The sequence below is a fragment of the Mytilus galloprovincialis genome, chromosome 2 (genome assembly GCF_965363235.1).
Source record: "Mytilus galloprovincialis chromosome 2, xbMytGall1.hap1.1, whole genome shotgun sequence".
Classification (NCBI taxonomy): Eukaryota; Metazoa; Mollusca; class Bivalvia; order Mytilida; family Mytilidae; genus Mytilus; species Mytilus galloprovincialis.
In genome coordinates this window covers 78,354,332-78,498,510 of record NC_134839.1, presented here as the reverse complement: position 1 = coordinate 78,498,510, position 144,179 = coordinate 78,354,332, and the positions used below count along the sequence as shown (strand labels likewise).

Sequence of the window (144,179 nt, the reverse complement as noted above, 5' to 3'; positions counted from 1 at the left end):
GGACAAAAGGGAAAAGCCAATTTACAGTTAGTAAAATATTACACAGAAAGACCAAGGGTGAGTAAAAACTAAACAAACAAAACAAAAACAAAAAAAAAAGGGTTGAAAAGTAAAATCACAAAAATACTAAACTTCAAAAGGGAAAGTTCCTAATAAAATGTCAAAATCAAAAGCTCAAATACATCAAATGAATGGACAACACCTGTCATATTCCTGACTTGGTACAGGTATTTTCTTATGTAAATAATAGTGGATTAAACCTGGTTTTATAGCAAAGATAACCTCTCATTTGTATGGCAGTTGCATCAAATTCCTTTATATAGTAACCGATGCGTTAACGAAACAAACAGACATAATAGGTAGAAATGTCAAAAATATAGGTATAGTAGTAGTAACATTGTGTTATAATCCTAATCACTATACAACAATTGTAATTTTATCAAATTAAACAACCTCATTCATTGCATTTATATTATACAATTTTAAGTACTGGGACCGAAACATTACCAAGACAGACACATGGTTAAAATTAAGTCTGACGTAGAATTGCGCGTTTGAAGTACATCAGTTGATCAACATGCAACATCACACATGTAGATCAAATAATTTTGTACTTCAAATTAGTTCAAATTATGAAAAGAATATAGTCTTTAGTTCTTTAAGGCATATCCTCTGCAAAATCTTAATTAGAGCTTCCTTGTCCTTCTTGTCTCTTGCCTATATGCTTATTGTAAATTTCTTCTTAAAAAAGAGTAAAGAAACACAAAAGGGCATATAAGACAAAGCACAAACGCAAAAATGAAAGACAAAATACAAAAATGATAATAGAACAATAATACAATAGCGGGATGTATGAATACAGAGCCAAGACAAATGTATCAAAGAAACACAAAAAGTCAAAAAGATAAAAATTAGCAAACACGAAAGATAAGAATACAAACATTATAGACCAATAACACAATGAAGGTGGGCATTGGTACAGAGCCACGTCAAATGGATATCATCAAACACAGACTAAACAGTAACAGTAATATAACTAAAGACAAATAAAAGAATACTATAACGATAAATAACGTCAATACGCAGAAGCTATCGTATATTTTTTGTGAAGCTGATACGGAATATTTATCAACAAAGTCTGGGTACCTTCCGATAAACTTTTTTTTAAAACAGATCGAGACGTTCTTTGACATACCCCTGGTTCACCAACTTTCTGCTCAGACATTGTTGGTGTTTTACAAAGTCTAAGTAGGAGTCGCAAGCTCTTGAATACCAATTTAGTTGGTGAATGTATATCCCATATGCAGATGAAGTTGATATTTTGCTACTAATCATCCCTATTGAAGGGTAAACAGTTCATATTCCATTCTTTGTACCAGTCATGCTGATCATTATCAAGTAAAAATGAGGCACATTTGGTGATGTCGCAAACGATTAAAATAGAGACGGAATTTAGCTTGATTACTTACTTTTAATTAGATGAATACAATACATAATTACTTGAATTGTGTCGAGTGATTTCCTCCTGTTTTTGTTGTTTTTATTTCAAAATTTAATGTAAAAAAATCGTTTTCAGGAAGAATAAATAAATAACATTGAAAATAGACATAAACGTTAATGAATATCTTATATTTGCTGATAAGTATACTCTAATTAAAAAAAGGTTCACACATCAACAAACATAATTATGATCAGGCGATCACAGTAAAACAAGGCCTTATCGATCACGGTAGAACAAGGTCCTACCATCTCTAGCTTTCAAAATCTGAGCAGGCGATCAAGGTTAAAGGAATTCTTATCATCTACAGCCTTCACAAACCTAGCAAGCGATCAAGGTATAACAAGGTCTTATCACATACAGCCTTCACAAGCTGAGCGAGCAGGCGACCACTGTGACAGAAACTCTTATCATCTACAGCCTCCACAAGCTGAGCAAGCTATTATGGTAAAACAATGTCGTATCATCTCCTGCCGTCACAAGCTGAGCAAACGATTACGGTGAAACAAGGTCTTATCATCTCTAGCCTTCACATGCTGAGCAAGCGATTATGGTAAAACAGGGTCTTATCATCTCCTGTCTTCAAAAGCTTGTCAGACGATCACAGTACAACAAGATCTTATCATATAAAGCCTTTTCAAGCTGCGCAGGGGATCACGAAAAACCAAGATATTCAAGCTTGTCAGTTAATCACCATAAAACAAGGTCGTATCATCCTCAAGCTGAGCAGGCGAATAATGAAAAACAAGATCTTATTATCTACAGCCTTCACAAGCTGAGCAAGCTATTATGGTAAAACAATGTCGTATCATCTCCTGCGTCACAAGCTGATCAAACGATTACGGTTAAACATGGTCTTATCATCTCCAGCCTTCGCATGCTAAGCATGCGATTATGGTGAAACAAGGACTTATCATCTCCTGCGTCACAAGCTGAGCAAAAAATTATGGTGAAACAAGGTTTTTATCATCTCCTGCGTCACAAGCTGAGCAAGCAATAACGGTGAAATAAGGTCTTATCATCCTCTGCCTTAACAAGCTGAGCAAGCGATTATGAAAAAAACAAGGTCTTACCATCTTCTGCCCTCACAAGCTGAGCAAGCGATTATGAAAAAAACAAGGTCTTATCATCTCCAGCCTTTACACGCTAAGCAAGCGATTACGGTGAAGCAAGGTCTTAGCATCTTCTGCCTTCACAAGCTGAGCAAGTGATTATGGTAAAACAAGGTCTTATCATCTCCTGCGTCACAAGCTGAGCAAACGATTACGGTGAAACAAGGTCTTATCATCTCCTGCGTCACAAGCTGATCAAACGATAACGGTGAAACAAGGTCTTATCATCCTCTGCCTTCACAACCTGAGCAAGTGATTATGGTAAAACAAGATCTTATCATCTCCTGCGTCACAAGCTGAGCCAACGATTACGGTGAAACAAGGTCTTATCATCTCCTGCCGTCACAAGCTGAGCAAACGATTACGGTGAAACAAGTTCTTATCATCTCCTGCATCACAAGCTGAACAAACGATTACGGTGAAACAAGGTCTTAGCATCATCTGCTTTCGCAAGCTGAGCAAGTGATTATGGTAAAACAAGATCTTATCATCTCCTGCCGACACAAGTAGAGCAAACGATTACGGTGAAACAAGGTCTTATCATCTCTAGCCTTCAGTAGCTGAGCAAGCGATTATGGTAAAACAAGGTCTTAGCATCTTCTGCCTTAAAAAACTGAGCAAGCGATTATGGTAAACAATGTGTTATCATCTCCTGCATCACAAGCTGAGTAAACGATTACGGCGAAACAAGGTCTTATCATCCTCTGCCTTCACAAGCTGAGCAAGCGATTATGGTAAAACAAGGTCTTGCCATCTTCTGCCTTCACACGCTAAGCAAGCGATTATGAAAAAACAAGGTCTTATCATCTCCAGCCTTCAGACGCTAAGCAATCGATTATGGTGAAACAAGGTCTTAGCATCTTCTGCCTTCAAAGCTGAGCAAATGATTAAGGCAATACAATTTCGTATCATCTCATGCCGGTACAAGCTGAGCAAACGATTACGGTGAAACAAGATCTTACCATCTTCTGCCTTAACAAGCTGAGCAAGCGATTATTAAAAAAAAACCGAGGTCTTATCATCTTTAGCCTTCACACACTAAGCAATCGATTATGGTGAAACAAGGTCTTAGCATCTTCTGCCTTCACAAGCTGAGCAAGCGATTATGAAAAAAAAACAAGGTCTTATCATCTCCAGCCTTCACACGCTAAGCAAGCGATTACGGTGAAGCAAGGTGTTAGCATATTCTGCCTTCACAAGCTGAGCAAACGATTACAGTGAAACAAGGTCTTATCATCCTCTGCCTTCACAAGCTGAGCAAGTGATTATGGTAAAACAAGGTCTTACCATCTTCTGCCTTCACAAGCTGAGCAAACGAGTACGGTGAAACAAGGTCTTATAATCTTCTGCCTTCACAAGCTAAGCAAGCGATTATGAAAAAAAATAAGGTCTTATCATCTCCAGCCTTCACACGCTAAGCAAGCGATTACGGTGAAACAAGGTCTTATCATCTTCTGCCTTCACAAGCTGAACGAGCGATTATGGTAAAACAAGGTCTTATTATCGCTTTCCTTCACACGCTAAGCAAAAGATTATGGTAAAACAAGATCTTATTATCTACAGCCTTCACAAGCTGAGCAAACGATTACGGTAAAACAATGTCTTATTATCTACAGCCTTCACAAGCTAAGCAAGTGATTATGTTAAAACAAGATCTTATTATCTACAGCCTTCAAAAGCTGAGCAAACGATTACGGTAAAACAATGTCTTATTATCACAGCCTTCACAAGCTAAGCAAGTGATTATGGTAAAACAAGATCTTATCATCTGCAACCTTCACACGCTAAGCAAACGATTATGATAAAACAATGTCTTATCATCTCCAGCCTTCACACGCTAAGTAAGCGATTATGAAAAAACAAGGTCTTATCATCTCCAGCCTTCAGACGCTAAGCAATCGATTATGGTGAAACAAGGTCTTAGCATCTTCTGCCTTCAAAGCTGAGCAAATGATTAAGGCAATACAATTTCGTATCATCTCATGCCGGTACAAGCTGAGCAAACGATTACGGTGAAACAAGATCTTACCATCTTCTGCCTTAACAAGCTGAGCAAGCGATTATTAAAAAAAAACCGAGGTCTTATCATCTTTAGCCTTCACACACTAAGCAATCGATTATGGTGAAACAAGGTCTTAGCATCTTCTGCCTTCACAAGCTGAGCAAGCGATTATGAAAAAAAAACAAGGTCTTATCATCTCCAGCCTTCACACGCTAAGCAAGCGATTACGGTGAAGCAAGGTGTTAGCATATTCTGCCTTCACAAGCTGAGCAAACGATTACAGTGAAACAAGGTCTTATCATCCTCTGCCTTCACAAGCTGAGCAAGTGATTATGGTAAAACAAGGTCTTACCATCTTCTGCCTTCACAAGCTGAGCAAACGAGTACGGTGAAACAAGGTCTTATAATCTTCTGCCTTCACAAGCTAAGCAAGCGATTATGAAAAAAAATAAGGTCTTATCATCTCCAGCCTTCACACGCTAAGCAAGCGATTACGGTGAAACAAGGTCTTATCATCTTCTGCCTTCACAAGCTGAACGAGCGATTATGGTAAAACAAGGTCTTATTATCGCTTTCCTTCACACGCTAAGCAAAAGATTATGGTAAAACAAGATCTTATTATCTACAGCCTTCACAAGCTGAGCAAACGATTACGGTAAAACAATGTCTTATTATCTACAGCCTTCACAAGCTAAGCAAGTGATTATGTTAAAACAAGATCTTATTATCTACAGCCTTCAAAAGCTGAGCAAACGATTACGGTAAAACAATGTCTTATTATCACAGCCTTCACAAGCTAAGCAAGTGATTATGGTAAAACAAGATCTTATCATCTGCAACCTTCACACGCTAAGCAAACGATTATGATAAAACAATGTCTTATCATCTCCAGCCTTCACACGCTAAGTAAGCGATTATGGTAAAACATTGTCTTATCATCACCATCCTTTGCAAGCTGAGCAAGCGATCACGGTAAAACCAGATTTTATCATCTCCAGCCTTCACAAGCTGAGCAAGTGATTACAGTTAATCAAGATCATATCATCTCCTGTCTTCATAAGATGAGCTGGAGTCAACAACAAAAATGGAAAATCTTAATTTTTGGCACATGTTTTAAATAGGCATTATATAAATGTTTCAATTTTCCTCGCCGGAGACAGGCACTGTCATATGATCCATACCTTGGAGTAATGTCTCAAAAGTTCTTAAACCTATTAAAGTGCATCGATAAAATTACATAATTACATTTTTTAAAGTCGGTAAAAGCCATATTGACATTTAAGAAAGTTTTAAATAGATGTTTTAAATTCCATTTGAATAATAAATTAAATGTAAATACCAAAGATGAGTGCAATATGAACTTACATTTTTTTTCAATAATAGAGCACAATGTTTGACATATCATTTATATTAGATTGTTACCATGCAGAATAACTAATTAAAAATAATGCTATATCATGTTAAAAAAGACCTGGAATACATCGAAAGGAGGACCAAAACTTTTAAAATTGCAAAAATTGCGCAGCGTCAGGTAGTCTCTGACAACATTTATCTTTCTTATTGATTTACAGCTTTTTATTTGCAATGTCAGAATAACAATGAAAAAGAATCCGGCCATATAAAATTAATCTTTAGCCGTTTCTTAAGTGAGTATGTAGATGGTATACATGACCAACATTGGATCTTTAGATATTTTACGCGACATATACAGGAGTCCCATAACCACGGTTTAAGATTTGGATAAATTATGCAAAAGAAACATGTTGTCATTTCGATCATCTTTTACATATAATGACAATAGTAAGCAGTGTAACAAACTAATTAACTGTAGGCATTTCTTTATGAAGACTATAAATTTCGGACTAGGGGGTCCCGTAGGTTTCAGAGTTTGTAGTTGCAAATGATACCTAACATGATTTAAGTGGGATTGCTTTGTCCATAAATTTATATTTATATTTAAAATTACTCTCCTGATTATGGATTTTCTATGTCTGTTTGATTTCAATTTTAAGTTTAAAAACAGATAATTTTCTATTTTACCTGTATAAGAATGATTTTTCGTGGATCGAATAAGTCCATCAAATGATTTACCTTTGTTTCACTTTAAATGTTGATATTATTTTCTTTTGATAGCCTAACACGCATCAATCATGCATAATCTATTTCTCGCTAAGGGATTAAATTGAAGTTCACATGAATACGGACTCAATTATGTCAAATTATTCACTTGCAAGTGAATAATTCATCATCGATGTGGATTTATTTTTTAGCTTATTTTGACAGACTTAGTTTTATAGTTTAAACATATTTATTTACAGTGGATTGGGAAACAAGTTAATGAAACTTATATTAATTCCTTTCCACTTTCCGGGTGCGAGTGCTGCCTTGTTGCGGCATTAGCCTACTCTTTTTCGAAATCTACAAGGGTGTCTTTTAGGTGCAACAGATATTGCTCTCTCTTAACATGGGTCAGCCATTTATCGTTCCCTTCCGACCTTCCACGTTTCCTCAAGACCATACTCGCAAATGGTGTCAAGGGAGAGCCGAAAATTTAGTCCCTGAAATTAACATCCCGGAACGGGAATCGAACCAGGAACATTTGTGTTAGTAGTCCGATGCACTAACCACTACACCACGGCTCTCTTTTGACAGACTTGAACCATACTGGCTGCTAATAGCGAATTATTAGTTCACTATTTCACTTTCATTAAGGATTAAATTTGAAAAAAAAATCATGATTTAATTTGTTCAGTCATCTCGTAGCAAGTACCCCTTCAATTATACCGTGAATATGCATGTTCCATTTTCTTTTTATTTGTGGTGTAGAAATAATACAAAGACAATTGTTGCAAGGCAGTCTGGAAAATGCAAAGAGCTTTTCACATAAACAAACCCTATCATTTACTATGTATTTGTGGTCATTTATCGTACATTGTCAGATTTGAATACTAATAATATGAAAGTTCAAACAATTTTCATTTCTAGTATGTGGTAGTGCACTTCATGTGACCTACAATTTGAAGTATGTAAATAGGTCATTATGGATTTGTTTCATAATACTATTTCGTATTCCAGTTAATGATTATGGACCTTAGATCTGTTATTTTCTATTCTTATACATTTATATTCAACCGAAATAAAAATGTCTGAAATGCGTTCATCAAATTAAAATTAAAAAAAATGTTATTATATCATGAAGATGTTCATACGTTAATAGTAAAACAAAAGTATCTTCGTTGGCATTGCCAAGTTCCTTCACGTTATTTTGAACAAAAAATTGGAAAAGTAAGAAAATCTTGACATACATGATGCAAATTCATTATTTTCTCTGTAGATATTCAAATTCAAACTCTGTTGTTATCATAGAAATAATTTACAGCAGTAAGAAACACGTGCTTGACCTAAAAAGGATAAGTGCAATAAATTAAACGATATTCTACTTTCAAATTTGAATTCCATTTCACAAGACTTGCTATTACATACATTGTAAAACGGGTTGTGTAAACTTTCCTGTTATAAATCAGGCCGTAATTTTTTCTCAGTTAAAATTTCATAATTTTTTTTTTATATCGGTGCCTTTTAAATAAAGGCAACAGTAGTATACCGCTGTTCAAAACTCATAAATCCATGGACAAAAACAAAATCAGTGTAACAAACTAAAACCGAGGGAAACGCATTAAATATACGAGGAGAACAACGACACAACACTAAAATGTAACACACACAGAAACGGACCAAAGCATCAGACAAAATCCCACGAGAATAACAAATATAACATCAAAACCAAATACATGAATTTGGGATAGACAAGTACCGTGACACGTCTTATCGCAATGTGAAATTGCACTCAAAAATAAGAGAAAACAAACGACGCAACGTTAAAATGTAACACACACAGAAAGGAACAATAATATAACAATGGCCATATTCCTGACTTGGTACAGGACATTTTTAAAGGAAAAAATGTGGGTTGAACCTGGTTTTGTGGCATGCCAAACCTCGCACTTTAATGTCAATATTAAATATAACATTGAAATGACAACATAATATTAAAGCCGACTATACGATATGGGCATTTCTCATTGTTGAAGCCTACAATTGCACACGTCCACTTCATCTAATCTTTGGTTGATAGTTGACTCATTGGCAATTATACCACATCTCCTTATTTTCATATTAACCAAATCACATTTTGTCCTTGTACTATGTCAGACTATCTGGAATTTAAATTTCTTGGTATTCATAAACATTTTTTATTTACCTGTGTAGGATATGACCCAGCTTTTTTCAAAGGTGATGTTTTTCTATAAATTGTTTAATATTTCATATTGGTATCTTTAATACATCAATCCATCATAAAAGAGGGACGAAAGATACCAAAGGGACAGTCAAACTCATAAATCTAAAACAAACTGACAACGCCATGGCTAAAAATGAATACTAGTAAGACAAACAGAAAAACAATAGCACACATGACACAACATAGAAAACTAAAGAATAAACAACACGAACCCCACCAAAAACTATGGGGAAATCTCAGGTGCTCCGGAAGGGTAAGCAGATCCTGCTTCACATGCGGCACCCGTCGTGTTGCTTATGTGATAACAAATCCGGTAAATAGTCTAATTCGGTAGGTCACATTCAGGAAAGGGAAGGGAATTGTAGTTACGACGTAAGGAACATATCCGATATCATTTGTGATACGGTTATTCCATAACGGTCAACCAACTCGTGATGGCGTCCGTAAAATTTACGAAGGGATGATTTCAACTTCACCATTTGGAACTCTTGGTTTAATAGCTTCCTTGTGAGCAGCAACCCTCTATCAAGAAAATCATGATAGGAAATGCAAGCACGGGAATATCGTATCAATTGGGAGATATATACCCCGTATGCAGGTGCTGCTGGAATGTTGCTACTTAGAAATGGAAAGTTCACAATTGGAAAGCTGAAATCATCTCTTTTGTCGTAAAGTTTTGTTTTCAACCGACCCTCATTGTCAATTTCTAGATGTAAGTCAAGATATGAGGCCGACTTAACTGTTTCTGTAGTATCCTTTATCTCTAGCTCGATTGGATAGATGCGTTCCACATAGTCACCAAATTTTGAATTATTTAGTGAAAGAACATCATCTATATAGCGAAAAGTAGAGTTAAAGGATAGTGCATAACATCATTCACGTCTCAGTAATTACAGCTGAACGGACGTGCTGGGCCAGCTCTCCTTTACCCGCTATCTTCGATGAGGTGTTACAGTTAGATGATCAACGACTTACTACTTTAGATGACAGAAACCAATCCAACGCTGTACATTAAACGTAGAAGTTGGCGTAATCCCGCGTTAACATGCACTCCAAAACCTATTGTAGATGGGGGAGTGTTAAGCCGTTTAACGTCCGAGGGCTGTATCCTAGGTGTTAGATGATTGACCTTCATTTCACTGCCTCGCGGCTTTGGTCCTGATAATGCTTCCTGTCATCTTAAGCACTACGTCCAAGACTCATCTACCAGTACTCCATCATCAAAGTTAGCGGGCTGCCAAGCTGACCAAACTTGCCCTGAAAGCAGCCGTTGTGAAGAAATAACATCAAAATAGTCAACAACCAAAAAGAACTCACAAAAACAAGATGGCGACCTCCAAAATGGCGTCCATCAACTCTTTCTGACCGATGGCACAAAATTATTTAAACGCTCACCAATCGGGCACCGAGCCGACCGTGCGAGGGTTGTGTAGCCAGTCAAGGTCGTTAAAAACTTCCATTTGTTGATTGTGGTATCTTACTTTAACTTGTTTAAATCTGTTTATTAACATTTGACCTCAATTATTTATCCCTTATAAATTTTATTAACTATGAATTTGCATTCACGTATCGAAGATAAAATTTATTCGTTAATTGTGTGTTAATTTGTGATTTTTGATTTAGTTAAGCATTCCAATTGATATTTCATAGTGTGTGTTTTTCTATGTTGTGATGTTATACTATTGTTTCAAAAAGGGAGAAGGTTTGGTCCCATTAAAACGTTTAATATCGCTGCAAATGTTTGCACCTGTCCTAAATCAGGAATCTGATGTACAGTAGTTGTCGTCTGTTTATGTAGTTCATACGTGTTTCTCTTTTCTCGTTTTTATATAGATTAGACCGTTGGTTTTCCCGTTTGAATGGATTTACATTACTTATTTTTGGGGCCGTTTATAGCTTGCTGTTCGGTGTGAGCCAAGGCTTCGTGTTAAAGGCCGTTCCTTGACCTATAATGGTTTACTTTTATAAATTTTTATTTGGATGGAGAGTTGTCTCATTGGTACTCATACCACATCTTCCTATATCTATTTTAAGTTTAAAGTTTCAGTACACATGTTCCATTAGCAAGCCCAAATAGTGAATAAAAACGAATAAAAATACTTGAAATACTTGTGTTACTACTAATTTAACATACAAAAATAACTTGATATTGAATTAGGTCTGAAGTTTTAAGAAATGTAGGTTAATTATCTAATATAATTGTATTCCAATGTATGAAAATATTTTTCACCGCATTTAGGAAAAAACACACTTTTAGAACAGAAATATTAGTTCAAATGCGATGGACGTGACTAGTTCAAAATTAGATACATTTTTGTACAACATAATTACTATACAGGAAGTTCTCTTAACATCAGGATATGATTTAAAAAAAGAACGTGATGTTAACATAAACAAACGTATTTGATTAGTTCGTTGAACCTTTATCAATAACACTCAGAACTAAAGATATGAAAGTAATAGTACTTCGGGAACAATACAATTTAATATGCGTAAAATAAAGAGCCCTCTAATGTCAACTTTGCCCGAGTATATATATCATGTTGTACCTTCTAAACTCAAGTTATGGACCTATCAATATATCCTACTCAACTAGTTCTATTTCTTTCATAAGTCCGTATGTTTTTAGGCATTCAAAAAATAGACTATATTCGTATAGATAACAAGACGGTGTGGGTTTTGCTCATTGTTGATGATCGTACAGTGACCTAAAATTCAAGTCAAGCTTCTTCAAAATCGAGACCAGTGTCAATATTATGGCACAACATGCATTTGAGCGCTTCAAGAGAGAGAAACATAAACTTTATTGCTGTATTTCATCTCAAAGTCATTATACGGCATTAAAAAAAAGCTTCACGACGACCTTACGCAACAGTTTGATTTTTTTTCACAGAATATGTCGATACTTATATTTGGCTTTCCACAATACCTTGATTTTCTTGGACTGTTTGTAATGTCTTTTCACAAAATCCTTTGAATGCGAACATATTGAAATATAGTCCAGAATTTTTTTATTTCTAGCAATTAAATTTGAACATCTAGTATCTTTCAGTGCTTTTGGTTATCTGATATTGACACCTTGTGTTTCCCCCTCTTGTTCCTAGGTTTTTCGTGCGCTTAGTGTCACTATGATGAACCAAGCAGTTTCAAACTCGTTTTTATAGTTTGTTCTCATTTTGTCAACTGTACAAGTGATCTTAACTTTTAACCCCGCTAATTATTCATGAGACTGCTTGAAGTCGAAATCCTGTTAATCACCGGTTGTCGTTGACTGCTATCTATCCTCTTTGTTTTCGTTTATTGTTTTGTCAAAAAACAGACCTTATAATACTTGTATAGTGTATGCGTCCGGCGCGCTTCTATTCTTAAAGGGGCACTAGCTGTCAAATTCATTGTAACCGATTTGACTCAAATTCTCATATTTGGTTTATAACAATGTAAAACATTTATCCAAACTATCAAAAGTCTAAAATAAACAGTTTACAGAGCATGGGGTAGATAATATATAGGTTCGTTTCGTGTGTATTTTAGTCCAGACGCCATCTAATTAACTATCGATTTGACCTCAGATGACCATATAAGCGATGTAAACAAAAATAAAGATACGAAAGATGAAACCAACACGTGCAATTGGATTTTTATAGGTCTGTTTGAATTTATTTTATAGATTAAAAATAGATGTTTCTCATTGTTTTTAACCATATAAGAATGATTTTATGTGCATCGAATTAGTAATCAAATGATTTACCGTAGTTTCACTTTCATTGTTGACATTCTTTTTCTTTAAATAACCAGTACACGTACAATGCATGCGTTGTCAATCTCTAGCTAGGGGTTAACTTGAAGTTCACATGAATACCGGTTAGAATGATGATGACGTTTTCACTTGCAAGTGAATCAGTCAAAAATTATGTTTAATCGCTTATTTCAACAAAATTAAAGGAAATTGATTGCTAAAAGCAAATTATTATTTCATTATTCCAATTTGATTAATGATTGATCTAAAAAAAATCATACTTTATTTTTTTATATATATCGTAGCTAGTGCCCCTTTAATAGGAGCTGAATATCTGGTAGCAAATGATTATAAGACCAGAGCTATATGATCAAAAAGGATTAAACATGATATTAGCCAAATCCATCTAAGGTCAGCTTTGCCAGGTGAATTTGAAACCTTAGTCTCTTTATGATTTCTAAATTTATAAATGGAAAATTAAAACATCATGTCAGTGTCCACGTACTGACCACTGAGCTGATGATACTCTTAGTTACTTATAGTTCACCAGCAGCGGTATCAAACCAAGTCATTAAAAATAATGAAAACAACGCTTTATTTATATCATGCATCCGAAAGGCTTTTCTGAATTTACCTTGGCTTCAAATATTCCGCTTTTGACTCGTGATAAAGAGTAATCCAGAAAAGCGTTCTAGACAGATGAAATTTATAACGTTATGTTTTATATTTTTTTGTTTTTTGTTGATATAATGGCTGGTTGGTTGTTGGTCTTTTGAATTGATCTTTGTGCTGCTAGTGTGGATAGGGTGGAGATTTATCACCGATAGTATTACTAGCCCAATTGTCAGCACTTTCGTGTTGACATGCAATGTCATTGATATGGTCAAAATAATAAATTAAACTTTTACAAAACATTGAATTTTTCGAAATGCGAATAATTTTCTACCACATTTCAACTTAGTTTTGTTTGACAAACACTTTTTGGATTTTGATTCCTCAATGCTTTTCAACGTTTTACTTTATTTGGCATTTTGAATCGAACTTCAGTAATGAGTTCTTTGTAAAAGGAGTACAGAATGTTAATTCTGGTATCTCTGATGAGTTTTGTTTTACAACTACTGGATCGATGATACTACTTGTGGTGGTTTCTTCTCCGAGAGTATCACTAGCCCAGTCGTCACCACTTTTGTATTGACATTGATTATATTTGATATGGTTATTATTATAAATTAGCTGTTTATATAACTTTTTGTGTTTCTTTACTTGGCTCTTTACTAATTTTCAATCGAAAGTCACTAATGAGTCTTTTATAAACGAAACGCGCGCAAGGCTTTCAGAATTTTGATTTTGGTATCTCTGATGAGTTTTAAATATTTCCAATTACTGTGTCAATACCAGTGCTGGTAAATGTTTCATCCTTAAGGGTATTACTAGCCTAGTAGTCAGTTACTTACATACAGTACTGGTGGAATTACAGCAAACATCATCAATGTACTCAGCCGATGTCATCCTCCACCATGTGTTTCGACCCCTAGCTCGGTATACTCTCATGATGGAGGATCCACAGTGGTGATCAATCACTGCGCATTGGTAGTAGGTTTTCAGTTACTACTGTTTTTCCTCATCCAAATCTAGCAAGACGCTTTCTCTGCTGCTTGGCACAGTTTTTGAATTGCTGTTTTTCTAGACCGGCCAATCACTCCAACTGCGGAAACACTGACTGTGCAGGGAAGCCTCTGCATCTAATCTCAACATAAAATTTCCATGTCTGCCATCCTCTATCTCTGCACTTTGCCAACGATACATCATATTTTCCCTCTTTCTTTCACTCGCTTCTCCACATCTCTTATCCAGGGAGCCGTTAACTATATAATTACTACTTTTTTACTGCTGGTAGACCAGACAACCATGTCTGGTCTTAGGTTACTAAAGTAGTTAGTACAATATCAGGAAATTGCAACTTTTTCCTAGGTCAACTTCTAACTGCCAATCTCCCGCCTGATTTAGCCTTCTTGTTCTGTTTACTTTTCTGACGTATTTCCCCCCTCCTTCAAAAACTGGATCTTGATTTGTTTGTTTTTAATGTGTTTTGCATCTTTCCTCTGTTTCTCTATAACTTCAACAAGTTCCCGGAGCACTTGGTTGCGTAGTCGTGTTTCTCTTCTGTCTTAATATGAATTGTCATTGATATGGCCATAGTAATGAATCAACCTTTTACAAAACAATGGATTTTGAATACGAAGAAATTTCTTTTTTCAAGAATAGATTAACTTAGCTGTATTTGGCAAACAAATTTTTGAAATTTGAGTCCTCGATGCTCTTCAACATTGTTCTTTTTTAGCCTTTTTAATCATTTTGAATCGAGTGTCACTAATGAGTCTTTTGTAGACGAAGCGCATGTGAGTCTTACATAATTTTGATTCTGGTATCTCTGATGAGTTTTTAACTACTGGGTCAATGCCAGTACTGGGGAATGCTTCCTTTCCGAGGGTAGCACTAGCCAAAGTAGGGAGTATTGGTATGGTCATTAATATCAATTAATTATTTGTGTGCAGAAACTTTATATGTTTCCGAAAACTAAGGGTTTTCTACAACAGGTATAGTTAACGTAAGAAACAAGAACAAATATGAAGTATATATGAGATGGAATCTGGGTAATTGGTCACAGGATTAAATGGTTGGTTGCTGATGTTGAAAGACAAATCCAGGACTATTGGCTATATCGGTAAATGTTAATTTGCAGAAGAGGACGGAATGCGCGGAGAGAATCATCGACTTTCTGCATGGAAACTGACAATTCTAGTCAATTAAGATTGGAGTTAAGTCTTGACAGGACATCATCAATATATAAATGTAAATATAAGGCAACTGTTGTTTTATCATTATGCCTGAGTGGAGGTTCTGTGTGAACTTTGCTTTGAAATTAAAAAAAAAAAAAAAAAAAAAAAAAAAAAACAGAAGGATACACAAAGGAAACCGAATGTATGTTGAAATACCAATTCACCAAACTCGACAAATATTTTGTCTATCAAACTTATCAGTATTTTATGATGTCACCTAAGGTGATTTTATTGTTGGGATCATTGTGGATCTGTATGACGTAAGGTTTTTTCCTAACCTAATACAGGGAATTTGCATCTACGATACCCATTTTTAATGAAAAAATGATGTTACAATGAGAAGCGTCTGAGTTGTTATCATGCAACTAACAACATTGGTTAATCAAAAACTTATCACAGATACCAGGACTAGATTTTTCACATTTTAAAGAGGTATTTCACTAAGGCTTAATTCGATTCAAATCAGAGGTGATTTTTTTCAGTTGATATATTATTTTCGATTTAACAAACTGATTAGTTGCTATCCCATTATTCACGATCCATACATCTTTACCACCCCAAAATAACTTGACCAATCTCATCAACCAATGGTTACTCAATAGTATTTACAAAAAAATAGCCTACCCTAACTATAGACACAACAACATTTTGCTCAAATATGACGTAATGAAGTAAACCTTGTGTAACTTTGTAATTACATCAGAGCTTATTACTTTATCATCTTAACTCTTAATATATCTATTTACTGTATCAATGTCATTGATCTTGCTCCGATTGAGCGGTTACATAATGGCAGAGCACTGTGTGACCATGTAGCACTATTGAATATCGATTTATGAGAAGATTCTATAAGATAATGACGTAAAAGTGGGTTTTCCCTTATAGAACATTGCCATACTTTTTACTTGTAACCTTGAGCCCTAGTGTGCTTATAAACTGAGGAAGAAATTATATAACTAACACTTAAACTATCTATCATATATCCTCAACTATAGATGTATAGATATTAAGACGAATTATCTATGCTATATCCTCAACTATAGATGTATAGATGTTAAGACGAGATAAAGCTTTAAAGAAGTCTTCTTTAGTGAAACGCAAGATCTGAGAAATAATTATAACATTGTTTTGCCACATCGCAGCGAATCACATGATTAAATATTTGCAATTCATAACCAGCAATGAATCGGTGTTACAGTTTTTTATGGTGTGTTGTCACACTACTGTCCCTGATAAGAGGGGGTTTAGCGCTCAAAACGTGTTCAATCCGGTTACTATGGGGATGAACTCAGAGGTTATTGTTTGTCTGTCATATTTGTATTTATCGTTTTGTCATAAATCAAGTCTTTGATTTATTGTTGGATTTCTTTTTCCCACTTGTCATTTCGAGGCCTTTTATAGTTGTCCATACGGTATAAGAATTTCTCTTTGTCGAAGATATAAAGGTGACCTGAAGTTCCTTAAATCTATGTCACTGGGTTAACTTTTTACAGTATGTGTTCCTAAGCTATTTCATTCAACATGAAACGATAATTTGTAGGAAGTGTTGCTAGGAATTAAAATGTTGACAGTGATTTATAGTTTAGATCCTAATTTTTCAGGATTATTATCTTTAATACTAGTAGCTGGAAATCCATAGAGCAATTCGTTCTCATAGTTCAAACTGGAGGTCATAGAAGCATACCAATATACGACGTGTCTCGGTATTTTGTATATCAAACATTCATACATTTATTTTATGTTTCTGTTATGGTTCCGGTTGAATAATGTGTTATGTCTAACGTTTGTTGTCCAAATAATTAAAAAATTGCCTTGCATACCATCATTGTTATATTCCCGAGTGTGACTTTGCATTGCCTAACGACGTGTCTCCGTAGTTGTACATCCAAAATGCATGTATTCATTTTTTATGTTTCTGTTATGGTTTCGGTTGAATAATCTGTTATGTCTTATCGTTTGTAGTTTGCCTTTCCATTAAATTATTGTCAAAAAAATTCCTTGGATGAGTATTGTTAGAATTAATTGTATAAAGTTCGAGATTGCAAGTTAGTTACGTAAGGATGTCACTGTTTTTATATCCAGGGATGTTTGTCGTTGATGAAATTTGTTCGTTGTAGTTTTGCAGTTTGCATGTTGTGTCGACTATTATACTATTTTTGTGTGCGTTTCTCTGTGGTGAATAATCTTGCTTGTGTTTGTGCTGTATTTCTGTGACGTAGTGTTGTCATTTCAGCGATATTTTTTTTAACATTGTCGTTAAGTGGGAGGTTTGGCTAACCATTCAACCAGGCTCAACCCAACCATTTTTTTTTAAATTTCCATGGCAGTTGTTATCTGATCGTTCGTTTCTATGTATGTTGGCGTTTGTTTTTTGTTGCACTTCAGTGTTTTCCTGTAGTTCCTTTGTTTTCCTCTTATAGTTGAAGTATTTCACCCTGTTTTAGTTTGTAACCTTGATTTGTTTTCTCTTAATCGATTCTGACCTTTGAACACCGGTATACTACTGTTGCCTTTTTTTGCATGCTACATCGTTAAAAAAACACGAAGTCACCTTGATATGTTTATCTGTATTCAATCGCATAATACTCCCTGATACATAACAGTGTGTGTAGAGCAATGACTTTTGAATTACGGTTTACAATTACTAGGGAAGGTATAAAGTCAAGTGTTAGAATTCAAAAAAATTAACCGTCATGAGAAAGGGTTGATTTGAAGGAAGAATGTGTATCTGCTAGCAAAGTGTTTAAACTTAAGTTGTTCTTTCAAGTCTATTTATCACGTTTTAGTTCTTGTCTTGTTCATCTTTAAACCAACTCAATTTTGTGTCGGACAATAGAGGGAAAATATGATAGTAATATCTAAACGAATACTCTTTTAACCAAAATATATATATGATTGATCGCTTAAAATTATATATTCCTAAAACAACTGTTTTGCATGTTTATTTGCAGTTTTAGAAGGACAAAAGTTACAATCCCCTTTCTAAATATTGCATCACTTCTACATGAAGCTTATTATCAAATCATATACAAAAGCTTATAATCAAGGCATATACAAAAGCTTATAATCAAGGCATATACAAAAGCTTATAATCAAGGCATATACAAAACGATAGAAGAAATCGATCACTTGACAAGAATGAAAAGTTACCAGTTAATCAAATGGTAAGCATAAACAAGTTTGTCTCAAACTCACCATATTGTCCATAAAAGGGATACTAGTAATAAGATATAAACCACACTTTCCAAGAACAAAGTTGCCGTTTCAAGGCAACGATAAATCACTAAAGGTTAACCACAGTGTGGGAACGAAACTGTACGGTTTTTCTAATAATTTGGTCATTCGGGAGACTGTCAAGCGGTGCTCCGACATTTGCAAAATAACAAGTTGCTTGATGGAAACTTTGACGAACTCTTATGTTCCTATATAACGTTTCTGCTTCAAGTTTTGATAGCTAAAACATTCTTTATGTAAATATGAACCAATAAAATAATAAGAAAGATATATGCATTCAAACGTTTTCCTTAGAATGGTGGAGCTCCGTGTAAAACGATCAAAATTGTCACACAACAGCGATCAAAAATGTCAAATAAACATCGAAAAATCAATGTTTGCTACCTGAATTTTCACATATACCTTTTCTGATATATAGTCTTACCTGTCTGAAAGTTTCAAAGCCATTGTCTCAGTAGAAATCTAAATATATTCATTTTCTCCATGTCGGATATTTTTATTGACTGTACAATCGCTTGCAAGTTCACTGTAATATCACTCGGAGCCTTCCTGTACAATCGCTTGGAGCTTTCCTGTAAAATTGCTTGGCCAAATTTATTAAATACATTGTACATCTTTTATATTAGCTTTGGATTTTACATATTTTGACCACGAGCATCACTGAAGAGATATTATTTGTCGAAATGCGCATCTGGTGCAAAAACATTGGTACCGTTAATGTTATTACTAACACTGGGTCGATGCCTCTGCTGGTGGACTGTTAGTCCACGAGGGTATCACCAGCCCATTAGCCAGTACTCCGGTACTGGCATGAAAATACGGATTTTTTGTGTTTTTAAATTTGCTGTTACAAAATGTTAAAAATTATTATAAATTAAGGAATGTATCTCCCTCATGCAAAGCTCTGATTCCTGTCACGGATTTGGCTATACTTTTTGGAACATTTGGATTATAGCTCTACATCTTTTATATAAGCTTTGGATTTTACATATTTTGACCACGAGCATCACTGAAGAGACATTATTTGTCGAAATGCGCATCTGGTGCAAAAAAATTGGTACCGTTAATGTTATTGTATATGCATTGCATTGGTTGTTTCTTGCTGTTCTATTAAATTCATCTATGGTATTTGAAGTGAAAATAAGCATAAAACCGGTCATTTTGTGATTTTACTTTTTTCTTTGACAATTTAGATTCTATCAAGGAACCCTTTTAAGGCGACTATATCAGAGACAAAAACAAAATGTGTACAATAGATATAAAAATGAAGGTGTGGTATGATTGCCAAAGAGACAACTCTCCACAAGAGACCAAAATGACACAGAAATTACCAACTATAGGTTACCGTACGGTCGTCAACAATGAGCAAAGCCCATACCGCATAGTCAGCTATAAAATGCCCCGAAAAAAACAATGTAAAACGAGAAAACTAACGGCTTATTTATGTACAAAAAATGAACGAAATACAAATATGTAACACATAAACACAAAACCACTGGATAAATATACAAAACAAAAAGAAAAGGACAGTACAAAATATGTTAAGAATCTAATCTAAAATAAAACTGAAAATAATCCTGTTACAAAATAAATATTTATATATACCGAAAAGGTGACTAGATTCTCTTTAAGGGTAATTAGCATATTTTGAATTTTACTTAATATATTATTTACCAGCAATTTCAAAAATAATAATAAATACATATTTGAACAATACAACAAAATATTTTTCATCACAGGATCGGAATATTGTAACTTGATATGTACCATAGTTTGTCTGATTTTCCATTGAAAAAGGTGTGAGGGTATCGACACATACACCACAGTTCCATATCGACCCTCTGATTGGTTTACCAGAAGATTGAAAATGGTCATGTGGTGTATGTTAGATACCTCACACTTTTAGCCAGAAACTACAATGTAACACATTTTCTTTCCTGTGATATCAGCAAAGCTTTCTCGTGAAATTTAGCTCCTCCTATGGTGTATCTACACATACCCAACACTTTTTAATTTGGTAACTATAACAAGGAATTCGAATGTGGAATGGTGGTAGCTTACCACTGATCCAAGAAAAGACACGTATATGTCAATAAACATGATATTAAAATAAGAAGATGTGGTATAATTTCAAATGAGATGTCTGTTTATTACAAGCTATAGCTACTGGTAGAAAAAGCTCCTGTAAAATTAAATTTTATCAAGGATGGGAGAGGACTTGTAATCTGAAAGACAGAGAAAACACAAAATCCTTCAACATGATTTTTTTTTTATATCAATGTCACGATTCAGCAACTTTTCAATATTTCCCACTATAGCATCCGACAAACGAACGAACGTTGTTTTTTTTTTAGTAAGAACAACATTTTTATCAAACCACATTTATATCTTCAATATAAAAATAAGGAGATGTGATATGATTGTCAAAGTTAAAAAAATAAATGGATTTAAGCAATTATTATAGTCGTCGGCTATAAAAGGTCCCGACATGAAAAATAAGAATCAATACCTTTCGAATTTAACTGACGGCCTATTTCATAATAAAACAATTTACGAAAAATATATATCATATGACAGACATGAACCAACGACAACCACTAAACTACGAGCTCTTGACTTGAAACAGGTACATAAAGAATTTGGCAGGGTTAAAAATGTCTGTGTGCGCTCATTTCTCCCCAAAACTAGCACACCACAAGACCAAACTATAAAAAATCAGATGAATGATCGGATCATCATACTATTATTGACGATATCAGACCAGGTGCGGATCCCGCCTTTCTGCAAAAGGAGGATCCAAACCACGGAACACACTGAAACGTCCACAAAATAAAAAAATAATCGGAAAAAATGGGGTTTCAACCACCAAAACTCCCTCTGCCCGCATACCGGATCCGCTAATGCAGGCTGCATCCATTCAAATAAAAGCTTCAAACATCATTAACACTTTTAAGTGTGTAATTTAGGTTTAAAAAAATGAAAAAAAAAACCAATACCAAATAAGTAACTGTTCAATCGTAACAGAAAAAGGAGAGAAAAATCATGCCAGACATATATTGTATTGGATTGCAGTAGTTTTAATAAATATTTATATGACAAAAGTATCATGGAAAGCATAAACTGATCACGAATGTGTCAGAAGAGATAGTAGTAAGCATTATCTACTTAAGAGTTATAATTAGTCATATGCCACTAGAAACTATTACAGCAAAATGCAATGAGTGTGTAGGAAAAAGTAATACCTTTGACTAGCTTGCTTGCTAGCTGGACCGTGAAGTCATAACAAGGTAAAGTAGGTTACCCTCCTTTCGGAGTAGTCTAGTTGGCCAAACGATGAAAAGAAAAGCTCCAAGAGATTGTACAGGAAGGCTCCGAGTGATATTACAGTAAACTTGCAAGCGATTGTAAAGTCAATAAAAATATCCGACATGGAGAAAATGAATATATTTAGATTTCTACTGGGACAATGGCTTTTAAACCTTCAGATAGGTAAGACTATATATCAGAAAAAGTACATGTGAAAATTCAGGTAGCAAACATTGATTTTTCGATGTTTACTTGACATTTTTGATCGCTGTTGTGTGACAATTTTGATCGTTTTACACGGTGCTCCACCATTCTAAGGAAAACGTTTAAATGCATATATCTTTCTTATTATTTTATTGGTTCATATTTACATAAAGAATGTTTTAGCTATCAAAACTTGAAGCAGAAACGTTATATAACAACATAATAGTTTATCAAAGTTTCCATCAAGCAACTTGTTATTTTGCAAATGTCGGAGCACCGCTTGACAGTCTCCCGAATGACCAAATTAGTAGAAAACCGTACAGTTCCGTTGCCACACTGTGAACCTGTCCGATTAGTATACATAAATTCATGTGGCCACTCTGTCCGATTGTCACATGTTATATGATGAGGTTAACATATCTGATTGTGAAATATAGCATCATTTGATCAACTTATCCGATTGTTTCATGTTATTATTAATATCATTATGTTAACATGTCCGATTGTTACATATAATTTAATGTCTATTTGTTTCATAAAATATCGTGAGTTTAACATGTCAGATTGGTACATGTAATATCACAGGTTAATCTATCCGAATGGTATATATAATAACATGATGGTAACCTGTCCGATAATTACATGAAATATAATTAGTATTATTTGTCCGATGGGAACATAAAATATCATTAGGTTGACCTGCACGGTTAGTACTTATAATGTCCTGTCCAATTTTTACTTTAGATATCATGTGGCTAATCTGTCCGATTCTTACATATAAAATCATGAGGTTGATCTGTCCGATTGCTACAAATAATGTAATGTGTTTAACCTGTTCGATTGTTACACATAATATCATCAGGTTAACCTGTCCGATTGTTACAAATAATATGATCAGGTGTTCCTGTCCAATTGTAAGATATGATATAATTTGATTATCCTGTCTGATTGTTACGTATACTGTTATGAGGTTAATATGTCATTCGGTTGACCTGCCCGATTGGTACTTATAATACCATGAGATTATCCCGCACATTGTTACATTAGATATCATGTATTTAGTCTGTTCGATTGTTTCACATAATATCATCTAGTTAACCTGTCTGATTATTACATATAATATTATTAGGTTAACCTGTCCGTTTGGTACATATAATATCATTAGGTTGACATGCCCGATTGTTACATATACTATCGACAGGTTAACCTGTCTGATTGTTACATATGATATCATTTGGTAAAATATTCGATTCTTACATATAATATCATGTGATTAATTTGTCCATTTTTTTCTCTAAAATATCATGAAGTTAATCGATGTGATTTTTACATATGATGTTATGAGGTTTCGCTCTCCTTGTAAAAGAGGGACGAAAGATACCAAAAGGGACAGTCAAACTCATAAATCTAAAACAAACTGACAACGCCATGGCTAAAAATGAAAAAGACAAACAAACAACAGCACACACGACAAAACATAGAAAACTAAAGAATAAACAACACGAACCCCACCAAAAAACTAGGGGTGATCTCAGGTGCTCCGGAAGGGTAAGCAGATCCTGCTCCACATGCGGCACCCGTCGTGTTGCTTATGTGATAACAAATCCGGTAAATAGTCTAATTCGCTAGATCAAATTCATGAAAGGGAAGGGGATTGTAGTTACGACGTAAGGAACATATCCGATATCATTTGTGAAACGGTTATTCCATAACGGTCAACCAACTCGTGATGGCGTCCGTAAAATTTATGAAGGGATGATTTCAACTTCACCATTTGGAACTCTTGGTTTAATAGCTTCCTTGTGAGCAGCAACCCTCTATCAAGAAAATCATGATAGGAAATGCAAGCACGGGAATATCGTATCAATTGGGAGATATATACCCCGTATGCAGGTGCTGCTGGAATGTTGCTACTTAGAAATGGAAAGTTCACAATTGGAAAGCTGAAATCATCTCTTTTGTCGTAAAGTTTTGTTTTCAACCGACCCTCATTGTCAATTTCTAGATGTAAGTCAAGGTATGAGGCCGACTTAACTGTATCTGTAGTACCCTTTATCTCTAGCTCGATTGGATAGATGTGTTCTACATAGTCACCAAATTTTGAATTATTTAGTGAAAGAACATCATCTATATAGCGAAAAGTAGAGTTAAAGGATATTGCTAACTTCTTATCTTTCTTCCTAAGAAGTTCCTGCATGAAGTCAGCCTCATAATAATAAAGAAACAAGTCGGCAAGTAGAGGGGCACAGTTTGTTCCCATTGGAATGCCAACAGACTGTTGAAAAACACGTCCTCCGAACGTAACAAATATGTTGTCAATCAAGAAATCAAGCATCTTGATAATATCAGTTTCAGAGAATTTTTTGTTCGAATCAGAGTGATCCTTTACAAAGTAGGATTTATCCCTCCCTAAGACAAGATACTGGTATCTACGTTGGCCATTCTTTTTTACGACGCAAAGCAATACCAACTCTTTCAATTTGTCTTTTAGTTTGGGATGTGGAATACTAGTGTAAAGAGTAGAAAAGTAAAAAAAAATGGTAAAAGACAAAGTGCACAAAATAATTGATGCCTGCCATTCATCACCAGAAATGTGGTAAAAAAAAACCATAGTGCACGGCTTTCGTTAGCCAAGGTTAACACAAACTTATAAAATCCTCGGTTATGCTTATGAAACAAACAAAATCCAAGCTAGTGTTTTATCATGAAAAAACCTGCACAAAAACAAGCCGATAAACCGATTTTTATTGCAAAATATCTGCTGTTCGATAAAAACTTTCATATTGTAACTCGCGGCTGATATACTCAATATCGGTATGCAGAAACTCTGATTATCGGTACATATTGAACTAACCGGGAAATGTACAGGAATGCCAGAGCAGAAAAGATAAAAGTTATTGTGTTTTAATTAAATAGCCAACTTTGGAATATGAGAGGCAACAGTAGATTACGGGTGTTCAAAATTCGTAAACTCGTTTAAATGTATAAATCAAGGTAGAATCAAGACCTGGGGAAATTGAATGAACTCCAATAAGAGCTAGAGCGGGTGTTGCTAAGCATTTCCTGCTATGCATGCCCCCTTAAAAAATGCGTATGCACATGCTTATTACCATGAAAAGATGTTCGAAAAAGGGATAGTAGTCATTGCTAATGTTTGAGTAAGTAAGAGTGAGCTAAGTTGGATAATATTCATTTGCAGCTTTAGAAAAAGCAGGATTATTTACTCCAACGCAAGCAGTCTTGCTCCTTTTGCAGTTCATGCCATTACCTCAGTTTTTTTGTTATCTTGATTTTGTCTACTTTGTCGAATAATGAGATTTAAACAACAGTAAACTCAGTACTGCTGTCTATATTTACATATGAGACTCATCCAACTATTTCTAATAGTAGGGTTTAATGGCGCCGGGGACCAATTACTATGTTCTTATGGCAAGGAAAGAGCCACTTGAATATGTTATTATTTCATTATATATGATAAGAGCGGGGAATTGTAGTTAATATATATATAAGGTTACTTGATAATATTTAAGATAAGATCTAATAGATTCATTACACATTTTCTAAAATTCAAGTTAAGGACTGGTTTATTGTCATGGATTTGCTCCAGACTGTTCATGTCTTTGCATTTCTTATGTTTTATAAAGTTTCATTATTTTTCCAAATATTTGGCAACAATTTTGTATTGCCGTTGATCCGTTGTTTTTAATCGATTTATGACTATGGAACTGCGGTATACTACTTTTGCCTTTCATTTCTAAACATAAGTTTTCGTTCAACACACATACGATTAAGATATGTTCTTCTTTGTCTTTATTTTAACCTAACACATTTATATGAGAAGAAAATGTATTTGTTTGTATAAAATTTCGGATAATTATGTTTTTTTTCATTTTTATGAGAAGAAGGATAAGGACGGTAGTTCCCATCAATATTTTTATTATATCCCCAGCATGTCGTCGCCTCAAAGCTTCTTCATACGGATTTTAACTTTAAACAAATGATAACAAAGAAGTAACAAAAATGTCAGTTTTGCATATACTTGTCTTTTTCGCGACATATATTTGTCATCGCACAGGAATCAGTGTTGTGGTCTATTGTTATACAGTAAAAATGAATGAACAAACTGAAATTAGATTACCAATGAATGAAATGTAAGACCACTAATGTATGTACCGGGAAGTTTATTATAAAGTTGTTGTTTTTTATATATAATTTGAAAACATACTATTGAAAATTGATAACTAGGCACTACATATTTATTTGAATGTAAACATAGAAGAAGGAAGTAGTATTTAAAAACTGATGATCATTAATAAAACTAATTTAAATGTCAAGGGCACTGTGTTTCCCTATTAAAAATTATTCGTAAAAAACTATAAGGACACTTAACTTTTATTATATAGTTATCTCCTACAAGGGTCATAACAATATTTATTCGCAAATAGAGCAGAGAGCCTTAACGTATTTTTTCGTTATTGCAAATAGTCTTAATTTTATATTACAGGAGTATAATGTAATTTTTTTCTCAAAAAAATCGCATTTGTAAACAATTCACGTCAATGTGTGAGCTAAATGGTCATTTATAAGAAAATATTTTGGAACACGATATCCCGAGCACGATATAAAAATAACTTTACTACAATTACAGTTGTGTTTATTCAGACCATCTGATATTGGCAAACTTTGATGCCATCATCAGCCAGTCTGGCATTGTGTGCTTTTGCTCTTTTTTAAAATCATTATTATATCCATAAATTTCTACAAATATTTTCTCTAACATATACCTTTACCTAGGGTTTATAGATATGCAAACGGCTTAATAATCAATTTACTTTAATGTAGTATTGTGATTCTGGTTCACATATTTTGTTCGCATTTATAACATATCTTTAAATAACAATGCATCAATACCAACTTTAGTCTAATAAAAATTGAGAAATAAGCGCCAAAATGATACAGAAATTTAATTCAAAATAAACCAAACACGGATCAACTGAATGAAAGATGTAAACAAACCATTCAAGTATTACAATAAAAACCACCATACATTCGTTGTAAAACTGATTAAAAAGATCCATATTTCTTGCTTGTCTCCAGAAATCTTATCGACAGCAATCATTCTTTGCTCCCAATGTAAATTTGCTCTGCAGAATATGCACTTTGCTGTGCACAGAATCTAAAATCAATGACAAAACATGCATTTAGGTTCGCCTGTTGAAAAGGTTTTTCTATGGGAAATCCCCAAATCATTTCCCATTTTAAAGGTCAATTTGGATTTGTTTATTGTTAATTTTCGGGGACCATGTCCTAGGTAAGGCTTTATTTTAACTTTTATTGAAAAAATTGAAAATTTATAAATTTCAGTTGTTGTTATTGACCTTAACTATATATGGCCGCAGCGATTCATCACTGTATTGCGGTTAGGAAATCAATAATCAAACCGGCTTACGTAGAGCGGTGGGAATTGTATCAATCGAAATCCAATAAATGAAAGTATTTCTGCAATCAGCTGTTTCTTTGGCATTTGGGTCAGCTTTGTTTACATGTCATAATTTAAACAGAAAAAAAATGTCAAGGAATTTCAAAGAAACAGAATATACTTATGATCCAGTGCACAATTGTTAATTGGTCAAATGCATGAATGAACAAAATTGCTAGATAACTGTACGATAAGTTATTTTGACTATTAATAGCATTATTTATAACAACAATAATAAAAACAACAATACTTTAACTTGATTATTCGTGGCATTACAACAACTATTAAATTTTTTTTAAAATAGTAAAAATATAATGTACGAGTAAAACGAAATCATGCACTTCCTAATTAAAAAAGAACAAATAACTAACACTTTTTTTTCATATGACAATTAATGAAAAAAAAGTTCATGTTCAAATATTGTTTATTGATTGAAATATTTGCGGCAGTAATTTTTATAATATTACAAAATAGGTTAAATCTTGAAAATAGGGGGTGCCATTCCAGTCTTATTCAAAATTGAATATGACATGAATAAAAAATAAAATCAGTAAAATGATTGTCTACAGAAATTTAAAAAGCCCAACAATGTTTCGTTATTATTTTTATTATTTTAAGACCAAACATGCTATTAAATTACAAACACTAAATGGAGATAAACAAAAATATGTTTGTGTTAATGTGCAGACCCTTTATTTATAAAGTAAAATCTAAGGTATATGTTTTTTTAAACAATTAACCACTTGAAAAGTTTAACCGGAACATTAGTGTGTATCCATTTTTAGTTATTAATGAAAATACAACCATTAAAACTATCCAAAGTGAAAGTCACAATGTTGTTAATAATAGATAAGCTAAATTTTCATCAATGAAGTTGTTATGGAAATATAATCATGGTCTTAGATTTTTTAATGATTCGTCAAATAGGTTTTGTTTTAGCAGGAAAATCCAATCGAGCAAGGATAAATTTACAAAAAACAGATCAAAACTCTTTTGTATTTTCACACGTATGCGTGTTTATTCTTGCATGCTGTTACAAAAAAAAAAGAATTAAGCGTACGATTAAAAATAAATTTAATTTAAATTTCGGCACGAAAGGAATAAGTGATTGCTTTGATAGTAAAGGATAAGAAAATAATAATAAGAAAAAAAGAGTTCCTGGTGGAGAGCTCAGTATCATAAATTTGCAATTTCGCACACCAAAGTAAAAAACTAAAATTAAGTGAACCTATAAAAACCGGTAACATGACTTTTTGTCCTAGTTATCAGTTAAATGGTGATTTTAAATTAGAGTTATCATGAGGTATGCTGATTTAGAAATGTGTGTTTCTAAAATGGCGACGTTATCGATGATTTTTAAATATTTTTTTCTTTCAATCTTTGAATTTTGTCCATACATCAAAGGGGATATTGCACAATACTTTTGAAAGTCGAACCATACATTATGAATTAAAATATGGAACGATATTCATCAATGCTAGTACAATGAATCCATTACATGAACTCGGGGTCACAATATAGGGTGAAGTTGAGCACGAATAATGTATAAAAAGTCCAAAAATAAATATGTGAGTGTCTCACAGCTGCACATTGCATACATCATGTATGCATTGGGGAATTCAAGAAACGGCGATGAACCCTTCTAAATAAGAATGGTTATCTTACAGAGTTAGGTCATCAGTAAATTGCCGTTTGCAATTCTTGTACACAATATACTTCAATACACTGAACAGAATTTTGTACAAAATTTTCATTGTAATCTTTTTCAAACTGAATTTTCAATTTTAATCTTTTGATAAACATATAACAAACTATATATATTATATCAAAATAAGTTCCTTGTGAGTTAAAGATAAAAAAAATAGGCAAGTGTTTTTGTCTACGAGTTAATATGCAAATGACGTCTCCAATAATTATTTATCTGATCTACTTGACTTAAAATGTCACAAAAGGGAGGATTACGCCCTATAATATTTTGTTTAACTCCACCACATTCTATGTGTGCCTCTCCAAATTCATGATCCTGTTGTGCAGTTGATGTTTTTCATTCATGTTTGTTATATTCGTTTTTCGTTGTTGTTGTAAATTATATTGTTATGAATAAGTTCGTTGTATTGTTTCACATTTCATTTCGGGGTCTTTAACAGCCGACTATATTTTGCACATTGTCGAAGGCCGAATAGTGACCTATAGTTGATGTTACTAGGTTATTTATTTCTCTGGTAGATATTTCTCTCATCGTCAATCAAACCACACCTCCTTATTTTAGTATAAAGTATTAAAAAGAGTCTTGTACAGGGAAAAAATACAAACTTGATATACAAATGGAATATTACTATTTCAATGGAAAACTATCCCAGTTATACTCCCTCCCCCCCCCCCCCCCAAACTAAACACAACGAGTGACCTAGTATGGTATTACGATGGTATATGTATCTTGTATAGCACACCTACATAAATTATATATTAGAATAAGTTGACGGATTTATTTTCCGCGAACTTGCATCATTGTATTACATTGTTCTGTTTCATTGCTTTAAAATGTAATGATAGTGAGGTAACAGTTATTCTCGTTTTCCAGTCTAATTGTGAAGAAATGAATACTTTACTGTCATAACATTGCTTTCACAATTATCATTGATAGTGTGATTATACTGGAAGATATTTAATGTTTCATGACCTGATAATGCACTTTATCGATTTTAAATTCCTAAGCATATATAGGGCATTTGTTATTGAATATTCTTTAGCTATATATAGTATCACAATTTACAGGGAATTTTATAAAGTGATCATTTAGAAATGATTTAACCCTTCTTCTCAGGCACCAATTAATTTAATTTTTAAAAGATAAGATAAATTTTATTTCAATAGATGACCCATTATAGGCATAGTCAGTACATTGATTTTGTATATCAAACAATTGCAATAGACAATACACAAAAAAAAAACAACAAAAAAACAAACCTGAAAAAACACGAAATATAAATTTGGTTAATAATGCATGTACGGTATGTTTAGCGTTTATTAATCATGCACCAGAAGCAGCATCACATCCATCATAAAAATAGCTTTTTGAGTCAAGTCCTACGTCGTGGCTGATGCATATGATGAACAAATAGTATTGTTGTTCATATGCAGGAGTCACCAAGGGCAGGTGCTTAAAGAACGATCAATACATAGAAATATGAATACTTTAACACTTTACAGCACAAGCATAAACTAACACTCAAAACGGTTTACTATATAATAGGCCTCTTCGTGGTTAAAACACATAAATAAGATTAATATGAAGTTATCCAAATGCAAGTGCAACCAAGGGAATGTATTTAAAGGACATAGTAATATGTTGTGTACCATTTTTGTGTAAAAATATTTGATTTGTATGCAGCCTCTATCATAACTTGTATATATGATTGTTTTAAAACGAATTTTGCATGAAAGTAGTATTAAAGAATTGTTTTGTTTTTAAACGTTGTAATTAAATCACTTTGTATACTAGTTTATGTCATCATACAATACAGTCATAGCTGTTATCTATTAAAAAATAACTTACACCATGTAACATTTCTTATTGTACTGGTCGAGATTAAAAAGGAGGGGGATGAATTCTTAAAATACAGGTTGATACAAACCAGGCCGGAAACCTCTTCGATGGTCATTTTTAGTTATAGGTGATTCTTTTAATTGATACCCAAATTGTTGAAACAGGGTGCGAATATGGGCTAAAAGACATGTACTGTTGAACCGAATCTGACCTGTTGGTGTGTTTTAGTGTTGCTGGGATGCTATTTTATTGATGCATACTATTTACGGCCGTACGGTGCCCTTAAATTGTTAACTTTTTCATTTTGGTATCATTGGCAATAATACCACATCTTCTTATTTTTATATCTAAATCTCATTTTTTTTCTTAAAATGTCCCGTACCAAGTTAGAAATATGGCACTTGTATTATAGAAATATATCGTTTCTATGTATGTTGGCGTTTGTTTTTGTTGATTTTCGGTGTTCCTGTTGTTCCTTTGTTTTTCTGTTATAGTTGATGTGTTCCCTCTGTTTTAGTTTGTAACACTGATTTGTTTCCTCTCAATCGAAATATGACTTTTGAAAAGCGGTATACTATACTGTTGCCTTTGTTCGATCTAATGATTAAGTGAAAGACAACGAAAGCAAATTAACCTAAATACCGAACTCCAAGATTATGGGTTGCAACAACGCAAACCAGTATGGTTGTTCACTGAGAATTGAAGTATTCTAGATGATAAGAATTTTTGTAACCGTGAAATGAAATATTATAGTATGACCTTATTTAACACAATTGTGTCTGAGTGCTGTAAATAAATAAATGGTAATTTATCGAAAGATTACTAGTACTTAATTTATGTAAAGAAAAATTTAGCATACTGACATTATTTTTTAAAAAAAGTTTAGAAAAGGTGAAACTTATTTTTTTCAATCAAGGGATAAGTGTTGGATAAAATATTTCCAAACTATTACTCCACCAATGGCATATCATTGCTTGTGGACTGGGATGATTAAATCTATGACTATTGGATAGATTGATTGATTGATTGTTGGTTGCTTAACGTTCAGTGGCAAATATTTCATGCATATTCAGGACGAGAACAAGTTCACAATAGGTAGGTCTCGTCATAATTGAGGCAATTTGGAATGATGGTCGGGGAAATTTTGACTGCCACTGGAAAATGAGATTATATTGGATAGGGACAGAAATTTTGCCTTGCAACAGGCCACCTACGGACCCCTCAAAGAGTTGTTGCAAGGTTTCTTAACGTGCAAAGAGCGTGGCACTCTATTTACACGAAGCAACGGATTTAACGTCCCCAATCTGACCGGACGTGACTGCGAACTTGATACATCCCGCACAGCAAAACGGACGCCCCACTTCGGCAGGCGTTTTACTGCCGGTCGGGAGAAGACCAAGTGACAGTATTTCTATTCCCCAGTCACCCTTGGGGGTACTATTGGATAGATCATTACTATGATATAGATCTTATTTGTATCTTAGATTCGAAAAAAAAACTCAGTGTCTTATTAAGAACTAAACATCAAAAGCCGAATAAGCCACATTGATATACACGTTAATGATTATAAATAGCGTTCGGGAAACTTTCTTATTTCTCATATCACTTGTTTAACACCTTATTAGTAAAAAGGGTAAAATTTATTTCTTCTCATATTGTCAATTTATTTAATATCAAATTCAAATCTATCCTCGTATTGATTAAGATAAAGGCAACAGTAGTATACCGCTGTTCGAAATTCATAAATTGATTGAGAGAGAAAAAAACCGAAATACGGGTTACAAATAAAACTGAGGAAAACACATCAAATATAAAAGGAGAACTACGATACAACAGAAACACATGCAGCATTGAAATGTTACACTCATAGAAACTAACTATAATGTACCAATGGCCATTTTCCTGACTTGGAACAGGACATTTAAAGAAAAAAATGGTGGGTTGAACCTAGTTGTGTGGCATGCCAAACCTACCGCTTTATGGCAATATTAAATATAACATTAAAATGACAACATTACATTATGACAGGACATAAATACAAACAAATGGGAGAACATATAGGACAGAGAAACACACGAATAATAGCTAACAATAGGTACCAGGTTTAAAATTTAATACGCCAGACACGCGTTTGGTCCACACAAAACTAACCAGTGATACATGAATGACATTAAGATGTATAGTTTTTGGGAGGAACACAGTACGTTAACCATTAAATGATGACGCTATTGTGTTAAGTTGTGGTCTTATTGACGGATATATAAAATCTCATTAGATTAGTCCCTATATCCATGAAAGAATTATTGCATAGATGCATGTAAAATTTATGAGCTGGCTGATCGATTACAAGCAAACTATGTTAGATCACTGTCACATAGAGGATTATATATTACATAAAACTAATTATAATTCAAGGGAAACCCCAATATCAGCGATCTTCAATGAAAAACATCATAATAGCATTCGTCCTTTTCTTTTAACAGTTATCAGTTAGAGGTTTTTGGTACAGTTCCTGTTACTTTAGTCTTTTGTGTAGTGTTTTGAGTACTATCATTTTTCTGTTTTTCTTAGGTTTTATTTGGTTTACTCGATTAATGGTTTTTGATTCCGACCTTGGTATCAGTTGAAGTTAAACATCTGTCAATACATGATTTCGATCGGTACATAGCATCCTGTTATTATACAGGTAATGACAATTTTTCCTAGAAGGCAAAAAAAACTGCATATTTACCTATATATCTGTAGCTGACATAAGGGTTTCTCCATAAATAATAATTAGTTTTATGTAATATGTAATCCTCTACGCGACAGTGATCTGACATACGTTGCTTATAATCGATCATTCAGCTCGTAGATTTTACTTGCATCTATGCAATTTTTATTTGTGCAAATGGAACTTAGTAAAATGAGTTCTTAGACATTCTTCATTTAAACTGCAATTCAACAACATAATATCGACATCAAGGGGTTAATGCACAGTGTTCCATAAAAGAAAATGTCTGAATATTATACATGTATGTCAAGTTCGTCATCACTACGACACTTAAGATGTTATGTTTACCGTTACGTTACAAAAAAATAACACAGATCTGAAATTAACAACGATATATACACTAGTGACAGGAATTACAAATATCTTGAAGATATAAAGTAAATTGAATACCGCAAAACGGATATAATATCTATGCCTATTTAAAAAAAATCGCTTTATTTTAAATCTACCAAGAAATAGATAAATAAAGCAATTTCGAAACGAGTATCTTTTAATAATGTACTGAAGACATTTACACGCAGGTTATTAATGTCGATTTACAAGACATATGCCAGAATGTTTATATTTATTTTTTTGTGATTCAACACATGTATACAACTATTCCCCTTATCCATTAACAATGTTATTTTAACTAGTGTTTGAGCTTCTATTTTGTTGTTACCGTTTACTAATAGAATTATATTAGTTGGTAAATGATAGCTGTCTCGAGACGTATTGCTTTCAAATATGATTGATGATTGTCATACTAAGAATTAAAGTAAAAAGTCTATAAGTGACAACATTGTTAATTAATGACTTCCAAATAGGTTTATATTCTATATGGAGACAAGAAGCTTTGTTTCAAACAAGATTGTAAAGCTTAATAAGTTAATATATAGAGTAGATATTTAACCATAGTTATATTGCTTTATATACGAATGCCACACCGATGATCTAACTTAATTAAAGGGTTGAGTGTTCACAAACACATTATTAAGCCCGCCACACTCTGTTTGGTTCTGGACCAAGTCATGAGTTTTTTGTTCAGTGGTTGTCAATGATCTATTTCCGCCATGTTTGTTTTTCTTTAATTGTAGTGTTATAATGGTAGACTTGGATATACACATGTGTTCATCTTTGGTATTCCAAATTGACAATAAATCAAGACCGAAGATCTTTTTTGTATATTTTATAACACTAGCCATCTTCGATAAGAAATAAAAATCTCGTGACGGAAGAGCTATACTCGTTAAGTAACATTTGTAACATATTTAATTTTTCATATGTGACTTTTCCAAGGATACAATTGTGCTCCTATCCGATAAACACTCTTTGAATTGAATTGAATAAAATGTTAGTTGTGCCAAGATCTAATGTGTATGTGTGTGGGTTATATTTCAAAACGTTGATCCGTTTATTAGTGCTCTTTTATATTTTTTACAGAATAAGCACTTACTAAAAAATCGTTTGAGTATTAATTTATTGTTTAATAAGTCCTTTTTAATACATCTGACGCGAGTTGTTGGTTTCATAATAATATATTTACAGAATGTTCTGTTCTCTTGTGTACATTTTTAAGCACTGTACAGTGATATCGGGATTAATACAAAAAATGTAAAAATCTTCTAAACATTTATAAAACAGCATAGATAAATGAAGACAACAGCAGTTTACCAAAGTTCAGATCTCAAAATAGAATAAGAAGATTAAACAATGTAATAAGTTAAAATCAGGGAAATCGCATGAACGACAAAAGGAGCGAGAGCACATCCCCTCTCTACAGATTCTCTTGATATATGCATGTTACTTAGATGGCGACAATTTGTAATTTAAGGACTTTTCATTTGAATGATAATTGCTTTATGGCCGGACCTGTCAAAAACATGTTACACAATCCGTGACAAATTGGGAAAACCATGTAGAAAAAATTGTACAAAAAAGGCAATGAAATATGCACATTCAACCTTGAAATATTTTTACTTTTACTTGACTGCATAATTCCCAATTTTAACGCTATATAACAGTGATTATTTACACTAACTAAATGTTTTTCCATTTGAGTTAGACTATGATAGATGGAAATACATAAATATATAAATTTAAATATACAATCACATTGTGCCCTTTTAAGGTAAAATGTCTATTTTTGTAAATGGGAAACCATATTAACTAACAACAGACATCTAATACAGTTTCCCAAACTTACCCTATTGAAGGTAGATTTTTTTTAATATGTTATCAAAATTACAAATAATTCTTCTGCATCACCCCTATTACCATACCTTTATGTACCGATTATCAGGTTGTCTGCATACTGATATTCTAGAATAGTAGTCATACCATGTCGCTTTTTTGTCGAATGCTCGCAGCTTATCAACGTCGGTTAATTTTTTTATTATTACGCTGGTGTGATGTGTCCGGGTCAAAGTTATTTAGACCGGGTTAATGTATCTGACGTCACAAAGCCATGTTATGCAATTTCATAAAGAGTTGCTGAGACAGTGGTTACATCAATCATAAACGTTACAAACGTGATTGGTATGTAAGCCTCATTATATCAACCATCGCAAAACTGAGGTCAGCCGCAGTGATAGAGTCAAATGAGAAACCCAAAATAAAACCGAAACATAACTACAGAATGATATTTGTAGATTATACCAATTCTTCAAATCTATTATCGGATTTTCTTATAGCCTCAAACTTTAAAAATATGTATTTATTAAATAAGAATGTTTTTCCCTTGGTTTTAGTTAGTAACCCGGATTTGTTTTCTCTCAACCGATTTATGACTTTTGAACAGCTGTATACTGCTGTTACCTGTATTTATAGTAGAGTAGGGACCATGAACAATTACTTCTTTATTTCTCATATTTAGCAAGTCAAGTCCAGAATTATGATTAATATATTAAACAGTTAGAAAAATTATAAAATCGTGTTGAATGGTATAAAATAAACCAACTTTTATTCTGCTATATATTGTAGTTTTGAGGAGGATGGACCACTGAGTTTAGACAGTGCAGGATAACTAAAATAAATAATGACATTTGATCGTAGTAGACTAGTTGGAATGCATTAAAGTAACACCCTGTTACCTGTTTATAATGAACAATAGCGTCTTTTGTTCATCAGTTGATGTTTAATACGCCTTGAGAGTTTCGAATTACTCAATTCGTGTATCATTATCTTACAACTTTCCTGCATCAAATGAAGAATCCCTATTGTAGAAATTTAGCAGACAATAGTTCATGTCGGATATGTTTATATATACATCTTACTACCGTTTCATTTTAACGGGTTTTTCACGTTTCCTTTTGATGATGAGTTGTCGTTAACCCTGTTTTGGTTACAAATTATGAGATCACTCATATGAAGAGTTGGTTTTGCCTATACTTTTTATACCATATCAGATATATAACTATAAAAAATTCCGACTTTCAATTATGACAATAACAAATATCCATCTTTTCGTTTATAAGTGTATTGTGTAACTTATGATTGATTGCAGTAAAACATCGTATAAATGAGTAGTATTATCATTCGTTTTAACACTCTTTGTCAACTGCTGAACTGAGGTCGGTCTAAATTATATTCTGTAAAGATAGGCGTGTCATCAATTATTGGTGATTGTTTATAAATGGAGGCTGAGTTCGGTCTACATTCTTTACTGTAAACAGATTTGTCACCTGTTATTACTGACTGTTTGTACAAAGAGGCTAAGGTCGGTCTACGTTCTTTACTTTGAATAGGTTTGCCACCTGTTATTGCTGATTGTTTGTACATAGAGGTTAAGGTTGGTCTACATTCTATACTGTAAATAGGTTTGTCTCCTGTTATTGCTGATTGTTCGTACATATAGACTGATGTCTGTTTACATTCCATTCTTTGAATAGGTTTGTCACCTGTTATTGCTAGTTGTTGATACAGAGATGTTGAGGTCGGTCTATGTTCTATTTTTTAAAGAGGTACATCACTTGGTATTGCTGATTGCTCGTACATAGCGGCGTTTTCTGCTTAAAAAGTGACATATAGTATAAGTATTGACAAGGAAAATAAAACCGACTAGCTGTATCTAAACAATTAGTTAAACGTTAACCACTTGAAAATCTTAAATTTGTCGAATATTAAGTCAATTTAAGTCTCAACTTTTTTTTTTATATATATGCATTATTTGACCACCATGATTGAAGTCTGTATCAAAGAAATGAAAGCAAAGTTACAAATCCTATGGTTCAATTTGGGAAGACTTATGTTTACACTTGTCATCTCTTAGAAATATGTCTTCAAAAAAAGGATTTAAATACTGAAAAGGAGGATTTCTTCTTCTTTGAGGCAGTTGTTAAGAAACATTGTGATCGAGAATAACCAGCGTAAACCATGACATTTTTATAGAGTTGCACTAAGAAGTAAACCAGTTAAAAAAAAATGTTTTTCTTTGAATTTGAAACTTTAAAAATGAAAAGATGGAAGAGGGACGAAAGATACCAAAGGGACAGTCAAACTCATAAATCTAAAACAAACTGACAACGCCATGGCTAACAAACAACAGTACACTTCACAACATAGAAAACTAAAGAATACACAACACGAACCCCACCAAAAAACTAGGGGTGATTTCAGGTGCTCCGGAAGGGTAAGCAGATCCTGCTCCACATGTGGCACCCGCCGTGTTGCTTATGTGATAACAAATCCGGTAAATAGTCTAATTCGGTAGGTCACATTAGGAACTTCTGATTTCTGTTCATGAATCTTCAATACTATAGTAGTTGTTATCCAGTCTTTCGGTGTGTTTTTGAGCTGTTGATTGTGCCATTTTATTATAGACTTTCCGTTTTGATTTATTTGAAAGTCCAGTATTTTTGTTATTTTACTTTATCATTGTAGTTGTTCGAACTATGAATACTATTTAAGCTTTAATATATACCGATATATATTTGATCGTTTGGTTATTGTTTGCTTAACGTTCAGTTGCAGATATCCACATGAATGAATGCTGCAATTTCGCTATTTGAATAGACCGCATAACACCTTGCGTCTTGTATGAAGAATGCAGGTTCGCTGATTTTTTGACAATTTGCTTAAATTCTGATTGTTCATACAAAAATTAAAGACATGTTTCTAACTCAACCCTGTATGTTAAATAAAAGTCAGAAGCAAAAAACAAATGTTTAAGGTTTTGTGTACACGAATGTAAGCGACAATTTTTAAACGTAGCATTTACCACATAGTAAGTTGTTCTGTTTACTCGGATGAACACAATTTCTAATGGCTGGCGAATAAACAAAAATGTTTACTACTAGCAGTTGCTTTATCGTGTAGTTTATCAAGCATTTCAGCCACATTCAAGACATTAACATACTAATAATTAACAAGGTATTAATCATCTGTGGCCACAGAGGTTCGAAAGTGCAACACAGAATTTTAAATGTGTTTCTCATTGTTTTAAAAGATTGAATCAGACGTGATTGTGTTTAAAAGAGTAACCCGTCCTCAATACAAGACTGAGAAGTTTAAGCGACTATAATTGTATATCAGAAAATGCCTGCACCAAGTCAGGAATATGACAGTTGTTGTTCATTTGTTTGATGTGTTTGGGTTTTTGATTTTGCCATTTGATTAGGAACTTTCCGTTTTGAATTTTCCTCGGATTCAGTATTTTTGTGATTTTACTTTTTTCTGTACGCATTTGAAGTCTGCTTGTGTAAACAGTATACATTGGTAGCCTTTCCATAAAACTTCAAAGCGTATACCTTTTTCGTTCCTTGATCAGTTTGAATATTTGGAATTTTATCACTTTTTTTCTTAATCATGCAATGACCCTACCAATGCATACTATATAATATGCATGCCATATTTATGTTTATAATAGCAATTTATTTATTTACCTTAATGATTTGTTCCAGTGGGAGATGTAAATCACATAGGCATACCGGTTTGCTAAGTTAAACCAGTAGTGGTTCAAAGGACTTTTAAAAAGATGGAGTGGTTAAATGTTAATATGGTAAAACACGTAGGAACCAAACTTTCTATTATACTAAAAACTTATATATTCAAGATATGAATAAGAAGATAATAACTTAAAAGTCAGACGGTCAGCAACATAATATTCAAAGATTAACATGCATAGATTTAAATTAAGTATATTGCGATATTAAAAACTCAAAGTCAATCGGAAATATCGTTTGGTTTTCTTGAATTCAGAAATGTTTAGTGCCTGATAAACTTCGGGCGCGTTTGATCAAAAGCTGACTTACTTCCATTGAAACGTAAAACCCGTTGCAATTGTTTGCACATGTCCTAAGTCAGGAATCTGATGTTTAGTAATTGTTGTTTGTTGGTGTGGTTCATAAGTGTTTCTCGTTTTTCGTTTTTTTTATATAGATTAGACCGTTGGTTTTCCCGTTTGAATGGTTTTACACTAGTGATTTTTGGGCTTGATGTTGTGTGTGAGCTAAGGCTCTGTGTTGAAGACCATATTTTGACCTATAATGGTTTACTGTTATAAATTGTGACTTGGACGGAGAGTTGTTTTATTTGCACTCATACCACATCTTCCTATATCTATTTATTTCAATACTATTGGACTATAGAATTTTTCTATTCTGTCCATTTTTAGAATAAATCCCCATCACACACATACACAAACATTTTCAATCTAATCAATCTATTGAAGCAGGAAACAGCTACTTATTCCAGCAATTCCTCCCACTAATTGTTTAGAAAAATGGCCCTTCACAGAGTATAGACCTAGAAAAGCTGAAACTGTTTTTCGTGTTTTGAAAGTGAACTTTCTTCCTGTCTAATACAAAAGAAAAGCACAAGGTTATCGACTGGAAGCATTAAAAATACATTCAAACGCATCGTTATCATTCTTAATCTTATCTGCTTGATAGTAACCATTACCGTGAGTGCTAAAGGGTGAGATCTTGTTCTTGAAAAAAGTTTTTGCATACAACGAATGGTGAGAAATGACTGTATGGACTAGCACTGATACATGTGTATTATACATTTACCCTTATATCACCTTGATATGATAGTCTGTCTGTTTGTCTTTTTCTTAATTAGCCATGGTGTTGTAATTTTATTTTCGACTTATGAGTATAAATGACCCTCTAGTATCTTTCGCCTCTCTTTTACACTTTTCAGGCATCATAATAATGTGATATGACCCCGGTCCCGAATATAAATCCATCTTTGTAATAAAGCGACACACTTAACCTGATTCTAAATGTGCTTTTTTCACAAAGAAACAGTCCTCAGATATTCAGTAGTTGTCGTTTGTTGATGTGGTTCATATAGTATATTTTTGGGGCACTCTCATAGCTTGCTGTTCGGATTGAGCCAATGAGACCGTACTTTGACCTATTATGATTTACTTTTATAAATTGTGACTTGGATGGAGAGTTGTATCATTAGCACTCATACCACATCTTCTTATATCTATGTATCCTACGTGGACAGATTATTCTGACTTTAAGTCGACCAGTCTATGCTCTAACATCATATTGCTGCGTGTCTAGCGGAGAAGCAGCAAAGAGGTTTTTTTCCAAATCTTTGGTTTGGGTGTTCCAACCAACAACTCTCTACACTTGAGGGTTGCACGCTAGAAAAAGACCACAAGGTGGTCTAAGAAAAATAAAATTTGTAAACCATGTGTTACCATTTGTTTTGTAACTACCTTTACTGACCATAACATCATGATTGTCTTTAAATATTATCTGCAGCTACCTTACACCTGTTTTGTAGCCTAGTACACATATAACTGATATTTAAAATCACTACACAGTTATATTGTCTATATATTCTGGAGAAAATCAGGTTGATAACAAATATTTGTTCATAAAAATATTTTCATGAAATTTCATTGTTACTATTAATATATACGAAGAGATAAAGAATTCCATTTTGCACTTAATAACGACAGCGTATTTATACACATGAAGCAGGACTATAAATAATTTAGATTGATCCATCGATCTATAGCCTTGACATAGATACATACATACAAACCTTGAAAAATAACTTGAAACAGCAAATAATCATATGTATATACATACATAATAATGTAAGTATATTTAATAGACAGCGCAATTAAGTTACTATCATGGCTCATTTTACAAGGATAAATGAGGATAAATCAAAACATAAAGGTTATTCCTGATTAATTTTTTGAATTATTTTATAATTAAAGGCGTTAAGAAACCTTTGGTGACCCCACAGTTTAAATGTCTATCGTATGTACGTCGTGACCAGTGGTCGTTACATACAAACGTTCATGTAAATTGTCCCAGTCAATGGATGAATTTAATGTGTCAATCAATGGCCACAGCCACACTGTTTTGAATTTCATTCTATGAGGCCAAATTTTCATCAATTAATAAAAGCGAGAAATAGCCACTAAAACACGGACAGGGGTTCCACTTTTCACATACTTAATATATTAGAAAGGGTCAATGTCATGATCCAAATTCATGATAAAAGTTTGATATATAATTGAAGCAAGTGGTAGATCTTAATTTAAACACATATTTTGTGTTTGCCTGTCGGCCAAAATAAATCTTCTTTGAATCGTATGTCAAGTATTTGTGGTTTGAACAAGTAAAAGGTTACATGTTATATGTCAAAGTTGATTTAAAGTCTTAAAATATCATTGTATTCAATCAGTTGAATTGTGTGCAGTCTAAATGATTTTTTCGCGCGTTTTTTTAAGTGGTTTGCATTAAAGGAAAAACCAATATTTTTGGAAATTTGGTCTTATATTTCAAATATTTCCTTTCCATTTACCCACAAAATTCATTATATTCGTGTTTTTAGTTTATTGTAAGCAGCTGGCATTGTGTAGAAACCAAAAATTACCGCCCCTGCGAGTTTCTGCTTTTCAATCGATATGTAAACTATATTTGTAATGCTGTGATAAATAAAAACAGGTTAACAGTTTTTGTTTTTTGTTTTGATTTTTATTACAAAGCGTTGGTGGAATATTCTAATAAAAATCTGGAATTTTACTTACGTTTTTATTGGAAAGAAATATCTGACACTACTTTTAGCGAGCAGTGTGATGAAATTCCGATGTTGTTTGTAAATTATGAGTCGTTTAAAAACGTTCAAGTGTTAAGAAAAAAACAACATTTTGCTTTCTCTTTTGGTGATATTGTTGATAATAGATATAAGAAGATGTGGTATGAGTGCCATCCAGTTTATGTTTTAAAAGTGTATTTTGTTAGGTTGTTCACAACATTATACGGATTGGGCCTTTCAATGCATCCACAAAACATACCATGGTGCTTGATGAAAACTAAAATGTATTATTTTTTTTTGGATGCAAGACAAAAATAAAAAAAAGAATAGGTTGAGGTAAACTTAAATGAGACAAAAACCTAATGACACTAAAAAGACGTAATAATAGCTAAAAGCCAATTTACATAATATTCAACAAGAGACAAGTGTATAAAACATTAGTAAAGCTCTTATTTACCTCTAATATATGCAAGTAGTGATTTTAATCGAGACAATAAATACGAAATTTTGCGAATAAATATCAATTATAAATGAAGAAAGAAGCACATACAATCAAACATGGTCAGAAAAGGCACTCTTTAAATTTAATTAAGAAAACGTAAAAGTAAAACAATAAGTGAATGCACTCAACAAGCAAACCCAAAGTACTTAACTCGCTGCTATATCAATATCCATCATCTTAAATTTAGTATAGTCGTTTGTTCATTTTATATAAACATAATTATTCCATAAAGCAACAGTATGGACAAGGCAAGTACACACTATTTATTTGGGATTTTTGTCGGCCCGAAAGTAAAAGACAATTTGTATGTGTAAATCTTTGTTCCTTCATTTATATAAACTTATTTCCCAAATATCTCATTGCAATCACCTAATGCTACGCCCAAATTTGGAACTACATATAAAACCCAGACAAGACCTTATACCTCCTCTCATTTGGATACGGCAAGAAATCTATCAATTACTGTTGAAGGTTTTAAGTTTATACAAATTTCATTTCCTTTTGTTTTTTAAATGTTGGATGCATTTATGAACAATGAAATTCGTAGCAAGGCGTTTTATTTTTGTTGGTAAATTCTTTTGATATTCAATTAAATAGTATTATTCCATATCTAAACGGCAATGAAATCTAATAATTACAAAATTATCAAAAAGAAATATGTCTCAATACTATTTTAAATGTAACAGTTTATTCGATTTTCATTCGAGTTAAATATATCAATATCGTTTTCAAGGCAAGAATAAAAATAGAATCTGGGAATTTTCAACTAGCAGATATATTAAAATAATCAATTTACCAGGCTATTAAATTCCCACGATGTTTTTAAAAATAGCATTACATTGGCATACATTTTAATTCCATAATTATACCAGGTTCTTGATGAAAATCGTTCTAATTTCTATGACATCCTGCGCTTGATGCAGTGTAAAAACGCAAGTGACAAATATAATACAATAAAGTAATCGTTTCCGTCCAAAAATTAATCAGTCAACGATTTATTACAAGTTCACTTAAGATTACAGTGATTCTAGACATAAACAATGAAAGGAAACAAAAGGTTATGTTACTATTTTAGTACTTTCACATGTGAATTCAGAGATATAGTGACCTCCATATCGATATTTTTAAAAAATTCATGTTAAATGTCTCAGTGCAAAAACCAAATTCACAATTAAGCAGTTAAATTTTTTGTATGAATTGTTCCACATCTTTTTTTTTTTTTTGTCGGAGCATTTGTGGTCGACTGTGCGGTATGGGTGTTGGTTTTATATTTTTTAATTGTTCCGCATATTGTTATGGCGGTGCATTTGTGGCTGACTGTGCGGTATGGGTGTTGGTTATTTATTTTTTTAATTATTCCGCATATTTTTATTCAGTTTGTTTGAATTGTTCCGTATTTTGTTATAGTGAACATTTGTGGCTAACTGTGCAGTATGGGTGTTGGTTTTTTTTTTGTTAGTTGTTCCGCCTTTTGTTATCACGGAGCATTTGTCGCTGACTGTGTGGTATTGGTGTTGATTATTTTCGTTTGAGTTGTTTAACATTTTGTTATGGCGGTGCATTTGTGGCTGATCACTGTGCTGTATGGGTGTTGATTATATATTTTTCAATTGTTCCGCATTATGTTTTGGTGGGGTATTTGTGGCTGACATTGCGGTATGGGTGTTGATTATTTTTGTTTGAATTGTTCTGTATTTTGTAATGGCGATGCATTTGTGGCTGACTGAGCGGAACGGAATAGCATTTTTCACGCATAAGCCTTTTTTCGTTTAAATTGTTAAAAATTTTACAAACGTATTTTTAGTTTGTAAATGCGACAATTCTCGTTAGCTGTACATTTTAATAAAATTTCATGCAATATTTGCAGTCTAATCTTAAGTATGAGATCTGTAAATGTTGATCCAATATTTGTTTAAAATTGGCGGTTCAGTGACCTATAGTTCCTATATTCAATTTCAATCATTTCTGTAATACACGATTTTCGAAACCAGGCTAAATCTGCAAATTAATAAGGGAACACAGGGGATCACAGGGCGGGTAATCTATCTATCTATATCTATATATCTATATATCTATATATCTATATCTATATCTATTCTATATATCTATACTATTAAACGAGAAGACCTCATTTTTGGTGTCGCTTCTCTTCTTTCCAGAATAAATTAATCAACACGCCTCTGTGTCCTATAGGTACAGTGCATAGTCGCATTTGTCATCCATTCATATGATTATTCAGATTGAGTTATTTTAGGAGAAAAACGAGAAAAAAGGCATCCGGATATTGTCCCGTCATTGTACGAAATTTTAAGTCAGATTAGACTTCCGGTTTGCGTTTTTCTGTATACTTTGAACATACATATACTACGAATAAAGTGTATTTTCAGAATTTTATCTGCTATTATTTTCAAGTTTACTATCCACGGCGGTCACAGAGTTTATTAAATAGAGAGGGTCTGTATACTATATCAATGATCACCATGGATCGATTAGTAAACTTAGAATTGAAAGTAAATACGCTTTATTTATATAGTAATGAATGTTCATAATATACAGATAAGCGCTAAAATTATTCATGTGAACTTTTGATACTTTTTCTGAAATTCTCCAGTCATTAAATCTTTTACAAAATTCATTAATTACATAAAAAAAAGAAGATGTGGTATGATTGCCATGTTAAGACAACTCTCCACAAGAGACCAAAATGACACAGATATTAACAACTATAGGTCACCGTACGGCCTTCAACAAAGAGCAAAGCCCATACCGCATACTCAGCTTCAAAAGGCCCGAAATGACAATGTAAAACAATGCAAACGAGAAAACTAGCGGCCTTATTTATGTACAAAAAATGAACGAAAAACAAATATGTAACACATAAACAAAGTTAACGACAAACACTGAATTACAGGCTCCTTACTTAAATAAATGTTCATAACATACTAAATGTATGTTCATATTGAAATTGATAGAAAACCAAAAATTGGGAACTTTGGAAATAAAGGTGGAGGGTAAAAAAACATTTTCCTGTCCCCAATAACCTATTACTTATCATACTTTTGCTGAAATTCTCCAGTCATTCTGTATTTTACAAAATTTTTCCAACAACACTTTACATACTTTAAACTACGCTCTGAATGCCCGCGATTTCGCGGGTGTGTTCTAGTACTATATTAAACGAGAAGACCTCATTTTGTGTGTCGCTTCTGTTCTTTCAACTATAAATTAATAATCATGCCTCTGTGTCATATAGGTACAGTGCATAGTCGCATTTGTCATCCATTCATATGATTATTCAGATTGAGTTATTTTGGGAGAAAAACAAAAAAAAAGCATCCGGATATTGTTCCGTCATTGGACGAAATTTTAAGTCAGATAAGACTTCCGGTTTAGCTTTTTTCTGTATAACTTTAAACATACATATACTTCGAATAAAGTGTATTTTCTATCTGCTATCATTTTCAAGTTTACCATCCACGGCAGTCACAGAGTTTATTGAATAGAGAGGGTCTGAATTATATATCAATGACCGCCGTGGACCGATTAATAAACTGAGAATTGATAGTAAAAAGCAACTACACTTTATTTCATAATATACAGACAAGTACGAAAACTATTCATGTGTTATTAAAATTATTAGAAAAATATGGGAATTTGGGGGGAAAAAGGGAGGAGCCCGGCTAGAAAAATAATTGCACTGTCCCAAAGTATCTATGATCACCTATGACTTTTGATACCTTTTTTGAAATTTTTCAGTCATTAAATCTTATACAAAAAATCATTGATTACAAAAAAAGAAGAAGTGGTATTATTTCAAATGAGAAAATTCTCCACAAGAGACCAAAGTGACACAGAAATTAACAACTATAGGTCACTGTACGGCCTTACACAATGAGCAACGCCCATACCGCATAGTCAGCTATAAAAAGTCCCGAAATGACAATGTAAAATTTAACACATAAACAAACGACAACCACTGAGTTACAGGTTCCTGGCTTGAATGTTCATAACATAATTAATGTATTTTCATACTGAAATTAATAGAAAACAAAAAAATGGGAATTTTAGAAATAAAGGAGGAGGAATGAAAAAAAAAAACATTTTCCTGTCCCCAAGTACCTAAATACTTATCAAAGGTACCAGTAGCCCTTTTCACAAAAAATCTTAAGATGAATTTTACGCCAGACGCGCGTTTCGTCTTCATAAGACTCATAAGTGACTCTCATATCAAAATAGTTTTAAAGCCAAACAAGTACAAAGTTGAAGAGCATTGAGGATCCAAAGTTCCAAAAAGTTGTGCCAAATACGGCTAGGATTATCTATTCCTGGGATAAGAAAATCCTCAGTTTTTCGAAAAATTCAAAGTTTTGTAAACAGAAAATTTATAAAAATGACCACATAACTGATATTCATGTCAACACTGAAGTGCTGACTACTGAGCTGGCGATACCCTATGAGGACGAAACGTCCACCAGCAGTGGCATCGACCCAGTGGTGTTAATAGTTATCAAAGGTACCAGGATTATAATTAAGTACGCCAGACGCGCGTTTCGTCTACATAAGACTCATGGCTTTTGATGCTTTTCCTGAAAATCTACAGTCATTAAATCTTTTCCATTTTTTTCCTATAACTCTTTCATACTTTCAACCACGCTCTGAATGCCCGCGATTTCGCGAGTGTGGTCTAGTATAATTGAAAGTGAAAATGCATTTATATAGTCTCAGGAGTACTTATGTTTTTTATCATTAAACGAAGGAAACATTTTAGAAGCAAAACATGACTGTGTAATGCAAGATTTTGACGACAGAATATTTAAAGAAAAAATGAAACACACACTTGATATTGTATTTGTAAACAACAATAGTGTTTTATTCAATTTTTAAGGAATTCTTTTTACAACTATACTGCACCTCTTTTTCTTTTTTTTTATCAGAGACAATCTGTCATTCTATCGGAAATAACGATTTTTTTAAAGACTCGAATTATTTTAGCACTAGGAAAACATATTGGATCTGAATTTTAATTTAGTTGACAGATATTATAGAATTTTAATTTGGATTTCCCGTTTTACGATGACGCGCTCTGGTGAAGCGTCCTGCTAAGCAGAAACTTCGGAATTTGATGTTTTTTTTGTCTCGCTTGCATATTTAATCTTCATCATGTTTTATATCATGTTCTATGTTTGTACATGGAGTGTATCATTTACGATTTATTTGTTGAAGACTATGGAATTAAAATAATGTGTCCGGCTTAAGAAAATGTTTCAATCATGCACTTTCTTTTTTTTTCAAAATCTCTTTTTTTGACATCTTAAGATATGTTCCTAAGATAATTGCTGAAGATAAAATTTTAATATAACAGTAATTCAAGATTTAAATGGTTAAAATTTGGCATATAGGTATTTATCTTACCTCTTATACATTTGCTCTCACCCCCATATGGCATTTACTGACCCCGTATATATTGTGTTCGAGCTTCGCTCTCACCCCATATGGAATTTACTGACCTCGTATATATCGTGTTAGGTCACAAACACACTATGTAATAAATATTATTTTCGGAGACATGTGCCTGTAGCCAACAGCCACTTAAATAGCACTATGGTTTTCTAGAAATCCCGAACAAGTACTATACAATGAAGCAAATCTACACTAAAATTTAAAAGCACGATGAACTGTGTGAGCAAAACTACATTCACAAATGTTTTCAATCATATCACGTTAAAAACCCACGGGCCATTTTAGTAATTGACCTTTCTTACTTGTCATCTTTGAGCAGTTGAACATTACGACCGAGTTATTCAGTTTATCCAAGGAGGTTGTATTAGATTTACCTCCTTGGTTTATCATACTATTATTCTATTGAGCATCAAGAAAAGGAATTACGCGAGAAAAAATCTAGCGCTAATACTTAAAAAAAAAAAAACAGATGAAGAAATAAATATCTTAAAATAATTACTATATAGTCTTATGATTAGATATCTGACACCTGAAAGTCCAATTTTACCACCTTGTGTGATATCTTATAAAAGGTAAAAGAGTGTCAACTAACAGCTTCTTCAATGAGATAAATGTGAATTAAAGTGTCGATTCAAGATAATATAATCACAAATTCAGCAAAATAACCAAAGTAAAGTTTCCGTCCAATTCAGATTACGAAACCCTCTTGGCCGAACATCAGATTATTTGGTACCTTTCTTATTTAGTCAACGTTACCAATCTCTTTTGTATAATCGCTGTCTCCTTCTTATAAATAACACCACAAGAAAACGTTTAAATAACCAATGTCATGAATTTTAGAAATATTTTCGTTTTTTATTTAAACAGTTTACCTTTGATGTATTATTTTTGTTTAAATATGTTGCTGGCGACGCATTTTTATATCGGTTCGACATTTCTGGAATTCCCAAAGAAACATAAAAAGGTCATACTATAAAAAAAATGTTTCCTTATATTCCAGATGGCAGCTATATATTCCAGGTGTGCCTATAAAAGAAGAAGAAACAAGGTAATGCTTTTTTAATTCACAAAATTGGCAGAATCAATTTGCAACAATTACAGTTTTGAAAAGGTGTCAATTGCGTCACTCCCTTTTTTTCTGACGGTATGAATTGCGCCACATTAACATGTATATGTTTTACCTATATTATACATTGTGCATGTAACCTTTCCACTGGAACATAAACTAAATAAACAATAATCAAAATACGAAGAAACCTCTTCATAAATAAATAGTTCAGTATAAATACAATAGTTTTTCACGCGTTATGTTGTCTGAAATATTCGTCAAAAATATAGTCTGATGAGGAAAACCAAAAGAAAACATTGCTCAAGAAAAGTACAAAAAACTATTGAGAGCAGAATTATGTGTTCTTCTCAGTCACAGATACCAGTCTTTGGGAAAGGGGTAATCGCAATGAAAGATACGACAAACAACCGCGGAAAGAAAATACCGAATCGATTCTAATAGAAAAATTCATCAGATCTGAGACTACATTAATATTGTAACAAAATGAATGTATCTGTTGGTCCAAGGCCAAATGAATGAATGAATGAATGAATGAATGAATGAATGAATGAATGAATGAATGAATGAATGAATGAATGAATGAATGATGAATGAATGAATGAATAAATGAATGAATGAATGAATGAATGAATGGAATGAATGGAATGAATGGAATGAATGGAATGAATGAATGAATGAATGAATGAATACTTTATTGCAAAAAGCATATATATGATAAATAACAAATAGCAGAGATCAATGCACATAAAGCATTATAAGAATACAAATAAAATTAAGTAACAATATGTGATCTAATTGACACGCAAATTTTATGTAATCACACATTTTTTTTAATATGTTAAACAGACATTAATTTAGAAAAATACTGTAATTTAGTAATGTTTGGCCAAGAGCAATAGAATTTTGGCAAATATTTAGGCTTAATTTATCTATAGGCAGTGCATACTTTTTTGGTAGTATAACATAGCTGGATTAAATAGTTTGAACGTATGGGCAGTATACACAGAATCAATTAACTCTATCTAACTTCCGCGGTTTTTTTTTTTCACTTTTACTTTCATCCTGGTATTCCGTTAGAATCTAAAAATAAATAATACGTACACAGATGACTTAGTTAAGTCATAGATGTAATATCTATGGTTAAGTGTACATTGTATATGCATACATTGGTTTAATCCCCAGAAACTCGTGTTATCATACGACTTTTAAATTTCTCCTTGTGTAGGGGCCTTACGGGACGAGTGTTCTTCTTCAGCAATCATTAGACAGTCAATACTGTGGTTTTGAGTTAGAATTCCGCTCCAGTGGCAGGTGCCCTCGACTTCGATAACCATGATGGAAAAAGTCCTAAGTTTGTGATTAAGATCTAGAATGACAAGTGATAATCAGTCGGAGAAAAGAAATCAGTTAAAAGTATTTGCTTGCAACTGATGTGATTTATAACTGTGTTAATTAAAGGGGAAAATATTAGGTGTCGAACATTAACAATCCACACGAAATAAAGGGATCATTTTTGCTTTATTTTAAGAAAAGAAAATCTGAATTTTGAAAACATTTAATTACGAGCAGAAAAAAGAATGACTTTTAATCCTGAGATAGGAAGACTTCGGTTTTGGGTGCATTCTTCTCTTTTCCTGTTGTTTGATAAAACATCAAAGACATGCAATTTAGACTGGTTACGTTTGTTGTTTTTTCTCTCTTTTTGACTTCACCAATCTCATATACACAGTGTGGCCAAAAGTATTCGTCACTTGAGATTTTTTCCTATATATTGTAAATAAAACTCCTTTTTTTCAAAAAAATATTTAGGGGTCATTTTTGGTTTGATTTTGAGCAACTTGGTACCAATAGAAGCAGAATTGTCACAGGTTCATTTGTTTATTTGGTTATATATTGTTTTGTGGATCATTTTTATTTTTTCACTAGATAAACACGAAATATTATTTTCTGTTCAGAAATTCTGTAGTTGTTTGTGGTTGCGTCAATTTTTGGTCATGTTCGGAAATACATTTTCACCTGTATTCATCCCTCCTTGAATTATGTTTTCTCTGGAAATGTACATCTTACAAAATATGAATTAAAAAAGGCATACAATAACAGCAGTAATTTAGAATTAGTTCCGATCATTAATGCACAACTGGCTGGTCTCAAGTTCTGGTTCAAAGTGCATTTGGTCAATTAAGTCTTACTTTTCTACGATTTTCCCACAGAGCTTATAGTAAACATTGCGTCAATCAGTGCAATGCTTTCAGTAGTTTTCTATTTTTTTTTCAACTTTTATTGATATTGGTTCAGTGATTGGCGAACTTACCGTGGGACCTTAATATCATAGAATATTAATTGCGTGTTAATTTCGGGTTTTCCCCAGAATGGAATGGCATCTCATGGATCTGCAATACTTTAGTCTTTGATCTATATTTCCTCATTATTGACACATTAAATATAGCAAGCACTGGCGCGAATATGGATTATGTCAAAACATAATGAACACTTAATAAGTTTAATCAAACGGACGGATATTGCGTTTGTCGCATGATCAATTGTAGGGGGCGCGGTAAACATCTTTTGTTTTGCGTATGCAGTGACAAAAAAAACAGGAAATTGACCATGAAATTAAGATAAGCTTAGCATACACTTAACGTGAGAAAAGTGAGGTATGAATTCTTTCACCATTTTCTCCAATTGATAAGTTACGCAGCATAGTGCTGACGAGCAGTCGATATAATTATTTTAGAAATGCACTTTAATTTGACTTATATACCACAAAAGTTAACAGTTTGACGCTGCTAAATGAATACATCATTAAAGAAGTTCAGTCAACCTAAATAACGCCACCACTATGAGCAAAATTGAACTTAAAATAGTAGTTAGTAGTCTTTTTACCTATATCATAATACTAATTGGATAGTAAAACACACTGTTGTGACATTTTGAAAGTCATAGAAATAGAGGGGAAGGGGGGGGGGGGAGGATTTTATATGATATGCATTTTCTGTTTTACTGTAAATGTATAAAGTTATATATAGCTCTACAACTGTTTCGGTTCTTATACATCCGTGGCTCTCAAATATTCGGGTATTAGTGTTCTTGATGAAGGTATATCCTGAAATGCGCTTCGGAAACATGGAATTTATAATATATTATTTTCAGTTTCAAATATTTTATCTTATTTTAATAATATTTAAAATATTTAATACTAAAATAGAAGGATTTAACACCAGATTATCTAATCTAAATGATATATCCATGCCTGCGTTTGCCTAGTCCTATCAGTAGTTCACTTATACACTTTGCAGTCAGTAATTACTTGTAAAAAAATGAAAATCTCTACTTTTAATCTATTTCCTTAGTTTTTTCTTCCTTATTGACAGAATAAAAACATTTACCCACATTTTTTCAGACATGATGAAAAAAAAAACCCACAATCAATAGAAAATTAAACAGAATATTATTAAATAGCGTAAATGTTCATATTGTACACCAGTATTCACAACACGTGTATTAAACATCAATAGTGCCTTAGATTATATATATAAAAACAGACATACGTAGTTAAGGGAAAATAAAAACTGCTTTTTCTCAAAAAAAGTTTCTACTGTTACCGTATTTAATTCTAATTTTGCACAATTTCATATCGAGAATCCCATATCGGTCCAAGGAGCAATCCGAGTGTGCATATGGTTTAAAGGATGATAACAGGGTCGATATTTATAAGGACATGCCATAATCTATTTATCACAATTTAGCAAATGCTTAGAAAAAAGGTAACAATTCTTATAAGTCCATGGTAACACATACACTTATAAATTAATAATACGGAGATGTGGTATGGTTGCCAATAAGACATCTATCCAGTTCAAATGATGAAGAAAAAAGCCATTATATGTCACTGTACTGCCTATAACCATGAGTAAACCCAATGCCGTATGTCGGCTATATAAGGCCCCGACATGAAAAATGTGAAACAAAGAGGTATGGCCAATTTCCCTTCAATTCTTTTCATTCGATAAGATAGGTAAATCATGTTTTAAATAGCCCGATAGATGCTAATTATAGTACATTAAAATACGTTACATTTTCATGTACCTTGAACAGGTATTCCTACAAAAAGTCCAAGACTATTGATCTTTTTATATTGATTTTATCAAATTGTTAACACCCTTTATGTGCATAAGGTACCATACCACGTAACTTGTCAAGAAGCCAAATAATATTGAACAAATTCAAATGGGATGCTGTTTTTCTCAATCTGAATATATGTATATCTGTATTTGACCTGGTCTTTCAAGGTTTTATCGTCTATAAGATAAGATAAGATAATATATATTTTAACCGGAGAACATATTACATCAGCTGGCCATAGAACACCTTGTGTTACTAACACATGTTATATGGCCTTTTCTGGTATTTTAACAAATCGGCCTTTCGTTGTGATACAGATGCAACAGCTTCTTGATGTTTTACCTACAATCACGATTTGCAGTGTAATTGATTTGATCATCATTTTCTGATGACACAGGTACAGGTGTAGGGACGGTGGTATGAATTTCGGTACTAGTATCTAGACAGTTATTGAATTGGCGACAAAACTGATTGCTGTTGACTGCATTTGTTACATATTATACCATGTTCAAAAAAAGTTTCGAAAAATTGTTTGTGTTGTTTTGAAACTTGTATACAATGGCCTTATTTTATGTTATGTGTATATTACAACCGCAACATTTGCAGGGGCGGATCCAGCCATTTTAAAAAGGGGGGGTTCCATATGTCCCCATTTAAATGCATTGATCGGCAAAAAAGGGGGTTCCATCCCCCGGACCCCCCCCCCCCCCCCGATCCGCCAATGATTCAGTTTGACGGCAGTTGATTCCTTGCATATATGTTATCAATGTAAACACATGAATAGAAAGTAAGTCAAGAGTATGGACAGTCATAGGAATGCACACAATATTAAAGCGATACAGTATTTTGTTTTTTAATAAAATGATTTATACTATATAGTCAAAATGAACCAGAATGACTCTATGAATTAAGCGAACATCCCCAAAAAATATGATAGAAACATTAAAATTTGATATAACACAAACAATGCAAAACGACTGAGCGAGATTCGAACCCTAGCTTGAAAACAATCTTTCTTTTGTAATTCTATGCTCTACTGATTGAGCCACCGCGATACTTGACCATTATATTCTTAATAAAGAGCTATATCGATACAATTTAGAGATGTTACAATTTTTTTCATTAAAAAGTTGTTTTTTTATATAATAAGGACACACTCAACCAATTTTATTTTTTTAGTGAAAATGTAGTATAAATTGCCACTGTTACGAAAAACATAACTTTTTTTTTTGTTTGAAATGTCCTTCATGGGGGATTCCTTGTTTTTCCCACCCTAAATTCCGCATATTGGACTTTCATCCTTTTTGAGGGTTAAATTAAATATTTATCACACATATCATAATATATGTAAATCGAGATATTGATCAAAAAGCATTTTTATTTTTTGTTTTTATAAGCCTCGGTCACACCTTACCGGATAGCTCGAACGGACGCCTAACGGATAACTTTTTTTAATCCGTTCATGTCCGTTAGACGTCCTTTCTTATCCGTTAGACGTCCGTCCATATCCGTTGCATGTCCGTTAAGCTTACGTTTTATCCGTCGGCGTCCGTTCTGTCCGGTGGAAAATTTTGAGCATGTTCAAAAAGCCTCGGTCAAACCTTACCGGATAGCTCGAACGGACGACTAACGGATAACTTTTTTCAATCCGTTCATGTCTGTTAGACGTCCGTTCTTATCCGTTACACGTCCGTCCATATCCGTTGCATGTCCGTTAAGCGTACGTTTTATCCGTCGACGTCCGTTCTGTCCGGTGGAAAATTTTGAGCATTTTCACAATTTTGAACGGCCGTCCAACGGATAAAATGTCCGTTGAACGTCCGTTAGGCGTCCGTTTTGTAGGGTACTCGTCCGTTTCGTTTCCGTTTTGTACGGTATTCGTCCGTTTCGTTTCCGTTTTGTACGGTACTCGTCCGTTTCGTTTCCGTTTTGTGTCCGTTACGTGTCCGTTACACATCCGTTGGAGGTCTGGAAGATAAATTCACCAACGGACTTCTACCGGACGTTTAACGGATAAAACAGATGTTGAACGGATGAGAAACGGACTTCTACCGGACGTATAACGGATAAAACGGATGATGAACGGATCTGAAACGATAAATGCCAATTGAAAATTTCGCGTCAAAAATGCCAATTATTGGTATGTCAGATTTCTTAAGATTCATGAATTCTTATTATTCATAATCGAACTTAGAATATAGGCACGTCTTGACAATCAAGCAGATCTTATTCAGGCCAGACACTGCCCTTTGACGGAATTTTGAAGAACAAACCAAAACCAGTTACACAGAAACATTTTGAATATTTATGCGATTTACATGTATTATTATTGTCGCCTTTGATTTTTCCGTATATTTTGTTCATCCGTTTTATCCGGTACGCTTCCGTTAGGTGTCCGTTTTATGCGTTAGTCGTCCGTTGGATGTATGTTCGACATCCGTTCTGTCCGGTACGTGTCCGGTTCTCGTACGTTGCATATCCGGTGTGTGTCCGTTATGCATCCGTTACACGTCCGTTTTATTCGGTCAGTACACCAACGGACTCCCAACGGATAAACATTTTGTCAACGGACAACTTTTATTTTCATACGTTAGGCGTCCATTCGTGCTATCTGGTAAGGTGTGACCGAGGCTATAGTAAATTTTATTCAATTGCACTTTTTGAAAAATCCGGACAAATTGGCCCTACCTCTTTAAAGATGGAAACTGACGACCTAACGTCCACCTGCATATTCATACTCGACCATTTCAAGCCTGAATGTTCATTTCCTCCACTGAAATACTTTCAGTATTACGACGTTTCTCGAAAGTTTTTGAATATTATAAAATTGTAATGTAAATTTTAGTTTATCTTTTAGTGTTCTTTCTTTCTTAAGGGCATACGATACAGTTACAGGGAAGGTAATGACGTTGCTAATGTAAAATGTTATTTTCGCGACGTCAAACTCTGACATATCGGGAAAAGATACATTTTTCGACTGATTTTTATCATTCAAATTGATTTAATTTGAAAACGAGTGCATGGACCCCTATTTTTAAAACAGCAATTTGTTTCATTTTGCAAGGAGATTATGTGACCCAAATTTTATAAAACTGTAAATAGCGCATTTTTTTTAATTTTGATAAACATGCAGCAAAAAATGACGTTTTTTCCTCTATTCATGAACATTTGATAAATATAGAGTTATTTCGGAATCAAAATTGCATAATTTTTAATGATACTTATAAAATACAGAAATTACCGATTATTTAACAAAAAACATTTTGTGTTTATCTTTTAAAACAAAAAAGTTATGTTTTTCTTTCGAAAAAGAAAATACGGACACAAATCTGAATTTTGAGCAAATATACAAAATTTCAACCTCATTTTACTCAAAAAGTAGCACATGAAGGTATATTTTTTATTACATATTTGATTTAATGAGGTAAAAAATAACCTATATGCAAATTTTCATCAACTTGTAAATACAGGTTCAAAACTGTATCATATGCCCTTAAGACATGTAGTTGTGTCATTTTGTTGACGTTGACAAAACAAATCAAATGTCTTCCTCGCCGTCGAATGTTGTATGACGTCATTGAGAGCAGGACATTTATATCGAGCAACTGTTATATTTTAGTTATGACATAAGTCTTATCAGAAGAAAATGTGATAAGTAATTTAAAAAAAACATAAACTAAGACATGAAGACAAAAAAGACATATTCATACCTACGTTGTGGGCCACGTGAACATGACTAGACACTTTTTATTCAGTTGATTTGATTTCATAACCTACATGTAGTTTGGGTTTTCATCTTTATACAGATGCCTTAGTTAGATTATCTTCATTATCGTAATTTAGTAAAGTAATATACATCACGATAGCTGGTTATATAATACCGACTAATTACATGCATGAGTTTGTGTATATTATGACGTTATTGTTATAAATATGTTTCTTTTATGTATCTTTGTTTATTAGTATACACATAAATTGTAGTCTGCAAAACCATGATAGTGGTCAACCCTATTAAAAGATTTTGATAAAAGGATACATGTATATTCACATCTTCTCATTTTATGATTTTGTTTAAACTGAACATGAAATGTGAAAAGCAAAAAATATGGCTAGTCTCAGGTTACAGTTTTGACCTTTAGTTTGCCATATGAAGTCAAGGTCAATTGAAATTTAAACCAATACTTTCCATGTCCCCTATAATGATGAGAAAAATGTATTGCGACTGACCCATCAAAAGTTTGACTTATGATAGTCTTCCTATGAACAACAAAAGTGTTGTAGAAAGAGTGTTTTTAACATGCAAATAGCGTGGTACGTGTATTCTCTCTACTCAAGGCATCATATGTATGTATCAACACCAGCCGGACGTGGGTACTGTGGTTGCAAAGCAGTGGCTTAAGAAAAATATATCTTTCAGGGAATGTTAAATGTTGGTAATGGGCTTCATTTTGTTTTAGATTGTACAGAAAATAAAGTCCGGCTTACAAAAATCTTAAACCGGCAACTAGATAAAACATCTTAATCTAAAAGTGTGAAAAGCTCATTTAACCTTTAATTCCTTTCTTGGCTATTTGTATCCATAATATTATGCAAAAGTTCCAAATAACAATCCCTGCTTTGATTATCAGTTCATGATTAAAAAAAGATTGAATTTTTGAATATTATGAATAATTGGAAATATTTTTGTTTCTGTGATCTTTCATATGACGTTAAAGTGGAGTCGTTGTTGTCTTTGGAGTTGATGAATACTAGAGCAATAAGTTTCTTTAATGTGAAAAAAATACCTTGCATAAACTAAAAAATACTTCTTAAAATTAAAAGTGTTGTCATATCCTGATTGCATATACGGATTTGATCAATTTTTGTTAAAAAGATATTTTAAATATGTAGCATCTTCTACATTATGAGGTACATTTCGTTTTAAAATATATTAAACACTGAACATTTTTTTCCTATATATATATAATTTTATTTGGCAATCGCCAATGGCAGTCAGCAGGGTTAAAGAACATCAGTTTGTCAAATGCGTTTTGTTTAAATCTACTTTTTCACTTTTTTGGTCTTTTGCAAAATGTTGTTTGTGCTGTTTTTAGACCCTTCTACAACGAAATTTGTTTTACATGCAGACGTATAAAAATTGCGGTTTTTATCCAACGCAATCATAGGTTTGAACGTAGTTTTCAATTTAGACTAGTTTATATACATGCACACGTATAAAAATTGTGGTTTTTATCCAACGCAATCATAGGTTTGAACGTAGTTTACAATTTAGACTCGTTTATATACATGCATACGTATAAAAATTGCGGTTTTTATCCAACGCAATCATAGGTTTGAACGTAGTTTTCAATTTAGATTCATATAAAATAGTTAGTTTCGATGTGAACTGGCACAACTTTAAATTTCCAAAGGTTGTGACAGTTTAGATGTTATAACTGCATTGAGGGCAGTCCTCAAACAAAAAAAATCAAAAATGTCCTAACCGATCCAAGTTTATATAATATTTCAAATTTGACAACGGTAGGGCAATTCCAACAGAAACGACATATTTAAGCCTCCCAAACGAATAGCAGTATAATAATGATTAGAAAAATAAGTTTAATCTAATGAGGTAAAATAATTGAACGTGGCTACGTACTTATACATCCATCCCGAATGAATGATTCCGTTGTCAAATTTGAAATATTATATAAACTTGGATCGGTTAGGACATTTTTGATTTTTTTGTTTGAGGACTGCCCTCAATGCAGTTATAACATCTAAACTGTCACAACCTTTGGAAATTTAGAGTTGTGCCAGTTCACATCGAAAATAACTATTTTCATTTGGCATATCTTTGTAATCTTTGCGCCGTGTTTGGAAATTTTAAAATTGTATCAGCGTCTGTGGTGTTCGCTTAAATTGTATAAATTTCGAGATTTAGAAAAAAGTTCTCAGTTTGAATATCTTGACATGATTCATTTGACATCGTGCTATTATTGAAGAAGGATATCTGTTCTCCGAAATATCTAATATTTGTTCATTTTATAGTTATTTAATGGTGGTGTTGTACCCTTTTTGACTTGTTATATATTATATTTTGTAGTGTACATAATCATATTACATGATCCATCGCCCTGTAAGATTGATCGTTGACTATTTATTCAGTCATTTTATATATATATAAACGAGTCTAAATTGAAAACTACGTTCAAACCTATGATTGCGTTGGATAAAAACCGCAATTTTTATACGTGTGCATGTAAAACAAATTTCGTTGTAGAAGGGTCTAAAAACAGCACAAACAACATTTTGCAAAAGACCAAAAAAGTGAAAAAGTATATTTAAACAAAACGCATTTGACTAACAACAGTATCATATTATCGTAGTTGCTGAATAGACAAACAAAAAATAAAAAAATTCTAAAACACGAACAATTATAGTTCACGCCTGACCTATATTTATGAAAATTTCCAATTTATAATTACAATAGAACGTTATTATATAGTTTACAACCTACTATTTTTATATACAGGAAATATTTTCTAAGAAACTTAAATTTAAGGTATTTATATATGTGTAAGAAAACAAAAAGGTTAAAAACAGAAATCCAGAAAAACGGAATTTCCAAGACAAATCGCTTTACTTATTTAATGATGGGAAATTACTACTTTTGCTTTTAACGACTTAAAATAAATAAATGTTGCTACAAACGATACATCTTTAAATTGTTATATTTTATCTATAACAAACATTGGAAATCTATGAGGACAAATTTCGTAATTATATCAAAAAGCTTAGATTTAAACAATTTAATTGTACTGCCGACAGTTGCGAAAAGGGCGTTTGGTGAACAAGGGTCTTCCTTTGTTGTATCAAATTGAAGTAGTCAATTTTGCAATAACCAACTTTATTGTTCTTAACACCAATTCTATTGGATGCGTACTATTTATTATTTAAGCGATACATGTTTTTTTTTATTTATTGTTATTGACTTTCAGTAAATGTGAGTACTTTCAGATCGGTACATTGTTTATTCAATCTGTTTTTATTTGTTTGTTTTTGTCTGATTTGGGTCAATTCAATGAGTCTTGCCCTTTTCAACTGATTTTTTAGTGTGTTCTTATGTTGTGTGCTATCACGAGTTGGTTGACCGTTATGGAAAAATCTGTTTCGCAGATGACGACACAACTGTTCCAATTGTCGTAGCCAAAGCTACGTCCTCTTTTCCTCAAATGTTACTTACCGAATTATACTTATTACCACTTTAGCACCGCATGAGCAATACGACGGGAATCACATGTTGAGTAGAATCTGCTTATAATTCCGGAGCATCTATTATAGAGAAGTTTAAATAAAATATTCAAATAAAGATCATCCCTAGTTTTATGTATCTCGTTTTTTATTTTAAACTTAAAGTGTTGTTAGTTGCTATTTGTTTATTGTTTGTACATGTAACAGTCTCATATATCCTCATGACAAAGTGTTTCCGTTTCAAATTTTCACTGTCGATCAAGTTTCAGGGTTACAACACTTTTCCTTGACCGATGTTTTTTTTTTTTTTTGATTTGGTAACGTCTTAGGCTTTAGACAGATGTCGCATGTGGAGCTGGATCTGTTCATCCTTCTGTAGTACGACGAATGATGCATGTGGAGCAGGATCTGCTCACCTTTCTAGAGCACATATGATCATCATTTGTTGGGGTACATGTTGCTCAGTTTAGTTTTCTATGTCGTATATTCTGCACTGTTCACGTTTGTCTTTTTTGTCGTTTTTTGTCATGGAATTGTCAGTTTCTTTTCGATTCATGAGTTTGAAATTTCCTTTGGTACCGTTCGTTTCTTTTGTGTTTTACTCCACTTTCCCAACTTAAAGCAGGTTTGTGTGTCCACTGTATGTATCTGTGCCAAGTCAGGAGCCTGTAATTCAGAAGTTCTCATTTGTTGCTGTATATTATTTTGTTTTGTACATATTAAATCATGCCGGTAGTTTTCTTGTATGAATTATTTCACATTTGTGACGTCAATGCCTTCCAAGATTGCTATGTGGTTCGACCCCCGGTCCGGGGAGAAAATTTCAGAGACTAGAATTTCGACTCTCCATTGACACCATTTGCGAGTCTGGTCTTCAGAAACGATGATAGTCCGTCGGAATGGGACGATAAATAGCTGGCCTGTGTTAAGAGAGAGCCATATCTATTTCACGTAAAAGACACCCTTGTAGATTATGAAAAAGGGCAGGCTAATGCCGGCCGCTACAAGGTAGCACTCGCACCCGTAAAGTGGAAAGGGATAAGTTTAAGTTGCAATAACATGTTTCCCAATCCACTATAAAGAAATGTGGTTAAACTAGGGATGTCAACGAGAACTCGAGTACTAAAATAATACTCGATTTATCGGTTTCCTGTTAAAATGGTGTTTCTTTCAAAAGTTTAAACAAAATTATTTTCAATGAGAACGCCTCCCGGGAAATTAAATATAAAAAAAAACCCGATTCGAATGTTTGCGTTTAACTGCATGTCTTTTAGTATTCCTCCAATCAGAGAAACATTTGTTTGATATAGGTTATCGAACAATAATATTTTATTCTTTTCAATTAAATACTATCATTGAAAAATCAAGGAAAGTATATACAAACTTATTGTTTCTTTCCTCACGGTATGTTTTGTTATGATAGATGCAATTAAAATCGAAGGACACCTATAAATAGTCAATCGTTTTTGCTCCAGTAACCCCAATAATCTGTAAAATTCCCAAGCACAGTTATTGAATTATAGCTACGCAAGTAGTATGAAGGAATTTGAACGATTTTCTCTCTAACGTTTGTTTAATACTGCTATGCCATTCAACTTCATTTCTTAATTTGCTTCACCTGTGTTTACATTTTAAGACAAGTTCATAGATTGGCTTCTTCGTGTAAAACCATTTATGGTTGTTTTATATCTTAAGATATAAATGTTTGACTTTCCTTGTGGGAGTGAGATACAACAAGCACAAGCTGCTAATTTACATAATTTCAACAAAAAATCTGGAGAGCTTGGGAAAATTCCACTTCATTCGATCATTTTGTAATGTTATCCAATTGCTAGCAAAAACGCACTATATCATGATATTATGTTACTTTCAATTGAGTACACGATTTGTTTATCTATAACATAAGTAGATTTTGTTTTTTCCCAAAGCGCGAGACTGTAAATGCTACAGTCCATATAAATTTTCAAACATTAGATTTAAAAAGGACAAAATATGATATATTTGTATACTATAGTAGCATAATGTATAATACTATCAGTTTTTACTGGTTTTCCTTTGACTAAAAATAACTAAAAACTACTCTATTTGATAATTAATTTTATTCCAGTCCTCATACAGATTTAGCTTAAAAAGTTGAATGTCCGTGAATCTAAACAGTTTGGTTCAGCCTTTGGGGATAACTTACGTCAGTAAAATAAATAAACAAATTGAGTCATGTATCTACTATCTTGTTTACCTATCTAGTGTTCTTTAACTTCGTACTTTATTTTACCTTATACTTTACTTGATTCGAACAATACTATCTTTGGTGAGTTTTCCCAACGGAAATTTTGCTACTTGATTACTACGCGGTAAACTGTTTGTGATCTAATATTAATACATTAGCTACTTGAATTAAAAGGGGCATTAGCTGTTAAATTATTATTCACCGATTTGACCCAAATTCTCATACTTCGGATTGGATTTATAACATACTAAAACGTATATATAAAAAAAATCAAAACATTACAATACATGGACTCGTTATAATGTATCAGCCAGTTGCTCGTATTTTAGACTTACCGTCATAAAATTACACATCAAGATAACCTCCAAAGATTGCCGACGGTCACATAACCCCGATATAAACATAAATATAAACATACATACAGACAGACAGACAAGCACTACGATCGTATAATTTAAAAAGTAGATGTGGTATGATTGCCAATGAGACAACTATCCATTATAATTAAAATGAAGTAGATGTAAGCAAGTATAACCCACTGTACGGCCATCCGAAACATGAGAAATCCCAATTCCGTTTAGACGACTATAAATGGTCTGACATGAAAGATTTGAATCCAACCTCATCCACAGACCTACAGACACCTGTTTTGAGACATGCACACAAAGAATGTGGATAATTTAACATTTTGTGGTGCATGAGCGTTCAGCATGACATAAGAACAAACTGAATTCTTTTTGTTTTTAGTGTTCGTATTTGAATATAAACTTCAAGGACGTAGGCTATCAGGTCTATAACTTGTAACCTTGTAAAGTGCACATCATTTATTGACTTAACGCAATGAGTTTTGGAGTGTCATCCTAATTTTCATTTGACACAAAATAATGTCCCCAATGTATGTCAGTCATGATGCAATGTTTACGGAAATATTTCGATAAAAGGCATGTTTCATAGAATCTTGTTTAAAAAAAAGATAGACGAATCCGCTCCTTTTCACGGTACTTCCATATTCGATAGAGTATCATATAATTTCAAAAAACATGAGGAGTGCATATACCAGGTTTTCCGTTATTGTTATATCATGGGGTTGTCATGGTGCACTGAAAACATAAATAATATATATATATATATATATATATGTATATATATATATATATATATATATATATATATAGTAAAGGAGAGCCCAGGTGGTCGTGTGGTCTAGCGGGACGGCTGCAGTGCAGGCGATTTGGTGTCACGATATCACAGTAGCATGGGTTCGAATCCCGGCGAGGGAAGAACCAAAAATTTTGCGAAAGCAAATTTACAGATCTAACATTGTTGGGTTGATGTTTAGACGAGTTATATATATATATATATATGTGTGTGTGTGTGTCTCAAAATAATATTAGAAAAATTTTGGAAAATTCTTTATCTCTAGTAAAAAAAAATAATTCATTTTTCCAAAAAAACATTCCAGATTTTGTGACAAACGAATAACAACATTATAATACATTAAACAATAGTGCATCTAATGTTTTTTTTGAGTTGAAAAAGCAAATGGTGCATTAGTTGTGGCAGTTGTTATCTGTTTTCTTTATTTTATCAAAATTAAGGTTTTTACCCCCTAGCTGAAGTTCACAGTTATCTGTACTAGTAGTTGTTTAGTTCTCGCATTCTTCATCAAATGTATGTAGACAAAGAATTCATGCAACCTTCAATGAAGCAAACAAAAACATCTTTAATATATCAATGAAAGTGACATCATATACTGAATGTTCGATTACATGTTCAGTTCTTGAAAAGAAGGGAGATGCACACTAAATCATCGGCCTTCTATATTACGTTTCTTCAAAATAATATTTACCGTTGATTCTGATTTGGTTGATATCCGATATGCTGGGCAACAAATTGCATTTGTTTTACAAGCTGATACTATTTCCTGTTTAAAATAATATTAACCTTTTGTAAAATTAGAAAAGACATAGCCATATTAATTTTTTGCACTTTACTATTTCTACCATTATTGAACTAAGATATATAAAAAGGGATAGCTGAAATCTTACAAAACAAGTCTAATCCCGTCGCAATTTTGCGCCTGTCCCAATTCAGGAACCTCTGGCCTTTGTTTTAATATTCTTGTATGTTTTTTTTCCATTTTGGTTCAATTACATGTATGTGTTTCGGAGTTTTTTTACGTCTATTTTCTCTAAACTAGTACGCATTTTTGTTTAAGGGCAATTTTGTTTTTGCTGTGTTAAAGACCCATTGGTGGCTGTGTTTTTTTTTTTTTCTGTTCTTTGGTCGTGTTGCTGTCACTTTGATACATTTCCCGTTTCTGAATACTTCAATTTTCCTTTAACAATTAGCATGTGTTACAGTACTAGGTTTTATACAGTTGTTGGGACTACAAAGTACCATAAACTAGGTGGACGGACTAACAGACACACGGACGATAAGTATGTCTTTGTCCCCATCACGAGACAGGGGACAATAAGGAAACAAACCTCTATTGATATGTTGAATGTAAATTATTTTGTTGACAATTGAGTTTTCGTATTTGAACATAAACTTCCAAGGATGCAGTCTATCAGATCTGAAACTTGTAACCTTGTAAAGTACACATCATCAATTGATTACCCTCCTACACTTTACTGATGCAGTCATACTGAGTTTTGGAGTGTCATACTTAATGTTCATATGACGCAAAAACATGTCCTCAATCTACGTCAGTCATGATGCGATGTTTACGGAAATATTTAAGTTATAGCCATGTTTCATAGAAGACTCATCTACGACTCGTGTTGAATAAAAAAAATTGACAAACCCGCTCCTTCTTACTGTATTTCCACATTAATTTAATTCTTACTTTGACATATCTTTTTTAAAAAATCCTATACATCCTGATGCTATGCATCTATATGCATCCCGAGGTTCTGTGTTTTTCGCATCAGGAGACTTTTCTGTCGGTGGAACACGAGTTATAAATAAAACTGTTTATGCATTTGAAACTCTCATCCGAATGTCGAAAAAATTATACATCAAGTATTTATATTTTCAGAGACACCGTCAATTAAAAAATTACAAATAGATCTATTATACATTCATAGAATGTGCGTCAAGGTTCATCATAACAAATGGACAAATATGGCCGTATTTTCACCTCAAAAACTACTCTGTGTATAGACTTACCTGTGCTGTTTGGGAAGTTTCAAGGCCTAGCATCCACTAGATCATATATACAAAAGTTAAATGCATTTTGTGTTTAAGAAAGATAAAATCTTTTTTGGTTTTTGATGGGCATTTTTTTTCCTTTCTGCAGAAGGTGAAAAAATAAACACCTGAATTACTTTGATACTGTCCACTCACTGACTCAGATAAACTCTTTAACTCACCTGTAGTTGTGAAGATACCTCTTGTCCATGTCAATTAAGGACAATCAAAAAAACACAAACCGGTTTTTTACCTGAGGGAACATCTCAAAGTTGTACCACAACTTAGTTAATTTTCACACCTTATTTCATGAAGGAAAAATAATGCCCATCAAAATCCAAAAGAAATTTGATCTTTCTGAAACACAAAATGCATTTAACTTTTATATATCTAGTGGATGCTAGGCGTTAAAATTTTTCCAACTGCACAGGTAAGTCTGTACTCCGAGTAGTTTTTGGCATGTAAATACAACCATATTTGTCCGTTTGTTATGATGAACCTTAAGAACCTTAAAGACCCTAATGTTTCAAAATACTTATCCTACCTTCATGACAAATATGTTGTTGTCCCCGCAGATAAAGCCCCAAACAACATCGTTTTTGTGTGTAAAACTCATTACATTAACTGCTTGATAAACGAGTTAGGTATTGACAATTCACTTGGAACCCAGCATATACCCCCACGACACTTACCAAAGAGGAAATCCTGGATAATCATAGGTCTGTTCTATGTTCCTTTGGAATTTAACCAAAGATGATGAACTGGATCTTCCATCACTGTATTGATTAACCTAAACTGCATAAGTGTCCTTACAAACAGCGGTATATTGCTGGGTCTTTCAAGTGCTCCACGAAAGCTCTTTCTAAAATATTAACATCTATTTTATCAGCAATCAAAGATGGGCTTCAAAGTTATTGTGAGACTGCCTATTCTAGAGGTGGCGTGAATCAGATGAGGATACTTAAAAATTCCAAAGATCTTTTAGAGTTAGTAATCAGTACATACAATCTAACTCTCTTTCATCTTGTAATAGTATTAAAACATTTGACTTTTCTACACTTTATACAAGTATTCCACATTCCAAACTAAAAGACATATTGAAAGAGTTGGTATTGCTTTGTTTCATAAAAAAAAAATGGCCAACGAAGATACAAGTATCTTGTCTTGGGAAGGGATCAATCCTACTTTGTAAAGGATCACTCTGATTCAAACAAAAAAATCTCTGAAACTGACATTATCAAGATGCTTGATTTCTTGATTGACAACATATTTGTTACGTTCGGAGGACGTGTTTTTCAACAGACTATCGGCATTCCAATGGGAACGAATTGTGTCCCTCTTCTTGCCGACTTGTTTCTTTATTATTATGAGGCTGACTTCATACAGGAACTTCTTAGGAAGAAAGATAAGAAGTTAGCAATATCCTTGAACTCTACTTTCCGCTATATAGATGATGTTTTTTCACTAAATAATTCAAAATTTGGTGACTATGTCGAATGCATCTATCCCGTTGAACTAGAGATAAAGGATACAACAGATACAGTTAAGTCGGCCTCATATCTTGACTTACATCTAGAAATTGACAATGAGGGTCGATTGAAAACAAAACTTTACGACAAAAGATATGATTTCAGCTTTCCAATTGTGAACTTTCCATTTCTAAGTAGCAACATTCCAGCAGGACCTGCATACGGTGTATATATCTCCCAATTGATACGATATTCCCGTGCTTGCATTTCCTATCATGATTTTCTTGATAGAGGGTTGTTGCTCGCAAGGAAGCTATTAAATCAAGAGTTCCAAATAGTGAAGTTGAAATCATCTCTTCGTAAATTTTACGGACGCCATCACGAGTTGGTTGACCGTTATGGAATAACCGTTTCACAAATGATATCGTATATGTTCCTTACGTCGTAACTACAATCCCCTTCCCTTTCATAAATGTGACCTACCGAATTAGACTATTTACCGGATTTGATATCTCATAAGCAACACGACGGGTGCAACATGTGGAGCAGGATCTGCTTATCCTTCCGGAGCACCTGAGATCACCCCTAGTTTTTGGTGGGGTTCGTGTTGTTTATTCTTTAGTTTTCTATGTTGTGTCATGTGTACTATTGTTTGTCTGTTTGTCCTTTTCATTTTTAGCCATGGCGTTGTCAGTCGGTTTTCGATTTATGAGTTTGACTGTCCCTGTGGTATCTTTAGTCCCTCTTTTAAGAAAAAACCGACAAAAATGAGAATCCAAAATACCGCCTTATTACGCGTATTTTACACGATACTTTGTGTACTATCATTATAAAATAAAATTCCATAATAACGAATTGTCATGTGATTATCAATAACATAAATTTAAAACAGTTTAAATTCCACGGAAAAAATGTTACTCTGCCAGGGTATCTTGATGATCCTGCATGGGTATATTGGATCCTATATATGCATTATGCGCCATTTCTATTTTAATCCAGGATGTACGTACTGTTTTCATAATACGAGTTTATAAATATGTCCTTTGCGGTGCTATATATAATAAGTTGCAAGCCCGTCATGGGCTTAACTCTATATTTTTTTTATTTCGATGTTCTCTTCATATCATAGTCCTTTGATATTTCGAGCAGACTTGTTACTTTGTATCGGTCAGAGTAATGTTACAGGATATTTTATTCTTTTCGTACTCTTATAAGCTTCTGTTTTACAAAATAGCTCAGTTCCTTATTTGAGTAGATAATGACAGGGGAATCCAGGATTTTTAACAGGTGCGTGATTGCAAGAATAAAGATTAAATAACGCCGAGCGAAGCATCGCTTCGATGCAAATCATAAAAGTGTACTGAAACCTTTGAGTTTAATCAGTGGCGGATCCAGGGCACGTAGAGGGCGTACGTATCCTTTAATCGAGAATAAAATACGTGTATCATTTTTTTTAATGATTCATATCGTGTATTTTGTGGGGTATAAACAGGCGATAAAGCGATGTCTACAAATATTACAAAAATCTTTTTCTTCGACTCAAAAGATTATTTGAGTTACACAGTTTATGCTAATTTTTTTCTATGTGTTCTTTACTTTTTATCTTATTATATCAATTTAGCAGGAAATTATGTGTGAATATATTAAGTTGTTAGTCAACAATGAATAACACTGTTTTCTACGTAGAATTAAATCCTACGTCACACCCGACAAGGTCATCACACTCGAAAGAATGGATTTCGTATCAAATACAAAATATTTAGGTCACCCTTAGTTTGTCTGTATTACTCAGCATTACATTTTTATTTAATTTGGGTGTATAGATCGTGTGATTCAGATATAATAACATTAAAAACTAATATTTAAAAGTGTTTTTTTACCTTGTAAATATAATACAAACACTTAAAACGCCCATCAGATATTTGGTCATTTCCTTTGCTTTATTTAAGAATAAGTGAATTGAAAGTACAATATTGCATAAGGAACCATGTATTGGTCTTCAACACCCACGGCTGCCTTCCTTGTTCTAAATAGCTACACAATATATCATATAATATATTATATTATAAAATTTTGACTTTTATAGACATTTATTGAAATATAGATTCTTGCAAAAAAACAGTCAACAAAGAAAACAATCATAAACGATGTATAAGTAACAGAAACAATACCATGGTAAAAGCAACAAAAACCACGAAAAGATCAAGATCAGTAAACAAAACACTACATAGAAAACTGACCAAGTAACAAAATAAACATAGGCTATTGCACAGCTTTCGGTGAACATAAAATGGACAACCTAACCATATGGTACAGCTTTCAGTGAACATAAGACAGAAAAACTAACCCTATGGTACTTCTTTCCGTTAAAATAAGATGAACAAACTAATCGTATGGGTACAATTTTTAGTGAGCATAAGAGGGACAAACTATAGCTAACCATATGGTACAGCTTTCAATGAACAGAAAATGTACACACACATCTTTTGGGTACTTCTTTCAGCGAACATAAAAAGGACAAACTAACCTTTTGGGTACAATTTTCACTGAAAATAGAATGTACAAACTAACCGCGTATGGTACTTCTTTCAGTGAACATAAAATGTACAAACTTCAGGTTTCAGTGAGCATACGAGGGATACACTAATCATATGGTACAGCTTTCAGTGAACATAAAATGTACAAACTTCAGGTTTCAGTGAGCATAAGAGGGATACACTAATCATATGGTACAGCTTTCAGTTAATATAAAAGGGATTTTAATCTTCATCAAACATGCCCATTTCTATATTCATTAATCTGAAAATTGTAAAAATAAACGATCAAATAAAATGCTTCTTTCATGAAAAAGGATACAGTGCTTATCAATATTCCTGGAAACTTTACCTCCTCTCGACTAGTATTATAGTCTACTAATATATATTTCGAAAGTTTGTTTGCTGTATATCCCACTAAATCAGGTTAGTTGAAAAGTCTGGGCGTATAACTATCGAATGTCCCCGACTCAAAAGGCATTTTTTTTATGATTTTTCCTGCATCTTTAAGATTAATGTAAATTCGTTTGAAATATAGCTTGAAACGAGACTAAAAATGTTATAGACGCAGACGAACCTTCTTATCTAGATTAATATTGCCTGAATGATTGGGTTCCCGGATGATTTGATGTGGAGATGATGGCTAAAGCTTGTTACAAAATTTAGGAACCCTTTTGAAAACAGCAACATTCCGACTTCAGTTTTAATCAAACAGCATGGATTTTCATAGGCAATCAAATGTCTGTGGTTTTTTCTTTTCAACAATTCATGAATATAAATATTGAAAAGAGTTTTGTAATAATGCCAGATGTAAACGATCACGTAACTCGTTCATCCCCGTTCAATGACCTACTCACAACAGACCTCTGGTATGCATACAAAAGTCGTAGAAACACAATCCGTCTTTTGTTCTAAACAGTCCTAAAAAATTTGCCGTTGTTAAACAGGAAATTTCAATTACATGCAATTACTTCTATATTGCATAGTATTTAAACGCAACATAGTATTATGAAAAATGTAATACAATAGCAGTCACTAAAAAATGGGATTGTAATTCACGGTTAACAATTGTATCACATTATAAATTTAAATTTTGACAGATTCCAGATTTATTTCATCGAAAACATGGATGTATATGTAACCAGCAAGTACTCGTATACACATTTCTCGCTTTCATTCGTTTGTTAACATTGCTTTGAATTTGTTGTTGCCTTTTGATTTAACACTGTTGATTCAGTAGTATTCATTGTAAAAATTATATCATGGGAATGCAATAAACCAATCCTTCACAATAATAATCCGCATATGGCATCCCCCCAATACTGTAAAATGTTCAGAGCACGTTTACCGATATGTTGCAGATTATTTGTACTTCTATGTCGTTTATACCACATCTTATAAAATTGAGAATGGAAATGGGGAATGTGTCAAAGAGACAACAACTCGACCATAGGTCTTCAATGCAGCGAGAAATTCCCGCACCCGAACGGTCCTTTAGCTGGCCTCTAAATAAATATATATATACTAGTTCAGTGATAATGAAAGCCATTCTAAACACCGAATTATACACAAGAAACTAAAATTAAAAATAATACAAGACTAGCAAAGGCCAGAGGCTCTTGACTTGGGACAGGCGCAAAAATGCGGCGGGGTTAAACATGTTTATGATATCTCAACCCTCCCCCTATACCTCTAGCCAATGTGGAAAAGTAAATGCATAACAATACGCACATTATAATAAAATTAAGTTCAAGAGAAGTCCGAGTCTGATGTCACAAGATGTAACAAAAGAAAATAAACAAAATGACAATAATACATAAATAACAACAGACTACTAGCAACATGCCAGCTCCAGACTTCAATTAAACTGATTGAAAGATTATGTCTTCATCATATGAATATCAGTCACAATCCCTCCCGCTAGGGGTTTAGTATCATAACATCATAACATATATTAGTAGAACACAACCCGTGTCATGCCAACAACTGGATTTTAAATTAATGTGTTTAGTTCCAATGCAAAGACCCTATAAGTGAATCAATATTAAAGCCAGAATATGCAATCTTTGATGACCTGAAAACAGTATCGTAATTATATCCCTTCTTAATAAGTCTATTTAAAGGTTTTGTTAGCTTCTGAGGTGAATACTGACATTTTTGTGCTTTATAAAGAATATTACCATAAAAGATTGGATGTGAAATACCTGAACGTATAAAAAGTCTGCATGTTGAGTTATATTTACGAATGATGTCCTTGTACCGATGATAAAATTTAGTAAATGTTTTGACTAGTTTGTGATATCGAAAACCCTGGTGTAGTAATTTTTAAGTAATACATAAATTTCTCTCGTTAAAATCTTAAAACGTTGTTGCATACACGAGCGAATCGTACAAGTTGAGATATATAAACACCGTAAGGTGAAGATGGTGACAAGGGAACAATGGACAATTGACGATATGAAATGAAAAATCATCTCTTTTGTCATAAATTGTAATATTAAGCTTTCCGTTAATGATATAGATATCAAGATCGAGGAAAGGGCAGTGGTCATTGTTAGTATTAACTTTACTATAAGTAAGTTGAACAGGATAAATTTCTCTAGTATACATACTGAAGTCGTCATTATCGAGAGCCAATATATCATCCAAATATCTAAAAGTATTATTGAATTTTTGTACTAGTATCAGATGTTGTTAAGTGTTTCGATGGGTCTTTGCTGATTTTTGTCATAAATTGTAACTCACAGCAATACAAAAACAGGTCTGCAATAAGTGGTGCACAGTTAGTCCCCATTGGAATCCCGATAACCTGACGATATACGGAATCTCCAAAGCGAACAAAAATGTTATCTGGTTATCTAGTAAAACGTCAAGGGCAGATATAGTATCAAAGCATGTCCAATTGACATAGTTCTTTTGTTTATTGCTACTAAAAAAATACCTAAAAGAGTTTGAACATATATATTCACATTCTGACTTTTTAAATTCCCATTTAATTAGGTGTGTGATTTTTTTCTCAATAAGAATGTGAGGTAATGTGGTATATAGGGTAGAAAAATCAAAACTTTGAACAGAAAATCACCAATATAAGCAAGCAATTTATCAAGTACTTCCAAAGAGTTTTTGACACTCCAAAAGTAATCAATTCCACTTTTATCAAAGGCCTTATTTGAACAATTTATTTTTCATGTTGTTTGAAGTCTTAGTTTTTTAACAAATAAGCGTCAGCCCTATTGGAACCAAATGTGCCCCTCTTTTCGTCGACTCGTTTCTTGAACAAAACTTTACGATCAAAGAGAAGATTTCAGGTTCCCAATAATGAACCTACCATTTTGATTTAGCGACATTCCATTATTGTTTGCACTACATGGAGTATTTATCTCCCAGATACTACAACATTCTAAAATTTACGTTTTATATCACACTTATCTTCTTAAAGAGTTGCTGCTTACAAAGAAGCTATTAAATCGGGGTTTCTAAATTGTAAAATTAAAGTCGAAAATTTTACGGAATCACAAGTTCTCCCCTTTTGAATATCTGTTTCTTAGACGACCATTGATAAGTTTCAATTTTCGTACCTATAATTCCGTCGTTTCCGTTTGATATCAGTGAATGAAACTTATCACCGATTGTTAACTTACATGAGCCAAATGACGGGTGCCACATTTCGAGCAGGATCTGCCTACCCTTCCAGAGCACAAATGATTATCCCAGGACAGGACTAACAACGCAATCGAACTTATGTTATGTCTGTGATTGTTACTGACCATGATAACTCTAAATAAAGCTTATCTATTATTAAAATATTCATCATTTATTATAGATCACCCCGTTTTATTTGTGAGTAATTATACTTAGTCTTTAGTTTTCTTTATATTTTGTTTAAGGGCTGGTTTTCTTTTCGTCATTTTTCATTTGTCTTCATTCCGTTGTCAATTGTCCATGGACCTTTGTAACTTCTCTCTCTCTTTTATGAACAAAGATTGAAAGATAAAAAAAAAAGTCACAAAAAATGGATTGTGATGATGTTTTAGTTTTTGATAGTTAACATTTTTTTTTAAGCTAAATGATTTATTAATATTGGTTTGTGACTTTTGAGAAACGGACATTTAGTTCTTACTACAAAATATCATCCTTCAAATCGCGTGGTCTGTGTTATATTTTTCATAATCTCTTGTATTATTTGCCTCTAATATATTTTTAGAAAAGCTTTTGATCGGGTTGGCTTTTTATTGTACGCTTGATTAAAGTTAGATACATGTAAATGTGCACGTATACTAATTTTAATGTCTAGATAGTTATACGATCGAAAAATAACAGGTAGAGTGAACATAGATTCTGAATATATAATACCAAGCTTACTATATTCAAATCCTTGATAATACACAGATTAATGAGCATTAATACCGACTAGACGTTTATCCCTCGGCCTATATTAGACCTTCGACTAGCGCCTCGGCTGATAACCGCACACCTTGACATAATACATGAAGTCGTAAACATCATTAATCTCCATTTGTTTACATGTTTGTTTTTTTGGTACACATCACACGATTAAATACCACGAGATGTTTACCTCATTCATGTTTAAATCAGTTTAAAGTAATAAAGTATAGTATTAAATAACTTAACATGTAAACATAGATAAATGGCTTAATATCAATTTACCTTTATGGTACTTCCCAATAGAGGAAAACCGCAAATTAGTTGACATTTGGACTTTTGTGGTTTTGCGGTTTCCCACAAATAATACTGTCGGACTCTTGGAGTTTCGATGTTTATTTATAGATTAGAAAATCCGTCTGGAACAAAATTTGTTAGAATGATTTATTTAATGGAATATCGATAAGTGCTGCAATTTAAATCCCAGGTACACATTTTTCATTCTAAACTAAAACTATGTCAAATATATGAAGATCTATGAATACTGTGTGACAAAAAATATTATATAGAGCAACATTAATCGTTAACAATAGACGTTTATTATTCTTTTCAATTTTGTATTGTAAATTATAATTCGACTTAAGTCGAGATCTCAAAATAAATTCGCTGTGTAATGTCCTGTCTTCTTTCTTTTTTTTGTGAATGACTTCCGTTCATATTTTCCTGTTATTTCGTCACTTTGTTTACCTATAAAATTTCCAAAAAATACGCCATACCGACAATTCATGTGATGTTTTAGTTATAGTTTAAAGAATTAAGGTAAGAGACTATAACCACAAAGAGCATGAAGAAAGTTTATAGGTTAGGAAAACACTTATAAATCCTTCAGACAAACAGAATATAGAAAGATATTTTTTTTCGCCGCGCAAATCACGATTTTTCGTTTTTTGACGCTATCAATCCAATTATTTTTTTCAAAATTTAACATCATATTTTTTTGTTATCTTCATGACCACAATATTTTTTTCAATCAAATTGGAAATTAAATTTATTTAAAAAAAACCATACCCCCTTTTGAAGTGACTTATAGCCAGGCCTGGTGAAAATATCTAATATAAGAATTGGACTAAAGATGTTGATTTTCTAAATATAAATCAATTTATTATCCTAAGTTGGTCATCCAAATGGATTGGTTTTCGTAAACTTGATTCATTCCTCTAAATCAGAAAGATTATGCGGTACTTCAGTTTCCCATAATTCTATTTTAAATTTATTTTCCAATACACATTAAAAAGAAAGTAAAGAAAGATAAAAGAAAGTGAAAGAAAAACCATATCCCCCTTTTTGAAGTGACTTATAGCAAATTCTAGAGAAAATATTTAATATAACAATTGATTTTAAACACTGAATTTCATGATTTTCTGAATATAAAACAATATTTTTTTTTACATTAAAAATAAAGAAAGTAAAGAAAACTAAAAGAAAGTGTTAAAGTGAAAATTAAATAATTGGAACAGTCCATTTCTTTCGATACATTTTAATTCAATTAATTTCCGAAAAACATGTTGTGTTTTAAAGATTATCGTTACTTCCATATCTATCTTTAAAAGTTCGATTCGTCCAGATAAAGGAACTGTAACATCTTATCTAGCCGGATACACTGACATTTCCAAAGGTTTGAATTAGCCCACTAAACCAGTGCTTCGATAAAGCTTGTCTTTTGTCTACAAATAATAGGTCATAAATTAATTCAGTAAAATTTTGTATAATTGGTTATATCAATATTCAGGAAAAGAGATAAAAATTTAAGGCGTAACAGCAAAGAAAACATTGCTATCAATAAAAGTCAAATTGCAACTAACTACATGGGAAAGAGCAATTCGTCTAGTTTATAATAAATTGTGTTAAATAAATGAGTAAAGGTTCACTAAAAAAACTTGAATTTCCAAATATGTATTCTACATTGCATGTTATTCGGCTGTAAAATCTATTAAATGGTCTGCTCTTGTATTTTTCAGTGCTAAGAAAGATGTTAAACCAAATCCATGATATAGCTACTATGCGCTACAATGACAATTTGAAGTTATTCGAAGGTCTATCTGGCATCCATCGCACGTATTATAAATGAAGACAAGGTAGGCGAGTTTATTTAAGGGTTACAGTTATATTGGACGGAATATGAAAATCACAATGTTGAAGGACATTTACGAACTGAAGACGTTTACCCACGTCAATATAAAAAAGATGTGGTATGATTGCCAATGAGACAACTGTCAACAAGAGACCAACTGACATAGAAATTAACAACTATAGGTCATCGAACGGCCTTCAACAATGAACAAAACTCATGCCACATAGTCAGCTATAAAAGCCCCGAATATGGTTTTTCCTAAAAATGAATTTGATCCTCATATAGATGAAAAAATGTGTTGTGGTCAAGCAGATGACAGAAAAATATATTCTGAATCCAGATTTCCCTCATACCTAATAGTGTTAAATTTTGAAAAAAAAAATAAATTGTTTGATAGCGTCAAAAAATTGGGAAAAAAATCTGATTCTGACTGAGACAAAAAAAAATAATAACCCCTCCCCCCTTTTTGAAGTTAAAAGCTGCTCCCTTAATAACCATGAAATTAGAGTGAAGGGTTCATTTTATATTTAATGTAAAGACACTATTACTTCTGTTATGGTTGTCCAGTATTACGAATGTTAAATTCACAACTTTCACACTGTTGTCATGGACACGGAACAAAGAAGAAAGCTGATATTTCAGTTTGTCAAAGCTTAAGGTATGGGAGACTTTCTGTTCGTAGGTGGCATTTGTCTTCCATCATGTCAATCTCAGATTGATAGAAAATTGTAATTGTGTTGAACAAAATTATAATTGTAGTAATGATTGAATATTGATAAAGAAATTATATAGATAAACAGAATCTTTACCGCATAAAACATAATAACAAGGACACAAAACGATTTTTTTTCTCAAGTTTTTTTTTATTTTTAAATTAAGAGCAAATAATCATTTAAGTGAAAAAAAATGAATTGCATTTTATTTGTATTATATCACTTTAGACAAATGTGGGTTCATAGTAAAAAAAAAACACAGTTCAGTAAGTCATTTTAAAATGAAAGTTTAGAAGTAATATGAATTACTACATGCGGACAGGAAGTGAATGATCTGTCAATACAGGTTTTAAACTTAATAACAAAAATATTACAAAAATATGAACACAAATGAAAATTTAAAAAAAGGAGAAGTCCATAAAATCTGACAAAATGTAAAGCCGTCGGTCTACAGAACAAATGAAAAACAACTGCCATATTCCTGACTAGAAACATACATTTTCCGAAGAAAACTTTGGGTTAAGCCTGGTTTTAAAGATAGCTAAACCTCCCTCTTGTATGGCATTTGCTTATAGTTCAGTTGAATTGCCAAAAGGTGAATCATTTCAGGGCATTCAGCTGTTGGTTTATCTGTACAAGCATATTATGACATGTTCTTTGTATATTCGATACTTTCAAGTTAACCATAAATATCTATTTCAAAAATGTTCGGCTTTAAAAAAAATAATTGTTCAAAGATTTATTACAAAATTATACTATCATTTCTATAGTGAATGCATTTTACTTGAATGCACATCAGATATACTTTGACGTTTGGTACACAATCTTTCTGAATATGTTAGGTCTTCAGTTGGGGTCACACATTCACGATGTTTACTGCCGTCCTTGACAGGACCATTCCCGATTAAAATTTATCAAAAGTCTGATCAAGATCCTATGAATCGTGGATGGAAATTCAAACTTTAATTAAAATTGTAAAAAAAAAATTTAATCACGACAACAATCAGATATTGTTTAGGAAGCGTCGATATTCAACCTTTACAAAGCGAATTTATCCCGATAATTCCGTTCTAAATCCGCTTCTAATCCGATTTGTATCTTTCGCCAGGTAAAATTCGACAGAGTCTGTCACGACTGCGTCCTGATTCTACCGAATGTAATCCGACAGAGATCAGATAGTGACAAGACAGTGAACCGACGATGACGGAAGTTATCCGTTCAAAAACTGTCGGCATACTCGGGACGATCAGGTACTGTCGGAACGTAATCCTATCACGGTCCTTTCTATCGCATTGCAAACGGCTTTGTCTGGTCTCAGTCGTATTATATTCTGTAATTGTCGGTACTCTGACGTGGATATCATTGACGAATTTAGAATTAATAACGGGACTGTATCGGAACGGTTTCGGCAAAAACGGTTCGCAATCGACAAGACCTGGATGCAGAATCTGTCACGACATAGGCACGATTGTAATCCGTCTAGACAAAATAGGCTGAGTTTCCCCGAATGTAACGGGACGCACCTAACAGTCGGGGTGCTTTGCCGAACTATTCGGACCCTTCCCAGCCAGTAGGAATCTGTTACGAATTAAAACGACTGCGTTCAGACAATAATAGGACATTCCAGATAATTGAGGATACTAATCCGACTTTTTCACTTTTCGTGTCGTATCGCTGTCTGATCTCAAACGGGAGCAATAATCGGCAATGTGTGAACCCCGCATAAAGCATCATTCAATATTTTTTGTAAGTCATTGTTATGAAAAAAGCTAAATTTAATCATGATTTATTACCGAGTAGTCAATTATAATTGCTATCGTCTTTTTGAAACGATTTGGCACTATAACTCAACTCAAAGGTAAAAGACTATTCCTAGTAAAGTTATGAATAAGTAAACAATATTGTAACTTCCACGAATCTCGTTTGAGTTCAAAACACTTGAAATATATCAATACAAAGTATATGACTCTACTGTTCGTTTTGGCGATGATTATGCTTTCTTTCCATTAAGTTGATGTTATAATTCAGTGGGCTGTTTTGACAAAAAAAATCATATCGGGGTTGTTGATGAATAATTGTTGATGAATAATTTAAATGACTTTACAAATATGATAAGATATTTAAATAAAAACGACAGAATTCTGATCTAAACATATGTGTATTTAGGGGTTACCCCACCCCGTTTGTGGGGGAAATGTTCATCATTTAGATAATCACTGGAGCGGGTCCCCTCTTTAGAAGTCAGTGGATTCCCTAAAGTAAATGTCTTGATTTGCTAAAGGATAAATTTATATAAGACAAAAACAAATTAACCTTCTAAGATGAAAAGGTGGTTTCTGTTGCAAACAAGAACATAAAAAAGCCAGATCATTTAATTTTACATGCAGGTATATAATGATGTTCTTTCTATTTTTAAACATTTTAATATTATGTTTCTGTTGTGTCGTTGTTCTCCTCTCTCTTATATTTGATGCGTTTCCCTCAGTTTTAGTTTGTAACCTGGGTTTTTTTTTTTTTTCTTAATCGATTTATGAGTTTCGAACAGCGGTATACTACTGTTGCCTTTATTTACAAGGAAAACGTAGATACTCCATCAACAGAAAATTAGGTCAAAGTAACATTACAAACTATCTTTCATTGGAGAGTAGTAAGTCAACAAAACATCTGTATAACACGGACAAGGTACATACAAAACATAGAAACCTTAACGAACGAGACACGCATTAAAGGATACTATACAACATACACACTGTGTAACAGTGAAAGTGACACTCAATGATACCTAATGAAATTATGAAGGTCAACCAACACTTAAATGTGCTAATAAAACTGTAACGACAAACGAACATTTTATGGTTCCAATAATAATAATAATGCAGCGGTCGACCAACAGCCAATGGTGCCTATGACCCTTTATTAAGGTAAACCAACACCAGTGGTGCATATAGCAATTCAAAACGGTCAACCAACACCTACTGGTGTCTATGACTATGTGACGGTCAATCAACACCTAATGAGGCATAAGACTTTGTGACGGTCAATCAACACCTAATGAGGCATAAGACTTTGTGACGGCCAACCAACACTCAATAATACCTTCACTTTCACTTAACACCGGTATACTACTGTTGTCTTTATCTAACAGCCAATTATATATTATGCTCCTCACAGCACTGTGTAATGGTCAACTAATCCCAAAATGAGCTTATGACAGTGTATGTTTACTTCATTTACATTTTTAATTAACAATACATCTTTGAAATATAAGTTATTCTACATCAAACTATAAAATTTACAATTATTTTTATTAATGAATGGGTATTCATGTTGCAAATGGGATCTACAGATGTGTTCGATTCGAATCCGTGATGTTTTTAATGGTGTTTTCCCCTACATTTGTCATACCCTTGTATTTAATCGGGAGAGTGTATATGTCATTAGGTTTTACTATACTATACTATAACTACAAAACTTTTTGAAGGCGTCTTTGTCATATCAATGTGTATGTTGTTTGGATTTTTAAGTCAGTTGTGGTGTATTTCTATCATATATATTCACACAGTTTTAGCTGCTGGATCCCAATTATTGTCACGTTAACCAAGCATGTCCGTATGGTTTCCTTACCCAATTTGTCATGCAATATAACGGATTTCTAAACAACGGTCTTACAAATGGAAGTTTAAGCTAGCTATAAAACAACTATGTTTATCCTACCATTTTCTTAGTAAAATGCTCGTAGTAAGTCAGGAATATGACAGTTGTCTCTTTTGGTTTTGTTGGCTAATGAAGTCAAGCGGTTCGTTCTGTCATTTTTTATGTTTTATGGACTTTGCCTTTTTTATTTACTTTTGTTAATACTTTACAAATTTGTAATATTTCTATTTAAAGTTTTAAACTCAACTGTTAACAGTACGATAAATAGGAATACTGCTGTGAATAACACAAATACCAAAACAAAATCTTATATGTAACTAAACTGTTTTACTATGCATTGATGGAAGCAAACAGGAGTACGAAATTGATACTTTTTTTTCGGATATAAATATTTAAACTTTGCTAATATTACCTCATACAAACACCTATCTTAGACTTATTCAATCATCGGACATGTCAAAAGCGCACCACAAGACAAGTCCTAGTTCTAAGACAGCTATGCTGACATTGACATGATACTTGAATAAACTCACCATAAATACCAGAACAAATAAAATTGCTACATTTAATTTATGATAAGGTCCAAATTAATGATTATTCATGTCAACACAGTATTGATGATTACCGGCGTGGTGATACCCTCGGGTCGGACGCCTTTATCAGCATGGGAAATCGCCCAGTGGTTGTAAATAAACTCATCATAGATACCAGGATTAAATGTGTGTACGCCAAATATGCTTCGTCTTCAAAAAACGCATCAGTAACACTCAAATCAACAAGTAAAAAAAAAAAGACAAAATGAAGTACGAAGATGAAAAGCATTGAGGGCCCCAAGTTCTGAAAGATTTTGTAAAATATAAATCCGACAATCTATTCCTGAGATTATTATTTTGAACAATACAAAGCTTTATAAACATCTAGTTTATAATAATGATCATATCAATGAAATTTCATGTCAAACACAGAAGAACTGACTACTGGTCGGGGAGAAAACCTTTACTAGCAGGAGCATCGACCCAGTGTTTGTAAATAAACTCATCAAAGATACCAAGATTATAATTGTGAACGCCAGACGCGCATTTTGTTTATTAAATAATCAAAAGGTAAAAGTCCAGATGAATTACGGAGTTCAATTATACCAAAAGGGTGTTTCCCTGTTATTACACATTCAATTTTGTATATTAAAGGTAAAATGTATTTTAACTGTCGGGTTGAATATTAAATAAAAATTTATAGTTATTTATAGTTATACTTAAGAATGGGGAAAGTTGTATGTCAACAAAATAATATACACCGTTTGTTAAACAAATCAGGGTAATACTGAAATAAAAGGAATATAGTATATAAATACGGCATGTGTATTTTAGCCCATACACAAAAATGACATATAAAATATCAAACGTAAGTACGTTTTGAGAATTTACACCTGTTCTAGCTCTTTTTTGATAAAGTTGCACGTAATTTTCCAACCAAGTATATTATCATAATCTTGACATTTTCGAATACATTTTTTCATTTATCAATAAAACTATATCACAGGTAATCAGCCTCTCGTTTTGTTTACATCAGCAGTGATCAAACTGTTAGAAGGTCATATCAAATACGCAGCTGACGAGCACTGAAAACAAAAATTTCAACAAGTTGTGACAAATACAGGTTAGACAACTTTGGCTATGTCCTTTGTAGAAAAGGCCTTAGTGTTTTGAATAACTTAACATAATTCATTTTACAAACAGAAACTTGAGAGTAATAGAGCTTTAATAGAGATTGCTACATTGGCATGTAATATATTTCTCAAGAGATCCGCTTAAGGTAACAAAATGTTATGAATCAGAAACAAATGTTTCAGGAAATGTTTTAGAGATATTAGCCAAGAAACGTATACCTTTTTTCTTTATTATTTTGAATGCTGTCTATACAAATTGTGAAAAAGATCGATTTTTTGGTCACATTATTTCTTTTTTATATTTTCTCCACCATAGGTTCCTTAACGATGGCATGTGACTTTCAGATAATTTGCTCATTTTAGTTTAAAAAGTAATGCTTCAAAACTTGAAATTTAAAAAAAAAGATTTTTTTTCCAAGCTTTTTTGAAATTTTTCATAAGAATGAATTTCTACTGATGTTTGAAGTGAAACGCAAATATTTGACATCTAACATGACAATGGCAATAGCCCGGCTTTTTAACATAAAATTTTAATGGCTACTGCTGTTTTATCTAATATGATAATGGCGACAGTTCGGCCTTGTTGTTATATTAAAATGACAAATTTCCTGTTATATTTTTCTCATACTTTCACCGAATTCGATCCTTATCGAATGTGATCAATTATCGACACTTATTGCAATTGATGTCGGATATGCTTGATGTTTTAGTGTTTCTGATTTAGGTCCCATTTTTAGTAGTTTTTGTCCCTGGTTTGCTGTTGACAAATGTGTTTATCATTTTAATGTGCATAATTTTTTCTCTAGATTGAGAATTTAACATTACAGGTTTAGGTCTTCAGATTCTTGTTGCCGTGTGAACTTATTCTGGTGCTGCCTTTGAAGCTTTGAATGTCTTTCTAGAGCACCAGATTTAAACTAAGGTTGCTTTCCGACTAGAGCACATGGTTGCTTTTCGACTAGAGCACATGGTATCTATTAAAGTGCTGTCTTTGAAGCATGCTGTCCTTCTAAAACACACCATATCAAATACTTGCTTTTAAATTGATTACATAAAATTAATGTCCGCGATACTTTTGAAGATGGATACTGCTTTAAAGCAAACTGTAAATCTTGGCGCTGCATTCGAAACTGATGAAATGTATGGAAAAAATGAATATAACACGTTATAAATTTCATTGGTTTGAAGTAGTTTATCGATTTACGTTCATCAATAACGCCCAAACCCAAAACATGTGAAAGCAATGTGTGTAAAAATACGTAGCTCGATTATATTCTATATATGACTAACAGGGCCAAAACTGACTAGACAGATCCATCTTAGGTAGGCTTTTCCTGAAACAGTTGGAATATTAGTGTCTGAAACAACCCATTAGTCACGTTCAACAAAAACTCTATTTTACTAATCAATCACACAAGTCGACTCTACAAGGTTGGAGATTGTCCATAGTTAAAAATGGACATACATTTAGGTTAGTGACACATGACCTTGAGAGCCTCTAGTTTTTATTTTACTTTTGTTATTTTCATTTATACATTTTAATAGTTGAGAGCATCAGTGGCGGATCCAGGGTGGGGGGGGGGGGGGGAGTCCGGGTGTTGAAACCCCCCTTTTTTGGACGATCAATGTATTTGAATGGGGACATATAGCTAGTACCCCCCTTTGTCCTGGGTTGGGAACCCCCTTTTTAAAATGTCTGGATCCGCCCCTGAGCATTCAGCTATATATATATAGTAATTAACAGTAATTGTTGCTCAAACAGGAACATTTTATGAAATATAATTGTTTAATAAGGAATAAACTGCATCCGTAGGCACAATATTGTATTTGCAAGTATGCTACTAAAAATTAATAATTCTTCTTATTGCATTCTTGATAAATATATAATGTGACCCTCTCATCTTACATGCATTTCAAATCTTTAAACTTTGCATTATAAATGTTAACAGAGGTGTGTAAGACGAAGATATTTGAATATGATAAGTTTATAACACTTCATTCATGATTTTCCTGGAATTAAATCTAATAGTTGTGAGAGAAAAAACCGTGAAAATTTATAATATATATATTTTGATAAAGTTAACTTAAATAACAGATATTAACCATGTATAAATATTGCCCCTTCATTAGCAACGTTAAAACAATACAACAGCACTTCTGTGTTGACTTGAGTTCTCATTGATATGTTCATTAATATAAATTAACTGTAAACAAAACTTTGAATTTTTGAAATACCAGGGCTTTTCTACCTCAGGAATAGATTACTTTAGCTGTATTTGGCAAAACTTTAAGAAATGTTTGGTCCTCAATGCTCTTCAACTTCGTACTTTTAATTATTTTGCCTTTTTAGCATTTTTTTTATTCGAGCGTCACTGATGAGTCTTTTAAAGACGAAACGCGCGTCTAGAGTAAATATAAAATTTCAATCCTGGTACTGTGAAAGTACTTTTTTTCGTGGGGAACCAATTTTCGTGTTTTTCGTGGATGACTTTATCCACGAATTAACGTTCAGAAAGAAATAAAACAACCGTTGTCCAAATCAAGACATGGAAAGATCTCATGTAGGTTTGACTACCGATATGATCTAGAGAATATATTAAATATCGGCAACTCTGAGAATACTATAAAAGTACTCACAGGGCAAACGCATCATGAACTACAAATGCAGTCGGGATTATGCCTAATTAATCTTTTAAAAACCTAAACTGTACAACTTTTGAATTTATAATTTTCATAAAAAAATATTTTTGATCGAGGAAAGTAAGATTTCCGGTATTATATGCTATGATAAAGTGTTTATTTTATATCCTCAAAATGAATTTAATTAAAGCTGGTAGATCAGAATATTTGGTTTATAGTTTGTAAATAGACTGCGATAATGTGTTATCAAATTTTAAGTTGTCAAGTTTTTGTTGAAAAAAAATCTGCGACTGGAACCAAAAATAAAACGACTCCTTATAAATATTATGTAAGTTGAATACCTTGAGTCTCTCATTTACAACCTGATCTCTGGCTTTAGATAGAAAAAAAAGACTCAATATTTGTTAGTTTACAAGACTTTTCTCAAGATCATTTGATCAAAAATATCTCAACAGTCTAAGCGTAACCTTGTAATGTTTACATTGTCTTAAAGTATACTTACTAAGTTAGCTTACCAAACTCATCACTTGGCATCCGTCGTTGTCTTCATTCTAAAATGACTCTTTCTTATGACCTGCCGTTCACCTATATAAAATCTGTCAGACGACTCCATAAAGGGTTAATCATGATGCTTACAGTATATTTAGGGGGAATTTGAGTTGATAGAGGAAAATTAAAACCACAAAATGATCAGCCAGACAAGATCTACTAATATATGAATATAACCGAAATTGCCAGTCCACGTCTTACTGAAAATGACGAGGTTTACCCATTTTTAGCTCACCTGGCCCGAAGGGCCAAGTGAGCTTTTCCCATCACTTTGCGTCCGGCGTCCGTCGTCGTCGTCGTCCGTCGTCCGTCGTCGTCCGTCGTCGTTAACTTTTACAAAAATCTTCTCCTCTGAAACTGCTGGGCCAAATTAAACCAAACTTGGCCACAATCATCATTGGGGTATCTAGTTTAAAAAATGTGTGGCGTGACCCCGCCTACCAACCAAGATGGCCGCCATGGCTAAAAATAGAACATAGGGGTAAAATGCAGTTTTTGGCTTATAACTCAAAAATCAAAGCATTTAGAGCAAATCTGACGGGGTAAAATTGTTTATCAGGTCAAGATCTATCTGCCCTTAAATTTTCAGATGAATCAGACAACCTGTTGTTGGGTTGCTGCCCCTAAATTGGTAATTTTAAGGAAATTTTGCTGTTTTTGGTTATTATCTTGATTATTATAGATAGAGATAAACTTTAAACAGCAATAATGTTCAGCAAAGTAAGATTTACAAATAAGTCAACATGACTGAAATGGTCAGTTGACCCCTTTAGGAGTTATTGCCCTTTATAGTCAATTTTGAACCATTTTTCGTCAATCTTAGTTATCTTTTACAAAAATCTTCTCCTCTGAAACTACTGGGCCAAGTTCATGATAGATAGAGATAATTGTAAGCAGCAAGAATGTTCAGTAAAGTAAGATTGACAAACACATCACCATCACCAAAACACAATTTTGTCATGAATCCATCTGCGTCCTTTGTTTAATATTCACATAGACCAAGGTGAGCGACACAGGCTCTTTAGAGCCTCTAGTTTGTGTTTTGAGCAAAACCCATAGTAGATAGAAACTATAACAGCAAAAGTATCAGCAAGTCTTAGTCACTATCAATAAAAACTCTATTTTACTCATCAATCACATAAGTCGAGTCTACAAGGTTGGAGATTGTCCATAGTTGAAAATACACATATATCTAGATTATTGACACATGCTCCTGAGAGTCTATAGTGTGTTATTCTACTTTTGTTATTTTCATTGATACATTTTACGTTTTTACTTTGTCAATGGATTATTGTAGAAAATTAAGCGGATATTTGAACTCAAACTCTTATGCTGTAATTAATACGGTAATATCAATATTACTAATTGAATACGTTCCTTTGATAATAATGTCTTATTGCCTGTAATTTAGGGAGTACAACGATTCTATCGTCTATCCTGCCGTTACCTCATATATAAAAGAGACGCATTCATTTCACATATTTCATTTCATTGAAATTTCAGTACATAAAACACGTCATCGTGTTATTGTTCTTTGCTAATTTTTGTATTCTTGTCTTTCATATTTGCTAATACAAAAATGTATGCATTTTCTGTACGGCTTTTTTTGTGTTTCTTGTTTACATATGACGTGGCTCTGTAGTTATACATCCCGTCATTGTGTTATTGTTCTATTATGATTTCTGTATTCTTGTCTTTCGTTTTGCTAATATGATTTGTCTGTGTGCCTTTTTATGTATCTTTCTTGCATGTGAAGTGGCTCTGTACTTAAACATCCCGTCATTGTTTCATGGTAAATGTTTGTTTATATATCTGTTTGTTTTTATAGTGATAAAGATAATAAATTAATAACACAACGTTGACTGCAGCGCCTCCATTTTTTGACACTTTTACCTATTATGTCTGTTTGTTTTGTTCACACATCGGTGTCAATATGATGGAATTATATGCGACTGTCATACAGGTGTGAGGTTTAGCCAGCTATAAAACCAGGTTTATTCCATCATTTTCTACATTTGAAAAAGCCTGTACCAAGTCAAATACGACAGTTGTTGTCCGTTCGTTTGATGTGTTTGATTTTAATTTTGCAATTTGATTAGACACTTTCCGTTTTAAATTTTCCTCGGAGTTCAATTTTTATAAATTTACTTGTTTCTCGGCAATGATGTTATCGAGATTTATTAAGTGTTTTAAAAGAAGCAAGAGAAGTGCAATTCGTACGGGTCATTGTGATGGTATCTCTTTTCCCATTTACACCCCCTTAATTTAATCGACAGCTATCATATGAAAGAAGTGTTTGGCATTAACATACCGGTAATAATATAAAAGTTATATAGTCCTTTTCTTGGAATATAGAAGTGGTTATATATTATATATAGACTCCTACTGAAACTGTTTTATCTATTCACAAGTAAATAAACCGCCTACCAATGTGCTTGTACTTGTTCTTACACATTGTGATAGTTTGTTTTTTTCTGTGTTTATTCTATGTACAATATATAAGTGTTTGTTGTGACTTGGATACTTGTGGGTTGACTGGGTTCAATCCTATCTAATTTTAGTTCCGGACTAATATTTTCCAGAATGACCGGAATTTATCATCAAGCATGTAAATTTAGAGAAAAATTATGAAAAATTAAATAAATGAAATGACATTCCATACATATGTACAAAAAGCAAAAAAATAACGAATATTCCATTCAGGTAACGTGTATATTTTCTGATTTCTTCACATACACATTTTTAGAAGAAAAACACAAACAAAAGAAAAAATAGGAGTGTAATTACTGTTTTTCTCATGTTTTGCGTAAACAACTAACATACAGTTACCAATCATGATAGTGGTTTCTCTACAACCATATTTGATATGATGACTATCATGTTTTTTATCCTTTTTCAATCCAAATAATAATATCTTCATTGTCATATAAACGTAATAAGTTTGTGACGAAATCCAAAACAAGTATTAACATAATATAACAAACAGTTTGATAAGAAAAATAGAACAAAAAGGGAAAAAAGAGCCCTTTAGCGCTGAGGGTTTAAAACCACCGTTAATGGTTTTCCTCGTCTCCCTTTTTAATTTATTGTTTACTTTATTTGAAGACTTTGTGTTTTCGTTGTATTTTGTTTACCTTAGTTTGTGTTTGAGGCGTGTAGCTTAAGCAGGTTTATACATATCCATTGTCGCTTGTCGCAAGGCAATCTATATATCTGAAGGAGTTTTGATTTTCGTAGGACAATCTATAGTTCTGAAGGTGTTGGCTTTCGTGAGGTCAAACTTGTATAAAACGTTGTTTTTCGTTATTAGTTAAACATAACATATTGAAAAATCAACCTATATTTCGGCTGTAAATGATAGAAAATTAATAGATAGTTCAATCCGTGAGGTGATATGCATATATGATATAATTCTATATACGAACATTTGGTCCATTAAACTATACCTTATTGTATGATAGGTTTTGCGTGCGCTATGTTTTAAAGAATTCAGCGCGTATTGTATGTTTTTAAGAATACACCTAATGATATGTTTTAATTAATTCAGCGTATGATATATTTTACTGAATTTAGCATATGATATGTTTTACTGAATTCAGCTCGTGATATGTTTTACAGAATTCTGTTCGTATGGTATGTATTACTGGAATTAGTGTATGATATGTTTTACTGAATTCACTGTATGGTATGTTTCACTGGGTTCAGTGTATGATATGTTTTACTTAATTCAGCATTTTTACATGCAGCGCGTATAATCTGTTTAAGAGAATTCAGCGTATGATACGTTGTACTGATTTCAGCGAATGATAGGTTTTACTGAATTCAGTGTACGATATGCTTTACTGAACTCAGCGTATGATATGTTTAATTAATTCAGCGCGTATGGTATGTTTTTAAGAATTCAGCATATGATATGTATGTTTTACAGATTTCAGCGAATGATATGTTTTACTGATTTCAGTGTATGATATAAACTCATCATAGATACCAGGACTAAATTTTATATATACGCCAGACGCGCGTTTTGTCTACAAAAGACTCATCAGTGACGCTCGAATCCAAAAAAGTTTAAAAAAAGCCAAATAAAGTAAGAAGTTGAAGAGCATAGAGATTCAAAATTCCCAAAAGTGTTGCCAAATACAGCTAAGGTAATCTATGCCTGAGGTAGAAAAGCCTTAGTGTTTCAAAAAATTCAAAATTTTGTAAACAGTTAATTTATAAATATAACAATATCAATGATAATTCATGTCAGCACAAAAAGTGCTGACTACGTTTTACTGAATTCAGCAGAGAGTGTCGCAATTGAGTTTTTGATTTAACTCTAAAGATATGTAGACACTGACACACCTTGATCAATAAACCAGGTGGAAAGGGAAAAAAAACATTTACGGAAGAAATTATTGAGCGCCAAAAAAACTTTAACACTTGTAATGTTAATGAATGTTACATTAATCTTTCGTCTTTTTTTAAGTATGCCAAACGTCAATAACATGAATGTCATTGATATTTGACCTTCTTCCTGGATTGTGTAAACTGCACAGTGACAGTCATCATTTCTAATGTCAATTTTTTTAATGTACAATGTGCACCGAGCATATTGTATCAAACATTTTCTCTTACACGAATGCTAATCTGTTGTCTAACGCAATAACAAAAAATTTCTCCTAAAATGAGGTCTTATTTCAGTTTCATATTCAAAATTGTCATATTGACTAATTTTCCGAAAACGTTTGATGGCACAGCATAATTTTTTGTGACATAATTAATCGACACAAAAACATACAAAAAACAAAAACAAAATAAAAAGTTGATGATTTTTTATTCTCAAACAAGCAAAGTCTCTATTTTCATGGTACTGTCCAATATAAGTTACACGAAAATTTGAGAAGACACTTCTCCAATTCTGTGCTGCAACAATAAACAGTGGCGGATTCGGCCCGAGGGTGGTGGTGGAAAGGGAATTCGCAGGTTTGCAATGCAACCCCCTTTTGACAATCTTTTGAATTGGGACTTATTGTTGGACCCCCCTTTTTGTCATAAGTTGGAACCCCTCTTTTACATATAGCTGGATCCACACCTGATGAAAACTGGCAACATTGAACTACACCCTTTCGTTGTATTGTACATATCAGATAACCCAGAGTCGCTAATTCTATAATACCATATGTATTCAAATCAATAGCCATTGACCACTGTTTGAATCAGTAATGGTTTATTCTATAAAAGAAAGGTGGAAAATTTCGATGGACAACTGAATATACTTGACTAGACGAGTTTAGATAAATATTTCAGTACATTCGACATTCACTAATTTTCTGGAAAATCGTTGATCAAACACTCTCTCGAACCCAAGAGTTTAAGAAGCCAACAAAATAAAACGCTTGGATATCATAACCAGTTTAGGGCATTTGTCCTTAATTGAATATTCATTTCCTGCGCTTAAAATATTTGGGTTTGGGGGAAACATTATCTGCGTCTTTACTTCTCGTTAATTTATTAGCTGATATCAGGCAATATTTGCAATATATTTATAACCCCTGCAATTCATAACAGAAATTCGATCACATAGTTCAATTCTTAAATGTATTGAATATGAGGATTTCCGGAGAAGTAAAATAAAATAGTTTAAATAAGCACATATATGTATATTTTATTTATAGCTAAGCCAATGACCTTCTTAACCGATTTTTTCTTCCTTCTTCAAAGATTGTATCTGTCATTTTAAAGTGACTATCAGTTCGGATCAATATATAAACAAGACCTCTTAAAGTGATAACTGATTCTCAAAACAAGTGAAAAGATATAGGGAGGTGTAACTTAGCGCACTACATCGTTCTAAACTAACAGCATATGGAGTTATGTATTGTATTATTGCTGGGACTATTATACTATAATAGTCCTAGCTTATTGTGTCTATGAAGGAGGAATGACGAATAGGTTAACATATTATATATTTCATCTATTTGCTATAAACATAATTTATAACTAGAATTGCCATTGCGCGCAATAGCGGATGTCACCCTGGTCCGCCAATTGCCACTGAGTGGCAGCCATTTTGACATTTATTAACATTGAATTAACTTTATTTACTTCACAATACATCATTTTGCAAATTTTCAGAAAATTTAAAGGATTTTGAAATTTTTTTGATTTTTGTATTGTTTCTATGGAAACGGTCGCCATTTTGACAATTCCAAAGATGGATGGCAAGTCTTAACATGCCAAGTAACATTTCCACAAATTTTCATTCAGTTTGGAAGACTCTCCGTTTTTTCACATTATTTCTGTTTCCATGACAACGACAGCCATCTTGGAAATGCCAACCCCGATTGCACATCTGCACATGGGGGTTAACATTTTGGTAAAGTTCCATCATCATTGGTCCATTCTATTCCGAGAAATAGTCTGGACAAAAAAGTGTGGAATAATAAGAAAGATTATGAATAATCAGGGTGACATAACTAGAGGAAAAGGGTCACATTAAACTGCATGAAATTATTTGTCACTGTGCTTTCAGCAAAACATCAATCCAACAATCAAATTGTATAAAATGCAACTTTGCATCTAAAATGCAGCAAAAAAAAAAATGATCACTCAAAAGTGTCAAACTTAAGGCCACTGGGTGAACATGGTTATCCATGAATAGTTTTCTGTTTAAACATTAAAGGCTTACGGAAAATATTTTTGACACAGAATAATAAATCATTTTGTATAGGGTTGTGTTCCAAGGTAAAGACACTAGTAAAACTTATTTCCTATAAATCGACATTCATGTCACATTGACCAAGTATTACTGAAATCCAAACACTACGTACATACCTTCGCTGATTAGAATGAAACTCGAGGGTCGTAGTTTCGTTGTTTCCGGAAAGTCAAATGAGAGGTCAATCAATTCAGTTGTTTATTCGTTAGCGTGGATCCAATTCGTCGAAAACTGTGATTGTATCGAATCTCGACATACTTGATACTATGCATATCAAATTTTATATTAAACCGGTCAAATATTGGAATTTCAAATGAATTTCCTTGTGTCCATATGTTTCAAGGATGTTCCGATTCGGTAAATCATACAATATATAGATAAATGTATAAAAAAACGGTTTGTTGGATTATAAGATTAACATACGTGAACTGACTACAAGGAGGTGAGGCAAACATATTTTGTTTTCATATTCGTAACGAAACTGGGCTACGGTAACTTGTAAAACACAGGAGCAACATTTTGGAGATAATAAAATTTTCATCTGGGTATTTGCCCCTATGACAAATGATTTGGCCAATGAAATAATTTCTGTGTATTGTAGCAGTAATAAGTTTGGTTAATTGACAGTTTTTTTTTCATACAGTATCAAGAAGCTCAATATTGAATGTACGTATTGCAAGTGGTTGTACAATATGAAAATATGCAGTTTTTCTAACATCAGTTACTCATTGACGTATGATAAGTATTGAGATGACATGCGCTATAGTTTTACCATAAGGGTTCCATGCGAATTTTGAGATTTTTATTTATAATTTGCCACCTTAATTTCTAACAGATAGATATATATATATAAAAAAATAACTTACATTATGTATAGCTTCAAATCTATTTGTGAGGTTAACTTTTTCAATTATAAGTTATATAAATTCGTAATTTTATTTTCAAAATATTGGTGTTGGGAACCCTTTGTCGCATCTGTTTACTCTGATGTGCTTAATTTGAGATTAGTACGTTTTCGTATATTTGGCAGGTGAATTCATCTAATTGTCTTTTTATCCATATTATTTAGTTTTTAGTTCAAAGTTTAAATCTTTTACCAAGAACTCATAGAGGAACTTATTATCACTTCCTAAAAACGCATAGGTTTTAGAAGTATGTTATATGAATTCAACCTACATCACCAATAAAAACTCATGTAAAGTCAGTTTGACATATCATTCGGCTTTTATCATAAATCCTTTCTAACTAGATATAGGACGTATGTTTTTTTTTTTACATAGAATGTAAACATACGTTTTCAAATGATGTGTTACTGGATATCCATTGTCATTATTAAATACAGTTAATAGTGGATGTGGCTGTTTAAGCTTTTTTTTTTTTTTATCAAAGGCGTTCAATAATTTTCAATGACTTTTTTCTATTTTAAATGCTTTAACTGCAGTCAATTCTTTTTGCAGCAGTACGTATACTATGTGCATTAGTTCCTAATTAATTTAATTATAAACCTTAGATAGAGGTAAAAAAAATAAGATGTTTCACACCTTAAATTAAGCTGTGTGTCTTGTATAAAACGCATTAAAATATGTCCTTTCGTTATTTCTTGTCAGATCTGAAAGGAATTTCTTTGTCCATATGTTTCAAGAATGTTCCGATTCGGTAAAATCTTATAATATCTAAGTATACTATATAGATAAACCTATATAAAGTTACGGTTTTTTGGATTAAAATATTTACATACGTGAACTGACGACAAGGAGGTGGGGCGAACATATTTTGTTTTCATATTCTTCACGAAACTGGGCTACGGTAACTTGTAAAACAAGGGAGCAACATTTTGGAGCTAATAAATTTTTAGCTGGGTATTTGCCCCTATGATAATAATTTGGCCAATGAAATAATTTCTGTGTATCGTAGCTGTAATAAGTTTCAGTAATTGACAGGTTTTAACATATGCTAGTAGTATTAAGAAGCTCAATGTTGAATATACGTATTCCTAGTGGCTGTACAATATGAGACTCATATGAAAATATGCAGTTTTTCGAGATCTGTTACTCATTGGCAAATGATTAGTATTGAGATGACATGCGTTATATAGTGTTACCATAAGGGCTCAATGCGAATTTTGATATTTTTATTTATATCAAAAAAAGTTTAAAGTTATTTTGTTTTCAAAAGATTTGTATTGGGGAACTGTTTCACGTATTTGTCTATTTAATCTGATGTGCTTAATTTGACATTTCGTTTTTATATATTTAACAGTTTAAGTCATATAATTATATTTTCATATCCATATTATTTAGTTGGGTTCAAAGTTTAAATCCTTTACCAAGAACTCATAGAGGAACTTGTTAATACTTCCTAAAAACTTAAAGGTGTTAGTAGAAGTATGTCATATGAATTCAACCTACATCAACAATAAGTAATACTCATGTAAGGTCAGTTTGACGTATCATTTGGCTTTTATCATAACTCCTTTCTTAAGAATGTGTTTTCAACAAAGTAGGTAAACATACTTTTTAGCTTTTGATTAAAATTATGATTAAAATCAAAAATAGTTAAAAATGAGATATCTATATTATAATTTATAAATAAAACGTTTAATGATTTTCCGTGACTTTTCTTTAAATTTTAACTGCACACAACCCTTTTAAAAATTTTAATTCTGGAATTTACTCCCATCTTCATTTATTTATAAACTACAGCAAGAGTTAAACAGTGTTTCACACTTAAAAATACGCTGTATATTTTTCATCATTGAAAAATTTCCTTACGTAATTTCTTTTAAAAACAGATTTGAAATATTTTTTTGAATTATATATTTTTAAAGAAATAACGTTCACAGACGAATCTGATTTTCTGCTTGAAAAAAAAAGAATATTTATAATAGGGATCATAGAATTAAGGATGTGTAGGAAATTTTAATATTTGATTTAAAAAAAATGAAAACATTGACAGGGAAAAAAATCATTAAAATCTAAATAAGTTTTTGACAATTTAAAAAAAAATGTGTTTTATAGGAAACATGTACTGTAATTTTCTAATTAAGTTCTAGTTAAGCTTTACGTTTGACCTCAAGTTTCGTATATATAAATTAAAAATTTCCAACACTTAGTAGATTCGAAATGTGTTAATTAGAATGTCCTATTCAAATCCTATGTAAACCAAATAACGATGAAACAGTTACTTTAGGATCCAAAGTCAACGGTGATCCAACTTCATATTATCGTTTAAGAGTTGGAATTGGCATATTTGAAATTTTCGAAAACTAAGGATTTTCTTATCCCAGGCATAGATTACCTTAGCCGTATTTGGCACAACTTTTTGGAATTTTTTATATTCAGTGCTCTTCAACTTTGTACTTGTTTGGCCTTACATGGGGAGGATTTTTTTAACGGTTTAGTTCCGGTTTGGTTCCTTTGGGGATTTTTGCTCTAAAAAACTACATTTTCAAACGTTTTTCAAAATTTTTGATCACTTTCATACCATATGAATGTTATTCCAGATGCGCTAGTTGTGCGCATGGAAACTATATACCATATGCTTATGGTTCGTTTTTCTTCTTCACAAGTTCAATCCAGATTACACCGTTTCATCATATGAGTAACACGCGTACGATGAGCTAAATAAAGGTAATTGTCTCCAACTTTTTTCAACTTTGAACCTATAAGTTATAGTAGGCACTTGTAGTAAGAATGGTAGTAGGTCCGTAATAAATATAAAATCAACAATCGAATAACTGGTATTCGTTACTAACAGTTAAAACAATAGTGAACAATCCTACATTTCCTTTATTATTAACCAGAAAATGTCTTCCTTTGGTGTGTGTTTTCTTCTTCTAGGTAAGGAAATGGATTCAATATTTGAATATGAAAGGTTACCGAAAACTTTGCGCAGTGTCAGGCAACACAGCCGGAAAGTTCTCTCTAGGCTATTTGATTTTAAAAACGTAGAAAACCTCATATGAAGAGTTATTTTGCGTCCTCGCCGATGTTTCTTACCTTTTTATGAGTTACATTATGGTCGTAAAGAAATATAAATTTAAGTATTCCGTTATAATCTTAATATAATCCATGTCCGGACGATAAAAACATAAATCTCTTCCTCATTAACTGGTAGGTTCCCTCTGGTGTGGTTCTGAGAATTTTGATTATTTGTATTACTTGAAATTTGTATATACTCGTCGACATGTAATTCTAAAAAGTTTAGGTTACGATTTTGTTATCTGTTGTGTCCTTACCTTTGAATTATCTGTAGTTTCATTACCATTGAATTGTCTGTTATGCCATTGAACTATCTGTTGTGTCCTCACCATTGAATTACCTGTTGTGTTATTATCATTGAATTATCTGTTGTGTCCTTATCATTGAACTATCTGTTGGATTCTCACCATTGAGTTATTAGTTGTGTTATTACCATTATCTTATCTGTTGTGTCCTCACCATTGAGTTATCTGTTGTGTCCTCACCATTGAGTTATCTGTTGTGTTATTACCATTGGACTATCTGTTGTGTCCTTAGCATTGAATTATCATCTGTTGTGTACTTACCATTGAATTATCAATTGTGTTCTTATCATTGAATTATATGTTGTGTCCTCACCATTGAGTTATCTGTTGTGTTATGACCATTGGACTATCTGTTGTGTCCTTACCATTGAATTATCTGTAGTGTCCTTATCATCGAAATATCTGGTGTATCCTTAGCATTGATTAATCTGTTGTGTACTTACCATTCAATTATCTGTTGAGTCCTTACCATTGTATTATCTGTAGTTTCATTGCCATTGAATTTTATCTGTTATATGTCATTGGAATATCTGTTGTGTCCTTATCACTGAATTATCTGTTGTGTCTTATCATTGAATTATTTGTAGGGTCCTTATCATCGAAATATCTGGTGTATCCTTAAAATTGAATTATATGTTGTGTTCTTATCATTGAATTATCTGTTGTGTCCTTATCATTGAATTATCTGTTGGATCCTTATCATTGAATTACCTGTTATGTCTTATCATTGAATTGTCTGTTTTGTCCTTATTATTGAATTATCTGTTGTGTACTTAACACTGAATTATCTGTTGTGTCCTTATCCTTGAATTATCTGTTGTGTCCCTATCATTGAATTATCTGATGTGTCCTTATCATTGACTTATCTTTTGTGTCCTTATCATTGAATGATCTGATGTGTCCTTATCATTGAATTATCTGTTGTGTCCTTGTCATTGAATTATCGGATGTGTCCTTATCATTGACTTATCTTTTGTGTCCTAACCATTGAATTATCTGTTGTGTCCTTATCATTAAATTATCTGATGTTTCCTTATCATTGAATTATCTGTTGTGTCCTTATCATTGAATTATCTGTTGTGTCCTTATCATTGAATTACCTGTCGTGTCTTATCATTGAATTACCTGTTGTGTCTTATCATTGAATTATCTGTTGGGTTCTTATCATTGAATTATCTGTTGGATCCTTATCATTGAATTATCTGTTGTGTCCTTATCATTGAATTATCTGTTGTGTCCTGATCATTGAATTATCTGCTGTGTCCTTATCATTGAATTATCTGTTGGATCCTAATCATTGAATTATCTGTTGTGTCCTTATCATTGAATTATCTGTTGGGTTCTTATCATTGAATTATCTGTTGGGTCCTTATAATTGAATTATCTGTTGTGTCCTTATCATTGAATTATCTGTTGGATCCTTATCATTGAATTATCTGTTGGCTTCTTATCATTGAATAATCTGTTGGGTCCTTATAATTGAATTATCTGTTGGGTCCTTATAATTGAATTATCTGTTGTGTCATTATCATTGAATTTTATGTTGTGTCCTTATCATTGAATTACCTGTCGTGTCTTATCATTGAATTACCTGTTGTGTCTTATCATTGAATTATCTGTTGGGTTCTTATCATTGAATTATCTGTTGGATCCTTATCATTGAATTATCTGTTGTGTCCTTATCATTGAATTATCTGTTGTGTCCTGATCATTGAATTATCTGCTGTGTCCTTATCATTGAATTATCTGTTGGATCCTAATCATTGAATTATCTGTTGTGTCCTTATCATTGAATTATCTGTTGGGTTCTTATCATTGAATTATTTGTTGGGTCCTTATAATTGAATTATCTGTTGTGTCCTTATCATTGAATTATCTGTTGGATCCTTATCATTGAATTATCTGTTGGCTTCTTATCATTGAATAATCTGTTGGGTCCTTATAATTGAATTATCTGTTGGGTCCTTATAATTGAATTATCTGTTGTGTCATTATCATTGAATTTTATGTTGTGTCCATACCATTGACTTATCTGTTGTGTCGTTATCATTGAATTATCTGCTGTGTCCATACCATTGAATTATCTGTTGGATCCTCATCATTGAATTACCTGTTGTGTCTTATCATTGAATTATCTGTTGGGTTCTTATCATTGAATTATATGTTGTGTCCTTATAATTGAATTATCTGTTGTGTCCTTATCATTGAATTATCTGTTGGATCCTTGGCTTCTTATCATTGAATAATCTGTTGGGTCCTTATAATTGAATTATCTGTTGGGTCCTTGTAATTGAATTATCTGTTGTGTCATTATCATTGAATTTTATGTTGTGTCCATACCATTGACTTATCTGTTGTGTCGTTATCATTGAATTATCTGCTGTGTCCATACCATTGAATTATCTGTTGGATCCTCATCATTGAATTACCTGTTGTGTCTTATCATTGAATTATCTGTTGGGTTCTTATCATTGAATTATATGTTTTGTCCTTATCATTGAATCATCTGTTGTGTCTTATCATTGATTTTTCTGTTGTGTCTTTATCATTGAATCATCTTTTGTGTCCCTATCATTGAATTATCCATTGTGTCCTTATCGAGTATATGTCTGTTGTTTATTTCTCATTGAATTATCTGTTGTGTTCTGATCATTTTCTTATCTGTTGGTTTTCTCTGTTGAATTGTTTCACATTTGCTCATTATTTAAGGCCGTATACGGTGACTTGTAGCTGTTCGTTTATAGGTCTTTGTCCGTTGTTCGTTGGTGAATAGAGAATATAGTCTTATTGGTAACACATAATCTTGTGACTGTGTTTTTGTCAGTAACTGATATGTAGCTTCGTAAAAATGGGTCGAACGGAGTAGGAACTTGACATGCCACTGCATTATTAGGGTATATTACATAAGAACAGACATTTTGCAGTACAATAGATAAACAATGGACCTGCAAGGAAATCACACAAAAGTTTCGTTTTATCTATATGTAATTCTCTGAATTCACTATAAGCTATAATCGACGATGAACTTCATCTCAAGTAACTGGGAAGAAGATATCGATCAGGAAAAACATCTATCGATGTATTAGACGGTGATAAGTAACGAATCGACCATTACTTCCTTAATGATTTCAAAAGTCAAATCAGTGTTAGCTTGTACAATTTTTTTTTTTAATAAATCATTCAAGTTTTGCATAAAATAGTTCCAACTTTTGATTCGACAACATAAAAATGTGGTGTATAGATGAAAGGTGATCTAGCAATTTATTGATAGTCAATAACACAACAGTATAAGTTAAACGTTTTTATTATGGAGTCGTCTTTCAAAAACAATCCCCCAACCTTATATAAAGTGTGTTATGTACGAGTATTGTGTAGGTCACATATATGTATATGTAGGTCACGAAAGGACTTCTTGTCACTGAATCCAAACATTAAAAACAGTCTCCACGTATTTGATCATACAATTAAACCCATTCTTTTGTATAGTTCGGAAATTTGGGGCTTTTTTAATCCCTTCAACAACAAAAAAATAAATTCTCAGACTTTTTCAGTTGATGAAGTCTATCCTAAACTTCTTTCAGAAAGATTACATATGAAATTTTGTAAATTGTTATTAGGTGTGGGGAAAAGAGCAACTAACCTTGCCACTCTTTCAGAACTTGGGAGATTTCCTTTACATTTTGATATCACTAAATCTATGATCAGATACTGGCACAGGCTTGAAAATTTGGGTTTGTCCTTTCCCTTACTAAAAGATGCATATTTAGAATTAAAGCTATTATTTGAATCAAAAATTCCCTATTGGTATGGATCATTAAACTATTTACAAAAAAACTTAATGGGCTTGACAGTCTAGCCTTTGCAAGCAACTTTAGATTCAAAATTTTAATTAAAAAGTTTTTGTATCAGCACTATAAAATACAGTGGAGAAACCAAATGCACAATTGTGCTGGTGGGAAGCTTTGAAGCTATAGCACTTTTAAGACTCATTTTGGTCTTGAAAGATATCTTACTATATTACAAGTGTGGACACAGATGAGTGTGGATAGTATGTTTGGATGTTTGACAGTGTTTTATGATAAATGTAGTTCTATGATTTTCCTATATGTGTTATTAACTGTGTTGCACAATGACAACCAACCGGAGCATTAGGAGTATTGTTTATTTTATATTTAGTTTAGTTTTTATGTTCAAGACAGGCATGGAAGAGACACTAATTGCATTAGTTACCAAATGATTATGATAGAATATGTTCCACATCTTTGATTTTGAATACATTTTATAGCTAGGAGAGCAACACATAATAGGTTCAATTTTTCGTGATTTTTTTAAATTGGGAGATGATATCTGAGAACATGATATAAGGAGCCTGTAATTCAGTGGTTGTCGTTTGTTTATGTGTTACATATTCGTTTTTTCTTTATTTTTTGTACATAAATAAGCCTGTTATTTTTCTCCTTTGAATTGTTTCACATTGTCATTTCGAGACCTTTTATAGCTGACTATGCTGCATTAGCTTTGCTCATTGTTGAAGGTTGTGCGGCGACCTGTAATTGTTAATTTCTATGTCATTTTGGTCTGTTGTGGAGAATTCTCATTGGCAATCATATCACATCTTTTTTTATGTGTATTTGCTAACTATTTGTATGGTTCTATTTATATATTCTGAGTGCCAATGAAAACGCAACACTTGGTTTTTAAAAATAAAATTTATATTAGAAATCATAATCTTTCAAAATGAATTGTTCTTGAAAATTAACAATTCTAACAATAGATCGATATCAAACAAAAATGTTTCATTGTCATCTTTCGGGCACAATAGATTAACGAAACATCCAATGTCGAATCATCAAATCACAGTCCTAACAAAAAATGTTACAACCCCGTTGTGCAGCGCAATCTCGACAGCGCTGTGGAATTGATCATCCCGGACGTTTAATGTGATCCTGAGGAATGTTATTCTACTTGTCCTGTAAAGCAAACTCAAGTTGACTTTATGATATTGGTGGTGGTTTTCATCGTCTAAATCATGTCAAATCTGATGCAAAATTTGCTCTATCGGACCTAAATCTGGCGAAACGCACGACTTTTGGCCAAGGCGGGTGCCAAACGTCTATGTAACCACCACTAATGATTTTTGGTCTACAGAATTCGATGTTTACACCAGACGGCCGTTTAGATGTCAGCTGTGAAACCGTTGAATTTCTGCGCAAATGGTGCTTTACTGAAATTGCTCCATAGGATCTACCGTGACCACCATTGAACTCACGTGACCTTTGGACATCCATCAGAGTCGATATCGGATATGTTAAAGACCAAATGTATCGGTTTTGCTGAGCGTTTCTTGCTTTTTGAACCCCGGGATGTGGCTTATCATTAACTGATCCATTTTTGTTGAATTTGTGGATGATTTGGGTTATTGTATGCTGTGAAAGGCTTCATTGGATCATGCCCGAAACTGCATGTCGCTGGTTGTCAGAAAGTCCTGGCATTTACTCAGATGTTTATTGCAGTTTCCTTACAATAAGGGCGGGAAAATTCATGACATTAGCCAAGCTTTAAATGACAAAATCGTGAAAATGGTGCGTATGTTGAAAAGCGGTGAACTCGGTATATGTCCGTTCAAAATAACCCTTACTTCGCATTTGTTCCAAAAATCACCCAACCGTAAAGTTGTCGACAATTGTCTTTAAAGTCATTTTCAACCAACTTTACAAAGTTCTAATATAAAATAAACCAGATGCTCCGCAGGGCGCAGCTATATACGACCGCAGAGGTTGAACCCTGAACAGTTGGGGCAAGTATGGACACAACATTTAAGCTGGATTCAGCTCTAAATTTGGATAAGTTTGGATTGTGATTAAATAGTTGACACAGCATAGGTTTCTGACACAGAATGAATGTGGTCTAATGAACTTAAAATATTTTTTTTTGCCTTTGAGCAATTCACTATGCTGTTGAATATTAATCCTCTCAAAAAAATGTTTGAAGAAATTTTCTTTTTATTTATGAAATCTGAAATGAGAAAAATTTACCCCCCCCCCCCCATTTTTTTTTCACATCCCCCTTTCCCTTTTTCCAAAACTGATCTCAATTCAAATTCCTAATGGAGTTTGCAACAATAACTACTCATTTAAATACATCATAAAATATTAAAATGTAAAATAAAGTGCTTGTTATCACTGAATGGTAAAGATTGTTTTAATTTATCAGTTGGTAGTAAAAGTGAATATACATTGTATATTGCATAAAACAATGATTTAAGTTGATTCAACTACTATTCTGGACAAAGAAAGATAACTCCAATCAATTGAAAATTTCTTGCTATTGCACAATATTGTGCAATTAGATATTTCTTGCTATTGCACAATACTGTGGAATTGAAAATATTTGCTATTGCACAATACTGTGCAATTGAAGATTTCTTGCTATTGCACAATACTGTGCAATTGAAAATTGCTTGCTATTGCACAATACTGTGCAATTGAAGATTTCTTGCTATTGCTGAATACTGTGCTATTGAAAATTTCTTGCTATTGCACAATACTTGATATAATAATTTTGGATCCTGATTTGAACCAACTTGAAAACTGGGCCCATAATCAAAAATCTAAGTATATGTTTAGATTCAGCATATCAAAAAAGCCCAAGAATTCAATTTTTGTTAAAATCAAACTTAGTTTAAATTTGGACCCTTTGGACTTTAATGTAGACCAATTTGAAAACGGGACCAAAAATTAAGAATCTACATACACAGTTAGATTTGGCATATCAAAGAACCCCAATTATTCAATTTTTGATGAAATCAAACAAAGTTTAATTTTGGACCCCGATTTGGACCAACTTGAAAACTGGGCCAATAATAAAAAATCTAAGTACATTTTTAGATTCAGCATATCAAAGAACCCCAAGTAGTCAATTTTTGTTAAAATCAAACTAAGTTTAATTTTGGACCCTTTGGACCTTAATGTAGACCAATTTGAAAACGGGACCAAAAATTAAGAATCTACATACACAGTTAGATTCGGCATATCAAAGAACCCCAATTATTCAATTTTTGATGAAATCAAACAAAGTTCAATTTTGGACCCTTTGGGCCCCTTATTCCTAAACTGTTGGGACCAAACCTCCCAAAATCAAACCCAACCTTCCTTTTATGGTCATAAACCTTGTGTTTAAATTTCATAGATTTCTATTTACTAGTACTAAAGTTATGGTGCGAAAACCAAGAATAATGCTTATTTGGGCCCCTTTTTGGCCCCTAATTCCTAAACTGTTGGGACCAAAACTCCCAAAATCAATCCAACCTTCCTTTTGTGTTCATAAACCTTGTGTTTAAATTTCATTGATTTCTATTTACTTATACTAAAGTTATTGTACGAAAACCAAGAATAATGCTTATTTGGGCCCTTTTTTGGCCCCTTATTCCTAAACTGTTGGAACCAAAACTCCCAAAATCAATCCCAACCTTCCTTTTGTGGTCAGAAACCTTGTGTCAAAATTTCATAGATTTCAATTTACTTAAACTAAAGTTATAGTGCGAAAACCAAGAAAATGCTTATTTGGGCCCTTTTTGGCCCCTAATTCCTAAAATGTTGGGACCAAAACTCCCAAAATCAATCCCAACCTTCCTTTTGTGGTCATAAACCTTGTGTTAAAATTTCATAGATTTCTATTCACTTTTACTAAAGTTAGAGTGCGAAAACTAAAAGTATTCGGACGACGACGACGACGACGACGCCAACGTGATAGCAATATACGACGAAAAATTAAAATTTTTGCGGTCGTATAATAAAAATTATCAGACTTTTTTGAAAAACAAAAGTGTTGCGTTTTCATTGGCACTCAGTATATCTTTGTGGTGGCTTGTCAGTATCATCAGTAAAACACTTTAAAATGTTGAATTGATCCTCAGATAATATTAGAAGACATTTATTGGTTTTAAGTAATGACAATGCCTAACATGATGCTTGGGCCTGATGAGCTAAAAAAGTAATCTTCTGTGCTGTTTTCTATCAATTCTTTGATAATATCTCCTTCAAAGCTGGTGAAAGCAAAACAAATTTGGTCAATGGACAAATAATGTTTGGTTCAAACAAAAACAAAATGCTTTTATCTCCCTGTTACTTACATTGTACATAGAAATGATAATACTTGGAGACATCCTTGTACATGAGAGTTGTCTGTAAAATCTTTATTTCACAAAGAATGAATTGCATAACAATGAACCGAGCTCAAAGCAAAGCACTTTAATAATACACTTTGACAGAGAGCTCAATCCAGTGATATACTTTGTACTACAGGTCCTTCATGAACATCCATCAACCAGAACCATATCTCAAAAACATGCCATTCTACATGGTTGGATCAGAAGTCCTGAAAAAGACATGATTTTTTTTTATAGTATTTAAAGTATATATGCATAGGTTAAAACTTTCACAAATTTGTGGTATAATCATTCAGTGTCTGGCAACTATCAATCGCTTCATGCACAAACTGATATAGGTTGAGCATGAGTGCCCCTCTGTTGGAAATAAAAACATACCTCCACCTAATTTTAGTCAACTGATGAAGAAACATTCAAAACTATAAAATGTTATCTAAGACTTGTCAGTGTCTATATATAGCTATTCACCATAGCCACTGAATCAGTGATATATGTACACATAAATACATGCAAGACTAAAATTAAAGTACATATATAAGACTAAAACTGACATTCGGTCTGTACCTTCATTTCTCAAGTCCTGTTCAAATCTGATTCATGATAAAATAAAAATTACAACCAATGAAATCAAAGGCGAATTAAGAGCCCCCCCCCCCCCCCTTGTCTGGAAAAAAAATGGTTGATTATTTAGAGAACCACTGGAGCATGATCTGAGTGGGCCCTCTCTTAGGCAGTCAGTGGGCCCCCACTTATGAAAATTTCTGGATTCGCCACTGGAAATATCCCTCTAATAGACTAGCGTTTAAATCCCAGTTTTCTAATATGGTAGCTAGGTGGAACCTAAAACTAAAAAATTTGAAAAAAATATTTTAAATATATTTCAAATGCATGTACATGTGATAATATAAATTCTCCAAATTTCACTGTATTTTCCCTTTTGATGTTTTTCAACTACAGCCACTTTGGTGTGGGTTGACGTTTGATTGTTGTACATGTTATATATCGACATGAGATTTGTTTATATACATAATACTTATTTCCCTAAATTCAAATAAAATAGTTGTGAGAAATTAAAGGAAACCATATGCAAATATTAAAAAAATAATTTGCATTTGTTCTGTTGATTGGTACACATATGAAGAAGTGGTGAAATCACTTATATATAGTTCTGATCAAAAGTTTCATGATAGACATGCATGGTAAATAAGTAGGGATGTTTGAAGTTTGCAGCATATTCAACTTTGAAAATCTTTTTCAGGTCTACAATCCATATAAAAATCTGAATATATGTGGTATAATTTCCAATGAGACAGCTTTCCAGAGGTTAAAATAACAAAGTAATTATAGGCAACCATACAGCCTTAAAAAGTGAGAAAAAACGGTCTAGACATGTTAAGTAAGCAACAATTAAATTAAGAAAAGTAATGGCCTAATTTGCAACTTATAAACAACTGGTTTGGAACCCTCCCCCCAAAAAAATCAAAGAGCAGATTGCTCTGAGGGATACGATTGCCGTTGTTTCATTGACACATGTACATGTATACATGTAGCTGGATAATATTATTTTCAAAACTAATTCAACTGCACATGTAAAATAGTTACAAAATAGCCAATCCCGGATAAAAGTGTATGAACAATGCAATTAGGCCTATTGTGTTTTATTTTTGTACTATCAATTCCAAGTTTACTTTCCACAGCAGTCACTGAGACTCAGAGTGAGAGAAGGTATTTCACTTCTTATCTTATCACCTATTTTCCTACGTTAATTCTAGGAGGAACCCAATTCCTAACTCTTTAAATATTTAATTTCCTTTCGGTCAGTGATCATAACTCCTTTCCGTACACATTTATCAGTTTTTAATATAATACACTTTATTGACAGAACGAGCTAATACTCGGAGGTTGGCTGAAAATTTTGAGGACGGAGACACTGATTTGTGCCATGATTACATAATACGTTGTATATGGTGCAATACGCTACGGAATCGAGCAATTGGTGTCTTCTTTATTATATGGCAGATAAAAAAACAAAATAGATGAAGACTAAAAGTAGTTTTTATTAAAAATTCAACACAAATGTAATAAATTACACCTTTTACCTGTTAATTACCTGAAAATGCAGGTAACCTGATAAAAATTTTACAGAAATAACTGCCTAACATTACAGTTCATACTCTCCTGAGCATTTTTCATGCAATAACCTTTTCTGTATCTCTTATAATAAAAAAGATACAGCAGTCTGAAAAGGAATATACTGTTCTAATGAATGAACACAAAAAAAATGCAGCAGCAGCAGCCATTTTTCTATTTTTTTGTGTAGCGTTGAAAGGGCTAAGAGGACAAATTATTCATTTTCTGCACTAGTGAAGCAAGATTTTTCATTTTCATTAAAGCAAGGGACTGATTATTCATTTTCACAACTGTATTTATGATATTTTCGAAAAACATACAATTTTTAAATGATTTGTTTACCTTGTAAACATCAAAGGGATGCTAATCCAATTCCATCATCAGGTGGGGTCCTCCTTCCTTGGCTGTTTCGGCGCTATTCCACAACAACCTCCAGAGGTGCGCCGGCTCAGGTGATCAATCTGAACCTGGAACTGGATGGCCTACACGGCTCCGATGTCTCAGCTGATGTCATTGCTGTTCTTCTGTAACTGAATGCTGTTCTGTATATCTAAATCTGTCCATTATCTACACAATAAATGTTCATTGTTCTAACACTTTGTACTTTTCCACACTTCGTCTCTTTTCCTCCAAATCCACTGTGATGCCACTTCTGCTTCTCTACACACTTCTGTAATCAGTTTCTTCCTCTCTGCTCCTACTACTCCCAAGGTCCTAAGTGCCCGCCACATTGACTGTCCTGCAAAATTCCTTGATCTTCTTCTGTCTCCGGTTACTATGGCCTAGTTTTGTTGGTTGTTTCCCTTGTGGTACCACTCCAAATCTGTCCTTTCCTACGCTGTAAATAATGGACGTCATTGCTGTTATCTTTCTGTCTACACTGCCTGCTAATGTTGCCTCTAAGATGTTTTCCAAATCTTCGTCAAGAGCTTTCCAAGCTGCTTTGTCTGCATTCGTTGGCCATTTGATCTTCTCTTTGCGTGGCTCATTCTCTTCTCTACGGGTTGTTGGTTCTATCCCGTCTTCTTTACGGACTGTTGTTTCTATCCCGTCTTCTCTATGGACTGTTGGTTCTATCCTCTCTATCTCTTCTGCCTCGTCAAGTTGTTCTACCTCTGTAGGCTGTTCCTCGTGCTCATCCTCACCCTGGGTCACAGGGAGGCTATCATCACTGTGGTTTGCTTCCTGGATGGTCTCCTCCTCCGTCTGACCAGATATCTCTGTGCGTTGATTGCCAGAATGGGGTTGCACACATTTCATTCTACTTTGATGGATCTTCAAACCTCTAGAATTCTTACAGACTTTACCACAAAAATATTTACATCCGTTGTTCTGGTTCGTTGTCCTTGTCGGTTCCATAGTCGTTTCCTGGTCCTGTCCTATGGGCTGTTCATCCTCCCTCGCTCTCGCACAGCCCCGAGGGTGTCTTAGTATATATCGTTCCATAGCGTGTAAAATGGGTTCCCCTTCACAGGAGATGCACTTTGACTTGCCAAGCCTCATGCCCCGGTTACCAGTCTCTCCTGGCTGCCTCCTGTCTCTCCAGGTTGCCACTGTTCTCTTCACAGTCGTCAACCAGACTTTCCTGGTGGTCACTGGGTTTCCAGAAGTTGATTACCTTGTAAACATCAAAGGGATGCTAATCCAATTCCATCATCAGGTGGGGTCCTCCTTCCTTGGCTGTTTCGGCGCTATTCCACAACAACCTCCAGAGGTGCGCCGGCTCAGGTGATCAATCTGAACCTGGAACTGGATGGCCTACACGGCTCCGATGTCTCAGCTGATGTCATTGCTGTTCTTCTGTAACTGAATGCTGTTCTGTATATCTAAATCTGTCTATTATCTACACAATAAATGTTCATTGTTCTAACACTTTGTACTTTTCCACACTTCGTCTCTTTTCCTCCAAATCCACTGTGATGCCACTTCTGCTTCTCTACACACTTCTGTAATCAGTTTCTTCCTCTCTGCTCCTACTACTCCCAAGGTCCTAAGTGCCCGCCACATTGACTGTCCTGCAAAATTCCTTGATCTTCTTCTGTCTCCGGTTACTATGGCCTAGTTTTGTTGGTTGTTTCCCTTGTGGTACCACTCCAAATCTGTCCTTTCCTACGCTGTAAATAATGGACGTCATTGCTGTTATCTTTCTGTCTACACTGCCTGCTAATGTTGCCTCTAAGATGTTTTCCAAATCTTCGTCAAGAGCTTTCCAAGCTGCTTTGTCTGCATTCGTTGGCCATTTGATCTTCTCTTTGCGTGGCTCATTCTCTTCTCTACGGGTTGTTGGTTCTATCCCGTCTTCTTTACGGACTGTTGTTTCTATCCCGTCTTCTCTATGGACTGTTGGTTCTATCCTCTCTATCTCTTCTGCCTCGTCAAGTTGTTCTACCTCTGTAGGCTGTTCCTCGTGCTCATCCTCACCCTGGGTCACAGGGAGGCTATCATCACTGTGGTTTGCTTCCTGGATGGTCTCCTCCTCCGTCTGACCAGATCTCTCTGTGCGTTGATTGCCAGAATGGGGTTGCACACATTTCATTCTACTTTGATGGATCTTCAAACCTCTAGAATTCTTACAGACTTTACCACAAAAACATTTACATCCGTTGTTCTGGTTCGTTGTCCTTGTCGGTTCCATAGTCGTTTCCTGGTCCTGTCCTATGGGCTGTTCATCCTCCCTCGCTCTCGCACAGCCCCGAGGGTGTCTTAGTATATATCGTTCCATAGCGTGTAAAATGGGTTCCCCTTCACAGGAGATGCACTTTGACTTGCCAAGCCTCATGCCCCGGTTACCAGTCTCTCCTGGCTGCCTCCTGTCTCTCCAGGTTGCCACTGTTCTCTTCACAGTCGTCAACCAGACTTTCCTGGTGGTCACTGGGTTTCCAGAAGTTGATTACCTTGTAAACATCAAAGGGATGCTAATCCAATTCCATCATCAGGTGGGGTCCTCCTTCCTTGGCTGTTTCGGCGCTATTCCACAACAACCTCCAGAGGTGCGCCGGCTCAGGTGATCAATCTGAACCTGGAACTGGATGGCCTACACGGCTCCGATGACTCAGCTGATGTCATTGCTGTTCTTCTGTAACTGAATGCTGTTCTGTATATCTAAATCTGTCCATTATCTACACAATAAATGTTCATTGTTCTAACACTTTGTACTTTTCCACACTTCGTCTCTTTTCCTCCAAATCCACTGTGATGCCACTTCTGCTTCTCTACACACTTCTGTAATCAGTTTCTTCCTCTCTGCTCCTACTACTCCCAAGGTCCTAAGTGCCCGCCACATTGACTGTCCTGCAAAATTCCTTGATCTTCTTCTGTCTCCGGTTACTATGGCCTAGTTTTGTTGGTTGTTTCCCTTGTGGTACCACTCCAAATCTGTCCTTTCCTACGCTGTAAATAATGGACGTCATTGCTGTTATCTTTCTGTCTACACTGCCTGCTAATGTTGCCTCTAAGATGTTTTCCAAATCTTCGTCAAGAGCTTTCCAAGCTGCTTTGTCTGCATTCGTTGGCCATTTGATCTTCTCTTTGCGTGGCTCATTCTCTTCTCTACGGGTTGTTGGTTCTATCCCGTCTTCTTTACGGACTGTTGTTTCTATCCCGTCTTCTCTATGGACTGTTGGTTCTATCCTCTCTATCTCTTCTGCCTCGTCAAGTTGTTCTACCTCTGTAGGCTGTTCCTCGTGCTCATCCTCACCCTGGGTCACAGGGAGGCTATCATCACTGTGGTTTGCTTCCTGGATGGTCTCCTCCTCCGTCTGACCAGATCTCTCTGTGCGTTGATTGCCAGAATGGGGTTGCACACATTTCATTCTACTTTGATGGATCTTCAAACCTCTAGAATTCTTACAGACTTTACCACAAAAACATTTACATCCGTTGTTCTGGTTCGTTGTCCTTGTCGGTTCCATAGTCGTTTCCTGGTCCTGTCCTATGGGCTGTTCATCCTCCCTCGCTCTCGCACAGCCCCGAGGGTGTCTTAGTATATATCGTTCCATAGCGTGTAAAATGGGTTCCCCTTCACAGGAGATGCACTTTGACTTGCCAAGCCTCATGCCCCGGTTACCAGTCTCTCCTGGCTGCCTCCTGTCTCTCCAGGTTGCCACTGTTCTCTTCACAGTCGTCAACCAGACTTTCCTGGTGGTCACTGGGTTTCCAGAAGTTGATTACCTTGTAAACATCAAAGGGATGCTAATCCAATTCCATCATCAGGTGGGGTCCTCCTTCCTTGGCTGTTTCGGCGCTATTCCACAACAACCTCCAGAGGTGCGCCGGCTCAGGTGATCAATCTGAACCTGGAACTGGATGGCCTACACGGCTCCGATGTCTCAGCTGATGTCATTGCTGTTCTTCTGTAACTGAATGCTGTTCTGTATATCTAAATCTGTCCATTATCTACACAATAAATGTTCATTGTTCTAACACTTTGTACTTTTCCACACTTCGTCTCTTTTCCTCCAAATCCACTGTGATGCCACTTCTGCTTCTCTACACACTTCTGTAATCAGTTTCTTCCTCTCTGCTCCTACTACTCCCAAGGTCCTAAGTGCCCGCCACATTGACTGTCCTGCAAAATTCCTTGATCTTCTTCTGTCTCCGGTTACTATGGCCTAGTTTTGTTGGTTGTTTCCCTTGTGGTACCACTCCAAATCTGTCCTTTCCTACGCTGTAAATAATGGACGTCATTGCTGTTATCTTTCTGTCTACACTGCCTGCTAATGTTGCCTCTAAGATGTTTTCCAAATCTTCGTCAAGAGCTTTCCAAGCTGCTTTGTCTGCATTCGTTGGCCATTTGATCTTCTCTTTGCGTGGCTCATTCTCTTCTCTACGGGTTGTTGGTTCTATCCCGTCTTCTTTACGGACTGTTGTTTCTATCCCGTCTTCTCTATGGACTGTTGGTTCTATCCTCTCTATCTCTTCTGCCTCGTCAAGTTGTTCTACCTCTGTAGGCTGTTCCTCGTGCTCATCCTCACCCTGGGTCACAGGGAGGCTATCATCACTGTGGTTTGCTTCCTGGATGGTCTCCTCCTCCGTCTGACCAGATCTCTCTGTGCGTTGATTGCCAGAATGGGGTTGCACACATTTCATTCTACTTTGATGGATCTTCAAACCTCTAGAATTCTTACAGACTTTACCACAAAAACATTTATTATAAACAACATATTTGTGTTTCCTTTAAATTTTTATTTTGACATTAGGCCTAAAAAAAAGATATGTGTTTCCGGTAACATCATTTTGAAAAATATGGTCGGTAGGTCGGAATTCTTTTTTTTTTTTTTTTTTTTTTTTGACATCGTAAATGAAATCCGGAAAATTATCATGGTTTTTCCAAGTCCGGATCCGTAATTAGTTTCAAAAACCGGAAGTGTGCCATTTGCAATGTTTTTGAAGCACATGCTGTGCAAATTTCTTGGATTTTAACCTATTTGGAATACCTTTTGACATTAATAAAATGTTTTACTGGCTTTCTATGCAAGTAGAAGCAAGAGAGAAAAAATATTATGTCATCTATCAGAAGCCTGTGTCAAAAACGGGGTCGGTTGATACAATTTTTTTTTTTTTTTTTTGAAGATCCAATAAAAAAGTTAGGGTCGGGGTCAAAAAACAGGGTCGGTCGGGTTACCGGAAACATCGATCTTTTTTCTCTCGGCCTTATTTTTTTTTGCATGCTGAATTGATATGCACGCAGTTGCGTGTTGGCATATAGGGAGCTACGCACCTGAATACAATTTAATTAAATATATTAAATAACTGGGAATCCTCCCCCTTTATAAGTAGAGACAATCCATAACCTCAGAAATATTAATCTTAAATTTATATAAATGAAAAGTAAGCTTCCATAAATAAAATTATTCAACAAAGTTTCTTAAAATTGGTAAAAGTGGTATAGTCATACCCCAACATGTTGACCATAGATACAGTTGTAGACAAACAATTCACTTGCATTCGATTCGCATTTGAACTATGTGTTTGTTAATGTAAACCGTTTCAAATGTGAATTAAACTAATTCAAATTAGCTAATGTCAATGCAATCCAATTTAAATTAGGTGTGAACTCAGTCTGATTGTCAGGTAGTTTCAAACTGAAAGATACTTTTAAGGGAAGGGAAAGAAACGGATAAAACCATGTGTGTTACAAACACTGTTTATTCAATTCAGAATCCTGGATCTCAATAGTACTTTCATAATGTCAAATAAAAACATGAATATGATAGTTACATACAATGCTACATGTATTTAATACGTATTAAATGACATTATTTTAGTGATTGGTATTTAGGAAAAATCTGAAATTCAGGCGTAAATTGAGACAAACAATATCTGAATGCAGTTTCTAGTCAAGTGACCAGCAAACATGGAAATCTACCTTTTGAATGAAAGGAGAACTCTTACATTGATCAAAGCGCTGTAAGCGCTGAAGGCAGTTAACCAAAAACCAAGGCAACCGTAATTATGAAAACTGTGGCAATGTTGCCACAACACTAAACATTCATATATAGTACATTCATGTTTATCTAATGATTTATTTATTAAGGCAAATAATTTGTATGTTATCAAGGTTTCAAAAGCAATGCATATATCAATGTATATATTTTTATGGTGAGTCTGCAGTGGTACAAGTTCCCAATGATTGCAGTTGTTCTACTTGGTAGTTAACCTTGGTTTTATTTGACTGCTAGAAGTTCAAGTTGACTTAGTATGAACATGTAATAGTATGAATGGACTGGTTTCCCTGGAAAGAAAACTGAGCTTGTGTTCTATAGTACAAAAGTTATGAGACACGAATTAGATAAATGTTCACTACAACAGGGATCAAAGGTGAGGTCTGACTGACCTGCCCATAGTAAATGTAAATGATTTGTTATTTTGCCCCATACATATGAATATATATAATTTAGGGGTGGGGATCTCAGCGGTTTTCAAGTTCTCAAACAGGTAGGGGTAGGCAGAGGATTTAGGGGGGCAGGCCCCCCCCCCCTTTTTGGGAAAAAAAATTGGTTGCTTATATAGGAAATCACTGAAACGTGACTGGAGCGGGCCCCCACTTATGAAAATTTCTGGATCCGCCACTGGGGGTAGGGTGACCCTAGGGTCTTCCCCTACATTTCATTTTATTTGTTATATTGTCCCATACATGAATATATATGGTTTAGGGGTGGGGATCTCATTGGTTTCCAAGTTCTCAAACAGGAGGGGTAGGGTGACCCCAGGGACTCCATCTATATTTCATTTAATTAGTTATATTGGCCCATACATGAATATATATTGTTTTGATGTGGGGATCTCAACCGTTTCCAAGTTCTCAAACAGGAGGGTTGGGGTGACCACAGGGACTTCCCCTATATTTTATTTGACTTGTTATATTGTCCCATACATGAGTATATATGGTTTAGGGGTAAGGATCTTGACCATTTCCAAGTTCTCAAACAGAAGGGTATACAGTGATCTCGGGGACTCCCCCTATCTTTCATTTGAATTGTTATATTGTCCCGAACATGAATATATGGTTAAAGGGTGGCGATCTCAACGGGTTTCAAATTCTCAAACAGGAGGGGGTGGGGTGACCCAAGGCACTCCCCCTATATTTCATCTGATTTGTTATATTGTCCCATACATGAATATATATGGTTTAGGGGTGGGGATCTGGACCATTTTTAAATTCTAAAACAGGAAGGGTGGGGTGACCCCCAGCGACTCTTCCTATATTTCATTTGATTTTTCATATTGTCACAAACATGAATATATATGGTTAAGGGGTGTGGATCTCGACCGTTTCCAAGTTCTCAAACAGGAGGGGGTGGGGTAACTCCAGGGACTCCCCCTATATTTCATTTTATTTATTATATTGTCCTATACTTGAATATATGCAAGAGCAGATTCAGGGGGAGGGGTGTTGCAGGCTTGCACCCCCTTAAATTTGCAAAGCATGGGTTGTTCTCAGCTTAATAAAGAATATTCCGATAATTTTACCTCAAATTTTTTTAGCCTCGCTCTGCTCGGCGAAAATTTTAGTTTGTGCCCCTCCTAGCCTAAAATCCTGGATCTGCCCCTCATATGGTTTAGGGGTGGGGAGCTCGACTGTTTCCAAGTTATCAAACAGGAGGAGGTAGAGTGGCCCAAAGAATGCCACCTATATATCTTATGATTTACTTACATTCAGGTATATATAATATAGTTGCATTATTTGTTAAAATAAAGAAAGAAACTTTCAGCTACTTTAATTGACCCTTCAAAATTGAGAAAAACAAATATTCCTTCGAAATTGCAGTAATATGTTTACACTTTAAAAGCATCTCACATGCATTATCATCATTTATCACTGATAAAGAAAATTTAGACTGTGACCATGAACATGTATATTGTTAGATATACTGTTCCCAGCTGTCACGTTGTATTGGATTTTTAAATTAAAATTTGTCAAAAAGTAATTTTGAGTTTCTGTATAAAATATTTTTCTGCTTTTTCTTTCTTTTACATATATCTTTTGGTTTACAATTCTAGTGTTTATATTCATTTACCATGCATAGATTTATTTTTTCACCTGCTTTGATTTATTTTGTAAATGATCGCCAAACCCGGAATTATCCTTATCCGCTTCCGGAATCGGATCCGATACTGTAAAATTTTGTCTTCACGGCCGCCATTGTTATGTGTTTACAATGTTGTTTTTGTCAATCAGATACGAATTTACTCGAATTTATACAATATTTGTCGGCGATTTTCTGTATAAAGCTAGCGGTTGAACAAAATGAACATCGCTGTCATGAATAATAATGATAAAAATAAGTTTTTAGCTCGTTTAATTGGAGACTTTGGTGACTTGCATGGAAGGTTTGCAAAGTAATTTCTTATTTTCTTTCAAGTGGAAGGTGTCTACGTCGGGCGTAGCTAGAAACCAACCATCCTAGTCGAAATTCCGCTTGCAAAAGTGGAAGGTCGCGGACCTCGGACCACCGCTAATTTGCACACCTGCCTCCAAATTGAAAAGCTACGAAAATTTCTTTTTCTAATTTGAAATTGCCGCCAACAGCGTGAACAGTTGAACTTATTATATAATAGACTACTGACGTAATTGTACTACGTATTGATGACAAACAATATCACTACGACTTTTGCCATTTGGGAAATCTAAACTACTTGTCTTAAGAGATTTTCGGCGATTAAATATTTCATACAATTGTTCTTTGACATCTTAGCTAAAAGCTCAAGTCATAATGAACTACACAAGGATTCTTAATAAGCACTACTTCCTATGTGTAACTTCAAAACTTTTGGATAAATCGACGATCATTTAAGGTTTTTCTGGTCTTTTTTTTTGTAATCCAGAATAAAAAGTATTAAAAAAGTGTTCAATTAGTTATATATAACATAGTAACGAGCTAGATAATAACAATGGCAAGTATTTCAGCATTTATTGGGTAGAACACAAATCTAGGGCGCTCGCATAATGCAGCTTAACTGCATAAAAATGAATGATGTAAATCTAGATTCTAATAATAGCCGAAGGGAGCTCACATTCACAACAGTTAAAGCATTGCTGAATTAGTGAACAAAGCATTTTTCTCATTAACTTGAAAATCCACCTATTATAATGGAAAAAACACGAATTTTAAGACATAAATTATAAAATTCCTGATAAAAAGCGGTGCCGAGCATGCATGTAATTTGCTTGAAACATATTCAAAGAATAAAGTTTTATAACTTCCTAATGTCATTTCCAAAATTTATCAAAACCTAAATCTAACTGTGGATTCCTATATTTTTCGTGGATGTCAATTCTCCTGGATTGTTGAAAACTTGCATATTCATCGATATTTGAATTTGTGGTTTTAACAATCCAGACAGACAAATAGCAAGAAGGTGTTTAGGAAAACATGACCTAAAACCTCCTTCATATAAGACAAAAATACATGGGAACTAATACTAAATGGTCAAATATGTTCAATATGAAAATTACAGTTAAGATGGTAAAATCACAAATCAGCCGTTACTGTAAATGGACTATGACTTTTGAGCAAATTTAAAGGGAAATGACAGGGAAGGGGAGCAAATGCCCTTTCATTTGGTATGCAGGTTTCAAAAATAGAGGGAGAATAAGAGGGAAAGTTGAGTCATCTTTTTAGACTTCAGTTAAACTGAGACTACTATAATGTGTTATAGTAGTCTCAGAGTTAAATAATGACTTATGAAGTTATGTAGACTTACCTTCTAATTTAAAAAAAAAAAAAAACACAATACTCAGAGTGGGTCTCATTGGGGTCTAAGCGTGATGCGGGATTGCCAATTTTTTGTAAGCGTGACATGTGAAAGTCAAAATATTGTGTCGTGAAAACGGGAAATGAGGTCTAGCGGGACCCGGGAAATGACAAAAAAATGAGAATTGCTTACGTACATAGTGTAAGCGGGATACGGGAATCTGACAAAACAGTAAGCGGGATCCGGGATCGGAACCCCCCCAATGAGACCCCCCTCAGAACTATGTCTAATATTCACTTTGACTACTGATATGCAAACCTAAAAACAGAAAAATATATCATAAAATAGTGATTGAAAGATTCATAACACTTTGAAAGGATAATTCAGACACGTGTTACACGGGGTGCATGTTTGTTTACAAATAATAATGTCACGTGATCGCGCAGACCTCACATGTTGCATCGCCCTTACAATCCGCTAATACATAACCCATTATCATGCAAACATGCAACGTGAATGTGATTGGTTATCAAATAATACAGAAATAATGCATGTACAGTTTATGAAGAAATTAGTTAATCAAAAAGATCGACTTTCACTTTTGACACGAATAGGTCGGGTTGACATTTTTGTCATCGGGGATAATATTGAGATAAATGAGATAAAACTGACCGTCAAAAAGGTCTAGAGAAGCACATCAGTAGAACCTTAACATTAATAAGTAATACTTACCAAAATTTCTCTAATCAATAAACTATATAACTGAAATTTCACAAAGATAACGGTAAATAATTTTGATGGTGGTCATGCTGGTTAAATTGGCGCGAAATAATATTCTTACTCCTATTGCTTTACGTAAAAAAAATGTATAGAATTGAATTTGACTAAAGTTGAGCATAAAAAAAAAAAAACGTGAATATGCAAAAGCCTGGTAATATATTAATGATAAAGTGTGTATAAATTTCCGTAAACGAATTTACCCGTATACTTCACTAAGAATTACATTTGAGCGCAGCCAAGGAGATCTATTTGTGAATCGGTTTATATAACCCCGGTTGAACTCAGGGTCGTATTAACGGAATTTTTTGCGTTGCTTTTAAATCATTGAGGCCATCTATTTTTATTACGGGTTTCCACATCTTTAAATCGGAATTATAGAAAAAATGGAATGTTGTTAGCAGAATCAAAACAGAAACGATGAACACTGCAACATTTTCAGCAAAACATAAATAGGATGGAGGATCTGTGTATTCACATTATTTGTAAAACTCTCCTTATTCCTGTGAAGCGTGTGCTTTACATCGAGGCTTTCTATGCTTATCATCGACGCCACAGTACTTCAACCAATCAGACAACGTTTATTTGGGGCATTCGACCTATTTTAACTCAGATTTTGGAATTTTTTAATCGAAATTATAGAAAAATGGAATGTTTTTTGTACATATAAAATAGAAAAAGATGAATACTATTAGCTAAAGCAAGTTTGGATGGGGTTCTGTGTATTTATATTGTTTGTACAACTCTCCTTACTGATGCCATATTTTGGAATTTCCGTGACCTAAATGGTTCGCGAAAATTAATATTTTTATATATAGTATAGTAACAATCGCCTGAGCAGAGGAGAAATTTCACTCGATTGCGTATTTCTTCTCACAGACTAAGAATTGAACAAGGTCGCTATCAGGGTACTCTCCGACAAGACAGGATATGTCTCAGGTGCACCTCAAATGAAGTTGATGATGAAAAACATTTTTTATTCTCGTGCACATCATCTCAAGATAAGAAAAATTGTTTAAATTCCACTATTAACTCACCGTATGCCCTAACTTTATGCATTTGATTCCTAGCCAAAAACTGATATGGCTTCTTAATGTAGACAATCTTGATATCTTAATATCTGTCTGTGAGTTAGTTGATGAAGAAAAAATATAACTTGAAAGATAAATATTTAAATCAGGCTTTCTGCACTAGGCACGAGGTTGGCATGGCGGGGTATAGGACACATCGTATAAGTTCTATTACCTTTCTGTTTGTGATATTTTTTATCAAACTGCTAATATTTTATCCTTTTCGTAATATATGCACTTTGGAATGTCAATTAGCATTGTCCCTTGGTGCCTCTTGCAGTTGTGTCACTTTAAACAGTACTGACTCCTATGCACCAGGCACGAGGATGACATACCAGTTATGTGCAACTTCTTGCAATATTTTACCATATCATTAGTGTCCTGATACACAGTTTAATATGCACCCACCATGCCATATAGTACCGTCCCTTGGTGCCTCCTGCAGTTCGGCTAGATATATTCGGCCTACTCACAGTGTTCTTTTTTGTTACTTTCTAGAGGTGTGCCTGAGACGAAGGTTTTTGTATACTCCTATACATGATATATATATATATACATTGATGGCGATCCGATGGATAAATCTGTTGTAGAGTTGTCACTGACTCAGACGTACTTATAAATATAATTATTTTCTGTGACTGTATCTTACATTAATTTGTAGGATCCTTTAGTATAGATAATTGAGCTGATCTGTAACAATAACATCTCCATGCCTTATACATCATGTACTGTAGTACGACGCTAGATTAAAACTGACGAGGAAAGGTAACACACGACCACCGAAAGCTTTATTTTTGTAGAGCCCAGGTGATCGTGTGGTCTAGCGGGACGGCTGCAGTGCAGGCGATTTGGTGTCACGATATCACAGTAGCATGGGTTCGAATCCCGGCGAGGGAAGAACAAAAAATTTACAAAAGCAATTTTACAGATCTAACATTGTTGGGTTGATGTTTAGACGAGTTGTATATACATAATGTACACAGCCATGTATCACCATCATTGATGGCGATCCGATGGATAAATCTGTTGTAGAGTTGTCACTGACTCAGACGTACTTATATATATATGTACATATATATATATAATACATGAAGACTGTTGTCTCTTATTTGTGTTGGACGTTAAGCAACCAACCAACCAACAATCAATCAATCAATCTTATTTGTGTTTGTGACTATGTATACTGTATTGTTTATTATATTTGTAAAATAATAATATTGTAATGATATTATATCATGCTCCTTGTGAGCCCATTTTTTTTGGAAATAAAGCATCTTCTTCTTCTTCTTTTATATGATCCTGCAATTCCATATAAAAACATGGAGGTGTTGAAAATATTTTATTTAAATGGAAGTATGGCTCTTCAATCGGTGTGCTAAAAATATAAACTATATTATAAACGTGGTACTCCCACACAAAAAGTCATGCTATTAAATAATATGAATGAACTTCCAGGAATGTTTAGTTTGTAAATTTGCTGAATTCCTTTCAATTCCTTTTAAAGTTTGGCGTTGACACTTTTACCTTTTACCAAATAACCAAACACTCCACTCAAATTTAAAAAGACAATACCCGCTTTTTATACCAATCTTCATGTGAACAATTGTAAACATTAGACACAAAAGATATCCATTTTTTTTGGCTCATTATTTATATTTTTTTCAAATGTTTATCAAAATGCAAATATAATGTGCAAAACTTTACAAAAAAACTTACTCAGAATTGAAATGTTTCAAGAGTTAAAACGAAGTGTTCATTGAAACACGCACCTAAACATTTAAGAACAATTGAGTGTTGTGATGCATTTCCAAATTATTTTATTGAGGTTATTATCAAAATTTAATTGTTGTACAATCAAAGTAAATACTCAGATGTTTTGTTTGTACAATTACCACTTTATTAAGTTATTTAATTCTGCTACAGCTCAGGAAACAACTTTCCCGGGATAAAAATGGTCCAAGACGGTTTTGTATTCTCTGTTTAGGCCCTTTTGGTTAACTTTTAGTGATTATCACTATCGTTTAATTCTTAAGTTGGCGTTCCGAAGTTTTTAAAATTGGCTGGTGATCAGTAATACAAAATATCTTACTACAAAAGTTGATCATAAGTCATGAGTCAGACATGTATGCAGTGTTGGATTGTAGAGGGCGTACGTAGAGGGCGTACGTACACCTCCCTTTTATTGAAATATACATATTTTTTATTCGATAAAATCGTCTTAAAAAATTAGCGATGTTTATTAAATTTTCTGACATTACGCTCCCTCTCTCTTTCCAAAATTGTGGATTCCCTCTTGGAATGCACTTAGGAGTGGATGAGTGTATATAGAACAGACAATACTTGGAATTTGTCAGGATTAGCCTATCTGTCATTGTTCTTACTTCCCAGTATTAATGACACCATTTGAGTCTTTTCAGATAAGTCTGAGAAGATATTTATGTCAAAATGAGGGTTGCTTCGTAAATATAAATCCCTGTTTCCACTTTTTAAACCTTTTTACAATTTTTTAGTAGGTTTGATATCTTTAATTTGATATAAATCTAAGTTATCTTTCTTTTTCCGTGTGAGCACGAGTTTTTGTATGATTTAAAGTCGACTATTTATTCAGTAATGATCGATGAATTCTGGAACAGTGAAATACATGGTGTACTATAAAATACTCTTAATGCCTGAAGGCATTGAGACATTGTAAATTGAGTTAAATAAGATAAGCATAGGAGACAGTAACCCAATGACACAAATTTCAAGGGGAAATATACAGTATTAAGCTTTAAATCGCTTCGAGTCCATACAATTAAGGATAAACTACAGTACAGAGGCTAATTTTATAAAGGCAGCCACTAATGAGATTTAGGAAATATACAGGAACATAAAATGACCAGGTTGTACAACGTTTTTATAGGACTAAGCCATTTGATCTCGACTAGTGTATATTCAATAGGTACATTAAACTACATACTCACGACCAGTCTTAAAAAAGGGAAATCAGTATATACTGCTAGTATAGTAACGGAAACAAAAACACTAACACACAATAATAACGATACAATGTTCATTGATAATTCAAAATCTTTTTACTGGTCTTTCTAAAACATGTGTGGTCTAAAGATATAAATGGTTCCACTTCAGTGTAGATTTTATGTCTAGCGACTGTACAGGTTAAGGACGATACCATATTTCGTGATGCCTATTGATGCTTGACCGTTCTAACCATTATGCCGAAGGTAAACTCTCTATGTACACAATGATGGGCATAACAGTTTCCTTGATGCTTGACCATTCTAACCATTATTTTCAATGCAGAATATATTACAGAGGAGAAGTGATTGAACAATAAAGTAGAACAGTACAATTTATGATAACGTATTTATGTTCAACGAATTTTTAGTTTGTTCTTATGTTGTACTGTTACGTATAGAGATCTTCGGCATAATGGTTAGAACGGTCAAGCATCAAGTAAACTGTTATGCCCATCATTGTGTACATAGAGAGTTTACCTTCGGCATAATGGTTAGAACGGTCAAGCATCAAGTAAACTATACCCATCATTGTGTACATAGAGAGTTTACCTTCGGTATAATGGTAAGAAAGGTACAACATTGTTATGCCAGTCATGGTGTACTTGTAACGGTTAGATTGGTACAGCATGAAGTAAACTGGTATGTCAGTCATGGTGTACTTTGAAAATTTACCTTCGGTATTATCGCCATATTGTTTAGAACGGTACAGCATCAAGAAAATTGTTATACCCATCATTGTGTACATAGAGAGTTTAGTTTCGGCAAAGTTATCAGAACGGTCTACAAGCATGTAAATGTTTGTATCCGTCATGATGTCACTTCAGTCTTTTTGATTCTTATTCTTTTGTGGTATTTATGAGCGTAATACCTTTTTTTTTTATTTTCCTCCCTTTTTATGATATATAGTTGTTATACTTTAGCTACTATAATGGCTCGACATTTAAGAGAGGTTGCTGCTGAAACAGGTCCCACTTGTGAAATGTATAATATATATAATATTTAAATGATATTATAACCGGCAGCTTTACACAATTAAAGCGGAAACTTATAAGGAATGATTTTCAAAATATTCCACTTAAGAAGTGTTTGCTATTTCCGTATTTCATAAAAACGGTAAAGGAGAAAGCAGTATCTAATGGTAAGTTAATCGAATACATCACACTTTAATACGATTACTACATAGATTATATGTAACGGTCTGAAGTAGTTACTATCTATTGCGTAATATTTACGAGGAGAGTAAAACACCATAATAAACACTGCTTCAAATGAACGCAAAATGAACATTTTTTCTAGCAACCGTTGTAAAATAATCGCCCATCGGCGGTCGAATTTATTTCAAGATATGAAAAGAGGGATTGACGTGAGCGATCATTTTTGAATTTCAAGATAAGGATTTATGAATATTTAACCGTTTGTCATAAGAGATGTTGGATTAGTAAGGGGGATATCTTCGATCCCGTTTGAGTGTAAGTGTCGTTCGTAGGCTTCGCTTGTAATGTCAACAAAACAATTATCATAAAATGGGAAAAATAAGAAATATTTGAGTTATTCAAGGCGAGTGATTCTGGTTCAGAAAATCTGACCAAGTCAAACAATTAGAAAATACGGCCTTAACACCCGAATAAATAATTATTATTCTTTTGTTTTTGCTACCGATATATCTGATGTTTCATATTCTATTATTTTTGCATTATGTATTAATATATTTGTATTGTTTTGTTTAAATGCCTTCATACTCCTGGGGTATAGATGTGCATTTCGTTAATAAACTAAATAAATTGAACAATAGAGTAAAAAAAATTAACCCAATATGTGCACCCAATTTCAAACATGAGAGTTAGTATAAGAAAATCTGTAAAGGAATTCAATATTTTATCACAATATGTTTGTATTTCAAGCTTAAAGTTTTAGTATTGTTTATTTTTTTATTATTTTTTTTGGGGTATTCAATCAATATATATATATATATATATATATATATATATATATATATATATATATATATATATATATATATATATATAAAAGTCTATAAAAACGACCAACCAGCAAATTTACTATGTACCGGATCGTCTAGAATAGGCGATACTATGCAGATAAGGAAAAAATTATATCAGTCTAAAGATTTGCACAACGGTACTGATATAAGATGTTATAATACGAAAATGTTGTTATTAAATCGTGCTGACAAATATTTCGGCTCAACAAATGGCCTTCTTCAAGTGTCACAAGTTTTAACAATACTGAGTAACAAATGGCCTTCTTCAAGTGTCACAAGTTTTAACAATACTGAGTAACAAATGGCCTTCTTCAAGTGTCACAAGTTTTAACAATACTGAGTAATCAGTATTGTTAAAACTTGTGACACTTGAAGAAGGCCATTTGTTGAGCCGAAATATTTGTCAGCACGATTTAATAACAACATTTTCGTATTATAACATCTTATATCAGTACCGTTGTGCAAATCTTTAGACTGTATGTATCATGGCTATTCCATATGACCTGAAAACACCAATTGGCCAGGTTTTTTTTTTAAATCTGTGTACCGTGTATCTGGCCTCTGGTGTACAGTAGTTGTCGTTTGTTTATGTAGCTTATGCGAGTTTCGTGTTTCTCGTTTTTCTATATAGATTAGACCGTTGGTTTTCCCGTTTGAAAGGTTTTACATTACTAATATTTGGGACCCTTTATAGCTTGCTGTTCGGGTGTGAGCCAAGGCTCCGTGTTGAAGGCCGTACCTTGACCTATAATGGTTTACTTTTATAAATTGTTATTTGGATGAAGACTGTTGTCTCATATGCACTCATACCACATCTTCCTATATCTATATCCAATTTGTTGATAAGATTCTGCTTTTTGTACCGTGTATAACCAATTTGTTTATAAGGTTCTGCTTTTAATACTTTCTGTTTTTCTATTACCATTTTCACTGAGATAATAAAAGTATTCATTTAAGAACAATAAACCTACATATGGTCTATTATAGTTTTACTCATACTGACATTTTTGCAAATATTGAATATTGCTAATTATTTTCAGTGTTTAAAGCTTCTATTTTTCTTTGACAACTTTTATGTTTATTCATTTAACAACTTAAAAACGCTGAATATTTAAGGAATGACTGTAATATTTTTTCTGTCTATGGAGAAATAACATAAAAAAATTTGGTGCACACTGAATAACGCGCGTAGCGGGTTATTTAACAGTGTGCACCACATTTTTTTATGTTATTTCGAATAGACAGAAAAAATATTACAGTCATATCTTATAATTTAATTTTATATTCCATTTTTAAACGGTAGAAAACCACGAAAAACGTTGATGACGTCACGGTCACATGACTAAATTATGTCTATGAACTGATAAAAAAATAACATCAACCAATCAGAAGACGCGTTACATCCAAAATTAAATTATAAGTAAAAAACCCCAACATGCAGGTTGAAATTTTATAACTACAGTAACGTATTTCTACAGTCTGTCTTGAGTTCACCTACAAATCTTTGATTTATCTAAAATGTCAGATGACTGATGATGTGTTTTGTTTTGTTAGTTTTGTTGTTGTTGTTTTTTTTTTGGGGGGGGGGGGGTAAATTTATTGATAAAAGTAAAGGGGTAAGGTTATTAATAAAATTCATAGGGACGTCATTTTACATTTTGGGTTTCTCCTAATAATAATCCTGATCAAATTTAACAGCACTGTCCAGATTGCACCTTTTAGAAAAAATGTTACAGTCGCCGGATAAATAACGTTTCTACACGACTCGAATATTGTAGTATTTGTAAAGGGACGTCACTCTAAACTCAATATTTCGGTTTTCCCAAAACATAATGTATTTGCTGTGACCTAATTAAAATTGCGATTTATTTCATTTGGTAATGAAAATTATCTTACAAAGTCAGTGATCAAACATCCAAAGATGTGACGAGTGCACAGGAGTACACCATGAACCACGTCTACACTATTATTTCTGTTAACAGGTGTGTCACAAACACACCCACTCGAATCACACGATTTGCATTGTTATGTTCTAAAAATTGGATTTAAAAAATATAATCACTATATTACAATATTTTAATCTAAAGACGAGTTCATAAAATAGTGCGTGAAAATAAAAAGAATGGTGTGAAGCCAAAAATATGTGGTGTGATTTAATATTTGGATCGGTAAGAGAACATTTTAAATAACATAATCCTCACACTAAATGTGTGGTCATGTGGATAAAAAAAAACATCTCAAAGTAAGTCAGATGAAAGTTTACTTCCATTCAATTAAGTTGCCATGTCATACCTGGATGTATGAGTGATGTGTACATTTACACATTACACAACTATATATCGGTATGTGTGTACATATAACATTGTATAATAGAATAGAATATTTGTTATTTCACAAATTACAGGCCCATGTATCATATTAACACCTTTTGTTTTGTGACTTGGGTGGATATCTTTGGACCTTAGGAATATGAAATGAAATATTTGAATTCATTTACAATTACCTATACACATTCCAATTTACTTTTTTATACCACAATGACCTTTAAACTTTTTGGCAAGTTCAATAATCGAATAAATGCCTTTATATTTTTCAATCAAATGCATAAATTGTACCTTAGAGTCAATGACAATGACCTGTATTTAAAGGGTTCGTTTTTTACTTCGGTTTTACTTGAATGATTCACTTGAAAGATTGCCACTTATAACACCGATCCACACCTATATACACATATAGAAATATAGAAGCATACATGTGATTATGATGACACAAATCAATAAACACACAAGTAGATAAACAACAAATAGTTCAAGCCTTACTCAGAACGCATTTCTTACTTTGAAGCATAATGATGAACATAATACATATTTAGTGGTGTCAGCACAGTGGGTGTCAGCTACACTGTTCATATTTCTTTCATTTTTATTTATCAATGATTTTGTGAATATCAGGTAATTATGTGAAACCATTCGAAATAATTTCTTCATATTGCACACATGTATTTACATGATATAATATATATATATATATATATATATATATATATATATATATATATATATATATATATATATGATAAAATGGAAAAAAATCAAGACATTGCCTATATGTCCAATTTATTCTACTTTCACTTTTGCAAGATAAATTATGTGATATGGTAGGTGCACTTTGAAGCGATTGTATACAGTGTATACATGTTTATGGTATATACCTTTAGTAGTCCAGGAAGTAAGGGTCTTTAAGAAAAACAAATCTAAAAATCATACAAGAATGGAATTGAAGATTTTTTATGTGATATATCATGTATATTAAGGGAATCATAAGAACTCATTGATTTTGTGGTTAAAAATAATGATGATACAGTTTCTGATTAGATATCCATAAAGGTTTGTTATCAAATTAAAATACATTTAAAGGGGGAACAAACTACTTGTCAGCCATGTATTTTAAAGTGGTTATGTAAATTGATTGTAAAAAGTGCATGAAGTGATATATAAGTTTTAAACTTCTTCATCATAATGAACACAGTAAGCAGTTTGTTGTGCAATTGCATTAATCATGTTAATAGCATTGATGATCTTTTTTATGTTTGCACTGCATACTGTATATTCTTCTAAATCTTTTTTAAGACTGATGACCCCCAATATTTCACTCTTAGAAACTAGCTGTATATTTTAAACTAGTTTTATTATCTTATTCCTTGAAAAACAAATAAAAAGTTTAATTAAGAAATGATCAAATCTTCTTTGTTAAAGTAAACATGGTAAACAAAAAATACTACTAAGGCAGCAACCATTTGATTTTCTGGGGGGGGGGGGGGGGGGGGGGGTGTATGGTTTTTTTTTCTGGACAAACTTTTTTTTTTCGCCTTTGGCGAAAGACAATCTATTTTTTTGGCGACAAGTCGAAAACAATTTTTTTCTTTCAATTTTAGCATTACATATAGTGGCAGCTGAGGATGAAACAAACAATTTTTTTTATCAGGGTCAAAAACAAATTATTTTTTTCTCCAAAAAGTGGCAACAAACTTTTTTTTCCAAAAAAAACCATGGCAATGCAATTTCAAATTTTTATACTTTCTAAACATGCTAAATGAGGAATGTTAGTCAACATGTTACTGCTTTGTGCCAAGGCGACAGTGTTTTATACCTTAAAAGTTATGTAATGTCAATATGGTTCTGCTTGGTGCCAAGACACAGTGTTTTATACCTTATAAGTAATGTAATGTCTATATGTTACTTCTTTGTGCCATTTGGCAGCTTACATTTGTGTATGTAATGTCAACATGTTACTACTTTATACCTTATGTAATCAATACGAAACTTAATTTTGAATTAAGGAATGAAATTCTGGTTTTAACATTATTATGTCTTCAGTATATTTAAGACTACATTTACAATGTTTTAAAAATAAATTCAAATATTATTTTTTTATTTATCAGGAAGAAATACACAAGAAAAACAAGGAAGACAAGACGCCTTGATAAAGACATTTTAGATTTGTAAGTTATTCTAATATCTTCTTATAGTATTAAGCTTATATCTTGAAGTTATAATCATAAAAAATAAGATATGTTGAAAACATACAGATTTTTTTAAATGAATAAAAGGAAAAGAATAAAGATTCTTGTTCCTATTAAGGATCCAGGGTGGACAACACGACACATATACTGACATATAATCATTTTAGTGGTTTGAAAAAGTATCGCATGCATTTTAAACCACCTAGAATAATATTTCCCTGTCCTTTGTTTGCTGGACAATTGATGATAAAGTGAAATTCATCTTCAACAGATTTAAGTGTTCATTTTTTACAAAGTATGTGTATCTGAGATATCTGAAAACACAGCAAAGACTTATATTTACCAGTCTCTAATTTGGGATCCTAATATTGGCATGCTTGCATGTGGCACTGACTTTTCTGAAAATAATGATTGTTGATGGATAAACTTTTTGATAAAAACAGGTTGTGCAGGTTGAATATAAAAAGTTAGAAAGTATAAAGATGAATGGAATTTAAGTTTGAAATTTTTTTTTTATATAGTTGCATATCTACATATAGTTGAATAGAATTTGTTTGTCAGAATTTTTCTCTTGGATATTAATAACACTTCAAAAGACAGGAAAAAAAGACAAAAAAAAAACTACACACACATGATAAATGTTATTCCTATTCTTATGTACTAGTATAACAAAACAAACTTAATGCGTTAAAGCTCGTAAAATATATAAAACTAAAACAAAATAAAAATCCTTGAAATTACATGAATGATCTTCATTGATCTTGGAGCTTTTGAGGTAGGTGTGGTTTCATTGTCTTATTTTTAGTTTTTACACAGTTTATTATATTCTATGAAACCTTCTGTCAAGATATGTGTATTTAGGACGACGTCCATTATCACTGTACTAGTATACATATTTTTTAAGGGGCCAGCTGAAGGACGCCTCCGGGTGTGGGAGTTTCTAGCTACATTGAAGACCCATTGGTGGGGCTGTTGTCTGCTCTATGGACAGGTTGTTGTCGTTTTGACACATTCCCCATTTCCTTTCTCAATTTTATCATCATGTGAAGCATTCCTGTATAGTTATGTTTATCATTGAAAAATAAACCATCTTTTAACTTCATTATCTAAAAATATAGACAATACATATTCAAAGGGAAGTAACTTATTTTCATATTGCTGCATATTCACTTTTAGATGAAAAAAAGTGATTTTTAGAAAAATAGATATATTTCTTTGCTTTTCATCATGTGGCTTATGTGCTTGAAAAGTTAAATAATGGATTGAAAAGTTATAATACATGTATACAATTTAATTTTTTTTTTAATTAAACAACAAAGGAAAAAAACACAAAGTTTTAACATGGAAAAAATATTATATATGTATACTTTTTACAGGGATAAACAAGGAGTAAATTATTAAGATCCAAATATTCTGAGCTCAATATGTATCTATGATTTTCAGATAGTTTTTCAACCCAAACAATATTTTTTTATATTCATTGTATGAAAAAAATCATACACTTATTTACAATTTGAACATTGTGGGTTTCATGCTAAAGAAACATTACCTGTATTATTAGAACAGTTAAGTACTAGTTTTTTTTTATGTTTTTTCCCTTCATATGTATAAAAATTATAACATTGTATATATAAAAAAGAAAATGTGGCATAATTGCTAATAAGACAACTCTCCCCAAGAGACCAAATGACACAGGAATTTACAACTTTTAAGTCATTGTACAGCCTTCAACAATGAGCAAAGCCCATACAATAATCAGCTATAAAATGACATATGTTTATATTGTAACATTGAGTTATTCAAACACAATATCAGATTATACTCATGATAGTGGACATATCTATAATACTAAAATTACGAGGTCCAATTTGTCAGCCGTCATCACGTAAAAACGACGAATCAAAGAATTCAACTTTATATACAACTAATATAGTACAAAGGTGTAGATATAAAATTACACCACTCCAGGCCCTTTTGTTTTCCACGTAATTAATATTGCCAATAATTAGGAAGTTCCGGGTCGAGTCCGATACCGATACCAATAGTATAATCACCTGTTACCTATTACCTTATCTGTACGTTCCGCATCTGACAGGCGCACCACCAAACGGTGTATTCAGGATTAATATGCTATATACACGGGTCATAATCACAGGGTTGACACTACTAAATTGTCAAATTGTTACCTATTGTAGTATTTTAATCCGTAAGACTTTCTAAGATAACAATACGAATACTAAAAATCTGGACTAAAAATAAGTTTCAATTTGTTAGCGGGCATGAAGTGAAACAGCGAATCAAAGAATTCAACTTTATTTATAACTAATATAGGACAATGCTGTTGATTAAAAAATACTCCATTCCAGGACCTTTTGTTTTCCAAATAATTAATACTACCAATAATTGATAAGTTCCAGTTCGACGGGTTCAAACAGAAAGATTTGAAAGCAGAGAAAATTGTGTATCTTATAATCGGCATGACTTTATCAGATGACAGTACTAATACTAAGATAAGGCTTGCGCATAGTTATATACTTTAATTCAGTCACGGACCCGCGTTATCACGGGTGTGTTCTAGTTTTTCTGATTATTATACATGTATACACTCTTGACTTATGTTTTCTTTTACAGAGAAATGTAGAAAAGAATTATAATGACAGACAAGGATGAAGATATAGATATAATTGACCCTTCAGAAGGTCATCATAATCTTGATTCTCCTCCAACTTTTGTGATTAAATCAGGAACAGAAGAAAATCCCCAAGCTTCACATCATGCCTTGTTTCAAGCATATGAGGATATGAAAAGACGTCATCAACAAGTAAAATCACAGAATGATATTTTACAACAAACAATCAGGGACATGGAGTACTCAAGACAAAGCACAAGAAATAATTCAAATATGTTTGGTGCCGCTGGACCTGTAGGTGCTTCACCAGGGGCCGATCAAGATGACCAAATGGCCCAGGTTAAAGCACAGATTGGTTATGCTGAGAGTGTTCAGAGACAACTAATGCGGGCACAGGCCAAAATAATTACATTAGAAAATGAAAATAAAGATCTAAAAAATAAGTTGCAAAGTTTGATATATAATAAAAATAATACTGGACAAAGTAACATAATTGAATCGTCGCCACAACTTCATCAACAGAATACGGAACTGAAAGCCAAAAATATTCAATTATCAGAAAAAATAAATACTTTAAATCGAGACATATTAACTTTTAAGCAACTATTGCAAGAAAGGGATATACAGCTCCAGCAATTAGAAAAGCAGAAAGATCCTAATATTATGACCGAACCTTTTACAAGAAAAATTCAAGAATTGAAGACTGAAATGCGTGAGAAGGATGAACATATATCAGCTTTAATGGAAAGATTAAAAACTGTTTCCAAGGGATATGAACAAAAAATAATGACCATCAGTGATAGAGAATGGCCAGAATCTGGTTATAATACACGTATGAATGAAGATCAGACTTTATTGACTGTTGAAGAAAGTAAACAAATATTGTTTGAAATTGATAAACACAAGAAGACTCTAAAGCAATTTTTACAGCAATTAAAGATACAAACAGAAACAATACAAAAACAAGGGCATATAATTCAAGATCTAAAAAGACGAGCAGGTAAGAAATAATTAAAATGTGTGCACATACAACTTGTATTTTTTTTTGGGGGGGGGGGGGGGGGGGTTAAGGGGGGGGGGTATGGGACCAAATACAACATCTCCCTTATTTTCAATTAAGATATAAATTAAACTACTGACTAGGTTCCTGGCTTGAGACGAGCACAATAACCTTGGGTGGGTTTAAATAGCTTTTTGAGTATTCAGTTATCTCCCTTTCAGTTCCAACTATTTCAAACCAGTGTGTAGTTCAATGTGAAAAAAAATAAAACCAATGATCAGCTATAAATCCACAAAAATATCAGTTCTGAAAAAGCACTGATCTCTAATTACACATTTTTTTGTACCAATACTGTAGACATTAGAACATATTGAAAGTATATTTAGTCGCACCATATCAAAGAATGATCCTAGAACTTAAAGGAAGCTCTGATCTTTTATTACACCAGTACCGAAGACATTACAAACACAGAGTAAAACTGTTTCATATCACAGAATGATCCCAGAACTTGAACGAAGCTAAAGTGTTAAACCTGTTGATATACATTTTTAAAAACATCATCATGATCATGCCATCATTCTAATTCCGACAGCTCTTACTTAGAGAAGATTTCATAAGGAAGAAACATCCCTGTTTAATCATTAGTAGATTTGTACTGAAATTTAAGGTTTAATACAGAAAAAAATATAACTTTTAGCCCTGTTTCAAACAATGTGTATGCTTTACTTAAAAAACTCAAAAATGTTAATTAATTGATCAATTTTCTATTTATTTTTCATGCTTTGGTTTCCACAAAACAACTATAGTATAATTCTCTTTTCATATATTTGATTCATGTTAGTCATGCTTATATTTTCTTTGTTTTTTTCAGTTTCAACAAATAATATTAGGGTACCAGCAGATGGGACTTCTACTACAGTGTGCAGGGATCCAGCTTCATCATGGCCTTCTACTTCAATTGTTCATAATTCCCCTTCAAAATACGGGGATAAATCTGCACAGTTTATAACAGGTTCTGGTGCCAGACCAAAAGATTCCACTTTCGCTATAAATAATTCTAGAATATTTAATGAAACTGTGGTTTCAAAGGCAAACTCATCGCCTATTCTTTCACCATCAGATGATGCTAATAATACAATAAGTCAAGGTGATACATTGTTTGGACAAGGTCGTTTGGGTGTGAATAATGATTTTTACCCAGTGTCTGTTGATACTTCAAGTAGAAACTTTATGCCGTCTGAAGTTGGCAGTAAATTTTCACCATCTATTTTAGTATCACGACAAATTACGGATAACTCCCAAAGTGTATATACACCAGCTAATGATGTAGGTGTGAAAGAATCAACTGCTGTGATAGAATCAAGTCATGTGACTGATACTAATAGACAAAAATTGACTGCACAGGTATGTCCTGTATGCAGTCGTCAATTTCCTAATATGCCTATGGAAGACTTTCAGCAACATGTGTTTGAATGTATTGATGATGGAGATGATGATCCACCACAAACTTTACAGAATCCTACGATAGGGGAGGAATCTAATGGTGTAGATAGAATATGTCCCATGTGTAATAAATCATTCGCAAATACACTGCCACTAGCAGACTTTGAAAAACATGTTCAAGATCACTTTAACGAAGAGTCTATTGTTGATAGATTTGAAGTACTTCATCCCTAGTCTATTGACAAAACTTACTGTATGGGATAGAAATCATTAGCAAAATATAAATTAGAAATTATTTAACTTTGTTTTTATATTTGTACATTCAAAATATTATAAATAATTTGATAGTAATATTGTCCGCTAAAGCCACTGGTATACAATGGAATTTTTAAGAACTTGAGAAAATTTTGTTATGTTATGGACAGATGTACATTTTATTCTAAGTTTTTTAAAGATCAGATACTTTTTAATTTTATTAAGACAAGGAAAGACCGTAGACGTCACATATGTTTTTCTGTGTCATATACTTAAATTAAATTTGAGCTCTTTACAAGAACATTTTTCAATATGCCAGTTCAAAATTGGGATATCCTTATACAAAAGTAAATACATATATATACATACAATATTTTATCATTTGATTTCTATTCCATATAGCTAAGAATGCATAGTTAACTAGTCAGTTCTTAGAACTTAAATCAGGCAGCTATCCTTAATAGATTTGTATTATAAACATGTATTGTATATAACATGTATAATTTGTATGCTAAGTGTGATTTTAGATGCATAATACTAATGTAAATAAGAATCTGGGAAGAATTGTTAATTTGTATGCAAGGTTTTAAAATGTAAACTTATGATTGCTTTTTGAGGCATGGTGATTTTATTAGAAACAGATTATTTATGATCAGTCATTTGAGTACAATTTTTTTTCATTTATTTTTATTATTTACTAAAACATCTTTTTAAACAGATTTAAGATATTTCTTAGTTCAATACTTAAACAGATACATGTAGTATTGTTTGAAATTTGCTGACCAGAAGTTTTTTAATCCACACAACATATTTTCATTTGTATAATTCAGCTATCTAATTTTACATTAAACATTCATTCCAAAACTTTTTTTTAAGTTCCACCATTTTTTAAAGTGCAACGTCTGTAAAAGAATATGCAATGTCAAGACATAATCATATACATGTAGGAGGGCTTATTAAAAATCAAAGAAGTATACTGTAAACTCAGCATATATTATATCATATTTCTTTTACAAGTCTATATGGTGCTTGATATATTTACTCCAAAATAAATCCAAAAAGCTTATATTCAGGAAAGTGCTTTTGGTACATTTTATTATTTCGTACTACATGTATTGCCTTTCATGATCTTTCATATCATGTGAAGTATTGGTGAAAAATAAATTCCTAGGAGTCTCGATCAAGATTTTATTTAGTCTCAACACTTACTATGTTAAAACCAAAGTTGATTCTTTAGAATTTTTGGACAAGGGAAGTAACTTATCTGGTTTGACAAACTGGTTTACTGCTACAGGTTTCTCACTGAATATTGATTATTCAAAGATTTATAATTTTGGAACCACTTTTTAATACTATTTAAGATAAATCCTGAAGTGTTCATGCATTTACACTATGTAGATGTTGGACTGATATTGCTATAATAACAAATAATACTAAGTTGGCCACCAGTTTATGGTAGAAGTAAATTGGTTTGTCCAACAACAGAGTTACTTCTCCTGTTATATCAATGTACTTGCGGCTTATGTTATATAAAATGGACTTCATTTCTTAATTTCTTACCAACCATGCAAGGGCTGTTTAGCCAGTCAAGGTCGTTCGTCGTCATTTTCTTTGTTTTAAAGTCTAAACACTGTGCATGAGTATAGATGCAATATATAGATTTACCATATTCTGAATATAGATGCAACATATAGATTTACCATATTCTGTTTATATCTATTTCTATTTCTTTATCATGTTCTGCATGAAAACTTTAATTCTAAGAAACTATTAATTGATACATTTTAAAAAGAATAATTGAATATTCTTCTTTACAGTGCAGTAAAATTTAACAAACATTATAATACAATTTAAATGTACAATTGTGTCTTTATTTGAAATAAGTATATTATTATAAATTCATAGTCAAATATCACAATTTCGATTGCTTTCAAAGAAAAAGGGTAATTTTTCCTTCATAAAATAGGACAAAAATAGCAGTTATATCAATGGATCTTAGAAATGTGCAAGACTCTGTGTTGAAAACCATACTTTGACCTATAATGGTTTACTTTCACAAATTGTGACTTTGATGGAGAATTGTTTCATAGGCTCTCACTAATACCACAGCTTCTTATATCTACAAAGTATGTTCAATTAGAATCATTTCACCATAATTTATCTCAAATACTGGTATGTTAAAAAAATGTTGGCTTTCAAAAATGTTTGTATGTGCTTATCAGCTGTTTATATAAAATGTATACAGAAGTTTTTGAATCAGAAGATTATATTGTCTACTGATCAGTTGTTATACACAATTTACATTTAAAAAATGTTTAAGCTTTTTAGGCCAAGTAATATGATATAACACCACTAAAAGATGTCTTATACAACATAATACATGATAGCTACAATTTTCAATAAATATACTGATACAAGCATGGTGATTTCTAATATTTGAATAATTTTAATAGACATAGATACACAGCATCAACATTATAGAGAACTTAAGTTAAATCAATATATTTTAATAATATCCTGATCACAGAAAAAATCCCTGTAAATTCAGATATTTTTGTGATGTATTATTTTTCACTGAAAATAAGGGATAAGGATCACTCAACAGATTCACTGACATTTTTAATTTTAGTTTGTAATAAAACTTTCTGCATTTGAATGACTAATAAATAAATCTTCTAGTATTTCCAGCTGTTGTTGATGGGAAGTAGTAATTTGTGGATCTATACAGTATTTTTGTTGTGACTGGGAGGAATGGTTGTATTAAAGTGACTATGCAATATGTGTCAAATGTGTGCATTTTTGTAGATGATTGAGTTAAGGTATTATAAGTTATGGTAGTAGAGTTTATTGTTGGTTTGTTCATAATGTAAATCAATAAATTAATTGGTTTCTTATTCAAAGATAACGTTTTATTGACCTGTTAGACAATCACTGAAGGAATTCTATGATGTTCAAGATTCATTTGATGATTCAAGATTTCAAGATTTATTCATATTCTCAGACACATTATCAATACTATCATCTTTTATTTTTAACTTGATACTGTTTCTATAAGCATATAGTATATAAAATCCTTAGATGATAAGTAGAAGTATTTGAAATTATAAATACTTCTAATCAGATACCACAATATCCAAATAAATAACATGTACTTATAAAATAGATAATCTAAGAATTTAAATGTCATAAAATATACAACAAGTGGTCGTACAACTAATTAATTCACTGATGGGCATAGTCTACGACATGTGTTTGGGCATAGTCCAGGAGTTATTTATATGTTTTGGGCTATAGTCCATGAGTTAAAACATGTGTTGGTTACATGTGTTGTTAGGTCATGAACTTGTAATATTTTTGATATTTGAATTCCCCAACTGGTTGTTTGTTTTGATACATTGACCTTTAATTAATGTAATTATAAAGTAAAAAAACACCAAACTAATTCGTCACACTTTGCTGACAAAGTCTCAACAACACTCATTATTGAATGATGTCAGAGTATTAAAATTACATATGATGTAATTGAAATTTTCATTATTTCATTGAAACTAATTTTATAATATTGTATAATTGAACTCTAAATAAGTGATTAATTTTTGGTTTACCTTTGAATTCAACATTACATAAGTCAATGTTTTTAAGTAAAGTATATCCATTATTTATATAAACAAAGCAATTTAAAACATCAGAGAATTGTCACATTTAGATACAAAACATGTATAACATGTATTCTGGTTCAATTGAATTTCTAACTTTTTTTATATGGTAGTTGTATAGTTTTAAAGGGGAGAAAAAGTTATTACCAATTGTATTTCATGCTTAAACTGCAAATATGATAATACATGTGTTATTTTAAGTAGACACCATGTTCGTATCTCTGTAATATTTAAACACTGCTAGTGCCTGATAAAATTTATTGATGTTGTAGAAAAACAATGAAATATCAATATACATGTACCAACATTGATAAAGGACATGAATTGTTAAAGACAATATTTGTTATCTGAGATAAAACTTTTTCATAATATGGTAAGTTATATCAATTATTATTATATTTATGTTTGGAAGGAGTCATATAATGAAAATTATAGAGTTGAAAAGTTCAACATACAACATATATACAACATATATTGTGGAGAACCTTATAGCTAAAGGTTAATCTTTAACTGTAAACGATATATTTTGTATTAGTCTAAGATAAGTATCGGCCAGTATTAATAATTATTGTTAAGAATTCTTGTACAGTAATTTAAGCAGAAGTCTTTCACATATTTGATTGTTTCTTTATCAACAAATTACAACTTTTTGATGACATAGTAATTTATGTTGATTAAAACATTTAGTTGACTTACCAAAATCTGATGACAAATATATATGTACATCATAATGCTTTCATTAAAATCTTCGTCAAATATCAATTTTTCTGTGTTTGCTTCGTACTCTCTACATTCAAAGTTCTCGTCATTTGTTTGTGTGTCTGGATGGTATTGGAACTAAGTATACTTAACTCTTACGTAATAACGTAATTCAGAGAGTCAAAAGTCCTAGTCAACTGAAAATTCAAGACCACTGAAAAATGGCAATGATGGATAATACCACCATATTTAGAACTATCAAAGCCAAGTTTCTGTTTAGAAGTTTTTTATACACTTGACTTTTCAACTCTTACGATAGTTTAGAATAGATCAATTCAAGTTATGCAAATTGTAAAAATGGTACAAAACACATACTGAAAGTTACAGATGTGATATGAATAAAAAAATCTCTCATATAGTCAACTGTTCAAATAAAGTAGCCTTATCTCTATTATTCCAAGAAGCAATAATTTTATGGCTAATGAGGTGATTTTTTGGTGTGTCATTTCCATTTTTCCAGCTATGTGGTTATTCTATGAGATCATACATCTCCTACACACATCATTGGATTGCAATGAAATCTTAAAGAGAACCTTCTTTACCTAAAATTACCTACAGTTTTGACTACAGCTACAATTTTTGGGGTGTTAGAATACCATACATTAAAACATAAACTTTGTATTTGGGAAAGTCATAACACATCTATCTTGCATATTGTTCATTGATTACACCTGTAAAACAACACATCTGTCATATTGACCATTTGGTAAGCATGTAAAACAACACATCATGAATATTGTTCATTATGTATACTGCAAATCAGCATATATCTTGCATATAGTTCATAAGGTACAACAATAAAACAACACATATATCTTGAATATTGGTCATTAGTTACATCTGTAAAACAACACAATTATATCTTGAATATTATTTATAAGTTACACCTGTAAAACAACACATATATCAAGAATGTTGTTTATTAGCAACACCTTAAAACAACACAATTATATCTTGAATATTATTTATAAGGTACACCTGTAAAACAACACACATATCTTGAATATTGTTTATTAGTTACACCTGTAAAACAACACAATTATATCTTGAATAATATTTATAAGTTACACCTGTAAAACAACACATATATCTTGAATATTGTTTATTAGTTACACCTGTAAAACAACACCAATATCTTGAGTATTGTTCATTAGTACACCTGTAAAACAACACATATATCTTGAATATTGTTTATTAGTTACACCTGTAAAACAACACAATTATATCTTGAATATTATTCATAAATTACACCTGTAAAACAACACCAATATCTTGAATATGATTTATAAGTTACACCTGTAAAACAACACATATATCTTGAATATTGTTTATTAGTTACACCTGTAAAACAACACACATATCTAGAATATTGGTCTTTAGGTACACCTGTAAAACAACACATATATCTTGAATATTATTTATAAGTTACACCTGTAAAACAACACACATATCTAGAATATTGGTCATTAGGTACACCTGTAAAACAACAAATTTATCTTGAATATTATTTATAAGTTACACTTAATTGTAAAACAACACAATTATATCTTGCATATTGTTTATTAGTTTCACCTGTAAAACAACACAATTATATCTTGAATATTATTCATTAGTACACCTGTAAAACAACACATGTATCGTATCTTGAATATTGTTTATTAGTTACACCTGTAAAACAACACCAATATCTTGAGTATTGTTCATTAGTACACCTGTAAAACAACACATATATCTTGAATATTGTTTATTAGTTTCACCTGTAAAACAACACAATTATATCTTGAATATTATTCATTAGTACACCTGTAAAACAACACATGTATCGTATCTTGAATATTGTTTATTAGTTACACCTGTAAAACAACACCAATATCTTGAGTATTGTTCATTAGTACACCTGTAAAACAACACATATATCTTGAATATTGTTTATTAGTTACACCTGTAAAACAACACAATTATATCTTGAATATTATTCATAAATTACACCTGTAAAACAACACCAATATCTTGAATATGATTTATAAGTTACACCTGTAAAACAACACATATATCTTGAATATTGTTTATTAGTTACACCTGTAAAACAACACACATATCTAGAATATTGGTCTTTAGGTACACCTGTAAAACAACACATATATCTTGAATATTATTTATAAGTTACACCTGTAAAACAACACACATATCTAGAATATTGGTCATTAGGTACACCTGTAAAACAACAAATTTATCTTGAATATTATTTATAAGTTACACTTAATTGTAAAACAACACAATTATATCTTGAATATTGTTTATTAGTTTCACCTGTAAAACAACACAATTATATCTTGAATATTATTCATTAGTACACCTGTAAAACAACACATGTATCGTATCTTGAATATTGTTTATTAGTTACACCTGTAAAACAACACCAATATCTTGAGTATTGTTCATTAGTACACCTGTAAAACAACACATATATCTCGAATATTTTTTATCAGTACACCTGTAAAACAACACAATTATATCTTGAATAATATTTATAAGTTACACTTGTAAAACAACACATATATCTTGCATATTGTTTATTAATTATACCTGTAAAACAACACATATATCTTGAATATTATTTATAAGTTACACCTGTAAAACAACACATTTATCTTGAATATTGTTTATTAGTTACACCTGTAAAACAACACAATTATATCTTGAATATTATTGATAAGTTACACCTGTAAAACAACACATATATCTTGAATATTATTTATAAGGTACGCCTGTAAAACAACACAATTATATCTTGAATAGCGTTTATTAGTTACATCTGTAAAACAACACACATATCTTGAATATTGGTCATTAGTAAATTACACCTGTAAAACAACACAATTATATCTTAAATATTATTCTTTGGGTACACCTGTAAAACAACACACGTATCTTGAAAATTGTTAATTAGTTACACCTGTAAAACAACACAATTATATCTTGAATATTATTTATAAGTTACATCTATAAAACAACACATATATCTTGAATATTGTTTATTAGTTACATCTGTCAAACAACACACATATCTAGAATATTGGTCATTAGGTACACCTGTAAAGCAACAAATTTATCTTGAAGATTATTTATAAGTAACACTTAATTGTAAATCAACACACATATCTTGAATATTGTTTATTAGTTACACCTGTAAAACAACACAATTATATCTTGAATATAATTTATAAGTTACACCTGTAAAACAACATCAATATCTTGAGTATTGTTCATTAGTACACCTGTAAAACAACACATATATCTCGAATATTTTTTATTAGTTACACCTGTAAAACAACACAATTATATCTTGCATATTGTTTATTAGTTACACCTGTAAAACAACACACATATCTTGAATATTGTTTATTAGTTACACCTGTAAAACAACACAATTATAATCTTGAATATTATTCATAAATTACACCTGTAAAACAACACCAATATCTTGAATATGATTTTTAAGTTTCACCTGTAAAACAACACATATATCTTGAATATTGTTTATTAGTTACACCTTAAAACAACACACATATCTAGAATATTGGTCTTTAGGTACACCTTTAAAACAACACATATATCTTGAATATTATTTATAAGTTACACCTGTAAAACAACACACATATCTAGAATATTGGTCATTGGGTACACCTGAAAAACAACAAATTTATCTTGAATATTATTTATCAGTTACACTTAATTGTAAATAAACACACATATCTTGAATATTGTTTATTAGTTACACCTGTAAAACAACACCAATATCTTGAATATTGTTCATTAGTACACCTGTAAAACAACACATGTATCGTATCTTGAATATTGTTTATTAGTTACACCTGTAAAACAACACAATTATATCGTGAATATTATTCATAAATTACACCTGTAAAACAACACCAATATCTTGAATATGATTTTTTATAAGTTACACCTGTAAAACAACACATATATCTTGAATAATGTTTATTAGTTACACCTGTAAAACAACACACATATCTAGAATATTGGTCAATAGGTACACCTGTAAAACAACACATATATCTTGAATATTATTTATAAGGTACACCTGTAAAACAACACACATATCTAGAATATTGGTCATTAGGTACACCTGTAAAACAACAAATTTATCTTGAATATTATTTATAAGTTACACTTAATTGTAAATCAACACACATAACTTGAATATTGTGTATTAGTTACACCTGTAAAACAACACAATTATATCTTGAATATAATTTATAAGTTACACCTGTAAAACAACACCAATATCTTGAGTATTGTTCATTAGTACACCTGTAAAACAACACATATATCTCGAATATTTTTTATTAGTTACACCTGTAAAACAACACAATTATATCTTGAATAATATTCATAAGTTACACCTGTAAAACAACACATATATCTTGCATATTGTTTATTAGTTATACCTGTAAAACAACACATATATCTTGAATATTATTTATAAGTTACACCTGTAAAACAACACATATATCTTGAATATTTTTTATTAGTTACACTTTAAAACAACACAATTATATCTTGAATATCATTGACAAGTTACACCTGTAAAACAACATATATATCTTGAATATTGTTTATTAGTTACACCTGTAAAACAACACAATTATATCTTGAATATTATTGATAAGTTACACCTGTAAAACAACACATATATCTTGAATATTATTTATAAGGTACGCCTGTAAAACAACACAATTATATCTTGAATAGTGTTTATTAGTTACATCTGTAAAACAACACACATATCTTGAATATTGGTCATTAGTAAATTACACCTGTAAAACAACACATATATCTTGCATATTGTTTATTAGTTATACCTGTAAAACAACACATATATCTTGAATATTATTTATAAGTTACACCTGTAAAACAACACATATATCTTGAATATTTTTTATTAGTTACACTTTAAAACAACACAAT

The 144,179-nt window shown here is 32.8% G+C and overlaps 1 protein-coding gene across 8 annotated transcripts; it reads left to right on the top strand.

Annotated features, from left to right (window-relative positions):
• The first annotated feature begins 27,509 nt into the window (after positions 1-27,509).
• LOC143064477 (uncharacterized) lies at positions 27,510-135,476 on the top strand. 8 transcript variants are annotated; one of them, XM_076237322.1, is made up of 6 exons: positions 27,510-27,543; positions 49,988-50,035; positions 77,238-77,354; positions 129,365-129,424; positions 132,077-133,074; positions 133,946-135,476. In XM_076237322.1, exons 5-6 carry the CDS (start codon positions 132,099-132,101, stop codon positions 134,749-134,751), a joined length of 1,782 nt encoding a protein of 593 aa, XP_076093437.1. In that variant the 5' UTR covers positions 27,510-27,543; positions 49,988-50,035; positions 77,238-77,354; positions 129,365-129,424; positions 132,077-132,098; the 3' UTR covers positions 134,752-135,476. The 8 variants fall into 8 exon arrangements, with proteins under 8 accessions (XP_076093437.1, XP_076093439.1, XP_076093444.1 ...); XM_076237324.1 differs by lacking the exon at positions 27,510-27,543 and having other exon boundaries at positions 49,974-50,035; XM_076237329.1 differs by lacking the exons at positions 27,510-27,543; positions 49,988-50,035; positions 77,238-77,354 and adding an exon at positions 126,725-126,800.
• Positions 135,477-144,179: the final 8,703 nt, after the last annotated feature.

What these genes read in the sequence shown, in the direction of transcription:
- LOC143064477 (XM_076237322.1), top strand. Translation starts at nt 132,099, where the DNA reads ATGACAGACAAGGATGAAGATATAGATATAATTGACCCTTCAGAAGGT. An exon ending in AGATCTAAAAAGACGAGCAG is followed by an intron (nt 133,075 to 133,945) that starts GTAAGAAATAAT and finishes TGTTTTTTTCAG; the next exon opens with TTTCAACAAATAATATTAGG.